The sequence below is a fragment of the Arctopsyche grandis genome, chromosome 1 (genome assembly GCF_051622035.1).
Source record: "Arctopsyche grandis isolate Sample6627 chromosome 1, ASM5162203v2, whole genome shotgun sequence".
NCBI classification, from domain to species: Eukaryota; Metazoa; Arthropoda; class Insecta; order Trichoptera; family Hydropsychidae; genus Arctopsyche; species Arctopsyche grandis.
Window position 1 is genome coordinate 29,052,599 of NC_135355.1, and position 121,896 is coordinate 29,174,494.

At 31.7% G+C, this 121,896-nt stretch overlaps 8 protein-coding genes across 12 annotated transcripts; 4 read left to right on the forward strand and 4 right to left on the reverse strand.

Moving 5' to 3' along the window:
* Positions 1-14,436: 14,436 nt before the first annotated feature.
* LOC143917489 (macrophage mannose receptor 1-like) lies at positions 14,437-30,983 on the reverse strand. The gene is made up of 16 exons (XM_077439077.1): positions 30,303-30,983; positions 29,951-30,208; positions 29,663-29,860; positions 28,495-28,749; positions 27,613-27,808; positions 20,350-20,357; positions 20,034-20,276; positions 19,747-19,926; positions 19,414-19,668; positions 18,913-19,086; positions 18,605-18,853; positions 18,325-18,528; positions 16,713-16,949; positions 15,173-15,373; positions 14,850-15,101; positions 14,437-14,651 (listed from the first exon to the last, which is right to left on the reverse strand). The coding sequence occupies exons 1-16, from the start codon at positions 30,367-30,369 to the stop codon at positions 14,488-14,490; spliced, it is 3,141 nt and encodes a 1,046-aa protein (XP_077295203.1). The 5' UTR covers positions 30,370-30,983; the 3' UTR covers positions 14,437-14,487.
* LOC143909839 (macrophage mannose receptor 1-like) lies at positions 23,921-26,487 on the forward strand. The gene is made up of 6 exons (XM_077428066.1): positions 23,921-24,041; positions 24,309-24,362; positions 24,794-25,030; positions 25,129-25,320; positions 25,494-25,733; positions 25,805-26,487. Exons 1-6 carry the CDS (start codon positions 23,993-23,995, stop codon positions 26,059-26,061), a joined length of 1,029 nt encoding a protein of 342 aa, XP_077284192.1. The 5' UTR covers positions 23,921-23,992; the 3' UTR covers positions 26,062-26,487.
* LOC143909830 (secretory phospholipase A2 receptor-like) lies at positions 30,502-37,243 on the forward strand. 2 transcript variants are annotated; one of them, XM_077428048.1, is made up of 7 exons: positions 30,502-30,598; positions 33,555-33,615; positions 33,698-33,806; positions 33,885-34,133; positions 36,316-36,507; positions 36,595-36,849; positions 36,921-37,243. In XM_077428048.1, exons 1-7 carry the CDS (start codon positions 30,591-30,593, stop codon positions 37,130-37,132), a joined length of 1,086 nt encoding a protein of 361 aa, XP_077284174.1. In that variant the 5' UTR covers positions 30,502-30,590; the 3' UTR covers positions 37,133-37,243. The 2 variants fall into 2 exon arrangements, with proteins under 2 accessions (XP_077284174.1, XP_077284181.1); XM_077428055.1 differs by having other exon boundaries at positions 30,575-30,721.
* Positions 37,244-46,847: 9,604 nt separating this feature from the next.
* LOC143909855 (C-type mannose receptor 2-like) lies at positions 46,848-49,135 on the reverse strand. The gene is made up of 5 exons (XM_077428095.1): positions 48,836-49,135; positions 48,460-48,717; positions 48,194-48,388; positions 47,859-48,110; positions 46,848-47,770 (listed from the first exon to the last, which is right to left on the reverse strand). The coding sequence occupies exons 1-5, from the start codon at positions 48,897-48,899 to the stop codon at positions 47,544-47,546; spliced, it is 996 nt and encodes a 331-aa protein (XP_077284221.1). The 5' UTR covers positions 48,900-49,135; the 3' UTR covers positions 46,848-47,543.
* Positions 49,136-49,401: 266 nt separating this feature from the next.
* On the reverse strand, positions 49,402-56,275 carry LOC143917500 (macrophage mannose receptor 1-like). Its single transcript, XM_077439082.1, has 10 exons — positions 56,212-56,275; positions 56,041-56,132; positions 55,701-55,955; positions 55,424-55,621; positions 55,106-55,357; positions 54,859-55,032; positions 51,713-51,970; positions 51,027-51,227; positions 50,697-50,948; positions 49,402-50,534 (listed from the first exon to the last, which is right to left on the reverse strand). Exons 2-10 carry the CDS (start codon positions 56,105-56,107, stop codon positions 50,344-50,346), a joined length of 1,848 nt encoding a protein of 615 aa, XP_077295208.1. The 5' UTR covers positions 56,108-56,132; positions 56,212-56,275; the 3' UTR covers positions 49,402-50,343.
* Positions 56,276-59,277: 3,002 nt separating this feature from the next.
* Positions 59,278-65,211, forward strand: LOC143909843 (C-type mannose receptor 2-like). Of its 2 annotated transcripts, XM_077428082.1 has the most exons (6): positions 59,292-59,451; positions 60,298-60,543; positions 60,636-60,830; positions 62,741-62,995; positions 63,069-63,207; positions 63,875-64,190. In XM_077428082.1, the coding sequence occupies exons 1-6, from the start codon at positions 59,373-59,375 to the stop codon at positions 63,897-63,899; spliced, it is 939 nt and encodes a 312-aa protein (XP_077284208.1). In that variant the 5' UTR covers positions 59,292-59,372; the 3' UTR covers positions 63,900-64,190. The 2 variants fall into 2 exon arrangements, with proteins under 2 accessions (XP_077284200.1, XP_077284208.1); XM_077428074.1 differs by having other exon boundaries at positions 59,278-59,451; positions 63,069-65,211.
* An 862-nt stretch (positions 65,212-66,073) lies between these two features.
* LOC143909804 (uncharacterized) lies at positions 66,074-121,642 on the reverse strand. 3 transcript variants are annotated; one of them, XM_077428017.1, is made up of 9 exons: positions 121,160-121,642; positions 117,105-117,299; positions 116,443-117,019; positions 116,304-116,354; positions 89,917-90,116; positions 71,841-72,057; positions 69,618-69,723; positions 67,146-67,197; positions 66,074-66,980 (listed from the first exon to the last, which is right to left on the reverse strand). In XM_077428017.1, the coding sequence occupies exons 1-8, from the start codon at positions 121,352-121,354 to the stop codon at positions 67,176-67,178; spliced, it is 1,563 nt and encodes a 520-aa protein (XP_077284143.1). In that variant the 5' UTR covers positions 121,355-121,642; the 3' UTR covers positions 66,074-66,980; positions 67,146-67,175. The 3 variants fall into 3 exon arrangements, with proteins under 3 accessions (XP_077284143.1, XP_077284133.1, XP_077284150.1); XM_077428007.1 differs by lacking the exon at positions 67,146-67,197 and having other exon boundaries at positions 121,160-121,641; XM_077428024.1 differs by lacking the exons at positions 66,074-66,980; positions 67,146-67,197; positions 69,618-69,723; positions 71,841-72,057; positions 89,917-90,116 and adding an exon at positions 115,744-116,021 and having other exon boundaries at positions 121,160-121,641.
* LOC143909820 (nucleoside hydrolase-like) lies at positions 79,550-89,064 on the forward strand. The gene is made up of 8 exons (XM_077428036.1): positions 79,550-79,902; positions 83,491-83,610; positions 86,871-86,976; positions 87,040-87,211; positions 88,135-88,251; positions 88,332-88,477; positions 88,586-88,775; positions 88,856-89,064. The coding sequence occupies exons 1-8, from the start codon at positions 79,751-79,753 to the stop codon at positions 88,978-88,980; spliced, it is 1,128 nt and encodes a 375-aa protein (XP_077284162.1). The 5' UTR covers positions 79,550-79,750; the 3' UTR covers positions 88,981-89,064.
* Positions 121,643-121,896: the final 254 nt, after the last annotated feature.

Below are 121,896 nucleotides of genomic sequence, written 5' to 3' on the forward strand. Positions count from 1 at the left end.
ACTAATTTATTATGTTTTTCCAATTATGTAACCAAATCGGTTGATGCGGGAAACCAAGTTGATGTAGTATATACCGATTTCATGAAGGCCTTTGATATGGTAGACCATAATGTTTTGTTTGTGAAGTTAAGAAATTTTGGGTTATCAAATGGCTTAATGCAACTTATACAAAATTACTTTGAAAATCGGAGGCAATTTGTAAATTTTCACCCTAATTCCTCAAATGAGTTTATTCTTATTCTTTTAATGGGACATTATTCTTTTTAATTTACATTAATGACATCTCAAAAATAATTAAGTATTCAGATTATCTTTTATTCGCCGATGACCTTAAGCTTTTTATGACAGTTAAGTCTCATAGTGACGCAGCCCTTCTCCAATTGGACTTAGATGCGCTGTCAAGTTGGTCTGTCGATAATAAATTATTTTTTAGCATTCAAAAATGCTGTGTTCTCAATGTGACAAGATCTTCAAATCGCTTGATTTATCCATATCGCCTAAGTGGTGTTGAATTAAAGTTTGTGGATGAATATTGTGATTTGGGGGTCTTGTTCTAGAATAATTTTCAATTTAAACGACACATAGACAATATTTGTTTGCGTGCAACAAAAATGCTGGGATTCTTACTAAGAGTTGGTGCTTAAAATTCTTTATGAATCTTTAGTACGTAGTATTCTAGAATTTTCTTCTACTATATGGAATCCTACCCATATAACTCATTCATTGAAGATTGAGAGAATCCAAAAACGGTTTCTCAGATATCTTTATTTGAAACAGAATGGTTATTATCCTTGGCTATATCCTAGTGCATTCCTATTAGGGGCGTTAGGTTTCAACTCATTGGAGTCTCGTCGGAATATGTTACTGGGAAGGCACTTTTTTAAGCTGTTGAATGGGATAATACACAATCCTCAGGTTCTAAATGAATTTAGGTTTAATGCACCTTGTAAATTCAGGGACTTGAGAAATCGTGATTTGTTTGTTCCTCTGTGGCTCGCACAAATATGTTGTCAACGGCTCCTATATCTAGGGCGATATATCTGCTTAACAGGATTTCTGGTGAAATTGACCTCTTCAATATAAAATATACTAATCTGGTTGAGTGGTTGTTGAGGAATGCCAGTGGTTGATTTTGCCTATTATAAATATTAATGATTGTTATTACTTTATCTATGTTTTTTCTTTTTTTTATGATTTTATGATTTTAATGATGTTGTGTTAATATTGTTATTATTATAAGTTATTATTACTGTTATCATGTTATCATTACTGAATGACCGGCCACAGCGACGCGTTGGAGATCTCTGTAATGTCACTGTGGCTAATATGTTAAATAAATAAATAACATTATGGACTCGTTATTAAATAATTATTTAAAAAGCATAATTTTCAACAATAACCATAGAACGGGAGATGTTAGTGTTTACCTTTAAAACTGCTTTAAAAAGATAATTTTTTCAAGAATTGCGTCTGCGAATCGTAAACGATGTAATAATTTAATTTAACGAAGGGTTGGTGAGAGAGATGGTGGCATACGAAATGCCGGGAGCGAGGCGTCAGTAAATGAGATATCGGTGAACGAACGGTCAGTGAAAGAGATGGCCGTATGCGAAATGCCGGGAGAGCGTCCTCGATTAACGGAAATTCTGTGTTGGGTAACCCAACGTGGGGTCGGGGATACATAAATACATTCATACACCTTTTGACAATATATCAAAATAAAACTCTTCAAATTTCAGTTACGATAAAATAAATAATAAAAAATATATCTTCTTGAATATTTCCTCAATCAAATATACATACATACATATGGCTGGAGAATTTTCCGAATAGTAATTTTCCGGAGTTCATTCAGCATGACTGAGACATGGTAAGTTACTTTGTGTGCTTAGAATGAACTGTGCATTTGAAAAGGTTATGAAATTGCGAAAGTAGTACAAAAGTCGAAATTTTATTCAAACGAATAGTTTTTAAACTCGTTCAACGGAAATATTGTTGTCGAATAGCGTGTTCAAATAAAATAGCCTTTGACCTCCTAGGATCGCTACACAAATAAAATGATAGCGATTATTCTGTATGTTTATCCTTTTGTCTATTTTCATCCATTCAGTGGACCGCACGTGCACTAACAACCGGCAACAAACGCAATACTGATATTCTTCAAACTGCTCGAGGGGAAGAACACCTGGGTCCGAAATAAAAGGGTTTGAGCAACTGAATGCGTCATAAATTCATGATTTCGAATGGGAAAAAAATATAATATGTTCATTCTACAAATATGCCCTTAGGGCAAAAAAATGCTCAACCTTATTAATTCCACGGTAACGAATCAAAATAACATCACCGAAACATATATTTTTTAATAACCTCTGATATATTATTTTTTGAAAAATACACCTGTAAATTTTATACGCGTATGAGCATATCCATTATAATTGTAAGAATATAATCTATCCCTATCCTTTTTATATTAAAATACACGAGGAAATTCGCTATTAAGGTTGCCTTCAATACGTGTTGAGTGTCCAGTCAAAACCACACACGGTCAATAAGCGCCCCGAGTCGGGCATCCAATCCCGGGATCCCGGCTTTTTCTGCTACCGTGAATCCCGGTACTGAAACTAGTCTCAATACCGGGATTACGGTGCTGACAGAAATTTATTTAAAAAATTAATTTTACAAAAATAATATTTATAAAACATAAAACAACGTTATATTAGGTCATCCGCTCTAAAATGTTGTTTTTTATACGGATTTTTGAGAATCAGTTGTGTTTCAACCATCGGTCTGAACACGTGTTCTGGACGCATGCACTCTTCGTCGTCAACTTCAACATTATTTTGCTAACTAAAATATTTTTTTTATTTTTCATTTTCATAAAAAATATTATGAATGATTTTGTACCGAACAAATATTCTAGCATATATGTATTGAACAATACGGAAAATAAATTCAATTAAAAATTGACGTCAAAACTCGATGAAACAGCAAGTTTTTCATTTTTAAAGTCATCGATTGATGTGGATTCACTCGTTTCATTTGAAGAGAAAGAATTTAAATTGATTCATGATTTGGTGAAAATGCTAGAATCCGTATATTAATATATATACATACATATAACCTACGCTCATCATTATTCTCTTAATTTGAATGTGATGTATGTGTGGAATCTTAATCTACTGTCTTCCATTTGGGCCTCACAGGGATGTTTTGTATTTGTAGCTTGTTCTTATTTATCGGAACAGGCTGCAAGTGCAAGACATTCCCTTATATGTATTTTCACTTATTTTAATTTTAATTATTACTTTAAAGTTTTTTTATGATTGTGTTTAGTGCTGTATTATTTTTTACTTTTCTTTTTTTTGTAATTTGTTGCTTTTGCTTTTTGTTTTATCTATTAATTTTTATTTTTTGTTTTCTCCCTCTCTTATTGTAATATTTTGTTATGTAGGCCATTGTGGCGCATTAGGTTCTTCCTGTAATGCCACAATGGTCAAAAACGTTAAATAAATAAATAAAATAAATAAATAATAATAATAATTAAATTCAGTACTATATAATAAAAATAACAAATATTATAATATATAAATACTGTGTATTGTATTTTTTTTTCGTTTTATTTTGTTATTTACACTTGTGTTTTATTACATATTATTATTACTAATATTTTAAGTGTATTTGTATTTAGGTGTATTTTTTTAAATAAATACAAAAATATTCAATTGAAAAAAAAATGGTGAAAAAAAACACCGGGTTCCTGGAATCGGAAATTTCCAGGAAATCTAAAATCGGTGCTGAAAAAAACCTTCCGGGATTGGATGCCCTAGCCCGAGATTACCGCGCGGGGACAAAACCGCTAGTTGACAAAACCGCAACATAATATATGAAAAAATAAAAATATCAATTTCGACTTCGATCTCTTGATATGAAATTGATATTTTTATTTTTTCAAGGGTGCCCCACCTGTTTTTAAAGTCACAAAAGGTATACAAAGTACGATATTTTCGACATAATTAATCTTTGATTTTAAATTTTTGATATGCTTAGCGACTCCTTGACTAATCCGTACAAACTAAGTGAACGTTTTCTTCTGAATACAAAACAATTAAACTAATATAAAAATTCAATATAGATATAACGAGAAACGTAAAATAAAATGTACATAATTGTCTTTTTCTGTATTGACGATTCTGAAAGTACGGCTTAAAATGAAAAAAAATCATAATAATTTTAAAAAAATCTAAATGGATATATTTCGATACTACCGGTAGTCTATTTTGGTAGTCCAGTTGTACCTAATATAAAATTTTGTCCTGAAACTGGTAGCACTGATTACGGTAGAACAGGTATTAGAATCCTTAGTATAGATGTATGTACTACATACGTATGTACTTCTTTTAAAAAGGAATTTTATATTAAAGTTTAATTTAAAAAAAGTTATTCAAGTAATAAATATGCTTTTCTTAAAGTAAAAACGAAACGAGAGTTATAAAGATGTCAATTCTTATTTGCAATTACAAATCTTGATATTTTTTTCCAACTGGAAATGAAATGCTTATAAACAGACGGAAAACGGTAACGAGCTATGGTAGAAATAACATTCTAAATTTATCTTCTTTTTAATTTAATATACATATGTATGTATGTATTTACGTAAATTCGACCATAGGATGAACAGGAATATATTTATAAAGTACCCAATATACTAAAAATATAATTTTTCAAAGAAACCTTAAGTATGAAAAACCCATGTTTTCGTTTGTAAAGTAATTCGAGCATGATTATATCTAGATAGCTACATATGTACATATATGTATATGTAATTCGATTCAAGCGTTTTCCCATACAATCTTTCAGCAATATAACGAGCTCGTTATTTATATAAAACTGTACACATTTTTTGAGATAAATAGATAATACATATGTAAAACACCTGTGCGAAATAGTGGAAGTGAGGGTAATTTTTCAGTCTCTTTATTTAACGTAAAAAATTTTCATTAATATTCATACATACATACATACATATAATAATGTATTCATTATTTCGTATCAAACGATACATGGATTGCATGATAAAATTTTCCAAAACGATTAATAATTTTCTATTGCCACATTGAACAAATATTTGGTAGACATTATCTTTTCGATTTGGCTTACAAAAAAATAAAAGAATAAAGGTTCGTTTATATCAGCTCAACAGCTCAAGACACCACAAAAACAGCAGTACGAAAAATTTTCTTTGGTACATTATATATGGACACATTCATATATTCCGTAATGTGTACGTGGCGTATCTGAAACAGCAGTGACCAACACGATCTATTTATACTGTTGCGTAGGGGTGGGTGGAGGATCCAAGTAAAAGGCCAAATTCGTGTCACAGCATTTATTGATGATTAAGGGTAAACACGCACTGGCAGTGCTCCGTCCAGAATGTCTTGATATCGCCTAAGTACCGCCTTATGACGGATTTATCCCTAAGGGCATCTTTGAAGTCCGGTTTGCTTGCCTATTGTTATGGTCACGTACTAGATGTCCCACGCTACCGCTGTGGGTTCTGAGAACTCTACCGGAATGCAACCGAGCTACCGCTACCCCTGCTAAGTGCATGCGTGGGTATCTCATTGTTAGCCGAGCCTGGAGATAATCCTCGAAACCAATTATAACGGTCACACAGTCTCTGGGATGCTACTCGGCCTACTCCGAGTGTACGTAACAATACTATACAGCAGTACATGTCACCGAAACGTATAAAGTAAGAACAGTTTTTTTTTTGCCACTAAGGTCATAATGGTGAGTGCACCCGTTTCAACTAAATTGCTGCCATGCGCATAAGAATATTTTCGGAAACGTCAAATTAAGAAAATATTGATTCGACAACTTTTAACTGATTATGCGTTGCACTCGTCCAAAACAAGTATGAACGAGCCGAAAACGCGCGGTTCTGTAAAGTATTGTAACGTGGGAACATGAGAGAGAGAGAATATCCATTGTCTAAGTGCATTCGTGGGTAAACAATAGGTACCCCCGGATCAGGCTAACAAAAGGTACGCTTTAAGTTTTCAGACCCAGGCGAGTGCATGTGACCTGTACGTGCCTAGAAAATAGATACATAAATGGATCGGGAAAGCTATGGTGTGCAACTCGTACTTTATAAGGAGGTACACACGGTAGATCAGATTATTCTGGAGTGAGCGACGGTTTCGTGTGGACCTCCCGAGATGTTGGCCTTTAAACAACTTGGATCCTGAACCCACCCCTACGCAACAGTATGAATAAAAGTAGTCTTTTCCGTGCAGTGATAAGCCGAGTGTTGTATAATATAAACTTACCTTAGTTTTGTACTATGTTGGGTAACACTAAACTGGTAATAAAAAGTGCCCGTATAATAAAACCCAACGTTTAGATGGTTTACCTAATACTTTGAACTAAATACATATAACATGTTTTTCCAGCGCGTGTAATAGATTTTCGGTCATTATGAGTTTTGAGTGTAAACGATTATATACAGTTCAAATAAATATATTTTTCGTATGTGTAATATGATATTGTGAGATCACGGTTCACATATGAATTACCGGTCGTATAACGAGAATAAATAGGAAGTCTCTTTATACAGTTATTTATAATAATAAAAGAAATGTGTCGTTTAAGGGCGTGATTCGTCGTGATGAATGGGTGGAAAACCTTTTAGTGTATATGGTCTGCATGGTGGTAATAATAACCATTGACTATACAGTACAACTTGACTGTCGTTTCATATTTTTACACAATAAAACGAGATTATGCCGCACTTCGTAACGCTTTCGTCTTCAAAAGTGAATTTTGTATTAAAGAAGTGCGTGCTAAGTTACGAAAACGCTCGCCATTTGTAAAAAAAATTAAATTACGCCCATTTTCGTTCTAATAAAATCTAAGCACGGCCTTGCATTTTTTTTTTCATTGTGCTAATTTTATAATTTGTATTGTTCCACCGCTTTTTATTATTTCATCTCTCGCGCCCACTAACCCATCTGCTCCACACTTTCTCCCGTTCGCTGTCCTCTCTTATAACGATGTTAATTTTTGAATTACAATTCTTTAAATTAAATTTGCAATGGTGCTATCGTCGTCGGCGGGTTCGAATTTTCATGCTAATTACTTATTAAATAATATTCGCAAATTTTATACAGCACCTTTATGTACAATTAGGCCGCAGCGAAAAATGCGAATTTTGGATTTTCATCGATGGACCTAGTAGAAAACTTTCGTTGTATTAAGAAAATGTTAAACGAAAAAAAATCATTGATTTTAAACAATGATCTATGCTTCCAACCAATCGATTTATCTCGAAAAAAAATTCGAAAAAGTAAAATATTTTCATATATCATATTTTCGAGAATGGTTTCGATTTTTTTTTTACTATTTAAAAAAAATAAACACTCAATATTTTTCTATTTCAATTTAATTGAGTCGATTATAATAAATTTTGACTGATAAAAGAGAAGTCAAAGTCCTCATACAACGCGTGCGGTGCTCACAATGCGTGTTTGTATGGGGGAGGCGTTATTTTCAGAAAGTCGTTACTTTTTTCATGTTTCCATATAATAATTTTGGCAATAAAATTCGTTGAGAGGTACATACCTTTAATTTAAATACAAAAATTACCCAAAATATGAAATATGGAAGTCCAAAATGACTTATTTTGACGCATGTTTAACGTCAAAATAGGTCATTTCCTTGATACGCGAAAGTTTTCCACTTAGTCAATCAATAAAAATCCGGAATTCGCATTTTTAGCTCCGGCCTAATGTACATGTACATATGTAATTACATATAGCCATAGCATAGAGCACTGGTAGAGCTATTTCACACCAGTAGATAGGTGGTTTCAAGTCCTGGCCAAACACGATGCTGTATTGTGTTTATTAAAAATAGCACATATCAACTGTCTCCTGGTAGAATCTCGCCAGAAGCGTATATGAATCGAAAAATTACGCGATTCTTGCCGGGACTTGAACCGAAGACCTCTCTACTGGTATACATTGGTATGAAATATAATATAAGCAGGTAAAATATGAAATTTTGGCACGTCAAGATTAGACGAACAAACTCAAGCGCTCACAGATGAACATGGACATGCAAAAAACAAACCATCAAGCTCGTCCTTAAGCCCTTTGCGTGTCCGTGTTTGTTCGGACGCGTTGTCTCCTGATTTGAACGAGCCATAATACAAATTACAATGTTGTTGAAACCTTATATTGCTTTCAAACGCGGTGTTTTTAATTGATTTTGCCATAGGGTACATAATTCGTCGATTACATCAGCGATATCAAACGCAAAAAATTGTAGAATTGATTTTAAAATCTCCTCATTTCTATTTCTAACGTTGTTTCGCTATTGAGATATAAACAGTTGTATTCATGCATTTTATATTCAAAAGACGTAATAGATCAATGTTTGTTTACGATTGGTTTGGAATGTTCGCAGATTCACATTTGTCCAGAATAGAATAGAAAATCGATAGTCACAGGTATGAAAGCCTTCACATATTCATCCGTTATTAAGTAAAAATCGTTTTTCCTAGACGATATTGATAACGACGTCGCTGAACCTCATCCATATTAGGTTCTATGAATATTCAACAAACACATCGTTAACGTTTCATCTCGCCAAGCGACAGCATTTTAATGAGGTTTCAATTTGAAGAAAGAAACCACCTTGTTAATGGCATGGGTTTACAGTTAAATTAACACCTTTTGTTTGCCCAAGCCCAGTCCAGACCGTTCGCGGCGGCAACTTTGCTGATTTAATTATCGGACACTCAACATTGAAATATATATATATACATATATATATATATATATATATATATATATATATATATATATATATATATATATATATATATATATATATATATATGTATATATATACATGTATACATATATATTGTATACTTGCAAATAAATTAATGCAATCTGAATCGATATGAGTAGTAACACTGTTTCGACAATGTGGTGGTTTTGCGTGCAATGAGAAAATTGCGTGCAAATATAATGTGTCCAACTTCTCATGATACTTTTATACATTTTTAAAACTATGAAGATATCTTATCATTGTATTGATATGATAGTTATATAAATATACATATGTATGTATATACATAATATATTTTTTTCTGAAATGAGTCTGATTCAAATTTAGAACTAACAAAAGATGAGGATTTCGACATCAAACACTACAACTTCAGCGTCCAATAAAAGTCAAGAGTCAACACTCGTTCAAGCGGATTCAGAGCATTCTTCTATAAACGACGTTTTAATTTTTGCATTTAAAATTAATTGAGCACGAATTTTGCTCTTCGAGCACTTGCTATATTAATATATTTCGATTAAATCGATCCAATAGAACGAGCGTAATTTTTTTCACTTTGAGATGTAAATTGATTCCGAATATTGTAATATTGAGAAAGTGTTGCTAATTTATCTCATAATAGATTGCTTAGATTCCACTGAGCAATTTTTATAGTCCTTTTTACGGCCATCGTTTATCTGATATCGTTTATGATTTCGCACGTTTTTAGGACGAGATCATTTTTCGACGATGAAATTCGCTCACTCATTTTCTGTCGTTTCGTCATTTTATCTTCAAATGTCAATTTGGAAAATCCTATAAGCAATTTTCAGAACTTTTATCATTCTATACATATATCGTTTTTACGGAATGGGATTAAATAATAAATAACATTTGAATGTTTGAAAATAAATACAATTTTTAACATAAAAATGCACTTGTTTTTTTTTCTTTGAAATTCAAATAGTTAAAATAATTTTGGATTTCTTGTAAAATAAAAATAAATATAAGTATATATAGTTGATAGATCAATGATCAGATTTCATTCTATCGTTTTTTGATGAAGGAATAAATTCAAATTTAATGTTGTCCTCACCTATAAAGACATCTTTCAACTCCATTGAAGCAAGCTGCTCACGGCACAGCATCAAATGTTGAATTTGAAAAAATATATAAATAGCTAGTCGTTATAAATAACGATCTCGGCAGTGCTTGAATATATGAAGAATCTAACAAAATATATAATATTTCAGGTGTAATATTTTTTAAACAAAAATTGATCTCGCCCCTAAGCTCATACAAAATTAACACAGTTGCTGAAATTATTATGCTTAGAAATATTTTTCTTATATATGTATATCTTCAAATTGCGTAAGCATACATATGTATATATGTAAGTGTATACATGCTAGGAAGAGGGAATAAGATGAAAGATGCTTTCTGAAGATCGCACATAATTCCTACATAATTTTCACATTTAACATTCCAGTATGTTTGAAGTATGCTTTTGATCAATGTGTGCTAGTTACGCTAGAATTTTGAACGTTGATCGCAAAAATTATCTACGTATAAAATCAAATGAAACTAAATTATCTTGGAAAGAATAAAAAAAATGTTGAAAAGGAAACACATGGATTGTAATGAGTGGAAAATTCGAATGCAATGATGATAAAAGAGAGTTGTACAAGACGGATATGAATGAAATAGGATTATCTTATAGATTTTCATCTTGCTTTAGGGTGAAAAAATGATTAATTTTTATTATATATCGTTTTTCAATGTATCAATGTATTATATGAGGTTATTCAATGTATCAATTTATGTATTATATGTATGTCGTATTCATTTGTAATATGTATGTAAAATATATAAGGGTATTTGTTATTGCAAAAATTCTAATAATGGAAGTTACATCCGAAAGGTTGACATATGAAGTCTATTTCTCTAAAGGGGAGGTTTCTGTTCGTGAGTTTGACGATACTCTCGACTACATATTATCTGAACGATCCTTTGTCAAATTTCACCACTTTCCCTCGAAACTTCGAGCAAGATATTTAGGAACCGCACACCCAGCTATAACTTTCCCCGTATAGTTATCAGCTTACGAAACCCTTTTTTCTCCTCGTGTCCTTTCAAATTATATGTGTCCGCCAATCCCTAAAAATATTTTATTACAAAATCGTAAACTTCAAATTTCGCAGAATTTGACACGCTCCATTTAAATGTGAGAAGACGAAGAGATGAACCCGTTTTCAGTTTAAATTTTATTTATAATTGACTTCCACGATTTCTCAAATTGAAGTTTTGTCAAATAAAACATTACTTTCGCTTACAAACAAAACACATTTAAATGGGAAATTCCGTAGAATTTATTGCGAAATAAAGATAATTGAAAAACTTTCAGGAAAAACCGGCATTGTTGCACGCTCGAATATAATCCTGGAATATTTAATATGTCGCATGTTTAAAATAAAAAATCTATCTGACAACCTGTGTCTGTGTTTTTTTAGTTACATAAAAATTCCGAAAATTCTCTAGTCAAGATTTTGACATATTATTTTTAATATTAATTTCATACGTTCAAAATTGGGAAAGAATTTTTCTAATAATAAAACTATTTTTAATATAATGCATCACGTTTTCATTACATACATATATGGTAAGTATACATATATCGTACCAATTAACATATCTGCAACATAATAGATACGCATATTATATTATCGCATATTTATTGATTCGTTTCAACGGAGACGCCCATTAGCGACAATTGAGGATATTTATTGCATTATATGTAGTATAATACGAATAATCGTTATACATAATAGCATACGCTACTTATTTCATTCATTGGATCACAATTACAAATGTTTTAATTACATGATACATACATATTATTGTTGAGCATTTTTATAATAACATTTATTTTAAAATACTTCATATTATACTTACAATCAAATCAACTCGCCGTTCAATGCATCTCACGCGTAATCATGTCTTTAATTCATTCACAAAAGCCCCCTTATTAAATTAAACGGTAAGCACAATTTTTATAATATGAAATGAAGTATGGGTGTCGCACTTTGACATAATTTTTACTTTATCTATGTTTTTTATGTACTACAAAACATTGTCGTAAACGACTACAGTCAGGCAGATAATCGTATGGGAAAACTTCATTTTTTCGCGCAATTTCATAATGTCTTTAATTGAAATATAATTATTTCAATAATTGATAGTATTTTTTGTTTCAGAAACAGTTTTCAGACTTTACATATTTACGATAGTGAAGTTATAGCTGTTCGCAACGGGATGATGATAAACGTGTAGCACGCGCTGCTGCCCGAGCGCTACTGAACGTTTGCACACGTTTCCGCAATTTTCTCAATTTAACTGAACACATATACATACATATATTTAGTATATATTTAGCCGTCGATTAAAGGGGGAGTTTGTTGGAAAGGTTCAAGTTTAAGGTTTGCTTAAAGTACGAAATTTTTAAATTATTTATTATCCTAATCAACTATTACAAGCCCCGAAGTTTAATAGCTTACATGATATAATACCATTTCATTATACGTAAGTTTATACTTTTTGATATATCAAATATTAAATTAAAGATGTATGAAAATCTTAAATTAAAACAAGTATCTTTGCTTTTTTCTGGTACATATACATATTTGTATGTATGTACATACATACATACATAAATAAATAAAATATCTACCTTAAACCCAATTTTAAACCTTAAGCCTCTGATTTTCAAAAAAAATCGTTTCATGTCATGAAGATTTTAACTTTCTGCTAATTCTATAAAGGATCCTTGAAATAAAAATTCAACTTGGTTTACTTGTTTGGCAGAAATATTAATGGAAGTCACTTTTCGTAAATGGAGCTTCAGCCACAATGAAAAAAATATATACATATATTTTATAATATTTGAATATTCAATGAATACATATACACATGTGTACTATATATCGGATACAAAACATACATATGTTAATTCTGGTGAGATTGGATCGATATAGTAAAATAACACATTAGTGTGCCATTGTCACGCAAACGATTAATTGAGCCATTATTTTTTATGATAAAAAAATCTCACATAAAACATGATGAGCATTCGTTATTCAAATCATCAGTTATATATATATGTATAAAGACAGCATTAAATTATAAAAAATATGTATTTTAACGCCATTAAATATTTTCAAAATGTACTATACTTTTCCTATGCAGTATGAATCACAAACCTTTTTCAATCGTTCTTCAAACCAATTATCATTATTGACAGAGAATTGAAGCCTTTAGCCACTAATTGAGTATTTAATTAAAGATTTAAGATTTTAATTAAAATAAATACAATGATTATACAATACATTATACATATAAATAAACAGTAATTTTCAATCACAAAGTAATTAATAAAGTTGAGAAAATTAAATAAAGTTAATTATAATATATAGTTAGGTATATTATGATAACTTCGATATTTAAAATGTCCAAATTTGCTTAAAAATAAAAATAAATGATTCTGAACTGGTTGAAGCTGCAAGTTTGATTGACAAATAAAAGCCGTTTCTGTATCTCAAGAGATGTCGCTAACCATCCGTTAGTATCAATTGCACATTAATCATTAATTAATTACAATACATATATTATATATGTACCTACATGAGCATTACAATTAACTGTTATTTTATGGCATAATTTATTTAATTTCATCCCTCACATAATTAAATCAACTGCATGTTTTAAATATGAATATGCATATGATTTCATCCATTTCACGTACATATGTGCATACATAATGTATTACTTTGAATCAGGACTGTAGAGTCGGTTTAAAATTTATTGACTCAGATTCCATTCCAATTTAAAACGAATTTAGCGAAATCGACTTTTCTTGTCAACATATAAAATTATTGGTGACAAAAATAATTGAGATTTTCAAAACATAAGTAATTTTAAGGAATTCAAAAAATCATTATATATTGACATGTAACCCAACATATTGAATTATTGGTAATGAAATATGTAGATATAAATAAAAAGTAAGTACATTCATAGTGTCAAACAAATCAATTTAATAAATAAAAAAAATATATGAGACGGAGGAAACAATCGGTTTCGGCCGCAACACATCAAAATACGATTGCAAAATATAAAATACAAAATACAAAATACAAAATACAAAATACAAAATACAAAATACAAAATACAAAATACAAAATACAAAATACAAAATACAAAATACAAAATACAAAATACATAATACAAAATACAAAATACAAAATACAAAATACAAAATACAAAATACAAAATACAAAATGCAAAATACAAAATACAAAATACGAATAAGATTCGACGATTTTATATTGAATATACATATATTATAAAGATTTATAATGTAATTAAAATTCTTTTTTTTTTATAATTTATTAGTTTATTTACTTCAGTAAAATTGAAGACACATATCGTTACAAAGAAAATAGAAATAAAAAAATGAATTCGAATGGTTGATATTTTATGACTCCGACTCCGACACCGATTCCAAAGCCTTGCTTTAAATATATTAGTAGTTTGTACCTACTACTATTTTAATTGATACATGCATATATTTAATAAATCAAATGTTATTTCCAAACTCTATAAATTCTCCCAATTCGATATTTCGCAAAAAAATACCGCCGGCTCAGAGCACGGAAAATCATCGAGTTTTCCGGAATACGTCATACTACCACAATTTCTTTCAGTATTGCGGACAAGTTTATTTTCCCAAGTTGCAAATCCTGCTTCATCGAGCTCTTCACCTGTAAAAACATTCATAAATTTTATTTAATGTACATAATAAATATATACTTATGTATATATAGCTTTAAAAAATAAATTCTGTATTTTTTAGTCCACCATACATTATTTGTATATGTATATACATACATACATATGCACATATGCAAGTATTTGATTACTAAGCAAACATAATAGTATCTAATGAATTGTTTATATACCAGTAATAGTAGTGAAATGACTTTCTTCGAAAAGGTCGTGGATTCCCACGAGGGCATTTTCTGGATATTTGACATGCATAATCCTGTTTGCCAAATTATTGAAAATTTTCATCAAGAAATCTCTTTCCCTTAAATCATTAATGACAGCTAAATAGCCACCTTCAGCTGCGCATATGGATCTAGCCACGCCCCAAGGCTGTGGATTCAAATGCAACTTGTAACCATGGTGTAACTGTTCCTCGTATTGATAACCTTAAATGTAAAATAAATTTATATTTGAAATTCAACTGAATTTGCAGCAATTAAAGACAAATTTCACAAACCTGGATCATCACTATAGCAATTGTTATGGCGTTCAACAAAATTTGGAACCGCTTTTCGCTGACAAACAAAAACAGTCTCACTATCGCAAGATACATCATTCAATTTTCCATTGCGACCCATCGAAACACAATGCTCTGAATTTTCCGAGTTATCTGGCTGTCCTGCATTCCATTCCCGATAATAATATTGAATAGAATAACCTAAAATCAAAAAAATATGAAATTTTACATTTATTTCAATAATAGTATTTATAATTTTTTAATAAAATAGCCTCTGTTTATTGCGATTATAAATAGTACAATAGTAAATTTTTTTGGCGTTCCAAGAGCGAGTAAAAGTTCGAAAAAAGAGGCATAAAGATTAACTTTTTTAAGAAAATTTAAATGCAGTTAAGATTTGTAGTCAAGTTAAGTTAAAACTAGTGGTTCTAAATTGGAATGTTAACACATATCTATTTATATTTCAATGTAAATATAAAATTAGTTCTGCCATCGCATAATATTCGATAGTTCATTCCTTAAATTTAATACTTTCGAGAATTTCGATTACGTCCATATTAGGGTTTCTGATTTCTGATTTCCCCAATTGTCGGGATACGAGACGGAGCTCGAAAGCGTTCCCAGGATTCCCGGGATCCCGGGACATATGATGTAAAAATAAATCAATTGAATTTATATTTAATTACTATAAAATTTATTTTGTATTACTATAAAATTCATTTATTTCAAAACTATTAAAAAAATAAACAATAGGTCTCAAAAATGGAAAAAGTGTATAGAAATAGATTGTTAAGAAAACTAAAATTTTGAAATTAGAATCCGAAAGCCTATTTCTAGATTTGGCACAAATATTTCTCTAGCAATGGAAAAACTCTTTCAGTTTCGTTCGAAGTTGGTTATATAGCTAAAAGGGACGAAAACAATTTTTCAAAATATGTGTTTTCTCCTGTCATCCTGTATATTATCATTTATTTCTTTTAGTCTATGCTATTTTTATTCACATTATTTTGTCTTTGATAACTCATTTAATTCTCAATAACACACAATTGTCTCATGTTAATCAGAATCTAAAATAGTTTATTTATTAAAACATTTAAAGAAATATTTGATTGAATCATTTTTCCCGGGATTTGAGATTCCAAAAAATTCCGTGATTTCTCTTGAATTTCTGTCCCGGATCGACCCGGACAGAATCCCTAATCAATATGTGGCATCCAAATTTTTACAATTTACATGTTTTATATTTAAAGAATTTCTTAGGAACACAACTTCTAAAAGCTATTTACATAAATAGGAAAAGATAATAAGTAAAGCCCGGACCCTGAGGGGGCTGTATATTGTTCAAATGTTGTAAATGCATTGTTAAATGTTTGCCGAACCTTTTTTACAAAGGATTTACAACAATTGAACAATAAACGGCACGCTTCCGGTCCTACCTCTAATAATAAGAGTGTATGTACATGTATGTATGCTACACACAAATATAAATATGATTAGTTTTATTTGAAAACGCCGAAAGTTATTTACAGAAAATGTTTACCTTCTGTTGTGACGTATTCCCATTTTGAAAACAAATCATGAAATCCTAAGTGCATATAACTTTTACTATCATCTGTATGGATTTTGAATATTTCCAGCAAAGCCTCTGCCTCGTCTTTATTCGTCGGTGTTGCTAATGTCGCATTATGAGCTCGACAAAGTCGTCTTGCATGATTCCACTTTCGCGGATTTGAATGAAAATGATAATATATATCTAAATTTTGATAGTAGTCGTATTCTGAAAAATTAAATACATAACAGATTGAAATAAATGATAAAAAAATATTATACATACATATATAACACAAATTGCACGCTTATATAATATAGTGTAAATATCACATTGTATTGAGACATTACAATACAACGTGACAATATACAAATATAGAATACTTTACTGTTTCATATTATGTAGTAACTAGAGGTTGTGATCGAGAAATCTCGTCTCGAGATTTCTCGAGAATTCTCGAGAAATTTTGATTCTCGTTTCTCGAGAATATTTTATTGTAAAATTTCGAGATTCTCATTTCTCGAGAATATTTTATTATGAAAATTCGAGATTCTCGTATCTCGAGAAATCGTTTACTAGAATCTCGAAAATATCGAGAATATTCTTAATTTATCACTACATGTTTTTGCTCAATAAACTGACTGATTTGTATACTTGTTAACTCGTAAATAATTTTATGAAGTATTGTAATATGTATAGATGGTCAGTATTTTTATTATTTGTCCGGTAAGTTATTATTCGGTCATCATATAAGTACATATACACATGTTACAACGAAATCGCACCATTTTTAAGTTACATATATGTATGTGCATGTAGGTACTAGTCACTAGTGCGAAAGTATTCGGTTATGATATCACTGAAACGCTAGTGAAAATATATTTTCACTGACAATATGACCCCACTTAACACACATAAAACGTTTTTGATTTTTGATTTATTATTTATTTATTCGAGTATTTGTTCCTTAGATATTAATCAATTTATAGTCAGTATTTTAATATGTATAGATGGTCAGTATTTTTATTATTTGTCCGGTTACAAAAACACGGGCAAAGCCGGGTAGCAACACTGGGAATTTTATAAAATTAGTAAAAATATTGTTATTTTTACTATTTTAAATTACTTTTGAATATTTTTATTTTCTTTTCATGCCTTCTTTTATAATATTTTTTTTTATATTATTTTACTTTTTTTCTATTCAATGTTCTATTGTATCTCTCTATATCTTTCTTTCGTTATGTCTTTAATAAAGTTATAAGCCCCTGATAGAATATATGTACATATGTAGTGTTTGTGTTCTTTTGTTGTCAAGTTTATATGCTAAAAAAATCAATTCACTATATTAAAAAAAAATTATACTTTCTCGAGAATTCTCGAGAATCTCGAGAAACAAAAAAAGAAAATCTCGAATTCTCGAGATTCAAATATTTCGAGAAAATAAGTTTCTCAAATCTCGAGATTCAAATATTCCGAGAAAAGGAGATTCTCGAATCTCGAGAATCAAAAAAAGTCGAGAAATCACAACCTCTAGTAGTAACTAATTAACAATTTAATTAGTCAATGATTTTTTGATCATAAATCGTGATATACATAAATATACCGTGCTCGTATTGTATGTTTCCAATACAGTTCCTTGTGTGAAAATTACTTTCGTAACCAAACTTTTCACAAAAGAAAAACGAGGGTTCAAAACAGCTATAGTCACTCAACTCTCCAGTATCTGTTATAGCGCCACAGTTCCTATTTGTAGCACTGTTGATAGCACCTCCTTTCCAAGTGAGTCCAGTCGTATTTAAATCTTCACCTGAAACATTTTTATGAAATATAACATATTTTGCATGATAAAAAACCGCAACTAGTCAGAATATGAATCAAATTACCAGTTACTGTTATGAATTGCCCTTCATAAAAAAGGTCGTGAAATCCCATCAAAGCAATTTGAAGGGTATCTTTTTTCATTTGATTCTTGACTGTTTTTAATATCTTCACAAGAAAATCTTTCTCTTCTATCGTGTTGATGATAGCTAAATGACCACCTTCAGATGAACACACTGATCGAGCATCTTTCCATAGTTTCAAAGTTGTGTGAAGCTTGTAACTTTTATTCAAACTTTCCAAATAATGATACGCTGAAAAAGTACATATTTTGAAATATGAGTTAACTCATATCTATTGAAGAGTATAATACCTGTTTTCGGTTGATTGTTGACATATTTTTGTTGGCATATGAATACGCCTGGAGTATTACAATCCAAATCATTTAACTTTCCCTCGCGATGTAAAGATCCACAATTTTCTCCTGGGTCTGAATTATCGGGTTGCTTATCTTCCCATTTATTATAGTAATAGTCCAGTGACTCTCCTTCAATCGTTAAAAACGTTAAAAACGCAGAAACGAAACAAATCGATGTCAATTAGGGTTTCTGTCCAGATCTTTTTTATCCAATATTTTTGTAGGATTCTTAAGAAACTATTTAAAATAAATTTATTTATATTATAAATAAATTTATATGTAAAATACATTACATTTATTCCAGTTAATAGATATATTATTTACTTATTTTTATATTTTTGTAAATAAAAAATAAATTAAATTGAAAAAAAATTATATTGTAGGGAACCCGGGAATCCCGGGAATTGAAAAACTCTGAAAATTCAGAAACCCTAAAGTCAATATATATTTGTTTACCACTTTCAGTGAGAAACTCTCCCTCCCTGAAAATATCATGAAAACCGAGAAATATATAATCATAATTTTTTATGTGTTTCAATGATGAAGCCGGATATTCCTTGAAAATAAATTTCAACACTTCGACTTCTGTATCAGTTTCTGGGATTGCAAGTGTAGCATTTTCAAGCCTGCATATATTTCTGGCCTCATACCAAGTTTTAATATCTTTGTGGAATTTATACAACACATCTACATGAGGAAAAAATACGTATTCTGGAAGGTACAAAATCAATGTATGTATAGCATTTTTATTAATCAGATTAAAATAATTGAGAATGTAATTGGAATTACCTGTCGTGTGGTTTTTTATATGCACTATATGATTTTTCTTACATATAAATTTGTATTTCAAATCACACGGAATATCATTATATGTATGAGAAGTCAATAAACTCACACAATTTTCATTCCCACCACCATTGTTTGGTTCGCCCGGATTCCAATTTAAATATAAATTATGTACAGGTTTTCCTTTAACATTATTTATATTAATGTAAGTACGAGTACATATTATAATAATTAATACAATTCAAAATATGAATAAAAAAAAGACAATTTAAAAAATAATGAAAATTAACCGTCTGATTTTACGAAATTTCCTTCCTGAAACCCATCTGTGAGTCCCAGCATATACGACTCAGCACCGCCTATTAAAGATGCTACATCTTTGATCTCTTTGTCTGATGTCGGAATGTATAATTCCGACATTTCTTCACCGCATTTAGCTAAAGATTCGACAAAGTTTTTTGCTTCATCATGTCTTTTATAGAAAGCTTTGTGTTCATCAATAAATATATAATCGCTTCTAAATTCTGGTGTGTCTATAAATCGCAAGTATAAACAACATGATCGATTGCATGTTTCATTCGTTTAATCATATTGTTTGAAACATACCTGTGCTACTGTAAACTATAACGATGTTGAGAGATATTAACAAAATTGTGATCAATTCCCGGAAATAGTCCATGTTTTAAATAACCGAATAAGAAATGGAAGATGGGGTGAAATACTTTTTTACTAATACAAAGCCAATTTAATATTTGAATACATTTAAAATTAAACGCTTTACTGCTCCGTTTTTAAACTAATGATATGTACATACTTGGGATTGATATAGACCGTGTGAGGTCAAATGTTATCATTTTGTATACACAAACATGTGTACATGTATACTATTGAGTTTCATCTTATTTTATTGCATTCAGTTCGTATACTCAATTATAATAAATCGTTAATATAATAAAATATTCAAACTAAAATATTGTCGTATTCGTTCGTAATATAATATTGTTACGTACACCGCCAATATTCACTAGTTTCTAAAACAAAATATGTACGTAGATTTTATTGAATCCGTTGAATAAACCTTTCACTATCACTTATTTTTAATGGAAATTGGATTATTAGTCACATTGCCATCGCCCAAAAGAATATTTGGCACTCGAGCTCTCGTTAGTATTTTTTTTTTTTTTGATTTTTAAATGCTTTTTATTATTACGAAATTATGTTCACAATACATCTTATATCTATTTTAATAGCTACTGACCTACTGATCATTTTCTATTTTACAATTTAATTTAATTTGGTTAGTAATCATAGTATTATATTATTCTAATGTTAATCTACAGCATAATAGGAAAAAGAGCTGAAAAACCTATTTACAATCCTTATAAATGTTCATAATACATCTAATACATAATATTAATTAAAGACTCTCTAAAGTCGATGACTTAAAGCAGATTGTGTTTAGGTAATCTGTGTCTATACCTGAAGGGTAGAAGACATTTTGTTGTAATCACCGAGACTCTTCACAAGTGTGTTAGTATGGTTATTAGTGATTCTGTCATAGAATCTATTGGTTAGTTTGTTAGTAATGTCTGTAACAAACGGAATATTATATATGGCATGCAGTTTTTTCAAGTTAGTATATATGGGTGTATTATAAATCATTTTTAGGGATTTATTTTGTATTACTTGGAGCTTGGAAAGATTAGTATTCGAGGCATTATTCCATACAGGTGAAGCATTGGTTAATAATGGTAATATGAGCGCGCGATATAATTTTATTTTGTTTTGAGTTGATAAAGAACTATGGCGATTAAATATTGAATATATTGAGGATATACCCCGCATCGCCTTGCATTTCGCTGCCTCAATGTTAGGTGCCCATCTCATTCTTTTATCGAACGTTACTCCTAAATATTTTATTAATGACTGCCATTTCAGACTTTCTCCAGAGTTGATTTTCAGATCTGAACTTGGCTTATGCTTTCTAACACTAAAGAATATGGCGTCTGTTTTGGTTTGATTAATATGAATTTTCCACTTAGTGAAGTGTTCAGTCATTGTTTTAATTGCAAATTCAAGATTTTTAAGAATAGTGTCTGGTTTTTTGCTACTTGTGAAGCAAGCGGTATCATCTGCATAAGCAGTATCTTTTGGAATAGGTATGTCATTTATATATATATAGAGAACAAGAATGGGCCAAGCAAGCTCCCCTGCGGAACGCCAGCTGCGATTATTTTTGGAGACGATAATTAATTATTTACGCTAACCACTAGCTTTCTAGTATGATAGTTATCATTAGTATGATGGATTTTTCGGCTGCCAGATGTTCGGTTATGGATATTTTAGTGACTTTTGGGTGAGTGCTTTGTGACCAATAATCACCGAACCATTTTTAATACGACATAATTAAAAATGAAAATATTTTTAATTAATTTTAATACGAAAAAAACAAATGAAAAAGCTTAAACGTTTTTCCCAGCGAATTTTCATCACAATTTTCGAAGACAAATTTAAACACATCACTATGAAACATGTCGGATTTTTTAAATCTAAAATTAAATTGTTTACATTTTAAATTTTGCGAAACACAGACACTTTTAAGCGACTTGAGTATGGTAAAATTTAGTACGAATAATGCACAATCAAAACTTCGACTTGTTAGATTCTAGGTAACCAAGCAAAATATGTACATATTGTTATATACAAAAATATGAAATATCATCAAACTTCTCGATTATTTTAAAAACGAGAGTCTTAAGTGCTATTTCTCCTCGTTCTACATTAAATCCGACATCTTTAGATGCGTAATCTATATGATCACATAATTAGAGATAATCATTTGCACCACATATTTATGTAAACTTCATGTAAGGGTAAATTAGTCAAATTTAATAAAAAAAAATGGTGCTTATTTCTGAACGTGGCACAATGTAGCCGTTTGCAGATCTGCCTAGACATGCGCTCACTTTGTTTTAAAAATCATCTCAAATCCCAAAAACTGTAGCACTCAATTAGCTAAAAACTATTTTCAACACATTTATCTCGTATAAGTGTACAGATATCGTGAGATTTTAATACAAAACCATGAACCGAAAGTGATTTACTTCTACACAAAATTAAGTATGCATTGCATTTTGCATAGAAGAACAATACGATTGATATGTATATTTATTTATCATATTCGTATTCGGTGGGAGAAAATATCACTTCTAATAGGTGATTCATCATAAATAAGCTTAGTATCAATCATTTTATAAGGACATTAACATCTACATATAAGTATAAATATATTCTATAAATTAACGGTTGGTTTGGTGAGCAATCCTCAAATTCTTGCAGAATTTGAAATTGAAGAATTAAACAATATTGATATTTTATTTATTACGTTAATGCACAATTCATTTTTCTTTTTGTTATATAAAATGGACAATGACTTCCTCATTATATGTATAACTTAAAACGTATATTTATTTTATTAAATAAAATTTTGATGTATTACCTTTTGTTTGTTCAATGTTTTTTTCACACAACTACGTAATATCAGCTTTAAAACTAAAAAAAACTTCATCCATTTATACTAAGTAAATGTATATATTCATAGTTATGTAAATACATATGTATGTATATAGATAAAGTACAAAATGTGTATTTAATGATAATAAAAAACCATTACATTGTAAATTTACATCAAATGTGTACAAAATGAAATGGCAATTAATATTATCTCAATTATTTGTGGATGCTATGTATTATAATGGTTATGTAGGCTAATGTTATTATTGAAAGCAAATCAAATGATATTATTATTATAAACAAACAAATACAATAAATAAAATGAACATCAATTTATAATGATTTATAATTACTATGTATGTGCTTTTTTAAAAGTACATATGTATTACAATGTTTCTTTTTACATTTTTTTTGTGTTATAATATACATCAACGCTACCTCTTTTTTACTTACCTCCTTTACGTTTTTCCTAAGTCGATATGCTCATAGTATTTTACATATTAATATATATGTATTATAAAAATGTAAATTGAAACCTAGCAACAATAAATAGTGCAATAACATCATTATGACAAATGCACGTAATCTCTGACACCAAATGTGCTGAGCTACATACATACTATTGGTATATAATGTGATCACTTTGAGAGAATATTTTAGTACATCATATTCAATCGATAATCACGACAAGTTCATTTGGCAATACCTCAGTAAAACTAACAAAAAGCTTTTAAAAATGAAAATAATTATTTTCTTATTGTTTTTCATCGTAACTTCAGCAAATGGTTAGTTTTTTGATGGGTATTATTTATTCGAAATCACATTTCTTACGCATATTTATGTATAGAGTATTAATATTTAAAATGTATTATTTTATTTTTGACTTATTAATTTTTGTAATAATGATAAATTTTAAAGTATACATACATATGGTTATTAGAGTTTTTATCTTGTCAACAATAATTACGAAATTACACATTAAAAGCAAAATTCCGAAATTAAATTTCGGAATAATATATAAAATTATTAATCAAAAAACTTCTAAAATTTAGCAAATTTGTGGGGCCTGACTTTTGGGAACCATCCATCAGCAAATAATAATAAAGGTATGATAAATTTATTTACGAATAGTAAAAACAGAATTATGAATACTAAACAATTAATAGATCAATTGAGAATATTTTCAAAAACCCTTATTGTAGCTAAAAACAGATTCGATCAAATATTGAATTATTATGTATATAACAAAAATATTTATAACATTTTTTTTGTATTAATACCACTATTCTAACAAATAAATAAATAATTATCACATATTCTAACAAATGAAATAATTATGGGACATTCAAAAGAGATTTATAAACCCAAACTAATTTTTTTTTTGTGCTACGCTTTCCTTATTCAATAACTATCGAACGAAAACTGTCATAATATACTGTCACGGTTGTGGGTTGAAAAAATTCTTATAAAGCCTTAATGCACTGCACTTTATGCAAATATGATATGTTTTTTTAATTTCATGTTTGAATTTTTTCAGAAAAATCCTCATTTAGATTAGATTATGAATATGTAGACGATCTAAAAAAATATTACAAATTACATAAAATACCCCTTTCTTGGGGAGATGCCGCCATGACATGCATGGCTGAAGGTGGTAATCTTTATGTACCTAATTCCTTTGAAGAATTGACAACTTTACAAGGAAAAGATCTTCTAGGTTCGTGGATTGGAGTCCACGATAAATACGCTGAGGGTGTATTTTACACAATTAAAGGTACATATAAATTAACATGAATCAATATTTTTTATATTGCGAGTTGTTGCTCAACCATATCACAAAACTACACATATTTATTTAATAAAATATTGCAGGTCAAAAACTATCAGACAGTTATTTTAATTGGGCGAAAAATGAACCAAACGATTTAACCAAAGATGAAGACTGCGTGGCACTTAAAAATGATAAAACATATCAAGATTTGGGCTGCTTAAACAAGCTCAAATTCACATGTGAATTCAACAACCCAATAATATACGATCAAAATTGTGACACGTATGACAATCGTAAGAAGTTTTATCGCACTGTTATACTTTATCCGTTATATAATGTGTCAGTATGATATTTTCAACTTGCTACAGTTGAAATATTGAATTTTGAGCACATTTATTTGATTTAACTTGCATATCGAATAAATTCATATTTATTCGAATTAAAAATCATGTTTATTTCCTTTCAGAATACACTTTGGAACCTTTCTTAGAAAAATGCTATAAATTACACAATACACCAATGACTTGGCATCAGGCAGTTAGGATTTGCCAAGCCGAAAATGCTAATTTAGCATTCATTAATGATGAACGTGAAGCGAACCACTTAAAAAGTAAATTCATCCAGTTTGGGCTCCCGTATGGAAATATATCAATGCATATAGGACTTTCCGATTTAATAATACAAGGAATACCGATGAACTTGCAAGGTACAGAAATTATGCTAAAAATTTGATTAATTTATCTGATTTAAAAATCATAAATTTTACTTGATTTTTAGGAGTCAAAGTATCAGAAACTAAATATAATAGATGGTCAAGTTATCAATTAGAAAATTTTCAAAGATGCGGAAGTGTGACCCAAGATATACTTTTTGATAAAATTGACTGTAATAAACGGTTAATTTTTATGTGCGAAAAATCATCAAAACAAAATACAAAATATCCAACATATACTTTTACCAACTCAACCGAAGGTGAAACTAAATTGGAAACAACTACAGATTTGTATTCATCATCAGTGGTTTATGATGATTAATTATACTGATAATTTTTATATAAATTTGTGAAGTAAGTAAGTAATTTTAAGTACAGTAGTACTCTTTTTGAACGTTTACGATCTAGAAATTAGCAAAGCGCCGTAAAACGGGTATAACTGTATATGTACATACATATATAAAGTATTCAACTATATTATTTCCTTAACAATAAATTAATGTAACATATTGTATTATTATTTCGGAATATGTGTTAATGTAACATTTTGTATAATATTCGGAATATTCGGAATCTCGTCGGATAAACAATGAAATAAATAAGCAAAACAAAGAAATCTGTAGTATTAACTGACCGTATATGTATGTATAAATAATGGTCTCTAAACATTTAACTCGGCTCTGTGAATATTTTATCACTGAGCTGTAGTAGTTCCGATTGCCTAAATTAAAATATGAATATGGAATTCAAAAAAAAAAAAAAAAAATATATATATATATATATATATATATATATATATATATATATATATATATATATTATACATATGTATGTATATTGCTCTCGTATACATACATATGAACATAAATCAATGGCTCTAAACCAGTTCACTGCGAGCTTACCACAAGTGTTCCATAAGATTATAAACACATAATACCAAAATTTTTAGAATTATAAATCTTTTAAAATTAAATTAAAATCTCATGATAAATAAAATAAAAAAAATAGTATCATATGAGAAGAATGCCTACCTTTAATAAAAATGGTCATGGTCATTGGTTTTTCAATAAATGGGCAGTAACTTTGACAAAAACGATTGTGTAATCAACAATTAAGTGTAATATATCGTAGATAAAAATAAACTATCAGTAAAACACGTTGTTTTGAGTATTTTTTGATGGACATTAATCGAGCAGTCAGTGACCGATGATATAACTTACTGAACAAATCAATCGAAATTACTTACCAAATAAATACAGGCCATAAACATTACTTATAGACATTTTTATTAGAATTCCGGTAGCCAGTTTGGATTTTGGATGTCAACCCAATGTATCATATCTACAATATCATTTTAGGAGCATTTTTATTCAATTTTAAAAGCAATGAAACTAATATAAACCTTGTAAAAAATGGTTGAAAATTCGGTACAAATGTATGGGAAACATGAATTTGAAAAAATCGAGCAATGTATGTATGTACATATATGTGTAGACAAATATGCACGAAGTATACAAATATGTGTAGACAAATAAGATGCACGAAGCCCATTAAATCGGTAGACAAAAAGTGTTCAGCATATTCGAAAATTCTAAGAACTACACACATATGTATGTACATACGTCATTCAAAAATAAAATAAATATCATTCAAAAATATTTGTATTTACAATATAAAAAAATTGAAAGAGACTGTTTTAATATATCATATCATGAAATATTATGTTTGATAAATTTAGTAGCATATGTAGACCAGGTTTATGATATTTACATATAATAAATGCAAATATGTATATACATACATACATATGTATAGCAATATTCAATTTTTAAATATTAATAACGATTCGTAAAACTTCTTGATATTTTCAAACTAAGCTGATAAAGAGCCAGTTAAATTTTTATTCGGATAAGTTATTTGCTTCTCGCACACGAACATTGCTTTAACATTACATCCGATATCATTTAACAGTCCATTTCGGTACATACTGCCACAATGTTCCACATTATTCCTATTATCGGGTTGATTGGGTGCCCACTTGTCATAACCAGTATCTGACAAGTAATGCCCTAAAATTATGACAAACATATTATTATCCCAAACTGTAAGAAAGTTGAGCATAAATAATGCAGAGTGGTTTAAAAAAATGGACCCGATTTAAAATCGTTATTTAACTACCTATATTATCACTTGAACGTACGAAGCGTATAGTTTGAAATGATTAACTAAACTCAATCATGCAAATGACTGAGCGTAGAGGCTGATTAAACGGATTAGGTTCCATAACAAACGTCCCCGGACAAAACGATGAACGACAAAACGTCCCCGACAAAATGACAACGTGACATAGTGTCTGCGGATACAATGTCACTTATTAACGCGACATAATATGTCATTCATATGTTCAAAAATGAATTTTTACGAATAAAACTTACAAGAATTCAATAAAACGTATGATGAAGAAGATCTATATACGTCCTTTGACATATTATATATCTATGTAAACATTATGTCGCGTTATCATTCTGTCGGGGACGTCGTGTAATTTTGACGTTTTGTCGTGACACCAATTATGCGCTAGGAGAGTCATCTAACGGTAATTGCTTGAAACTGGATGCTTTTCTCCTTTGTACGGTTTGAATTTCATTCGTAGTTGCAGGGATCCATTTAATGATTTAAAATCAGGTCCATTCTTTTTAAACACAAACTAATACATATTCAATTTATATCCAACCGATTCGATTAAAATACCAACCATCAATCGTAATATGTGATCCAGGCAAAATAAAATCATTAAAACCAACATGAATAATATTTTTATTGAAATTTCTGTCCAAACTCTCCTCGGGATACTTTTCGAATAGTTTTACCAACAAATCGGCTTCCTCCTGACTATTGATGAGGGCTAATCTGGATTGTTCACCATAACAAGTCAAGTATGAACTATTCCAAGTCATCGGCTCCTTGTGAAATTTATAACAACGGTCCAATTTCGACGAATAAAAAAATTCTGAAATAAATACATATATATACATATATATTATTTATTTATTTATTACAGTTAAGCTATAGTGACATTACAGATATACTCCAAGACGGCACTATAGCGAGCCATATATATGTACATACATGTGTACATGAACAAACAAAAGATAACAAAAATTAAATATCAAAATGTGATAAAATTTTAACAAAAATAAAGTATGAAAATAATGTAAAGTAAAGAACAAAAATAATAGAAAAAATAAAATAAAATATGAACAATTAAAAGTGAGAACACATTTCCGATCTCAAATTAAACAATTCCTTAACCAAATCAGCATATTTTAGATTGAACAAATCAAAGTTAGCAGTAATCTGGACAATTACAAATATCGATATACATTTTAAAAACATAAAATTTATGGAGTAATTTGACGGAACATCTGCATTAATCTTTACTTTTTGCTTTTTTTTATAAATCACGGAATTTCGAGATGTTTAAAAACTCGAAATTGGCAAGACATAAATAAATTTGCAGCATTTTATAGATCAGTGAATTCGAGATGCTGTAAACTCAAATTTTGTGAGAAAATGCAACTCTGTCGCCAATTTTTTGGAACCATTTCAATGAAATCAGATAAATTGGCAAACTCTTATAGGAAAAGATTGACCTTGCAATTAACTATACAAGATCTGGCCAGTGGCACAACCAGTGATGATCGGTTCGGTGATTATTGGTCACAAAGCGCTCGCCCAAATGTCACTAAAATCTGGCAGCCGAAAATTCCATCAAACTCACGATAACTATCATACTATCAAGAACTCGAGTGCCAAATATTCCGTATTCGCGATTTTCAAAAATTGTCTTTTGGGCGATCGCAATGTGACTAATAATCCAATTACCGTGATGATCGTATTTATTGATATTGAGAAAAATGTACCTGAATCGTACGTTTCGCATTGCGTGTTGTAATTTTTCAAATCGTCAATTGATTTCTCACACAAAAATCTGAACTTGCCATCACAATTGTTATCATTATATAATCCACCCTTATCTATATTCACACAATTTTCGTTGTTATTCACGTTATTTGGTTCGGATGGTCTCCAATTACTATAAACTTCATCGATTGATGCACCTGTAGGATATTTTATGTGTTTTGGAGAAACAATATTTTTTTATATTCCAAAATTATAATTACAAGAATGTGCAAAACTATCGTACTGACCGTTGATTGTTACGAAAATTCCTTCTGCAAACTGATCATGTATGCCTACCCAAATATGGTTGGTGCCGTCGCTAACCGATTCCATTAAATGTAATATTTGCTCAGCACTCTTCGGGACAAAAAGTGATGCTCCTTCAGATGTGCACGTAAAAACTGCATCAGCCCAATTTTTATACAGTTTGTGTTCTTTGTAATACAATTTTAATTCTTTTGAATAGTTGTAGTCGTTTCGAAATAGTGGTGGTTGTTTGATGGTATCTAATGTGTAAAGGCAAACCGAAAGTATCGTTATCATGATCGAAAATTAAATTGGTAAATGTTTCATCAATAATAAATATATAAAATATTTTACCTAATGATTGTTCCATCGCACCTACTAGTACTCCAATCAGAGAAACGAACAATAACGTAGTAAACATATTGGCCACCTTGACTTGACGACGTCCTGAAGTCAACTGCTATCGTTGCTTTCACGCAAATTTACAACTAATCATGTGATTCTCGTATTATAAACAATCGTCATAATATTATGAGTCAATGTATTTTCCTCCATATACGGAAAATACTACACATTATCATTTCGTTGAAATAACTATTGAATCTACACAATTCTAAATGTTTTTTCCTCTACTTGTCATATATGTACTCGTAAGTATGTATGTAATCGGGTTTCTGATTCCCCGGGCTTTTTCAATTCCCGAGTTACAGGACGGAGTTCGGGATAGTTTCCCAGATTCCCGAGAAACCAGGATATACATACGACTATATCCGGTATATTTTTTCTAATTATCTGTTTATTCTCCTATCAGCATGTAAATATATTTTCATTTACTTTTAAAGTCAAGGCTATTTATATTTACGACATTTTGTAGATTTGTCTTTGATAAATCCTTATTTAATTCTTCATTCATTGTCAAGCACACAATGGTCTCATCTTCATCTCATTGTGGAATCATTAATACAAAAAGGATACACCTGTTTCATAATAGCCTTTATTATAACGTTTTGATTACAATATTTTGGATTTTAATCGATCTACCGAGTGAAAAACTTTCGCCATATCAAAGAAATGTTAAATAACACATTTCATTGATTTTTAACAATGTTCTGTGGCCAATCAATTTATCTCAACAAAAATTTAGAAAGAGAGGGCTTTTTTCTCTTCTCTTTTTCGAGAAATTCAATAATCACTTATTAAAGTTTATTAGAGACGATTATCATAAGTTTTGACTGAAGTCACTGTTTTGCTCGAAACTCCCTATTAAATGCCTGTCGCGCTCGCAATGAGCGTTTGCATGGAGGAAGCATTATTTTCGGCAAATCATCATTTTTTCCACGTTCCCATAATTATTTTGAAAATAAAAGACGTTGGGAGCTTCGAGCTAGAATTCGTTGGGAAGGAATAGAAAAAATGCTACAAAAAATTACGATTAATTTTTATAAAATATAGAGTAAAAGAATAATAAGTTATAGGCGTTTAATCAATTGAAATCTAACATAGCGAGATGGTGGCGAAAAGGGAAAAAACGATCAGAACAGTGTGGACAAATGCGACAATGTGGACGATAGACGTCACCGAGAAAGATGATGCAGTATTTTCAAACGTTTCTATTACGATTATTTTTCACTTTGGTAATGGTGGACTTGATTTCCACATACAAATATTGATGACCAATCCTAGCAAAATAGCAAAGTTTAAAAACGATCGGAAGAGTGTGGAAAAGAACCCAAATTTCCCAAAGTGAAGTGAGAAGAAGCTAGTACTAAAAACAGGAAAATGTGTCTTTAAATGCTCATTCTATTTCATTTGTGTACATACATTCATACACACATACAGTGGTGTAGTGCTAAATAAAAAAGAATCAGGGCGGTGTTAAATTTTAATGACCCCCCCCCCTCTTTCTTCATCACTTAAAAAATATATCCTTATATTGGTAGTTCAAGTATTTATAAAAAAAATCAAATGCGAATTAACAAATATTCTTGTTGAAATTATGATATTTTTTATATTTTCTAAAACTTCATAATAATAAGTAACATAATAACTAAAAGAAAAAAATATATAGAAAAGATATTGGAAAAGAAAAATTACAAAAATCTTCAAATTTATGAAAGACTTCTAGCTTGTTTTTAAAATTATTATGGTTTTCAGAATTTACTACATTGTTGGAAAGATTATTTTAAACTTTAACCACTCTGTTTGAAAAGAAGGAATCTCTGATCAATTTATTCGATTTTTCTTTTTAGAGTCTGAGAGTGTGACCTCGGTGATGAGTGAGTGTGATGTGACTGAAGATGAGTGTTTTCATTGAACGTAATGAGTTTGGACATATGACAATTATGATGATTATTTATTAATTTAAAGACTTCGATTAAGTTGCCTCTTATTCTTCTTATTTCAAGTGCTATTAATATTAGCCAAAATATTTTTAATTTTACTCATAAAACAATTTTCATATCAATCAAGTACCAGTACCAAGAACCAGGGCGGCGACCTGTCCCGACCTGGCCCGACTACACCATTGCATACATATATCAATACAATTAAATTTCTTATACAAAGCGTAACTGCTCTAATGTACATTATCTCAAGAATTCGACTAATGACTGCAGTGGTTTAATTAGGGTTATCACACGTCACATTTTGTCGGAAATTTCCTCTTTTGGTGCATTATTAATATATTTTATAATTCTGTTGATAATGTAATGCCGACAATAAGTCAAAATGTCACCCGAAAACATGCAGTTTCATAAATTTCCAAAATATAAAACTTTTATTTCGAACTTGTGGAATTGGTCCTAAATTTACCAATTCCAACTCCGACTTTATTTCATGATTCGACTCCGACTTTTCTTGCCAATGTTTCTTATAAAATTGTCAGTAATAAAAATAAACGATTTTCAAAATGTGAAAAATTGACATTTAACCCAATTTATTGAATTATTGGTAATTAAATAGGTATAAATAAAAATTATTACTAAATTTACAGTATATTTGAATGAATACATATGTAATTTAAATAAATCAATGATAAAAATGAGAATAAAAATAAACATGACACGGAGGACACAGTCGGTTTTGGCCACAACACATCAAAATACGTGCGATTCAACGATTTTATTTATAACTAGCTGAACCCCGGCATGCGTTGCAATGCCATAATAACGCACGCAATTCCCGTTCCCGTTCCCGTTCCCATTTGTCGGAAAAACGCAGGTAGCGAACACATTTGAAATCATTCCCGTTTTTCCCGTTTCCGTTCCCGTTTTTTCCCGTTTTTTTTCACAGTAATCTTCCCAGACATGCACACGACAAATCCTGATTACGTAACACGAAAACCGATTACGTTTCATCGTAATCGGTTCAGTGGTTTAGCAGCCTATTCGAGACACACACACACACAGACATTCATTTTTATATATATGTACATATACATAGATGTAGTTTAAAACCATGATTTTTATAAAGCAAGTGTATTTAATTCAATAAGCAAATCCGATTCCGGTTGAAATGCACCGACCCACTAATTTTATTTACATTCGTGAACATTTCATAAACTACTGCTATTTTATAATCATTATTAAGTTTCTTATTATCTAATAGTCGGAGTATGGCAACCCTAATACAGATTCGAACTGAAACAAGTTTCTTCACAACAAACAAGGTGAATATATTGAGCAAGTGTTTAATACACATACATATGTTCATATATGTACCTACATATACTAGGGATATTTATTGTTTAGTCGCAACAACACACGTTGTTCTGCCAAGAATTCGACAAATCCAATATGTTACCTGTGAAAGTGATCTTTGTCTTCGCATTTGGAATGGCATCAAGTGTAGCACAGGAAGGTGAGTATCGTTTGATATTTTCTTACCAGTTATACCTGTAAAATTATTTTAGTTCTAGGCTGATGAATTATATTTTAGATTCAAATGAAACGCCTTACTTCCGAAAGGACTATACATTCATTAAATACGTTAAGGCATTTTATAAAATGCATCATAACTCTCAGACTTGGTCAAATGCATTGAATACTTGTCAAAATGAAGGAGCAGTGTTGGCGGTTCCAACGTCTAAAGAGGAGTTTGATGAAATGTTAAAATTTTCTGGAAATGGTAGTTTGTGGATCGGCGCACATGACATGTTTTCAGAAGGTGTATTCGTAGCTATCGACGGTATTTATTACAAAAAATAATATAATTAATATTTCGTCCCCATTCTTCAGCCTAAAATCAAATTATTATATCATGTATTCATTTCTAAATTAAAAGAATTCTTTTTTTTGTACATTGAGTAAAAAATTAAGACTTAGCAGCTAGCATATGGTTTACTAAACATACATATTAATAACTATTTAATATGAGTCAATTGAACTCAATAACTAATTGTAATGATTTATGTGTTTATGTGAATATGCATGTATAATGTTTGTATGTATATGGATGTATGTATTGTATGTGTATGTGTATATGTATATATATATGTATATGTATGTATATGTGAATATATATATGTGTAGGTGTGTATGTATATATATGTATATATGTGTATTTTTATATTTATGTATGTATGAATGTGTACTTGTGTATACGTGGAAGTATTTGTGTATATTTGAATGGTGTACATATATGTTTATATAATTGTCTTTGGCCAGGAAGGCGCATTGGGTTTACCTGTTAAGCCTTCTTGGTGTAAATTAAATAAAAAAATAAAAAATATATAAATAAATAAAAATATAAATATTATCTAATATATAATTTCGAAAGAGACTTTGTATGTATGTTTGTTTGTTTGGCTCGTAGATCCGTGACGTTCAATTTAATAAAAAAAAAACAGATGAATATTCAAATAAATTTAAATAAATATTATAAACAGACCTTAATGTACATACATTAAGGTCTGTTTATAATAGCTCAGCACAGGCCGGAATTTAATTCTATATGGACACATTCATGTGTTCATGTAACAGCGTAGATGTAACAGCAGTAGCCGACACGATCTATTCATATCATACAGTACTCCATGTCACCGATACGTTCAGGCAGAACCGGTTTTCTTTGGCTATTTCAGAAATATTCACGCATGACGTTTCATCATAGTCGCTGGTGCACACATACTAACGGAAGTGCGCATGCGCATATGAATTTTTTCAGAAACGTCATATTGTGACAATATTGACTCGATGATACGACGCAAGCAATATTGCGCCGTATCATCGCACTCCGTAATGTATGTATGTACATATGTTTATGTAGGCCGATTTTGCCTTGCACTCGGCTAAACAAACCTGAACGTGCCGAAACGTACGCTTCTGTATAGTATGAATAGAAATAGTCTTTTCCATGCATTGCTGAGTAATAATTGCTGATAATAGACAGATATGTATATTATTTTTTTACTTGAAAAATTCCGGAATATATGTACATAGTATTTTTTTACTCGATATTTTTTTATTTACTAGAAAAATTTCGGAATATATTGTTGCGTAGGGGTGGGTGGAGGATCCAAGAAAAAGGCCAACCGTCGTTTCACAGCATTTATTGATGATTAAGGAGATACACGTATTGCCACTGCTCAGTCCAGAATGACATGATCTCGCCTACGTACCGCCTTATAAGGGGTAGATCTCTCAGGACGTCTAATCTGTTTACCTACTGTATAGTCACGTATTCGGATATGTATTCCCACGGTATGAGAAGTGCAATCATTGTTTAGCTTTCATGCACTTAGCTTGTCGCTAATCCCTAAAACCACTTACACCGGTCTCACGGTCTCTCAGGACGTCTAATCTGTTTACCTACTGTATAGTCACGTATTCGGATATGTATTCCCACGGTATGAGAAGTGCAATCATTGTTTCATGCACTTAGCTTGTCGCTAATCCTTAAAACCCACTTATACCAGTCGCACGGTATGCATTTAGTTAATCCGTTAACAGATATCCGTTACAGATAATCTTTGAACGGTCACAGTCTCTGGGATTCTATTCGCTTAATCCGCGGCGTACGTTACAATATAATACATACAATGATCAATTTAAAATACCACAAACCATTTTTAAAAACGTTTGCAATCTCACATAATCGTTTTTAAATTACCATTTTATCGAAACAACCTGTTACTAGTATCACATGGCTTTATATATAAGTTATATGTATTTCTATATACATACATATCATACATATATGTATGTATATCAGTTTCATATAGACATATTCCAATTATACAATATGTACATTTAAATCTTAAGAAATCCATCAAAAAATTTTCATTAAATCATTACTTATTCAATCACATGGAATGAATTAAATGAATCTTTATAATTTTATGCTATTTATTTATCTTTCTTGGAAACAGGAAAACAACTATCTAAAATTTATATAAATTGGGCACCGGGAGAGCCAAATAACGCTAACAATAATGAAAACTGTTTAATGATGAACTTAAAAGGCTATAACGATTTACTATGCACTTATTCTAAACAGTATATTTGCAAGAGATCCGCTTTGAATATAACGCAAAATATATTGTGCGAGTCGTACGATTTAGGTAAGACACTATATTCATTGAATAGTTATTATACATATGTATATACATATGTACATATAATATAAATATTATTTTTGCTTCAAATAGGCTATACATATTCATCTGACACCGACCGATGCTATAAATTTCACGAAACACCACTCACGTGGCACAAAGCATTCTCATCGTGCATATCTGAAGAATCGACTTTGGTTATTATCAATAGTGATTCTGAGGCAAGACTTCTCACTTCAATGTTGGCTAAGTATCCTGAAAAATCACTTAAAGGAAATTTCGAAAAGGGTCAAATTCACATTGGATTCAATGACTTATTGACCCCAGGATTGTATCTAACTAACGATGGTGACAATTTTGACATTTTGTAAATGGTCTGTAGCACTATATATATTTTAAGTTGATGTTATTTAATTTAGGAAAATCTCTAAGTGAAAATGGATATGAAAATTGGTCTAATGGTCAACCTGATAATTTTCAAAACAAAGAGCACTGTGGTAGTATGTTTAGAGATGGAACATTAAATGATGTTGATTGCAACGCAAGACAAATGTTTGTGTGTGAAAAAACATTATCTTATACCCAACACGTTCCTGCCAAGATGTCGGTCAACAGACTTCCAGATGAATAATAAAATATATATACCCGCATAAATATGTATGTACATATTATGTACTATGTACTGTGTACTGTTTGATGTTCTAGGCTAAAAATAAAAATTCAAATGTTCTTAAGTACGTATAATTTTTTTTTTTTATTACCAATCTATCATTATATCATTATATAAATACTAGTTGTTTTACCCGGCTTCGCTCAGTATTTGTAATATAAACCGCGTAAACATGACGAATCTAATAGTAAATATTAATTTGTTTTTTTATTAAATTTATTTAAATATTACAATTCAGATCAACCGAATTAATAATTTAAAATTTAATTAATATTTTAGTAAAAAAATAATTTTTTTTTTTTGGCCGATCATGTGAAATAAGTGATATGCCGTGTCTCTTTCCACGATATACGATTCCAAGGGGAGAAAGAGAGACGACGCATGTAAACATTCACACGCACTTGACACGCCCGGACGCAATAGACAATTATTATATACGACTAGTGGCCTGTGTGCACATTGTGCACTCCAATTAACAAAATAACAAAATTAACAAAATTAACAAAATATTAAATTATAAAATACGGTTTTTTTTTAAATTAATTATATTTTTAATTTTTAAATTAAATTAATTAAATTTTAAATATTATTTTTACATGCCGCGTCTCTTTCCATGCTTCCAAGGGGTGACAGAGAGACGGAGCATGGTGAGTGAGTACATCGCGCGTCCGCAAAGCCCATACTATGCCGCGTCTCTTTCCACGATATACGATTCCAATGGGAGAAAGAAATACGAAACATGTTGACTGCATTCATACACACTCGACACATACGCAATAGACAATCATTATATACGATGCTACCCTCTCTGTAAAATGTTTGTATTCGTCGTAGAAATTGTCTGTATAGAATTTTTCAATATATGTCTCTATGATAAAATACATATAAATATAATTGTTTATCGATGTTTGTAACAGACCAAAAAGGGGCATTGAGTTTACCTGTTAGGCCTTCATAGTATATATGTAAATACATATTTGTATGTATTAGAATAATAATAAAAATTGCTTACGTACATACATTTGTAGAATATGTTTGACCACACAAACATTGATGTCGATATTGTAATATGTTTGAAATTGTTTAAGTTCCTAAATATTTATAATATTTGACCATAGGTGTCACCTTGGGACAATCTGTCATGGCATCTATGGTAAAATATGTATAAGTAATTAATCTAATCTATAATTTGAAAAGAGACTTTGTATGTAAGTATCCTTGGTCGTCGTCGTCATTAACTAAGGGGGGCAAAGCCCTAAACGGCAATTAATCATGGGGGCGCGGAGGGGCGAAGCCCTAGACGGCATTCAGTCATGGGGGCGCGGAGGGGCGAAGCCCTAAAAGGCATTAACTAAGGGGGGCAAAGCCCTAAACGGCAATTAATCATGGGGGCGCGGAGGGGCGAAGCCCTAGACGGCATTCAGTCATGGGGGCGCGGAGGGGCGAAGCCCTAAAAGGCATTAACTAAGGGGGGCGAAGCCCTAGACGGCTTTTAATCATGGGGGCGCGAAGGGGCGAAGCCCCAAAAGGCATTAGCTAAGGGGGGCGAAGCCCTAAACGGCAGTTAATTATGGGGGCGCGGAGGGGCGAAGCCCTAAAAGGCACCTGATAATGGGGGCGAAGCCTTAGACGGCATTTAATCATGGGGGCGCGGAGGGGCGAAGCCCTAAAAGGCATTAACTAAGGGGGGCGAAGCCCTAAACGGCAATTAATCTTGGGGGCGCGGGGGGCGAAGCCCTAAAAGGCAATAACTAAGGGGGGCGAAGCCCAAAACGGCATTTAATCATGGGGGCGCGGAGGGGCGAAGCCCTAAAAGGCAACTGATCATGGGGGCGAAGCCCTAAACGGCAATTGCTCATGGGGGCGTGGAGGGGCGAAGCCCTAGAAGGCAAAGGCTCAGTGGGGCGCCGAGGACGAAGCCCTAGAAGGCAAGAAAAAAATTTTGATTTTTTTTTTTTTGATTTTTTTTTATTTATTTATTTTTTTTTAAATTTTTAAAATTTTTTTTAATTTTTTTTTTTATTTTAATTAAATGTTTACTATTAGCTTAGTCATGTTTAAGCGGTTTATATTATAAATACTGAGCGAAGCCGGGTAATACAGCTAGTAGTTTATAAATATAATTCCTTGAAAAAAAGCATATTGTTTAACCACTTTAAGCGCCACGAGCGCACGGGTGCGCGCTCCTTCGTATTTCATGCTATGGGTGAAGAAACCAAAATTAATTTTGGTTTCTTCACAATAATATCTAAAAATATCCTGTGATACTAATGACATTAAAAAAAGTCAATATTTTTCGTTAGTTTGTGAGATATTCGAGAGGTGGTCAAGGGTTGGCACTAAACACGAAAATAAAGTAATAAATTTTCTTCGAAAAATATTATCAATTATTTATTAATAAATGATCATTAATTAAGATACTAATTATTTTAAAATGTAAAAAATTGTGTTTAGTTTTATTTTATTTATTTTTCGAATAGAAGAATGTAATTCCGTGTGACGCAAATTATTTACGAAACACGTGTTTCGTTTATTACTAACATTGAACAATGAACATTGCTCAACAGTCCGTTTCTGAGCATACTACCACAATGCTCTGGATTGTATGGTTGATCATGTGCCCACTTATCAAGCGCGGATCCAGCGATTTTTCTAGGGGAGGGCGATTTCTAATTAAAAAAAAACACACACACACACACACACAGCAAATACTCATAATAATCATTATATTTATTCACGATGCAATCAACAATAAAAATACAACGATTATAAAATTATATTAAAAAAAATGTTTCGATTCACTTGAACATATTGTTCACTAAATAAAAGAATTTTATAGGAATAAATTTAGATATTATAATAAACATATTATCTCTAATATATAATTTCGAAAGAGACTTTGCATATATGTATGTAACATTGGTTGGTTGGTTGGTTGGTTGGTTGTTGATTGGTTGGGAACAACACATTCGACTTTTTTTTTCGATTCAAAGGATTCGAAGTCCCCGGGGGCACAGCCTTCGGGGGCGCAGCCGCAGGAAGCGAAGCCCCCGAGGGTGAAGCCCTAGGGGACGAAGCCTCCTAGGGGGCGAAACCCTAATTTCGTAAAAAAAAAAACGAAACATATAATTTCGAAAGAGTATATATGTTTGTTTGATCGTGAGAGTCAATTTATTAAAAAAATAAATAAATGAGTATTCCAATACATTTATGTAAAATAAAACTATTCAATTACATTTAATGAAATGCTTACTATTAGATTAGTCATATTTAGGCGGTTTATATTAAAAATTATTTAATATATATTATTTAATATATTTAATATATATGGATATAAAAATAATTTAATATATAAACTATTTAATATATATGGAGAGTATATAATGCGTAGAGCACTGGATGGTTGGAAGGGTGGAGTGTCCATTGGTGGAAAAAAACTATCCAATCTTCGGTATGCGGATGACACAACGCTCATAGCTAATAATCATGAAGAAATGGCCGAACTGATCCGTCGTGTTGAGACAGAGAGTAATGTGCTTGGCCTCCAGATAAACCGTCCCAAAACAAAAATTATGATAATTGACCGTCACCAACAGCTGCAAAACAACAACTCAGCTTTAAACGGTATAGATGTGGTTGATAATTTTGTCTATCTGGGGTCACTCATATCTAACAACGGCGGCAGCGAATTGGAAATACGGCGCCGGATTACATTAGCAAAATCGGCAATGTCACAACTAACGAAGATTTGGAAGAATAGAGCCATTACAACTGCTGTCAAAATCCGTCTCGTGAAGAGTCTCGTTTTTTCTGTCTGCCTTTATGGTGTCGAGACGTGGACCATGAAGGCGGCGGATAGACGGAGAATCGATGCCTTCGAGATGTGGTCCTGGAGACGGCTACTGCGCGTACCTTGGACCGACAAACGCACGAATGTGTCTATTCTTGAAGAATTGAAAATCAAGGATAGACTGTCAACAATATGCCTGAAACGTATATTGCAGTTCTTCGGCCACATTGCACGAAGAGGTGAGGAGAGCCTGGAGCGGTTGGTTGTGGTTGGTAGCGTCGAAGGCAGAAGAGCCAGAGGCAGATCCCCCGCACGCTGGACTGACCAAGTATCTGCAGCGACGGGCGCTTCCACGGTAGCAAGTCTTCGCCTGGCCGAATTTAGAACTGAATGGAGGCAGCTGGTTGACCGCACATCATAGTCACGATCCTCAGTAATGAGGGAACCGACAGCAATATATATTAAAAATACCGAGCGAAGCCGGGTAAAACCACTAGTTGTATATAAACTAGCAAATATGGCTGTTCTCGTTTTCATTATATTACATATAGTTACATATTACATATACTTACATACGAATTAAGATTTCCGATTGAAGAATACAAGATTATAAATGAAAAGCTTCTAAACCCTTGACGAGGATAATCCGACAATTCACTTATTATTATAATATGTATAGTATTACCAGTTAATATTGATGTTAATGTAGAAAATGTCATAAATGAATCCTTTATATTTACAATAATAAATTATTGAACATTTAAAGGGTATTATGTGCATACATGAAACTAAAATTATTTTCCATAAGAACAAAAAAATGAATAAAACATTAAATTTATTTCATTACTACTCTATTAAAAAATCAATTTATTTTTATACTTTGTGCAAATTTATTGATGACATTTTATACATAAACATCAATATTTCTATGAATTTTAATAATATTAATCTCGTTAAACGATCTTGTGACTGTTTCTCAAATAAGTTTTTAAGTCTTTTCAAAGTTGAAAAGCTTCTTTAGGCTGAAGCTACGCTAACTGGAAATGTAAATACTATGTAATGTAAATAAATTAATTTTAGGATAAATATCCTCGTCAAGGTTTTGAAGCGTTTCCCCTATAATTGTGTATTCTTGACTCGGATGATCAATTCAAGATGTGAAATTGTTTAAAATACCGACCTCTCGGTTCTAGGCAAAAGCCCAACCACCGAGCCATGCTGCTGGCTGTTAATTCTATAATATATAATATATGTTATTAATATTTATATTTTTTAATGCTATTTTATAAATTATGAAAGTATTTAAGATTTGAAATTGATTTGTTTTACCGTAATTGAGTAACCAATTGAACACGCTGCAGTATGACAAACTGCTAATACACTATGGAATAGTGAGCTAATACCGATTGGATATACCTACATACATACATATTAATGAGTGTAATTCCAGAGTTTTTAATTTTTTTTTAGTCCTATATTTTGAGGATAAGAAGGTAGTTATGGACGCTCTTTTAAAATATAGATATTAAAAATTACTATCTCACCCTCTCAAAAAAAAAAAACGTAAAATAGCAGGAATGACGATTATTAATTTAAATTTGAAAGGAGCTAGTAATATTATTAATTATTAACTGTTTTTAAAAAAATATATTTCATATTTTTGTAATTTTTTAAAAATATATAACCAAATAAATTACTTATCCTTTATGATAAAAAATTACATCACAATAAATAGGTTTTAAAAAAGGTAAATCAATATTTGACATTGATATTTTCAAATTTGTTCAACTGGAGGATTGATGGACACAGCAATGTGATGATGATTACGAACACTTACCGGAACTAAATTATTGTAATTAATAACCAGTTTTTCTGGAAAATATTCTAAGCATACAGTATACAATCGATTATCTGGGCTAAGAATGGGGATAATGAACACGTATAAAGGTATATTCATATTAGCACATCACAGATCGGCAACTGCATGTAACCAACAAGTACGGAAAGTACTTGTTGGTTACATATATGTATGTACATATATGGACACAACTCATATATTCCATTGGCGCATGCGCAATCACGCATTCATATGCCTCCATATAGAATTTACTAAATACATAATACTAAGTACGAATTTACTAAAGTAAGTAAGAATTTACTAAATAAAAATAAATACGGGCGGTATGGCAACTGTACGTACATATTTGCTGGTTACGTGGAGTTGTCGATACGTGCTGTTCTTAAATTAATAGACCTTAATACGTATTTTTAAAATTTTGAACGGATTTTCCTTAGGGCCGGGCCGCACCGCTCAACTCGCGAACAACTTTGTTGACGAGTTTTGTTGCTGGAAAGTCTGCTAGGGCCTTCCTTTCAACTCGGGGGCGACCTGAGACGGCCGCACGTGCTACTAGTTTTTTCACTATAGAGACTAAAATATAATACAGACGTACAATAACCGTAATACGTACAATACGCATTTAACGCATCTATTGTAATTTATTAGGATTTTCAACATCTCTATTATTTCATTTGTTAATTTTACACGACACAGCCACACACCCTGTCCATTTAAAATAATATACATATATGTATTAGAGCTATTGTCTATTGCTAAATACACAAGGATACTATTATTTATATTATACACATAATTTGTAGACTCAATATAGAGAGCAAAAGCGACCAAGATTCCGCTCATTTTCAAGATGGACGTAGAAGAAGTTGGACTCATGCTTTATTGTCGTCGTGAGCAAGTCGAAAAAGTCTTACTTACCGTTCAGTATTATCTATTGTAATATATTAGGGTGTTTAACATCTCTATTATTTCAAATATTAATTTTAAACGACACAGGCACATCCTGTTCATTTAAAATAATATATATTCAATATGATTCCAATATGATACAATGAGTAAAGATGATACAGTTACAGAACCTATTTAGAAATCACTGTTCAGAAGATTTATTGCAGCAGCACGTGTCGAAAGTCCTCCAAAACCACGGTATATTGTTAAATACACAAGGACACTGTTATTTACATTATCCACATAATTTGTAGACCACATTTTTTTTTAATTTTCTCTAACTAATTGTATTTCGACTCTTCTTCCACGATCTCCAGCAAATTCCATTGTTATATTGTTGTTATTTCAAATTAATGTTTATTGTACTCGAATAGATTTAACAAACTTATTACGTGCAATAAATGATATCTGAATCAAATTTTAGTTCAATTATCTCATATATTGAGCAATTAATTGAGAAATTATCTCATAGATTGAGCATACATACAATAGAGGCATGTCGTAGATTGCTCGTGCGGTTGTTGACGTGTTTTTTTTGTATGGAGTTTTGTTGATGGGTCCGGCATGTCGGTCGTTCAGGTCATAAAATCCATGCGACCAGACCCCAACGGCTTCAACTGATATCAACCGTCGTCGGGCTTTATTACCCGAGAGACCGACATGTTGCAGGGTGCGGCCCGATGAAATGTGACCCCATACAATGTGTATGGGATCGGTCATTTTACAACTTCAGAACGACACGTCGCGTCTACCAAGTTGTTCGCGAGTTGAGCGGTGCGGCCCGGCCCTTATATTGTTATATGTATGTATGTTACTCTATATCAGTGGTTCTTAACCTTTTCAGTGAGCCGCACCCATTTGAATCTGAAATTATGTATGTTCCCGCACCCGCTTGAAAGGGAGTTTTGGAATCTTTAATTTAGAAAAATACATTTATTGCAAGTTTTTTTTAAAAAGAACTACACTTGATAGGATACTTTTAACAAGGGCTTTTAAATTTTTGCGCCCCATAATTTTGTGATTGTACCACTGGCATCGAATTGAGCCTTCTTTGACTTCAAGATGTTCAGACTATGACATGCACCTTCGCCACCATGCACATTGTTGAAATGTTCTAACAACTTGATGGTTTAAGATTGGAGTTTGAAAACATCTTGGAACATAAAATGTATTGAGGTCGTTGTGTACTATATTTTTCTGTTGTACAAGTGAATCCGTAACCAACATAATTGTCTTTCCACTGGCGCTTTTTTTGACATGGCGGGGCTTACTACGGTCAAATAATAAATAATAATGAGAAAGAACGTATAAAATAATAATAATATGTACTTCAAAAATTCGAGAAAAATTCTTACGTTTGTGTGATAATTATATCCTAATCACTGAACAATTAAGTATGTACATATGTATTTGTTTCTGCTTTAAAATGGTAAATAACGTTCGCAATCCAACTTTCGTGTGTGTACGTACTAGGGTTTCTGACCAGGGTCGACCCAGGACAAACATTCCCGGGAATTCACGGAATTTTTGTTGTCCCGTGTCCCGGGAAATTTTATCTCAAATCCCGGGAATTGGATTTAAAAATATCTTGAAAATATACAACATTTTCACGACTGCATGAAGGGAAATAATAAATCTTGGAAGGGAAATAAAGAAGGACTTGAACTTACCGATGAATTATTCCGATAATTGAAAATTAAAATCGAAGAAAGAAGCCTGAAACTGATTTTTAACACAAATTTTAAATAATTATAATTTTATACCGAACAAAAAATTATTTCAATGTTGTAATAAAAGCGAATGTACATATGTATATCCTACGGTAAACTATTATGAAGCGAGTATATCCTTCTTATATTGACGATTCCACAATGGAAGAAACTCTTTTAGATTCGGATGAAGATGAAACAATTGTGTGTTTGACGATGAATAAAGAATTAAATAAGGAGTTATCAAAGACACATATACAAAATAACGTAAATAAAAATAACCTTGACTTAAAAAAATAAAAAATCGTTAGTGAAGTAAGAAGAGGCTAGTATTTAATATACCGATAATTAAAAAAAAAAATTCGTCCCTTTTAACAATAAAACCAACTTCGATCATTGCTGAAAATTTTCGTACCAAATCTAGAAATAGGCTTTCGGATTCTCATTTAAATATTTTAGAATTCTTAAGAAGCTACTTTAAATAAGTTTACTTTTATAATTACATTTTTTCCAGTTTATATGTAGATGTATTATGTATTGTTTACTTTTTTATGTTTTGTAAATAAATAAATATTGTTTTTATTAGACGGTCTCTTACTAGAATTTTCCGATTTTTTACTGAAATTGTTGTGACAGATCCAATAAATCGGTATCCTCCCCCTCAGTTTCTCGCAAATTCGAGTTATTAGCAACTGGAATTTGTTGGATCTAATTAAATATTGGTAGATTGTCCATATATGTATCAATTTAATTATATGGTATTCATTTTATTGTTATGTTTGAAAAATTGTTATTACTTATGTACAAAAAATAATCTAACCATATGTGTCGCCTTGGGGTCATTCCTGTCATGGCTCAAATAAAATTTAACCAGCATAATAGACTAATGGCTAGCGTATAATGCTTTAAACAAAATGGTCTATGGTTAGAATCTCTGCCCCGATGCTGCTGACCAGACCTTGGATTTGTGACTCCAGAACGATCGTTTCCTATTAGAGTTTGCCAATTTATCTGATTTTCATTGAAACGGTTCCAACAAATTGGCAACCTTACCTATTTTCTCGTAAATGTTGAATTTCCTGAATTGTATAAAGTGCTGTAAATTTACAAATTTGACCATAAAATGTACCTGTGGATGTTAATTGATATGTATTTACTGAATTTCGTTGAATTGTTTAGAAATACTGCAAATTTACAAATTTACCCATAGATGTCTCTGTGGATATTAATTGATATGTATAGGTATTTACTTTGTATTAAACTAATAATACTTGTATAAAATGTACAATGTTTCTGTCCAGGAGGGCGCATCGGGGTTTCCTGTTAGGCCTTCCTGGTATAAATTAAAAAAATATATATATACATATATCAAAACTTCAAATAACTTAAATTTGCATTTTCGAATTTTGTATATATTTCTCAGATTAGCTAGAATACAAAAAAGTTTTTCTAAATTTTTAACCAAGTTCACGAAATATTTTCTTATAATATAATGTTACATATGTAATTGATGTACATATTTAACTTTTTTGTGTGTAGGTATTCCCCGCCCACAAATTCAGCATTTAGTATGCGGGGAATTACATATACATATGTAAGTGTATGTATGTGCACGTACATATGTATATTTATCATTGTATATTTCTTAACTGACATTTCTTATGTTATCTGTCGAAAAAAAAATCATAAAAAACGAGCGTTATTAGCATTTCACTGATATTAATTACTATCTACATATGTACATATGTACTTAATTTGGTTTTCTGCGAATTAACACTGATAACGAATACTTTTTTTATCAAAATAAATGAGAGGGAAAAATTGCAAGAATCAACTATATTTATTTACACACTGTACTATATTTATATGTATGATAAATAAAATACCATACACACTATTTTCATTCTCAAAATATAATTTTGAAAATTCAAGGCGTAATTTTAGTGTAACGATATGCTACATATTAAATTTGGATTAAACCTACATGTAATATTAACCTGCTCCTCGCAATTCTTATGAATGTGACTTTTTTTCAATGGCCATCAATATATCCAATTAAAACAAATTTTAAGTACCGTAATTTATTAAAACATTGGAATACAAGTCAATTATTCTAAATCTAGCATCAATTGAAGAGTTCGCCGATAGTTCACAAAAAAATAAAAGAGCAATAGAACAAGGATAATCATTGAGGCCTCCCGAAACGAGCATAGTCCCACAATTTTCATTTTTCGCAAAATTATCTGGTTGTCCAGAAGCCCATCTCACATATCCATTATCTTCCAATTCTTTTCCTGATAAAAAAATCAACCAATAAAATAAATACATATGTACATACAAATATATATATACATATATGCATACAGAATAAATAATATATACCTTGCACATTGAAAAATTTGCCCTCTTGGAATAAATCGTGGAATCCCATGAAAATAAAATCTTTACTATAAACATGATTCACCTTATTTTTGGGGCTATGAATTTGATTCACAAGAAAATCTTCTTCTTGTTTACTACCAATATTGGCAAGTTGACCACCTTCTGCATGACATATGGTGCGGGCCTGATCCCAAGGCTTTGGATTCAAATGAAGTTTGAACCGCTTTCGAGAGTATGGTTCCAATTTATAAGCTATATAAAGATTAAAAAACAAAAAAATTACAAAATATTTTGATATACATACCTACATATACTTCTATTGCAAGATTTTATACCAATATCAGAATTAATAATATTTGAAAGTTCCATTTCATACGGATTAGCTTCTCTTTGACAAATAAAAACTACTAGTTGTCCACATGAATAGTCATTGATTAAACCACTACGGAACATCATACCACAATCTTCATTATTAGCATTGTCTGGTTGTCCAGCAGACCATGTATGGTAGAAATATTGTATGCTGTGCCCTGAAATGAAAATTTAAGTGAATTTCCGATGTAGTCGGATGTTATCATTTTTTTTGGCACATTAATAATACCTTGAACTGTCAGATATTCCCCTTCTGAGAATACGTCATGGAAACCCAAATGGAGATAATCTGCATTTGGGTCTCCTGTAAGTGTTGATTTCGGATACTGTTCAAATATATTTTTTAGTACATTCGCTTCAACTTCATTTTTTGGCATGGCCAATGTTGCATTTTCACGATAGCACTCTAGAATGGCATCTGACCATTGTAATGGTTTTTTGTGAAATTTATAGTGAATATTTACTTCTGGATAATAAACATAGTTGTCTGCAAAATAATGGTACGTCACAAAACTAAGTCTTCCGTAGCGTAATGGACGATATGAAAACATTTATTTTCATTTAATATTTATGTATTGTAAATGAAATTGTAAACTTTATCAAACCTTCCGTAGCTTGAACGAGAGTTGTACCAGCGATTAACAAAAACAAAACCGTGATCTTAAACATTGCGATTCGACGCGTCAGAATTTACTGAATAATATACACAATGAACAAATCTTTTATATACATGTCGGATATAATAAAAAAATATAAATACAATAATATGTATGTACATATTATTACTATCTTAATCGTTATGTCTAGAGGTAGGATAGTCACAGTGCTATCCATTGTTCGGCAAACCTTTAACAATGCATTTACAACCTTTGAACAATACACGGCCCCCTCAGGCTCCGGTGACTAGTTATGTCGATAGAAGGTATTTTATGTACCTTATACCTAGGGTGACAATACGTCCCGTTTTGGCCGGGACATTCCCGTTTTTTACGTGCATTGCGTTCGTCCCGTTGTTTCGTCTGTCCACTGGTGGATTATTCAATACAGTTTTTATTTCCAAATTTTTTCTTGTTTTTCCAAATCAGTTAGCTTCCCAGAATACATATTATAATATAAATATAGATTTTACATCAATATATCTATTAATTTTAAAGTAACATTTAAATATTTTGATACATGATTTATTTCACATATTTCTGAAAAAAAATTTCACATTCATTTCATTTCAAATTTTAGTTGCACATAAGTGTTACAATGAAAAGAAACCAAGAATATGTTTTTGGAAATTTTGTAATTATTTTAAATATTTTAGAAAAAAATATCAGCCGGCCGCGAATGAACAACAAATATTAGATAAAAGAATTTTTTATCTTGTTTCTATTTTCCTTGTACACAAGAATTGTATGTACATTCTTAAAAAAATTACAGTTCCTTGACAATGTCGATGGTAATTTGAGGGAAAAATTATAAAATTTTTGCACGTGCAACACATTTTTTTACATGGGGGGGGGGCATTTTTTTGCGTCCCGGGAAATATGGTCACCCTACTTATATTTATATAACATGAAGATATAACATATCCCGCTATATTTAGGTTATTTCTTTTATTCTTTTGATAATCGATACATTGATTATTTTCTCAAAATTTGCGAATTTCTTATTAAATTGAATATAGCAGTGACGATATTGTTCAAAAGGTCGAAATTTGTAGTCCAGTATTTGTTTATAAGATTAAATTACAAGGTTAAAAGGTGGAGGTTACTTATCTTTTAACCGTAAAAATTGAACAATTTCATATAGTTTTAAATTAAAAACCATAAACACAATTTATTTGAAACTGATTATTCAGACTATTATGTAAATACTGCAATACATTATATAATAAAAACAATACAAATACAAATATGTATGTACATACATCGATTATTGAATTTTGAATTAAATTTATTATATATTAGTTATTTCATTATGTACATCGGAATTTGGAAATAAGACAATTTTAAATTTTTAGCGTTTATTATAAAAATCGAAACGTACAATTTGAGTATGTGGCTTATCTGTCGTATATATTATATGTACGTACACATATGCATGTAGTAAAACGCTCGTTTAATTATTCTATACCAAATCTGGCATCGATTGAAGAAGATGCCGGCAGTTCACAAAAGAAGACAGCAGGAACAGAACAAGAAAAATCATTAAGGCCTCCTGATGAATGAATTGACCCGCAATTTTCATTTCCTCCACTATTGTCTGGCTGACCAGAAGCCCAATGCACATATCCATTGTCCTTCAATTCTCTTCCTAATTAAAAATAGGTATTACATACATACATATACATATGTATGTATGTAAATATATTTTCAAATTTAAATAAAAAATAATAATTTCAAAATTTTCATCCTATAAAATATATAAATAATCAGAAATAATCGAAATCGGATGTGACTAGCATGTAAAGCATACCTTGAACGTTAAAAAATTTTCCTTCTTTGAATAAATCATGGAATCCCATTAAAGCATAGTCCTTGTGTCGAACATGATTCACCTTATTTTTGGGATTATTAAATTCGTTCATGAGTAAGATTTCTTCTTGTTTGCTGCCAACATTGGCTAGTTGGCCTCCTTCAGAATGACATATGATGCGGGCCTGATCCCAAGGCCTCGGATTCAAGTGAAGTTTAAACCGTTTTTGAGAATGTGGCTCTAATACGTAAGCTTTATAACAATATAAATTTGACTAGTAAAAAAACGTTTAACTACTATTATATTCACATCAAGATATTTGGTATTTACCGGGATCGGAATTGAAAACGTTGATGTTTGAAAGTTCAAATATGTATGGATTCGATTCCCTTTGGCAGATGAAGACGGCTGGAGTCCCACAAGGATAGTCATTGAGTAAACCATTGCGATGCATTGAACCGCAGTCTTCGTTATTAGAATTGTCTGGTTGTCCACTAGACCATGTATGGAAGAAATATCGTAAACTGTATCCTGAAATAAATAAGTAATAAAGATGTATGTATTATAATTTTTCATATTATTAAGCATTGCCCTTGATCAATTTCGAAATTGGTGAAAATCGCATTAAAATGCATGGCTTTATAGAAAAACAGCACGAGTGATGATATATATTACATAATATTTATTTATATCGAGCTTTGATCCAGTGTGATTGTCCAGACCTTGGATATATGTACATATGTGACTCCAGGTCAATCCTTTCCTATTAAAGTTTGCCAATTCATCTGATTTCATTGTTGAAACGGTTCCTACCAAATTGGCTACCTACCCTCATTTCATTTCGCCATTATGTGAATTTAATTTAAAATGTCTAATGATATTATAAAATTTATATACCTATATAGTACTTATGTATAAAATTTTGCCATCGGTGTCGCCTTGGGGATGTCCCGTAATGAAATCATAATAAAAATAAACTAAAATTACAATAGATATTGAAATACATATGTACATACCTTCTTCAGTCAAAAATTCCCCTTCCGAAAACAAGTCATGGAATCCTAATAAGAAATAATCTGGATGAGTGACACCTGCTAGAGTTGATTTCGGAAACTGATCAAATATTTTTTTTAAAGAATTCGCTTCATCTTTATTTTTAGGCATGGCCAGCGTTGCATTTTCACTGATACACTTTAGCGTGGCATCCACCCATTTTAATGGTGTTTTGTGAAATTTATAGTAGACATTTACTTCCGGGTAATGGACATAGCTTTCTGCAAAATATGCAATAATAGAGTCACGAAATTAGCCCTTAATTTTGAGTACGTGAAAATGTAACACAATTTTATAAATTAAAATTTATCGAAACCTGTCGTGGCTGACACGAGATATGTACTAGCGATGAATACAAACAGAATCGTAATCGAAGACATTGCGATTCGACGTGCTAGAATTTACTGAATAGTATAATCATCGCAAAGTACTTTTATGCGCATACTTCCCTATATGTGCATATGTACATATATATGTACATGTGTGTTCATCTTTACTTCTTGCTAAAAAACTGACAATATTAAGTACTTATTCTGAGCCGGATATTGTCAAAATACAGGTTCTACGGATTAAGTGGCGAATGAACAAGGTAACGCACGCGACCGTGATGTTAACTTTTTCAATCGTTAAACAAGTTTTAAGAGTTTTAAGATTTTCTTTAAAATCAACATAAATACATTTATTTTATGTATACGTAGGTATATGTTATAGTTCAAGTGCTAAAAGTCAATAACTATCTTCAAATAGACTCACTAGGTGTCGCATGAGACTTTTAGCTGTCAAAACGTTAAATATTTATAAAGGAAATCTCGTGGAGACCACATTATAACGTTGTTATAATTTCCGATTCCACTTATATTAAAAATATTGCAACCCAGGATAAGCATACATATTTATGTACATACATAAAATATGGGATAAGCGATTGAGAATACTTAAACTTATGCCTAATAATGGATGAACAAACTAGTTCGTTTGTCAAATTGTTCTTTTGTGAAAATTATAACTGACCAGATTAATTTGTGTGTTAAACTAATATGTTCATGAACGAACAAAATATACACTTGGACTGTAACATATGTACATATGTATATATATATAATTTCGATAAAACCTGTCATTGCATATAATAACAATAATATAAAATTATTTTCCTCGTAGATATCGCTTTGCAGCGTGTACTTATCACTTTTATTTGTTTTTGAACAATTTGCCCGGTTCTTAGAAAATAATTACGATACTATGTATGTCTGTACATATATATAAGACATATGTATGTATATACATACGTACATACACAAATATTTACAGATAAAATGCATAAATACGTATAAATTAAATATTCAACGAAATGTACACACATATGTAAGTAAATATTTGCTACTTTTTATTTATTCCATTACTTCAATTTCATGCAAATTCTGTTTTTAGTAAAACAATAATTCACCCAATTGAGCTGATAAATAATATTTATGGGTACATTACAAATGTGCAGCCCGTAATCATTGTATATAAACTGAAATTCATATCCTGTTCGTCTATTATTTTCAAAAATATAATATAAGTTATAGCAGTTAAAATACAAGGAACTGTTTCTTAAAACAGTTAAAAAATTTCTGCTTTAACTTGTTGTTGTTTGATTTAATTCATCGTACCCACATATAGGTACATACATACATTAATAAATTAAAATAATAATAATTATTATTATTATTAATAAAATATTAATAATAGTAGAACAATAATTCTCATTGAAATTTATCATAAGCTTCTAATTTATATCCATACCCAGATTTTTCCAATCACACAAAAGGATTAAAAGTAAAAAAATACACAAACGTTTTTTAATAATTTTATATATGAAAATAAAAACATTACATGCATTTATTTCACTGAAGATTTAAAGTTTTACTCATTACATAAAATCACGGCCGTAGCCAGGATTTTTTTCGTTTGGAATTCGGAAAAGGCGTTGAATTTAAATAAAGATTTGTAAATTTAATTTGGTTTTTCTCTTAATATGTTCCTTAACATGTACTTTTTATAGAATTTAACAGCAAGCAGAAAGAAAACTGAGGTTTTTGAGATTTAAAAAATAAAAACATATAACATTCTTTAAATTTTGCATGACTCATTTCAGTTCGACTTTAACTTTAAAACCACCTTTTTCAATTTGAAAATTTGTATTGATACAAAGTTTATAATTTTAGCGAATATAAATCAATAATTAATTATATTTTAATGCATAAAAAGTGTATACATATACATAAGAAGAGATTTATTTTTTGGGAAACATTTCGTGAAATTATTAAGAGGAGAGGTTCACAATCCCGCTATCCTGGAGAAGCTTGTACTTTGAGCTGTTCGACTCCTCAACTTACTGTATATCTCTTCAATGCCAGTTGAAGACTAGGTCGAACACATCCTACATAGCAACATATAATTATCTTTATTATTTATTTGTTTTTCACTATACATTACTTGCTTTTAATTTTCACTATACACTTACTTACTTTTAATTTTTTTACTATTTTTTTATTTTTTTAATATCTTTGTTATTCTTGTTTTATGTATACTTATGTATATTTGTATTAAAACCAGTGATGATTAGGGGCTACCTTTTAAGTCTCTGTTGTTTTGATTAGTTTTAAATAAATAAAATATATGTAGTTGATAAAAAAAACATAATTAGTCTATTCTAAGAGCCGTTGCTAGGGTAGCCCTCCCCCTTTTCCTATTATCTTTTTATCACAATTTTTGAATTAAATAAATATGTCAAACTTACTGTATTCCCATTTAATCCAAATAACCTATTCACCTACTTTTTCCAATCATTTCTCATTTAATTTATCCCAAAATAAAATCAAATATATTATTTTGCATAGTATGGAATATTACTAACGGCAACTCAAAGAGAGCACATAACCTTGGGCGTACGAGATCATATGCTCTCTTCCCTCGTTACGCCCCTGTCTCTTCTTAAATCAAATTATATTATACAAATGTATGTAAGTCATGTTTGGAGGTCAAAATTTTATTTTTTATAAAATACATATAACATGTATTTAATTTACATTTGATGTGATATACAATTACAATATAATATTACTTAATTGTTTAGGCAACTTGGGCTTTAATTCGCAGAAAAATACGGCGGGTACGGAACAAGGGAAATCGTTTATAACACCGTTTATATACATCGACCCACAATTTTCATTTCCTCCAGCGTTATCAGGTTGTCCAGAGCCCCATCTCACATATCCAGTATCTAATAAATCTTCCCCTGAAACGATCGAAAGAAAAGATAAAAATATGCAAACGTAACAATACCGTTGCGATTGCGTCATAAGAAATACCTGTCACTGTGATAAAATGGTTCTCTTGATAAATGTCGTGGAAACCCAACAAAGCATAATCTTTGTGAATCAATTGAAGCATCCTATTTTTTGGATTTGTGAACATTTCAACAAGGACTTCTTCCTCTTTCCTGCTGTTAATGATCGCCAAATGACCACCTTCCGCGTGACATATCGTGCGAGCATCTGCCCAAGTCTTTGCATTCAAGTGCAATTTATAACACGTGTTTAAACTCTTATAATACGTATAAGCTAAAATTAAATTATTACATATCATTAAAGGTACATTTCATTGTAATATTTTCAAGTTTTACGTACCGGGATCCGAGGTGAAACATTCTGAATTGTGGTTATTCGGTTTTTTTTTGTTTTCCTTTTGGCAAACAAACACACCGGGTACCGAACATGGGAAATCATTCAGACCTCCAGATCGATGCAACGAACCACAATCTTCATCTCCTGAATTGTCTGGTTGTCCACCAGACCATGTATGGAAAACATATTGTATAGCTTCACCTGAGTAATTAATTACAAACACGTTTACACACATAGATATACCGTGCTAAGGATATTTAAGATAACACCAAGTCAGTACCGTTTTCAGTTAGAAACTCTCCCTCATTGAACATATCGTGGAAATCTAAAAGTATAAAATCGGGATGTGTAACGCCTTGAAGTACTGTAGAAGGATAGTTTTGTAAAATTTGCAAAAGGGTTTCGGCTTCTTTTGAATTTTTAGGCATGGCTAAAGTCGCATCTTCTCTTTGACATATTCGCCTCGCATCGAACCAAGTTGAAGGCATCCTGTGAAATTTATAAGATAAATCTACGTCTGGATAATAGACATAACCTATAAAATAAACAGTTGCAAATATTCGTTATTCAAAAAAATACATATATAAAGATTATTTTACATATAAAGTTTTCAATCATACTTGAAGCTTCGATGAATGCGAAAAGGCTGCTGAAAGCGAACAGTATCTGAACGATGGAAAACTTCATTTCGTCGGAATTTTTAACCCTAGTACTATAAAGTGTAAACGATTAAAAAATAAATCACTTAAAGCAAATAAATAATTTCAGTACAAATAATATAATAATATTACAAGAAGCTGAGATGTGAATCGTCCGACGGCTTATCACAAACGAATCACAGCAAATACGGCGTTCGAATATATATGTAAATACATATGTATATATGTATGTATATGTACATTAGACCGGAGCGAAAAATGCGAATTTTGAATGTCCCACAGTGGACCTAGTGGAAAACTTGTATCTTATCAAAGAGATGCTAAATAAAAAAAATCATTGATTGGAAAAAAATGTCCTATCCAACCAATCGATTTACCTCAACGAAAATTTCTGAATGTTTTTAGGATAATTTTGACTTTTTTGATATTTTCAAAAAAAAAAATAAACATGTGTAAATGACAATGATTAATAATATTCCTTTCCTTTTGGTTTACTTTCCTTCATTACGGCTTAAAGTGGAAGAGGGACTGCAGGGCGTGTAGCGCAATGCAACTGAAATTAAATAATAAGACAAAATAGAGCTAAACACACATGTAATATTAATTTTTAAATTACACAATAATACATATAGATATATGATATATAAATATTCATTAAAATAACATTACACAAACATCATATAAATATGACTAAAATGATAAATTCGAAGAATGCATGCCGTTCCCAAAAGACAGATGAGATGCTGATTTGAGATACAGCTGTTATCAGCCCATTACTAGTTCAGTGATGTGACTTTTTTTTCAGCAAATCGTCATTTATTGAAAAATTAAATTGGATTAGAGTTTTCTTGGATATCTACATACACATCTTTATTTTCTGTATGAACAAGAACCAGCTGCAAATACAAAACGCCTCAGTGAGGCCCAAAAGGAAGAGAGAAGATTATTCTCATACATCACATACAATTATAAAAATAATGATGAGCGTAGGCTACCAGACAGATAGGTTAAAATAATCTCCGATAACCTACGTACGCTCACTGAGGTGGAAAATATCACATTCAGGCTCAACAGCAACGATTTCATTGGATAGCTGTTGGAACAGAAGCCCAAAAGTCCCAACTGTTCCAGAAACGACCGGCATGACGTATTACCACGTAAAAGCTGGAGAACAAAAACAAATTAATGAGAAGTTTCTACGAAGTTCAAGAGATACACAACCATGCCCAAAAGAAAAGAGTAGTGTAGATATATGGATAATAGCAATACTCTTTCCTATATAGGAAACGAAAAATTATATGTTACAGTCCAAGTGTACATTTCGAACGATCATAAACATATTAGTTTGTTCATATACTAACCAATCTGCCCAGTACACAAAATAACAAATTGACAAACGAACTAGTTTGTTCATGCACAAACTATTAGGCATAAGTTTAAGTATTCTCAAGCGTTTGTCCCATCTTCTATGTGACAAACATATACTTAAACTAGTTTCTTCTTCTATGTGACAAACGTATGTACATATGCTTAAACTAGGTTGCAATATTTTTAATATTAGGAAAAATGGCAATTATAGCAACGCTGTAATGCAGTTCCATATGATTTCCCTTTTAAATACTTGACGTTTTGACATCTCAAAGGTTTTGACCCCCAAATGTTTTTTGCGACACCTGGTGAGTCTATTTGAAGATAGCTTTTGAATGTTAGCACTTCAAGTAAAACCAATGGTTCGTGTAAGAACAAACTAATATGTTCATGAACAAACAAGAGCGAACCTTTGGGACTGTATTTATGGACTGTATGTATGCAAATTAAGCACAATTTAAAGTGATGACCCAAAAATTTTGTCATTGTGAATAATATTATTTTTTACTTTCTTTTATGTATCTATCGATATTAAAAAGAGTTGAACCAATTGGAACTAATTGGGATCGGGGGGCTACTTTGAATAATACAAATTGTTTCACACAAAATCAATATTTTACTTTGTGAAAATTCTGACGAAATTCAAATACTCGGCTTAATGAAAAATAAACTTGTACTTAATTAAAGATTATAATATTCCTTTCATTCGATTTTATAATAATCCTGAAACAAAAACATACGCCGTCGATAACAACCAGTAACATACTTACATGCACAGATCAGTGGTTAGCATGTAATGCCTTCGATTGTGTGGTCACGGGTTCTATCCCTGGCTGTGAAAATAATTTATATTTAAGTAATTATGCAGTGCTGCTGCCCAGGACTTAGATATATGACTGCAAGATCGATCTTTTTCTTTCAGAGTTTGCCAAATTATCTGATTTCATTGGAAACGGTTCCAATCCTGTTCTATATCTCGCAAATTTTTAGTTCACGGCATCTCATAATTTGTTGGTATTAAAAATGCTGCAAAATTTTTTCCAGAGATGTCTTTATGATGATTGTAATGTGTGATGATCGATATTTTGTACAAATTTGCCTTGGATATATATCGCTCTGTCTGTCTGTCTGTCTGAGATAACGCTCGCCGTACTATAAGCCGTAATAAGTCGTTTCGATTCGACGTACGTTTACGTTTACGAAGATATAATAACAAAAGAAAAAACTTCAATATACATATAATGATCGCTACTAATGTTTCCTGAGAATTAACCGCCATCAATTGAAAGTCCATTTAATTAATTAATTAATTAAGTTTCTATCGGTGTTTATATGTAGGTAGGTAGGAAGGTGGTTTTCAACACTTTTTTCATATTAATTATTAAATTAAATATATTTAAATGGTATTAAATAAATTCGACCGCGTGCGGATCAAACCCAAGACCGACACATTTATTTTAATATATTTTTTTATTTACCAACTTAATATGGCAACAGCTAAGCGATGATATTTCATAGAGTACAACACTAGAACTTACAAATAATAATAATACACAATGTTTACCATAGATGTCGTGTTAATAAAAATGGGTGTATACCTGTATAAATAAATAAATAAATTCAACTTAACTTAAACTTAATAAAATAAAAAAAACCATTACAAATTAAAGCTTTAGAAAACATTTGTTTGATAATATGAATAGCGGCAAATATATGAAAGTTTATATATTATAATTTTTAAAGGAACTTAACTTGAGCGCCCCCCCCCCCCCCCCCCCTCCTTCTAGTTTGCGTTTATGAACACCATCAGGTACATATTATACAAACACTATTGTATAAAATACATGCACACACGCACTTACGAAAAAGTCATAGTTGCGAAACCGGTTTTGCTGACGAGTTGCGAAGTCAGTCGTCAATAAGACATGTTGAGTCGTTGTAGCTCTTACAGCGTCATTGTTTTGACGCTAGTGTATACGTATCAGACAAATTCTCAAAAAACAGGTACATCTTATTTTAGCTACATACATATGTAGTTATCATTTGTTTAATTTAATCGCACCAGAAAGTTTATACTGCTTTAATAATGTGCTTTATAAATTAGGTATTTACAACATAACGGGAAAAGTAGCGAAATTCCACTGAGGTGCTACTTGTATTGAAAAATATGTATGCTTGCATATATGTACATAGTATGTACTACATACATACATATTTATGATATACATATATAACATATAAAAAGCCGATTATCAACGCGATTTGTCTGTCGTTCAAGGTCACTCAAAATTTTATTTTTAACTGAATGTTTAATTTTATAACGATCGCTCGAAAGTTTGATCAATATGATTGCAAAATAAAAGGTTGATAATACATAGGTTCTCAAAAACAAGTCGAAATATGTATTCTTTTCTCACAATATGTAATTCTCTCAAAGTTAGTTGTAGCATAGCTCGTTATGAAAAAAATCGTAGCTAGCGATTTATTGACCAATAAATCGCTCCATGAATGGCCAGCTTTTGAGTTGTGATTTCATGGCTGCTACGAGTCAAAAGTCGTGAAAGATCATCAAATAAATATGGAACTGATAATGTATTTACTGATTGTGATTTTTTTTTTGCTTTACAATACTTAAAATACTTTTTTAACACATTTTTTCAGTGATAGTAACTAAATTCCTCTCAGGTAACTAAAAAACTTTTTTTATTGCTTTATGCTATATGAATGTACATATTTATTTATTACAGTCGTTTTTCATAGACTTTTTCATTAACATTATTTTGCAAATGCTAAATAATGCATAGATCTTCAGATATTTTATCAATTTTCGTACAATTTTACATGTTATAGCACCCCAGTTATTTCGCAAGGACTATACATATTTGGAAGGATTCGATGCTTTCTACAAGGAGCACACCGTTCAGAGACAGTGGACAATGGCTGTCGCTACTTGTTTGGCAGAAGGAGCTTGGCTAGTTGCACCAAAATCAAAATCGGAACTAGAAGCAATTCAAAACTTTATAGGAAAAAGTACTACCAGCATATGGCTCGGAATACATGACAAGTTTTCCGAAAGCGATTTCCTCACTATTGAAGGTAAATACCAAGCTAAAAGTGTAATTTTTTACAAAAAAAAAACGTTATAATGATTTATCTATTTTTGTTCCAATTTTATGTGTTTCTAAAAGGAAAATCGATTACGAGCGAGTTCAGCCAATGGGGGCTGCACCAACCAAACGATTGCGATGGTAGCAAAGATTGTGTGGCAATGGCAAACGATGGAAACTACAGTGACGAGGATTGTAATCAGAAAATGAATTTTGTCTGCAAAAAATCAACGGTCGACCTCACGCAAAACCCCACATGCGAGACATACGACATAGGTGACTATCAGAGTTAGATATTTCTGTTGTTATCGCAGATCCTTAGTTAAATATCATTTTGCGACAGAAACACTGCATAGATTACACATTGGTACCAGTGACGTGTCATGACTTTTAAAACAGGGGACTACATAGGTTTGAACAGATAAAAAAAATAATTTTGTAATTACAATAATCTGCCTTGGAGTGATGAGTATAATTTTGAATTTTTGTACTAGCAGAAATATCCTAAGTAGCCTTCTTTTCGTGTTCGCCTTAAAAATTTAATCTTCGGAATGATATGTCGAACGATCGATAGAGAATGCAATATTCCAATGCCTCATTATTTGTTTCCGCGCGCTCCGCACTGATTTATTCTGAAGGGATCGTTTCGCGAGCCGAGTCCATTGCCAAATTTGTACTCTAAAATTTGTGTAAATAAGTGCTATTTTTACAAAAAAAAAAAGTTTTTGTATTTGATAAACACAAATCAGAATATTCTCAGAGAAAATTCCATGAATGCTTGTAGAAACGAGTAAATTAAAAAATGGTTTGTCTTCGATGGAACACTTATACATAAAAATCAGCCAGTACCGCGAAGGAAACAGAATTGAGACGGCAAGCCGTGCAAGTGAACAACGCGGCGGACCATAGCATAACAATCCACTACCACTACCACTACCCCAAGTAGGGCCGATTCCGGTTTCTTAGCTTCGCCAATCCGTTAGAACAATATCAATGTGGACAACGATTTGAATTTATTGTAATTGAATTGTTGATATTTTAAATTTTAGGTAAAACATTTTACCAAAACAATTAAAACAACAAACTGGACTACCCTAGTCCCTTTAGTCCAATGACGGCACGCCACTGATATATATTTCTGTCGGTTCCCTCATCACTGAGGATCGTGACTATGATGTCCGGTCAACCAGCTGCCTCCAATCAGTTCTAAATTCGGCCAGGCGAAGACTTGCTACCGTGGAAGCGCCCGTCGCTGTAGATACTTGGTCAGTCCAGCGTGCGGGGGATCTGCCTCTGGGTCTTCTGCCTTCGACGCTACCAACCACAACCAACCGCTCCAGGCTCTCCTCACCTCTTCGTGCAATAAGGCCGAAAAACTGCAATATACGTTTCAGGCATATTGTTGACAGTCTATCCTTGATTTTTAATTCTTCAAGAATAGACACATTCGTGCGTTTGTCGGTCCAAGGCACGCGCAGTAGCCGTCTCCAGGACCACATCTCGAAGGCATCGATTCTCCGTCTATCCGCCGCCTTCATGGTCCACGTCTCGACACCATAAAGGCAGACAGAAAAAACGAGACTCTTCACGAGACGGATTTTGATAGTAGTTGTAATGGCTCTATTCTTCCAAATCTTCGTTAGTTGTGACATTGCCGATTTTGCTAATGTAATCAGGCGCCGTATTTCCAATTCGCTGCCACCGTTGTTAGATATGAGTGACCCCAGACAGACAAAATTATCGACCATCTCTATACCGTTTAAAGCTGAGGTGTTGTTTTGCAGCTGTTGATGATGGTCAATTATCATAATTTTTGTTTTGGGGCGGTTTATCTGGAGGCCAAGCACATTACTCTCTGTCTCAACACGACGGATCAGTTCGGCCATTTCTTCATGATTATTCGCTATGAGCGTTGTGTCATCCGCATACCGAAGATTGGATAGTTTTTTTCCACCAATGGACACTGCTCAAACGATCTTTAATTATATACAGCAATACTTTACTAGAGTGCGATATTAAGGCTAAGGCCCTGTAATTCTAATTCTAATTTGGAAAGTTTCACCATAGGTGTCGCCTTAAGACAACCTGTCATGGCACCTTTGGTAAAATATGTATAAAATATGTATAAACATCTGTATCATTTCAACAAAAAATAATTCTTAACAGAAGTAATTAAAATTTTGCAGACTATTTCTACTCGCCAATAACAAAGATATGTTACAAATTTCACGTTGTTCCGGTTTCGTGGCATGAAGCTTTCAGAATCTGCCGAGCTGAGGAGTCTGACTTGGCCACCATCAACAGCCAAGTGGAAGCGAAGTTGTTCATTGACAATTTAGAGAGATACCCGGCGCATTTCTTAAAAGGAAATTTCGACAAGAACATACTGCATGTCGGTTTCAATGACCTCTTAACTCCAGGCATATATCTGACCAATGACGGTACTGAGAAATTCACAAAATATACTCCGCGATAATACTTACCTAACGTGAATATTTCGTTTAATGTCATCAGGTAAACCGCTGAACAAAGCCGGATATGACAATTGGGCTCCAAACCAACCTGACAATTATAACAACAATGAAAGATGCGGGAGTATGTTCAGAGACGGCAGCTTGAATGATGTTAATTGTATGACCAGAGCCATGTTCATGTGCGAAAAACAACTAAAAAATTCTGACCCACTTACAATGATCAAATCTGACAGTTCGGAGTCCTGTGAAAAAAACGAATTATAGATATCTTATGGTTCGGTAATTATTCCGCAAAAAGCGATCTCGCGCACGTCACTAAAATATCGATCACGGAACATATGGCACCCAAAAACTCCATCAATCATGCGAAATATTGTACTAACGAGAACTCAAGTGCCAGATGTTCCGTGATCGAGATTTTAGTAACTTGCGCGAGATCGCTTTTTGCGAAATAATCCGTTTACCATATCTTATGCACCTACATATATATTAAGATTGTAAGGTTAACTTATAGGTTATATGTGTATGTTGCTTTTTTCATGTTAAAATTCTTCAAAAATTGTGTTGATTCATAATGAACTTACTAAGTATTAAGCTCATACTTTTCATATTAAAAAAATGAATATATAAGGTGCCAAGCCATAACGTTGTAAGTGCCACATAGACTCAAATGCGTTTTATTCGTGATTTGAGGTGTGTGTGCCGGCCTTTACTTTAAGTAGGAAGTAATATCGTTGTATATATGTAAGTATTAGTTGCACTGTCACTCGTACTGTCAGTATTGTAATTATGAATACATATACATATATTGGTATATTTAATGAGTCCTACGACATTCTTTAACAGGATGAATATTGCTAGAGATGATTAACACTAAAAAGCTGTTATCTTCAGCCACCATAATCAGGATAACATCTGAGAGTTGAGAGAGACGACGCTATAGAAGTTATAAAAGACGCTATAGAAGTCCATTTATAACTATGAAAGTGGCACATACATACAACGTTATCATGACACTTAATGATTGCACAAATAACGGCAATTGAAACGTTTTACTGTTTTTATTTATTTTTTCTAATTTCTAAGATTTATTGATTGCTCATTGAATGATTACAATACTTCTCAGAAGCATTATAGTTTATTAATAAATGTTGTAAGAATGAATTTATGCATTATTTGTTAATTTAAACAGTTTTAAGTCTCTCCTGAAAACTTAATGGTTTGGCACCCCTCATATGTAATCTCCATAACTTTGTTTATATGTATATGTGGGGTATAAGAAAAGCAGATATGAAAACAAAACATTTTATTTAAATATGCAATAAAGTTGACCGTACATAGGTAACACATGGGTAACTGGTGCAGTTTGAAGATTATATTTTAAATTGTCTAATTTTATAATATATGTGAATAGACAATAAATTCATAATTATAACAAATAATCACAATAGTCCATAACAAAGTTCACGGAAACTCCGGGAACAAAAAATATGTATTACATAAAAAACAATTTTAAATATCATTAGAAACATAACATACATATACATATTCAAGTTAAAGTTACTTTTACTAAAAAAAACATTAATCATTCCGTCATTATTCGTTTTATCAATAGTTGGTATCGATCAAAGTTATTAACAATTTTCTGCACAGGTTTAATTGTCAAACTCCTTACATATGTAGGTTCATTATTTTCAAACCTTAAAATTTCACAAACATCACTAAAAAAAACCCTAGCAGTTCCATTTCAGTCTATACGTACTGATTAGTCAATCTGGACTAACCTATTTGGCACATTTGTAATAACAGCCTCCAGGCAGTGGCCATTACACACAACAATCGGCACTCAAAAATATTCACCATTTATTTATATTTTTTTTCTTATTTAAAATATTTGTATATCGCCACTGCCGCATCAGAAAAAAATGATATTTTATCCTACACCAACAAAATTGTATATGGGATTGAATATGGCACTTCTGATATGAAAGAAAATCAAAATTTTCACACAGCAGTCATCACAGTATAAAAACAACATGAAACCTTAATAAATAAATAATATGCATATAATTAACTCACATACGATTCAACAAACGTATAATCTATAATATTTCATTGATTATGATAAACTTTTGAAACTATACATACAAATGTAATGGCAACGTGACTACGGTGAGGAAAAATTTATCGGAAAAAAAAACAATAACTCGAATAATATTCATCATTCCACACAATATCACATAGTATATGAGCATGATTTGGTTTACATTGGATCGTTTTACGATTAAATAAGATACGTTCGTGCAATAAAATTGCGTGCAAATTTCCTGATAGTGTTTACAACTAAAAATATATCATATATGTACTTAAGAAGACTAATATATTATTTCAACAACCATCTTATTCAATTGACGAAAAAACCGCATTGATATATTATAATAAGTCCCAGCAACGAAATTAAAACAGAATAAGCGCACTAATCTGCATCAACCCTACATGAATCCAACAAAACCCAAACGTCAAAACATCAATCGATTCATCTATGTAAATAAAGCAAAAAATGGACGATTTTTTTTGGGGGAAGACGGGTAATTGTAATATATTGCTTATTTAATTACTAATTTTATGTGAGTTGGCATCCACTAAATAGAATAATAATAAATTTGATTTAAAATAATTTATAATAATACTAACAATTACAATAATCGCACAATATATTCGATGCATATTGCACATTTGGCACAGAGGCCTGAGACCTGTTTCATAACTACAAACTAATTATTTAATTTATCATACATATAAATGTACGTTTATATACATTAAATATGTAATATTTCTTTCGGTAAATATATTTCTTATTTAAATTTAAATAAGTAACTTTGACTTTAAGTATATAATCCACTAGTAAAATTTTTGCTATAATTATATATATATATATTATATATATATATATATATATATATATATATATATATATATATATATATATATATGTATATGTATATGTATATATATATATATATATATATATATATTTATTTTTTTAATAGAATATGTACCTGTAATAAATAGCATATTCGTAACATTAATTGTATATGAAATTTGTAAGATATTCTTGTATCTTTACATACAATATTGTTAGTAAATTCTGGTCAAATATTTCATTAAGTGTAATTTGGAAAAAAACAAATGAAACCCTATTATAAAATTTCTAAATTCATGATATGCGTTTTTGTTATTTATTTTTATGATATTTTGTATAGAATGGATCAAAAACATATGCACATAAGTGTCTTTTATTACTTTGAATAATTAATAGGTAATAAAGATTTTATATGACTTGATTTTTATAAATTTGTTTTAATCAATCACCTAGACAACAAGTACATTGTACAAGATGGAAACGATTATATTATATATGTATGTATATATGCAGATATGTACGTATGTATATAAGGGATACTTTTCACTGGAAAACTACGTATTATACTAGTATGTACTTCTATTAACTGACACAAAAATAGTTTTCAAGTTGAATTTCAAAGAAAAATCGTTTATATAAAATATAGTTGGTAAAAAAAGGAGGTGTGAAAATCGTCAAAAGAACCATCGATGGAGAGCGAGTGTCTAAGATGGACGTTTCATCCATTAATCTTGAAAATGGAGTATATAAAAGACATCAAGAACGAATAGCGGCATTGGAAAAATAATAGAAAACACAGAATTTCCGTTTTCCAAACTTTCAGCGGGACGAAATTTGTAAATGAAAACAATATTAGGATTCCATACACAATAAACACAATAATTCGATATGATTCTGAGAAAAGTTTTAAAATCCGTCAAATAAAAACATCAATTGAGATATGTTTTGATGATAATTCAGCATGTGGGACCTGCGCTAGGTGCTGCACCATCGGCAGACGATATAGCTTGATGATGGGAAGAAATTTCACTGTGAACAAAAAAAATAAACAAATATATAATGTATATGCATATAGTTTACATTTCAGTACGAAATCAATTTTACACAAACATCTGAATCGATATTTCAGAGCTAGCATATGATACGAAAAGCGTTTGTGTATAAACTGAAATGTAGGTATTATAAGAAATATACCTGAAAAAAAAAGACCGCAAAATTGAAGCTCTATGGTGCCGGCAGTCTCGATCTATGAAATTAAAATTTGCAACCATAATCATTCAACATTAATTCTTTTGTACATACATAAATATTAATTTTTGAGCTATCTATCTATAAAAAAGTATGGTTTTATGTATGTATGTTAAATGATATAGTATTACACTTTTTTTATTCATAAAATTTAATATATTACATATAATTTAGATTTTATGAATGTGTCTACATACATATATAATATCGCACCACAATTATATTATGGTTGATTCAAATTAAATTATTTAATTTCTCTTTATTTTTAATCTCTTTATGAAATATTCTTCCGAGTCCAGTGGTGCTTTAAACAATGAAATTATAAACACAAAGATCTTTTCACATCTTGCTAAGTTGATTAATACGATGTTTTTGTAAATAAATTCTAATATAAATAAAATATGCACGTTTGTATTATACCTACAATATATGTACATATTTAAACCAACCAAATTTTTTTTATGTCTAGTAATTTACGAATAATAAATACAAATTAGTCAAAATCAATGCATTTAATATTAAATATACACATATATATATATATATATATATATATATATATATATATATATATATATATATATATATATATATATATATATATATATATATATATATATATATATATATATATATATATATATATATATATATATATATATATATATATATATATATATATATATATATATATATATATATATATATATATATATATATATATATATATATATATATATATATATAAATTTTACCGCAATTATCAATTAAAATAATGATTTTAATAATAATAAAGAAATAAATATAAGCCAACGAGAGACATTTGCAAAATTAAAAGTGGAAAAGCATTTACACAGCTGTTGACAACAGCAAAATTGAGAGTGGACTCTCCTGGGTAAATAATTTCAAAGTAACGAGAACGGATGTCGTTTAATTTTCATCTGAAAAACGGTGAATTTTCAAAACTAAGTTCATTGTAATTCTAATGAATGTAAATATACATATGTTACAGTCCGAATGTACATTTAGTTCGTTCATGAACATACTATGTAGTTTGTTCATATACGAACCAATTGACAAACGAATTAGTTGGCATAAGCTATTAGGCATAAGTTTAAGTATTCTCAATCGTTTGTCTCATCCTCTATGTATATATGACTACCCTGGGTTGCTTTTTTTAATATCAGCAGAACGGGAATTATAGCAATGTTGTAATGCGGTTTCCATAGGATTTCCCTTTTAAATACTTGGCGTTTTGACATCTCAATGGTTTTGACCAAAGAAATGTTATAATAATAGAAGTGGCTTTAGGCGTTATATTGATGTCAAGTGACGATTGTCCACAGACAATCCTAAATAATTTTAGCATCAGTCGTATTTGATGCTTGGTGGTGGTGATAAAAACTTCTCTGGGCAAGTGCATCGTTAAAAATTGCACGATGAATTAAAAAAACACACAATAAACAACATGGGATACATTTTTATAAGTAAATTGATCATTTAAGTAACATATTATTCAATTAACATCGTATATGAAAGTTTTCATGAAAGCGTCATGGCGACAGCTACCATTCGGCAATAGCATACGCATACGCGTACAATATTGCGTAGTTATGGAAATTGTACGCGTGTATTGAAACGAGAAATGTATTCGAAAGGGCGCTTCTATTATTATAACATTTCTCTGGTTTTGACAGCTAAAAGACAGCGTTAGAGTTTTCTGTAATGTCACTGCGGCTAATATGTAAATAAATAAAAATACCTTATTACCCTTTTTTAATGAAATGAATTGAAAACTTTCTAGCTTTATTTTATCAACAAAACAATAAATTATATATTTTGTTCGAAAAAAAATAGATGCATGAAATCTGTTGGCGAGTTGTCCCCGCGATGAAATGTCCTAGAAACCATTCTAAAGCTTAATATTATGCAGCTGAAACGTTATTTTTGCCCATTTAAAATCATATTACGGCGCTATTGTTTTTTTATGAATGCAATAATATTGCATTCATAAAAAAACAATAGTAACGTTTTCAAATATTATTTGAAAATGTTAAAAAACGTATATTAACTCTCATACGTAATACCTCATACTAGGAAACGGTTTACAAATGAACGAGTAACGTAAGACGCGAAACGAAGAAAAATAGAAAACCTGCTGAGAGAAGTAAGAAAAATAGTGGCCAGATGATTAATTCTTATCGTATATGTACATATGTAACAAATGGACATAAGGTTTTCGTGCAGAAAATCTATATGTAAAAAACAATTACGAGTCATGATTTTTCAAATGTAAATATAATTACAAACGAATTAACGACTTGAAAAATTTTTAACAATTGAATTGAATCGTTGATCAAAACATCGGATCACCAATTTATTTCTAATACAATTTTAATTGACAACAAAGAAACATACCTTACACTCTTCATCTTGAGGGCTGTACAGTTTTCCTTACACTTGTACGCCAAGACCTGCTTGATGCGACTCACCTCAATCATAGGAAAACGACGACTCACGTAAGCTGAAATTTAGAATAAATAAATAAAAACAAAAAAAAATGCATTAATATATGAGCCGTTATACTTGAAAGTCCACTTTTCTTGATTTCGATAAATATGTATATCGCAAAACATAAAATATAATGATTTGCGTTTAACAATATTTAAAAATACTGGTGCCCTGTAATACGTTTATTCTGCTTTTGCAAGATTCTGGACATATCGAATAAACAGAAGTGATAACAATTTGTGAATTAAGTCGAACAGAAATAGTGTTTTTGGATGTGAAAATTAGACTTCCTCCACTTTCACTTTCGTACATAACGGCTCATATAATAATACTTATTTATATACATAACAATTAACAAAGAAATTTAAATCACTAAGCTTCTGGGTCAATCAGAAACAAGATTACAAAAACAATGTACCTAACATAAAAAGAAGAAATGCAATTTACTTGTAGCATCTGGTCGACACAAAATAATATCCGTTTAGCGCAAACAACAACATAATCAAGTAAAGTTTTCGCAACGGGAAAAATCTTACTAGGACTAAAAAAAGATATTGGATTTAAATTTAATTAAAACAAAATCTCATTTTATATTATTAATGCAAAAAAATCATGAATACTGAACATAAACTTCGTATTGTATACCTTAAGAATTTGGAAAATATTATATACTAGTGGTTTTACCCGGCTTCGCCCGGTATTTGTAATATAAACCGCTTAAGCATAGCTAATCCAATATTAAACATTTTATTAAAATTATTTGAATAGTTTTATTTTATTTAAATTTATTTGAATATTCATTTGTTTTTTATTAAATTTAACGTCACGGATTCTATGCACCAAAACATACAAAGTCTCTTTCGAAATTATATATTAGACACATATATAATTTATGTACTTACAATTATATATGTATGTAAGAAAAACTTACATACATATATAATTGTAAGTACATACATACATAGATATATTGACTCAATTTTGATATTAAGCTGGAAAGCAATATTTTCCATCCATTTTCCTCAGTATATCACATTTTAACAGGTATTACGTTGGTCTATATATACATACATACATATGTACATATACATGTGTCTGTCGAGAGGCTCAACAATATTCGCCAGCCCATAAATAAGAAAAGTAATGAGAAAATATATCCCGATATTCTGACAGCCAATAACGACAACAAGGTGGCGAAAAACACATCTAGAGTTCAAAGACAGACGATGAGTAATATGAGTTTAATCGAGCAAATCTCCCTATCGAAGATTGGGAAGAAAATAAAAACAAACAAATTTATTCATAATAAAAACAGAAACATGAGATTTAATTAGGAAAATATATCAATATACATATTAAAGTCTGTTTATATTATCCAGCACTGCACGTCAACAGCTCTTAACACAGAAAAGACTACTTCTATTCATACTATACAGCATTTTCGGCACGTTTATACTTGTTTGAGACGATTGCAAGGCAAAATTGGCTTACATCTACATTACAGAGCGCGATAATACGGCGCAATATTGCTTGCGTCAAGTCAATATTATCACAATATGACGTTTCCGATAATATTCATATGCACATAGCAGCACTTGCGTTATACGGGTGCACTCGCCACTATGGCGTCACGTCATGCGTGTATATTTCCAAACTGGTCAAAGAAAACCGATTCTGCTCGATACGTTTCGGTGACATGTACTGCTGTATAATATGAATAGATCGTGTCGGTTGCTGCTGTTTTGATACGTAACATACTCATTACGGAACATATGAACGTGTCCATATAGAATGTACTAAATAATATTTTACGTACTGCTGTTTACGAGCAGTTGCCGGCTTGAGCTGTGCTGGCATAAACGAACCTTTATATGTAAATATTTATCGAATCATTATATTGTACATAGTAGATTACGGCGAAATATTATTTTCGTACATTAATAATCAAAAAATCAACATGTTATTGATCACAAACAAAAAGCAATTTAAGAAGCCGGATATTAAAATGGAAAGCATATATTTAGAAATATTATATTTTATAAGTAATATATGTACCGACATATATACGTATGTAATTTGTACGTCAGTAAATCAGTAAATCAAGTCAAAATAATATTTTTTAATACTTACATATGATCGCCTGTACTTTGTGTCGATCCAGGGGCGGTTTCGTAGGCCTCTCTTCCAATCCAGCTCTGCTCCAGCGTTGTCCAGTCACGGAACAAGTTGCCAGTTCAGCTGGACTGAACAACAAAGCTGCCAAACTCCTGGTAAGTTTTCTATAATCTGCCCACTTCACTGAACGCACCTGCTCTTCTAGAAGCTCGATACCTTCGCCTAATTTTATCTGAAACAATCACCACTATTCATAAACTATGCATGAACGTTTTTATGGGAGCTTACATATTTATAACACTAGTGTCAAAAATTAAAAAAAAAAAAAAATATATATATATATATATATATATATATATATATATATATATATATATATATGTGTATACAGTGCCGGTCACTGAAAACGGAACCCCTTACTAAAACACGAAAAAACCATTTGACGCGTTTATTTGAATTTTAAGTCACGCCTACATGATTTAAAATGATGGTTAATATCATTGCAGTTATTTGTGGGTTAATATGTATGTCAGAAAATGTAAGAAAAAGGAACTACGACAAATTAAGCGTGAAGGATATTTTACGACCCGATGACTTCTTCACGCATTATTTCTGTAGAAAATAAAGCCCAACACTTTTGATCGTTTTTTTAATTGAATAACAACGTATAGACACATAAGAATAAGATAATAAAATATTTAATATTTAGTTGCTCCCCCTTTTGTTTTAATGACTGTGACAATTCCCCAAAGCATGGAATTTACGAATTCCTCGTGGATTTGTAATGGGAATTTCTCAAATCATATTTTGTGGATAGTATTTTGTAATGATTGAAGGTTTGAAATGATGTTTTTGCTAATTTTTCGTTTAAAAAAAATATAATAATTTAATAGAAAAATAGTTAAGTATAATAAAAAATAAAAAAAAAATTAATTAAAATTGTAAGAGTCAATTTAATTTAAAATAAATTACAATATTTAGAAATTTAATTAAAACATTGTGTATATATATATATATACATAAATATTGATATTTGAGAAATATTTGAATATAAAATAAGATTAATTAATTAAAAAAAATTGTTGCTAAAATATTAAAAAAAACAATGGCGTTCAAATCGTAATTAATTAATTGTTATTTCGTGTTCTTCAGCTTCTGGAAATACAGTGATTTATGTAATAATAAAATACTGCATTGTTTGTAATTAATTTTCCAGGAAGGCGCATTTGAAAAAGGCTATTGCGTTAAATTGGCATCGCCTCCTCACAAAATGTAATATTTTGACCATGTTTTACGTCAAAGTAGGTCATTTTGGCTTCCCTAAAATTCGTAATTTTTTCGAAAATTTACATGTTCAAATTAAAGATAAATAATCTAAAAAGTTCTCGACGGCATTTAGTTTCAAAATAATGACGAAAACATGAAAATATGACGATTTTCTGAAAAGAACGTTTCCGCCATACAAATGAGCCTTGTGAACGTGGCGCGCTTTGTATGGGAGTTTATTGTAAAGCCGCAATTTGAATTCTCGTTAAGAGGGCTGTACACCCGAAACCTTGATTTTGTTGCCGTTCCTTTCTTCGATATATATATTGAGTGAGTGCGACAATATATATCAATATATATATTGAGTGAATGCAACAGTTGCGCCTCGAGCAGATTTATAACTATTTTAAATCGACAAAATCGAGGTTTCGTATCCTCCAGTTTTCTCCTCCGAAACTGGACCGATTTTAAAAAAAATTCATCGGTATGAGAAAGATGTTTTTTTATGTTTGTCTTCGTATTTTTTTAAAAATCATGGACAAGGCGCTGGTGTCCAGCCCTCTTAATCAGTCAATACATATCATACCAAATAAACGCCAATAGGTAAATATTAAGCATTTATTTTTTTTAAATAGTAAAAAAATCGAAACTTGTAAAAAAAAAGTAGCTATATGCAAAAAAAAAACCCCACTTTTTCTAAATGTTCGTATAGACAAATCGATTGGTTAGAGGCACAACACATTATTTAAAAAAATAATTATTTATTTAACATTCTCTTGATACGACGCAAGTTCCCATTAATGAAAATCCAAAATTCACGTTTTCGCTCCGGTGTAAAGTACATACATATATAAAATTTCACCACGTGCCATAAGCTATACGTAAAAGATTATCGGTCATAGAACTTACCGAAATGTATTTATAAATAGAATAAACGTAAAACCGAAAAGAAACTCGATACCGGTGATAAAACTCTATCATCGATTTCATCCTTTGACAAGCAATTCCAGTAATATAATACACGTGTTTATCTATTATACATATATTACAGTTTTCAAAGAAAATACTTTTCCAGTGATAAAATTTTCACAACAAACATCAACTAAACGACTGTGTAAGACTATTATCGATATTGGTTTATGTGTAATATGTGGTTCGTCAATGTTCAAACATTTCACATATTTTCAGAGAAATGTATACATACGTAGAAATGAATTCCAAATAAAATTTGTTTATTTAATACAGAACCGTCGAATTGAATTAAAGCAATATTAGCCATACTTAAAAACCTATCGAGAAGGATAGAACACATCGAGTCAAGATGAATCACTCGACTCGAACCACTAATGACGTCCATAACCTTTACAGTACGCAAACCCCCTATTGAATCCCTTTCCACTTGAAACGAAAGATAACGACTTCTGTAGAAATTGCTCGAATGCTTTATTTATTTGATTTTCTAGCCAGAACACACTAACCACCGAGTATTAATATTGTAACTAAGTTAACAGATTAATACAACACAATTTCTATCAACTCAAATTCGACTGAACCACGGTCTCTCGGGGTTTTGTCGCCGCGCAGTCATGTCGGGGCAATTATGTCAGGGCGCTTATTTACCGAGCGGTTTTGACTGGACACCGAGGTTGACCACTATCGCTGTTGGAAGGTTCTATATGGTTATTAAATCCAGATCGTATGTCTTCAGTTGATTTAAGTTAAATTGTTTTTTTTTTAGATAGTTTTGCACATGTATAAAAACGCTAGCACGCCCAATATATGCCATCGAAATCCAGGCCCAAACTCACCACCTAGTGTTTCCAGTTTAATTTTATCCTTGCATTGACATAGGTTTGACAATGATCGATAGCAGTGACTCCCATATTTAAAAAAAAATGTAAGAGAAACTTGTCGAAATAATAAGATCGCACGAATTAACAATTACATAAAGACACGCCCATTCACAGCTGGAGTCTACCTATCTCGCATTTTGCCAATTTAAGATCCGTTTATATTATCCAGAACTGCATGCACTTGCGTTATACGGGTGCACTCGCCACAATGACGTCACGCCATGTGTGAACATTTCCAAAATGACCAAAAAAAACCGGTTATACCTGAACATTTCGATATTGCTGTATGGGGTGACCGTCACCGGACCGAAGTCGAAAATGTTCGTTTACCATGCATACATACATATGTATGAAAAACGGTTAGTATACATATCAGTGGCGTGCGGTAAGTCTCTCTCCCTCCCCGTCGTACATCCTCACTTAATTTGCGCGAGCAGGATACAACAGGAACAAAAGGAACAGGCTTTTCCTCCCGTATTCTGCGCGCGCACATTAAACAAGGCTGTATGACAAAAAGAGAGATAATTTCACCGCATGCCATTCATATATATTATATATATATATATATAGTACCGTTTACCATGCACCCTTTTTTTATCTTTCGACTTAAGATCTTTCGATTTTCGATTTTTGCCTTCCGATATTTGCGTTTTCGGGCTTTTCACTTTCGGTCCCGTGAGGTAGACCCGGGGAAACTCATTTTGATGGAAAAATGTATGTATGTATGTATGTATTTTTTTTATTTCGCTAAAGAGTACAAATATGTATATAAGTTACAGCAGTCATGCTGATTGAGAGACTTGCTGAAAAACAAGTGGATTATGAACGAGTAGTCGTTACAGACAATGGAGGTTTTGTGTAGATGGGAACACTTAGTTCCGGTACGCGTCCTCTTAAGCGGTCCAAGCGAACTTGTCCAGGTGTGACGAATGCACCGTGTCACTGACGCATTTGTCAAAATGAGACGTGTCATCACATACAGATACAATAAATATACACTTTTTTTTACTTTATTTTTTTTGTGCTACTGTATTAATATTGCATTGGTATCGTGGCTGCACAGAAACATTGTTCAAGCTGTTTAGTTTATATTTTGATAACTGTTATCGTGTCATCATATGCATACAGCGTTATAATATACGCAAGTACAATGTTCAGCCTCTTGCTGTGGACCAAAAAGTAATGTGTTGGTAAATAGTGGAAGAACGCCACTTTACGCGTCTGTCAGTGATTGTTAAATGTTTGGTCCAATTTAAAAAAAAAATGGTAAACGAGTCGATACATAAATATGGTGAATATTTTCTAGTTTTAAATCGAATACAAATAAATCATATTTTTTTTAATAAAACTTTCAATATTCATATATTGTAAATTATGACTCGCGAGTAAAGTTTTATGAAAGGATTGACATTGTGAGCAATATATGTATGTATGTAGATCGGTGGTTGGTTCCCGGGTTCACGCCCTGGATTGACCTCGATTGAAGAGAATTTATTCGGAGTATTTCTACCGTGCTGCTGGTCAGACTTATTTGTGACTTCAAGTCGATCGTTTCCTATGAGAGTTTGCCAGTTTATCTAATATCATTGATATCACGATTCCTCATCAAATTGGCAAAACCATCCTACTTACTATTTGTCACCACTATTTGAATATGATTTCAAATTTATAATCAATCAATTTATATATGTACAAATTTAATACCATACGTGTCGCATAAAACCCGTAATGGCATCATGTTAAAATGTAAATCTATAAAAAAAATCGCTGATGATTCATAAGCGACAAAAGCAACATTTTTGGGGGAGGTTAACTAAAATTTTGTTAAAATATCAATTCGTCATCGGAAATCCGCAAGTGCAAAAGACTTCAAAGAAAATCAGGTCGATAAAAGTGAATCTTTTTAAGCAATTTTCTTTTGATTGCCCTATATGTGTGCATAAGATAAATCTTTCAAATTCTTTATCATCCTGTTTACAAAAGTCTCCCAATAAAAAAATCTCCCACAAAAATTGTTTTCAATATTGGAAGCCCATTAAGAAACACTGAGCTAAATAAAACTGTGTAATCACAAAGCTTAATATATTGATACTTCATACATGTGTAAATAAAGTAACAAATATAATACTAAAAAATTACATGTACATAGAGAAAAATTTTGAAAATGTGTATCTTCTGCGCATTTTTTAATTTTGAAAATTTGGATGCTCTTACACCAAACCAATTTGCTGCAAATTTTGTAAACACCAATATTTTATAAAAATTGTAGTTTACTATCAATCTTTAATCTTTAACTATCTAAAGCAGCGGTTTCCAAACTTTATGCTACTACGCCTCCCTAAAAAATTTTTTTTTTCATAATAAACCTTTATTTAAAAAAAAATACTGAACACTAAAATTGACAGAATAATAAAAAGGTTTTGCTTTAACATAAATTTATACGAAGACGTATATTTATTTTTATATTAAATTACTAATTAAACTACATCTAACACATGTTGTTTATTTGCACAAAGTTTATCAAATCTTGGGGGCAATATGGAGAGTGCCACTCGTAACTCCTTTTCGACTATTAACCTGGTTCGATATTTGGTTTTCATTGCAGCTAGTGCCGAAAAGCCCGTTTCGAATAAATAAGACGTTACAAACAGTGCCGGCCTTACACCCAATGAGGTCCCCAGGCAATTTTTTCTAAACACCCTTAGAAAAAAATTTCGCCTTTGGCGCTCTAATCTAAAATTTTGTATGACTTTTGGCGCTCTAATTTTAAAATTTAAAGCGCCTTTGACGCATCGAGCGGCGCCCTAACTTATTTGGCGCCCTCGGGCGACGCCTGACCCAGCCCCCTCCTAAAACCGGCACTGGTTACAAACGGTAGAAGCACTTGCATTGCTTTGCAATACAAAGATTCATACTCTCCACTAAGATTCATCCAAAATTTAATTATGGTTTCATTTTGAAACTTTTGTTTTAGTGAGCTCTTCTATCAATTTTTCTTTTTCAACGGTTGTCAGTTCGAATTCATCTTCTTTATTGTAGTTAAATGGATTCTTTATACACAAAAACTTTGAGAAATCAAGGTCTTTGAAATAATTGGAAAAATGCAGCACTTAACCATCTAAGTGCTCAGTAAAAAGATTTTTACTTGCTTCAATATTGGCTGTGGCCCAGAAATATTTGGAAAGTGAAAACATATCCAACTCATTCTTTTGTAAATTTGATTTCCATAACTTCAACTTTTTAATGAAAGCTTTTACTTTGTCTTTTTGAACAAGTGGATGTATTTGTAATCCCTGCATTGATTTATTTAAACCGCTCAATTTTCCAAAAATTTCAACCAAATAGGCAAGTTAAAATTTTAAAAATTTCAACCAAATAGGCAAATAACAATAAAATTATCGTTCGTCCACAAATGTGCCTCTTCAGTTTTCTTCGAGAAAGGTTGCTAATTAAATGTGTATATAAAAATAAAAGAAAAATAAAAATAAACATTCATGCATTGAATTTTTACTGTTAAGCTACGATATGAAGTTTTATTTATTTGTAGATATTATGGTATGAAAATTATTTTTTTATCAAAAAGTTTTGGCGCCTCCCCTGGCAGTAGTCCGCGCCTCCCAGTTTGGAAACCGCTGATCTAAAGCCATGTTGTATAAAAGTTATCTGTTTATTTGCTTACCATATCAATTAATCAACATAATATAGGTATAGTACATGAACTATAAATTTTTATGAATATTGTTTCAATAGTCGAAGAATAAAAATTAAACTTTGTAAAACAATGTAACTCCAGTGTTTTTGCACTATAAGCTGTTTTGTACATAAATATGTATCGTACTTTTACCATAAAACAACATAAATGAATTTTGGAGAAAAACCTCAAAACTCTATAGTAAATGTACTATAGTAAAACTCTATAGTAAACTTCATGTCAAAAAAATGTTTTTTTTAGCCCAATCCATTGAGCAGTTTAAGAGATAATTGAATTCAAAAGATGAGACCTACCACTTCCGATCAACATGAAATTTGGAAAAAAAATTATAACGTTACAATAAACATTTCAGTAACTATGTTTCAATTTGATTAGACACACAAAGTGGTACGCGGAATGAGTTATTATTTTTTAGATAGTGTTACACAAACAAAAAAACGTTGACATGCCTAATCTAAATCTTGACGTAGATTCAACAGTGATTCCCATATTTGAAAAAACGTAGTTGAAATAATAAGATCGTACAAATTAACAATTACATGAAGATACGCCCATCGCAGCTGGAAACCACGAGCACGTCCCGTGCCACACTTTTAAGTGTTCTTACCATAACATTGTTTTTATAAAGCATGGAAACGTGATCAATGATCGATTCCGAATTCAAGTCGAATTTTCGCTTGATCGCAAACATATATTGCTACTACGCGCATTAAGTAAAAAGTTTTATTGCCTATGTGATACATATCATACAGAAATAAAATTCAAAAATATACTCGCTTTTGCAAAATTAAAAATCGATAGCGAAAACGTCTCAAAAGTATACACACAGTTGGAATTCAAAAAAACATATTGAATACCACTATTATTTAAAGCAAGGACGCTTAAAAGGCGTCGCATGTCGTCGCGCTAACCATTCATGTCAGACCGAGTGGGACTGACGATTTACCCAGTGCACTGTTTTGTTTCTCCTATTGTTACAAGTGATTTCTAAGTGAGATAATTACGTAATTAGAAAAAAAAATACACGCTCGCTAATAAGGTCGATTCCTTATCACGACAAGCATATCGTAATATAAAACGAGGCATTTGCATTGATGTACGCAAACCCAGTAGAGAGGCAGCCCACAAACTTGTTCGACAAATACTATCTGCGTACGAAGAAAATGACGTCCCGGCAATGTTGGTTCGCATTGTCCGTTGTCGTGTTGGTGCTGAGCACAATCACTATAGTTTTGACGCAAAAAGTGTGAGTGTTACAATTACAACTATCATATGTTATCATTCTTTTGCAAGATCAAAGTGCATTTAATGTGTATTTATTATATAATCATCGTCTATTCGTTCACATAGCCTCACTTCGTCCAACCACTTCAACCGTGGTATTTTCTATACATTGTATTGCACCGATTGCCACGCGGGTTTTTTAGGGCGTAATTAAGTTTTCCACTACTATAGGCCTATTTTTCCGGCAACAAATTAAATGGCCGGTATTTTAATCTATTTCGGTAAGTATTTTATTAACAAAATGACCAGTATTATCAGTGGTGTAGTCGGGCCAGTTCGCCACCCTGGTACTTCTTTTTGAACCAGGTCCGACACTTTGATTGATATTAAAATTGTTTTTCCAGTACAATTAAGAAATATTTTGGGTAATCTGATCTAAATATTAGTAATCTGAGCATATTCAAAGCTTAATAAAGACAACTTAAAACACGTTTTGATGAAATTCATAGGCTTTTTTTATCTAAAACCACCCAAAATTTCGAAAGAACACATTGTTTGAACTATTGACCATACGCACTTGAAGATAGATAAAATATGGGAACACAGCTTAAATAAATAGTCGTCTCTAAATTCACATTAAAATTTTTTGACATATACATATATGATTTTTACCATTGTTTACATACAAAAAACGGGTTTGCAAAATCAAAGATATTAAAGAGGATGCAGTTAGGATGTTTTTACGAAATATAAAAAAAACATCATATTTTCAACATAGAAGAATAGTTTTTAAATAACATTTGATTTTTTTTTATAAATATTTTATAAAAACTACCAATATTAGGGTATATATTTATTAAGTATCGAAAAAGCGGGGGGGGGGTCGTAACAATTGAACACCTTCCTGGTTCTTTTTTATTTAGCACTACACCACTGAATATTATATTATTAAATGTCAGTATAAATAACAAATGGACAGTATAAATAACGAATGGACAGTATAAAATAAATCGTTAATCTGACGTATATTCGCCAGAAAAATTTCAATTCCTTTTCGATGGAATTGTCTATCTAGATTCTATATCGTACCAGCCTTGAGTTGATACCAATCAAAAAGTAATACTGGCCATTCGTCAAAATAAAACTTACCTTTCATTATTTATACTTTACGATGGACATCGACCGTTTTATAAAATACTGGCCATTTAATATAAATACTGATCTTTCGTATTTAAATACTGACAAAAACAAACTGAAATACTTGCCAGTAAAATACAAGCTTTTTTTACTATAAATGCAGTTGACGAGGGCTTTCTATTTAAAATATAATATGTATTTTAATAAAATAAATAAACAAGTATACCAACTTGCAATATCTCAAGACTCGTTTTCCCAACTTTTTCGGTGTATTTCGCCGTCGAGTTTGTAATATACATAACCCATACGAAAATGTGAAATACGAGATAAACATTAACTATTAAAAAATATAGTAAACATTCATTTTTAAACGGTTTTTTTTATTATTTTAATGGTGTATTCTTGAAAATCTATGAATGACCATAATATACACGTACATATATAAAAAAAACATTTTTGTATACAATATACAAACTTCTGTTTAAGCAGACGAAAAGTTGAGAAAACTAGTCTCGAGATACTGCAAGTTGGTATAACGTAGTGCACCGGTTTATATCTATGTACTTTTGTATTTAGGCTTGCACGACACCCGTCTGTAATAAACATTACTTCCTGTTTTCAAAAATTCGGCTCCTTTGAGAGTATAATTTTTAAATAAAATGAACATCTCTACTGACAGCTAAATGATGTCTGGCTTACAGAAAAAAATATTTTGTCAACAGTAATACCATACGAAACAAATAGTCTCAATGAACGCGCATTACGCATTGCAAAAAAAAAATAATTGCAATGAATGGTATATTAGTATATACCATTCATTGCAATTATTTTTTTTTTCAAAAGATGCGAGAACAATATCAATTTCTTGATATTGTTCTCGCATTATTTTTGGACGAATACAAGTTCTGTATTCGTCCAAAAATAGGTTCACGCCCAAATATAATATAAACTACGCCCGAAAAAACGCGCGTGGCAGCGACAGTTGTATTGGGTTATATTCAAGCACTTCTCTAGTCTACTTTTCATCCCTTCTTCTAGCCACATGTCCTGCTTTCAATTAAGTATTTCATATAATTTATTTCTTGCTTATGCAGAGCATACAACATTCCATACTTCTATTGGTGTATTGGACTATATATTTATCTATTTAAATACCATATTTATGCAATTTATCCTTTATATGTATAAATCAACCTCTGTAAAATTTTAAAACCATAATTCGGAAAATAAAATTAAAAACAGCGCGATAAAAATTAAAAACAGCTCGAACCATTTCAACAATGAAGTCTGGCCAGCAACACAGGGTTCGAACCCGTGACCCCTCAATTGTTACACGCTATTCATTATATGCTAACTACTAAGTTATGTTGCTAAAATTATAAGTCAGCTCACTTTATATGCGGCACCCCATAATATAATAGTAGATATTCAAAAACTAGCCCAATGGAAAAAAAATACAAAAAAGTTAAATTTAACATTTTCAATTTTTTTTAAATTGGAATCGGACTCAACAGCCCTGCAAGTTATTGACAATATGAGCATAATATGGACTATTAAGATAAGCATTGTACATATATTTAACAATCAATATACATAGATAAAGCATATAAAGCATTTATAAATATCACAATAAAATGATTTTGAGATTATACATACATATGTACATGTGTATTTTTCAATACCAAAAATAGTTTTCCGTAATTAGACATGCTACAGGTGCACAGGCACAAGGCCCAGGACAAAGTTCGACTGTCGAGCAATAACGATTGTCCAGACTAATGTTTACATAGATATCATTTAATTTTTTGTTATTTTAAAAATACTTTTGTTACTTTTAGATCTGAAATGAATGCCAAAAAAATTCGATTTAAGTTAACATCTATTAATAAATTTAAATTAAAGCCTTGTACAAAGCACTTGAAAAGTCAATGATAGCATCGAACCAGAGAAATGTTATAATAATAGAAGCGCCCTTTGGAATACATTTCTTGTTTCAATACACGCGTACCGTTTCAATAACTACGCAATATTGTACGCGTATGTGTATGCTAGCTATCGCCAAGACACTTTCATATACGATTTTAATTGAATAATATGTTACTTAAATGACCAATTTACTTATAAAAATGTATCCCATGTTGTTTATTGTGTGTTTTTAAATGCATCGTGCAATTTTTAACGATGCACTTGCCCGTTGCCCTTGCCCAGAGAAGTTTTTATCGGACATATGTCGACCACCAAGCATCAAATACGACTGATGCTAAAAATATCTGTGGACAATCGTCACTTGACAAAAATATAACGCATAAAGCCACTTCTATTATTATAACATTTCTCTGCATCGAACATATGCACATAAATCATGACTACGTATTTGTAGTTATTATTTTTTAACCCGAATAAATATGTACAATGATTGTTTCAATTATATTAAAATTATTTTTTTTATAATATCTGTTGTATTAATTTTCAGAGATTTATTCAAACATGCCAAAATGAAATTAGTAGTAGACACTGATGTGGGTTCGGATGACGCAATGGCTCTCTTCTATCTTCTGAGAGCGGAAAAACATGCAAAATTAGACAATAAAACGTATGTAAATATATGCACACTTTCAAATTAATTGATAAGAGATTATTTAATATTTAAAATATGGCTTCAAACGTATCGGAAAACAACGCGAAACAAATAAATTTCAATATTCATGACAAACTTGCATAAATCTTAATTTTGCTTTCAAACACTTTCGACACGCTGGGAATTATAATTCAAGAATATTTTTACCTTAAATAAGCGATTGCGCAACATTGATTTTCAAACTTAGATTAAATACTTTAATAAGATGTAGTACATTTACATAATATTTTCAATTGAGAATAGTAGATAAAAACGCTCAAATCAAATAAACATGATATTCAAAACAAGTTGCAAACAATTATTATATAATAAGATTCTAAATTCTTTGTGTAAAATCGAATTATTTTTATTCGCAATATAATTTACTATAATTTTATTTGATTCTGAGAATTTTAATATCGTAATAATAGATTTGATCATTTTTTTATTATTATTTTGCAATTATTACCACCACACCAATATAAAAAAAAATTATATTTTCATTCTAAAGCAATGTTGAAATTTACGTGAACGAACGTTCAAATTAGACGATATTGTCACGTATGGTAATTTGGCAAATGTATTCACAAGGAAACCATGCAAATGAGCGTATGTAATTTAAGCAAATCCGCTATTCCCAAAATGTGTTTAAATAGTAATAATTCAAAAAATAAAAAAAACCGACACGACAGAAGAGAAGCGAAGTTAACGATACATAAGACATTTATTATATTTTGTCACTCGTGTCATGCCTAATAAAATACGCATACATTATGATACGTGTGAGCATTTAACAGCATATGTCTGTCCCCTCCTACCTTTCCTTTCATTTAAACGCGTTTCTCAAAATACCACGCAAATTTTACAGTTCATACATTTTTCAAAACGGTTTGTTATTTAATAATATGCAATATTAGTATTCAATTCGCAATTCAGCGAAAATTCAACATCACAACTATTACATTTTAAGTATAAAGGCCTATTCATATTGCCACAGCACAGACCGGCACTTAAACAGCACGCATAATACGTTTCGTACTGCTGTTTGCGTGCGGTTGCCGGTCTGTGCTGTGCCAATAAGAATAGACCTTAATTCAGTCAAAGTTGTGTCGTAAGAGCGTGCGATTCATTGAACCTTGTTCGATATTGCAATGCGATTTTGAATTATGTACAATTAATTTTATATCTAAAAAAATGAATCGGGCGCTTTAGAATTAAAGTTAAATAAAAAACTCATTGAACATTTTTTGAAAAAAAAAACCCAAATAAACAAGTGTTGTAAATTGGATTATATATTTAGTGAACGACAAAAAAATCAAATTTACGAAATTAAAATATCATGTACCCTACAGAAACCGTCTTTGCACAAAAAATTTTCGAGAAATTCGCTTTTGTTTTCTTGCCACTTAATAATAATTAAATGAAAAGCTAAAATTTCATCAAAATTAAATTCGAATATGTGAAAAGAAACACGTCCATTAAAACTAATGACAATTCGTGTTGTATGCGAACACTCCATCAAGCTGTCAAGAGTATACACCAACATTTTGGCGTATACTATAATGTCAAAATCTTTAATCAGTTTGTATAATTTCTTATTAAAAAGCTGTATCTAATGCTAGCCATGTCGGACATAGTTTATTAACATAGTAAGAACAAAGACAAAAGTGCGGCACAAAGCGCGTACGTGGATTCTAACGATGAGAGGCGTATCTTCACACCGCAGGGGTTGTCCATATAAAATTCGAGACTTCACGAATACATATGCAATTCGTACGATCTTATTATTTCGACAAATTTCTCCTACATTTAAATGTACTCCTTCAAATATACAAATCACCGTTATAGAGCACTGTCCAACCTATGTCAATACAAGGATAAAATATCACCGAAAACACTCCAGGGGGTGAGGCTTGAGAAGGGACGCTACGGTGCAGATTTGGCGTACCGGAGTAAGTCTAGCGTTTTTTCGCACGTGCAAAACTATTTAATATTGCATAATTCTCTGTGTCTTTCACATAACACTCGCCTTACGGTGCCAAAAAAATCCGCTAGCCACTATGCTGGACGCCAAGCTTCCAGTTAAAAATGTGTGTTTTAAGTTAAAATAATGCAAAATTTGCAAGGCAAATGATTGTAAGTAGCTATAAAATCATTTTATCGTGTATTAAACGTCAAATAATTTAAAATAATATAAAATGCGAGAAATAGCGGCTGAAGAAGAGCCGTCATTCCAATGCGAATATCATTCTCATACTGATCGTTGAGCGCGGCGTACTGAATTTGCCTTACTCTCTCCCGCACCTGTGAGGCACGTATACAAGGGGCTTCTCGCGAAAATAATTATTTCTGTTGATGTTGATGAATGTTTTTATTTCGCAATGACATAATTCAAATCAGAAGTTTTGACGAGGAATACAAAAAAATATCGAGTCTGCATTCAGTGTATTTAGAGAAATAAAATAAAAGTCCTGGTCATCACAGTGCATCAAATTTTAAATCTGTCGTGCAATCTGCCGGGAAATATTTGTCTAATTATTTTTACCGGGTAAAATATTCACCGATTCTGTCGTTTTTATCGATCGCCAATTTTGTCGGTAGTTTGTTCAATTATGTCGAACCGATAATTTACTCACAAATGACATTGCAAATAACGTCCTCTTCTTCAATAGATGATGGTTTCCATTTAAAATAAATAACCATCTAACTGGTAGCAGTGATTTCAACACCACTTCCAAAATCAAATATACATATACAGCCAGCAGCATAGCTCGGTCGTTGAGCTTCTGCCCAACATCAAGAGGCGCCGGGTTCGATCCCATGAGCTGACCTAGATTGAAAATAATTTTTCTGAGTATATCTGTAGTGCTGCTAGTCAGACCTGGATATTGAGACTGGACTCCAGGTCGATCGTTTCCTATCAGAGTTTGCCAATTTTCTCTGATTTCATTGTTGAAACGATTCCCGATTAAAAATTGGCTAAAATCCTTTCTACCTACCATGTCACCACTATTTGAGTATGATTAATGTACAATAAAATGTATGTACAATTCATAGATGTTTCGTTAATTTGCGATTTTTCAGTGTCTCGTAATTCAGCGACTTGTATAATAAAAAAGCTGTATTGTTTGTAATTGGCCAGGAAGGCGCATTGGGGTTTACCTGTAAGGCCTTCCTGGTATAAAATGTAATAAAAAATAAAATAACAATAGATCTAAAATATGACACATTTACAGAGATGGGCCAGAAGTGTTGGCTGTGACATGCGTCAATGGAAACACAGCGGTGGACCATGTTGTGGTCAATGTGTTGAAAGTGCTACAAGCTGTTAACAGAATAGACGTGAGTAGGAAGACAGCTCAAACTAGGCATGTTTAAAATCGTATAAAATTCGACATTTTACAGATTCCAGTGTACAGAGGAGCAGATAGCTCCATTTTGACCACACCACCGGTGAGTCCATTTTTTGGCGAGGACGGTATGGGAGACATTCCTGTATCCAATCCTCCCACACCGGATCTAGCGCAGCTGGAGCACGCTGTCAATGCTCTAATTCGGCTGGTGGACGAAAATCCAGGTCAATCTATTTATATTACATATGTACATATATATGAGACTGTGAGCGATTGAGTGCTGTAATCACTTAAATTGCAAGGGTGATAATCCATCGAGTCGCAAGCGTTCGGGTAGTTTGGGCTAACATTTCTCTGGGGTAAAATCACCGACAGTTATTTTTGCTAAAACGAATAATTACCGGATTAAAAAAAAACCTTCCAAGTGCTCCAATAGCTGTGAATGATGAAATAATGATGATAATATATGTATATACATATGTATAATGATAATAACAAAAAGTTTTTGCATGGTTTATTTAATAGTGAACAAGACACCGATGATTTTTATTTTGATCAATTGGAGATTTGATAGTCACTATAATTTGGGTTGGCGGACATTTGGCCGAATGGGCACTTGGCCGAGGGACGTTAGGCCGACGGACTTTTGGGCGAACGGATATTTGGCCGAACGGACATTTTTTTAATTGCTAAAATTTATTTTTAATACGAAAAACGGATGTATTATAATGTTTCATTTTATTTATTTTTTCATATTAGAAGTATTACATATGTCCGTCTTCCGAATGTTATTATAATTTCACTGTAACACATATACAAAATTTTTTGGTCTTAAGTTGAAAACTGTGGATTTATATAGCGGCCAAACATACAAATTATAACATACTAGTGGTTTTACCCGGCTTCGCTCGGTATTTGTAATATAAACAGCTTAAACATGGCTAATCTAATAGTAAACATTAATTTGTTCTTTTATTAAATTTATTTGAACGATATCATCGTTATAGAAACTTTGATTTGTTTTCGATGCTCCCAACCAAACCTTACATAAATTGTTACTAAGTCTCTTTCGAAATTATATATTAGAAGATGTATAGAATTCATAATGATGCTATGTTTGTTTTTTTCAATTAATTAAATATTAAAGGTGAGATTACACTACTGGCACTAGGACCGTTGACTAACATAGCTTTGGCAATCCGATTAGACGACAATTTCCTGAAGAAGCTCAGAAAGTTGATCATATTCGGTGGCAGCGTGGAAGGTTATATGCGGGGAAAAAATACAATTTTAGCATGTTATGAAAAATAAATAGAATAAAAATTATAATGTATTTAATTTAAGGCAGGGGCAACGTGCTGCCAGGAGTGGAATTCAATTTTTACGTAGATCCGGAAGCAAATTACATCGTCTTCAACGGCACAGAGTATAGAGAGAACTCAATTATGATATTGCCATGGGAGGCTGTTTTGTCAACCGAGATCACGATGGTGAAAGCTAACAAAATATCAAAAAACACTTTATATTTTACGATTAAAAAAAAACTAACAAAAATTGAAAATAAACGATTCTCAAATTTTAATTGTAATCGTTTTCAGGAGTGGCGCAAAGACGTTTTCGCCGATTTAGAATCACCTGAAGTCATATTCCTGAATAAAATCGAACACATCGAAAACTATCCAGACGAAGGACTATGGATCATGGGCGATCCTATCTTAGCCGCCATGACATTGAACGAAACTTTAATTACGAAAAAAGAATCGTATTCTGTAACAGCTGTTACGCAAGGTTTACAAAATTTCATACGAAGTAATGAAATATAATATTTAAATTTAAACGACTACTATTCTTAATATATTTTATTTTAGGAACGATGAGAGGCGGCTTGGCTGTCGATTATACGAATATTCTAAATTCTAAAAAGAAGATTGACATAGTTTACAAGATAGACACCGAAGGGTACAAAACCGGCTTGCTTCATCACTTCTCGTGATTTCACATTTTAAAATACAAATCAAAATTGTAAAATATACGTATATACAATATAAATTAAATAAATTTATATTTTTAAAATCGTATTCATCCCCTATTAATATTACACTAAGTCATTGCATTACTTTTATATAAAGAAATACTCAAGACATTCAATTTTCTTTTGTATGATTAAGTCTAAGCGTACATTTCGTTCGTTCCAATCTGGCCAGTTATAGTGTACACAAAAGAATAAACGAACTAGTTTGTTCATGCACAAACTATAACGCATAATTTTACAAATTCTCAATCGTTTGTCTAAACCTCAATGTACATACATACATACGGGTGACCGTAAAAAAGTCGACAGTGAAAAAGTCGAAAATGTTCATTTACCATGCATACATACATATGAAAAACGGTTAGTATACGTATATGTATATCAGTGGCGTGCGGTAAAAACTCTCTCTCCCCCCCCCCCCCGTCGTACATCCTCACTTAATTTGCGCGAGCAGGATACAACAGGAACAAGAGGAACAGGCTTTTCCTCCCGTATCCTGCGCGCGCACATTAAACAAGGCTGTATGACAAAAAGAGAGATAATTTCACCGCATGCCACTGATATATATTATCTATACATAGTACCGTTTAACATGCACCCTTTTTTTTAATCTTTCGATTTTCGATCTTTGCCTTCCGATATTTGCTTTTTCGACCTTTTCACTCTCGATGCCGTGAGGTAGACCCCATACATACATATGTATACTCAGGGCCGCGCCTACCATATGTACAAATGTGTGCAACGCACACAGGCGGCCGAAATAAATGAGTCGAAAAAATACATCCTATTTAATCAAAATCCTTGCAGCCATTTTAAGATTGAATTCACAAATATACAAACAAACAAATAACATTTGCTCGTTTAATAAATCGGGATATAATATATTGGGTTACTTACAAGTCTCGGTGGTCCTGGGTCGTGTTTGGCAATCAGACGACGATGCTGATGGTGAAACTGTTCAGGAATACCCAACCAAGATCTTCTTCCAAGCCCCAGAGCCAATCCTTCTAAGTTTTCGAGACTCTCGAACGACGACCCAGTTCCAGCTCCAATTTCTTCCTTTACCCTCGCAGTACCATCAGAAAAGGAATTCACACCTGCAAGATGTCACATAGCAATCAGTTAACAACACCCACATCGAGCATTGACAGCTTTATAAATATGTACGCAACTTTGATTGATTCGAAGAAAACTTGTGCACCATTTCCAATTTGCGCTTATCTTCATCGGCAAACAGAAATATAATAAACACTGAGAATACTTCCAAAAACCTTGCCGTATTCTGCTGTCGCCTTTCGTATTACGCAATACATTTATGCTATGACATGATGGATGACCTAGTAGGAAGGAACGAACAAAACTTTTCCTATTGAAAGAAAACCGTAATTACGTAGGCCGATCATGTAAAGCAAACGTGTTTTGACAAAATATTATATGTATTTACATATATACCAATAATGAACATAATACAACATGATATTAATTATAGCATGACATATAACATATATTTAGTATATATAATTTCTTAAAATACAATATATGTATGTAAGAATAATCTTGACCATGCTTGATCAGGCTATTTCCGAAGTTTTCAATAATGTCATAACAATTTAAGTCCATACGACTATTTCAAACGTTCTTTTATGATATCCCTTCACTAGCGCTGAACCATAATAATTCTAAATTTAAGTTGAGAAGTGCTGGCACATTGCAATGGTTCACTAATCACCTCACTAATGATCACTTACGTGGATTTTTGATCTTAATATACAGTGCCCCACAGAATTAAGTGGACACATTTTATGTGTACACAAGAACGCGGTTTTCTCAAAAAGTATTTAACATAGAGCTTTATAGTTTTCAAAAATTAAAAGGGTGTTATTTTATGATCCTAATTTAGACATTTCGTTTTTTTTCGCTTTGTAGCTGTTTCGTTGACATTGCCGCATTCGTCACAATTCAAAAATTGGCTCGTGCGTTCACGCGGAACGAATGTGTTTGGGACCCTGTATTTCAGTTATTACTGATACGATTTCTTCAATTTTTTTGTGTTTTATCATTCTATCTTTTAAATTGGTAGGAGATAGTTGTTTCGTTAATATTGTTCCCGTGTAGTGTTTTAAAAATAAAATGTCGAAAAAAATCTGAAATTCATGTTTAAGTTCGAAAATTTGTGGTAGAGGATGATAAAATTGGTATGAGTTTTTGTGATATCGCGAGTAAATATCGTATTTCAAAGTGCTGCCGAAAAGATTTGGAATACATTCAAAAACCATGACACTGTTGAGAATTTACCGGGAAGAGGAAGAAAAAAATGAACAAATCGACGGGGTGATCGTCTGATTTTTAAGAAAGTAAAGCAAGAACCGACGAAAACTTGTCGGTAAATTAAAGCAGACCTGTCGTTGAATATCTTGGAGAAGACAGAGTCGCGTAGGTTAAAAGAAGCTGGTTTAAAAAAATGTAGAATGCGGCGCAAACCTTTAACCAGCAAGGTGAACCAAGCGAAGAGATTAAAATTCGCCAAAAAATATATTGCAATGCCTTTATCGTTTTGGAAACGAATTGTGTGGAGTGAAGAACGTAAATTTGAGCTGTTCGGCACAAAAAGTAAAATAAAAGTATGGAAAAAATTCAGTGAAGCCCTCAAAAACAAGTGTATTGAGAAAACGGTGAAATATGGTGGTGGCTCAATTATGATATGGGGCTGTTTTTCCTGGAAGGGCGTCGGAGTCCAGCCAAAATAGAAGGAATAATGGACTCCCATATATACATCGATATAGTCAAAGACAATTTGGAAAAATCAGTCGAAAAAAATTGGTCTGGGGAGTACTTTCATCTTTCAACAGGACAACGACCTAAAACACAAATCGAAGAAAACAATGAAATTTTTCGAAGAAGATACAATTTAATTAATTGAGTGGCCTCCCCAATCACCAGATATTAATCCCATAGACAATTAGTGGTCTATAATGGACCAAAAAATTTTAAAAATTTAAAATAAAAATAAAAAATGTTTTTTGATGAATTGTCCACTATTTGAAAAAATTTAGATGCTGACACACTAAAAATTAGTTGAAAGCACACCCAATAGACTGCAGGCTGTAATTAATTCCAAAGGATCTCATACAAGTTTTAAAAAAATATATATCTCAATTTCTCTCTGTCCACTTAATTTTGTCTGTACTGCTCATTTTTCCGTATTTTGCTCATTTTTTTTTTTTTAATAAACGGTATTGTTTTTTCAAAATATTTTTGTATAATTTTTTAAACCTAAATATCATGAATATTGCTGATTTATTTCTCTTGTGTAAAATGTATCATAACAAAAATATTCTGTCTTAAAGTTTTTTTCTGAAGTGTCCACTTAATTCTGTCGGGCACTGTATGTGCATATTTAGATCAAAACCTATTAATTATATTGGAAAATATAATATATATTTAACTGATAAAACACAATAATATATGTATAGAATGTATAACTGGTAAAGATGCTCTTATGTAATGTAAAGATAAAATTTAAAAAAAATACGTACATTAGAGTAGTAGTGCTGATTTTTTGGTTGACGGACTATTGGCCGAAAGATATTTTTAATTTTTTTAATTCATCAATAATATAAATTTTTATGATATTTCGAAATGATTTCTCAATAATGTATCTATTTTAGTGAGTTTTAAATAATTCAGATATACAATTATTAATTTTCAAGATACAAAATTATTTGAAAATAAAATACATACGTATTCAGTAGCCTGAACAAAAAGATCTTCGATCAATGTGTTTTGCCAGTGATGACGTATGGATGTGAAATTTGGACATTGAACGCCGAGATGCTACACAAAGTCCAATGCACTCAAAGAAGTATAGAACGTTGTATGCTCGGCATAACGAGGAAAGACAGGAAACGGAATACGTGGGTGAGAAGTATGACAAGAGTAGTGGATATAGTGAATGGAGTGAAGAGATTGAAATGGGAATGAGAGGGCCACGTGGCTAGAAGTATGGACGAAACGTGGAAAAAAAAAGTACTAGAGAATGATACCCGAGAGAATGCAAAAGAGTAAAAGGAAGACCGCAGGGAAGATGGGTACACGAAATCAGGAAAATGTGTGGGGTGATATCAGGAAAGTATGTACGTGAGTATGTACCGTTTACCATGCACCCTTTTTTTTTTGATCTTTCGACTTAAGATCTTTCGATTTTCGATCTTTGCCTTCCGATATTTGTGTTTTCTGTAATTTGACATTCTGGCTCGTCACGTAGACCCCTTTAAAAAAAATGTCAAACACCGATCACATTTGGATTTGTTATATGTACATATGTCAGTGTGAAACGAATATACAACGTTTGAACATTCCCCAATATCCTTACAATGTACATATACATATATGTATGTATGTACAAAAATGTATATTCTTATTCGACTGTCAAAAATAATGTGACAACAACGATGTCATAACTAAAATTATCTTACACTTCAGTATCACAGTGAAGATACATATTTCATTTTCGCAAACATCTCCGTTAAAGGGAACAAAACCCAACGATAATGTACCTCCGAATAATGGGTCAGAAATGGGAAAAAAATCTTATTTAAATAAAATATCCATCAAATAATCGAAACATTGATCCCTCACCTGATCTTAATGCTCAACATTTTCACCCAATATGTACATATGGATGTACATAGGAGACTATTATATTACACCACACCATCAAATCATAAAACTCGGAACGCCAAGATTCATCGTATAATAAAAACAAACATACTCGTTTATTGTTTATATAATACTAGTGGTTTTACCCGGCTTCGCTCGGTTTTTGTAATCTAAACCGCTTAAACATGACTAATATAATAATAAACATTTTATTAAATTTATTTGAATAGTTTTAATTTATATAAATTTGAATACTCATTTGTGTTTTTTATTAAATTGACTGTCACAAACATACATATATACAGACATATATGTTTCTTTCGAAATTATATGTATACCAGAATCCGGCAGCCTCGCCAGCGCCTTTGCCATCGCCCCCGGGGACTTCGAATCCTTTAAATCGAAAAAAATCGAATCATTTGTTCGATGACGTCACAGAATTACGAACGAACCGACTAATGTTACATACAAAGTCTCTTTCCAAATTATATATTAGATATGTACACCATTTATACTATTGTATAGGTACTAAATTGAGTTATTGAACTCATACAATATTTAAAGATAGATAAAAAACATAGATAAAGTAAAAATCTAATGTGGTTCATCAAGCATATTTTATTCATTCACTATATTCTTCGTCTAAGCCTTTAAGCTTTGACACAACATAAGCTTTCAAAACTTTCCAATAAATTTGATAAATTTAGTAGCAAGTGGTCCTTTTTTTCTTTTAAAATCGCGGAACAAGTACACATACGTACTTCGAATCTATAGTCAAAATCTGAAACACGAACCTCAATTAGTCCAATACACTAATTATGGAGCTACGCTGGGTTTTAATTTTTTTTTATTTAAAATTTATATTTTTACCACGGTTCCATTGCGGGTTTTGCTTCAAAGCGATATCTATCGCTAAATTTGTAGATATGTACTACATTATGTATAAATTTATAACTTCAAATCAAATAATTTGGAAAACTCTGATGGGAAACGATCGACTTGCAGTCACATATGTACATACATCCAAGATCTGGCCAGCAACACCGGGCCAGTGATAAAACCCATGACCTCTTTGGTTGATAGAATTATACACTAACCACAGAGCTGTGTTGCTGGTTTAGTATACAATATAAATAAGTAACGAAAGATAAAGTTCAATTGAATATTTGCGGATGTTAAATAAAAAATCCATTAAGGTTGCGATTTAAACCGTAGCGAGCGATTGAACAGGAGCTCTTGTTCACGGTTAAAACGCACAGCTTCATTACGTAAATTGATCAGAAACAGTCTGAAAAGCAAAATTGAAGTTTCTCCCCTCAAGGAGGACAATCAATCAGGGTAATTTCGTAAAGAGGAATCGAATTACAGACGAGGCGCACAACGAAAATAATGAGAGGGAAAATGTATTAAATGAGGAAACGTGAGACGTGGCGATCTTCACAATGAATCAAAATACGCTCATAATCAACTTTTGAAATATTTTTCAGAACAAGATTACCATAAATTTTAGAATTTATAAACCGAATTTCCTGGCGCGTTCGCGACAAAAAGGCCTCCACGTATGAATAAACCGTATTCAACAGCCAATAAGGTCTCGCGATCCATCGACCAATGATCTGTCTGGCTGAGAGTACACGCTGTGAATAAATATTCCGTGGATTTGTTCCGCACTTCATTTCGAAAACCCCTCTACACGTCCACGCAACAGTAGCATTAGTTGGATGATTTGATTATGAACAAGAAGTGAGATGAAATGTAACCAAATTTGGGGGTCCTAAATACTATAGATACATGAATATCTGCAAACACCCATCAGATGGATTGACATCCGAAGTCGAAGGAGTGCCTCTGGAGAGTCAACAAAACCGTATATCTGGATTGTACTTTGTCCGCGGTAATTTTCTGCCGGTCTGCGAATGGTTATCGCCCTTTTAAAATTCCTATGCCAAAAATAAAAAAGAATAGCGTTATTAAAAACAGCAGGCCTGAAAAGTTTGGTGTTCACCTTGTGTTTTTGTTCTAAAAAAATAGGCACGGTGGCATGAAATATGTAATGGTAATGCAATATTTTTTGTGGTAAGTGGTACGTGTCTTTTTATTTAGATACTTTTAAATATGCGAAAAAAACGCAGCACCCCTAGCCCATATAAATGATACACAATCCCAAAAATCACCCCCTGGAGTGATTTCGGAGATATTATATCCATGCTTGACAGTGATAGATAACGGTGAATCCCATATGTGAAGACATATAGAAGAAACTTGTCGGTTGCATATGCACAGACGTGCGACCTCCCAAATATGCATTCTGCACGAAAAAAAATGGCCGATGACATCGAAAATGAAAATAGTTTTCAAATATCACAAAACTAAATTTATATTGTTAGAAACGCCTCCCGCACCCCCTGATATGTCTTCTCACACCCCATGGGGTGCGCGCACACCCGGTTGAGAACCAATGGTATAGAGTAAAAAATAGTTTTCATACTATTTTTTATAAATGAATCGATAAACATCGAAAGTTTCACCACGAACGATTTCAAATTTCATAGTTACAGTGTAAATACGTCGACAAGTGCCATACAAACACGCATTACATTTATACAGCTGAAAGCACCGACCACTCCACTTCAATATCTTGAGAGATCTCAACCCAACGAGCATTCCAGCGAAATAAATTCGTCTGGGTACAGATCTCATGCTTGGTAGGTTCTCAGAAGAGAAATCAATATCAGCAGCTAAGTAGTTTCGGGAGTGGCATTTCACATTTGTTCAAATATGTATGTATTTCAGTGACTTTGAGACTAATTGAAAAATTTTGACGGCTTCTTGAACTCAATTATGTATATTCCGAAACGTATCTTCTTCATATGTACTATGTATGTATGTATTTAGAACCCGAGTGAAAAAAGCAAATTCCCCACGCTGGCTTAGTGGAAAACTTGCGTCGTATCTAAAATAGTAAATTGTAAAATTGATTAATTGGGGTAAAAAATAATAATGTATGGCTATAGATCCCCAATTAAGGGTTTATTTTTTTATAATAGTAAATAAATCGAAACAAAATCAATCGATTGATTGTATGGCACATGACATTGTTTAAAATCGATGAAACTTTTTATTTAACGTAAGTTTTCCCCAGGTCCATTGTGGGAAAATCGAAATTTGCATTCTTCGCTCCGGCTTAATGTACATACATTACATTACATACTTAATTTATGTAAATAAGTAGTTTCATACATACATACAATGGCGGCCCCCACTTCAGTAAAGAAAATGATATCATCGATTTATAACATGCTTTTCAGTATATGGTTTTTCATTAGGATTTTACAAAACCATATTGTTTTTATTTATTTAATATATGTACTTGAAACACTAGCGGTTTTTGGAATAAAATACGTACTATTTTAACATACTATGTAAAATAGGTATCAATTTCATTTATTCTTGGCTTACAAACGTATTGTGGACAATGATAATAATGTGCAAGTTGTAAATTTTGGTAGCAAAGGCCCATTTCGGGGGCCCCAAGTGCGTGTCTATTTTCAATGTATGATAAACCGCCACTGCATACATATATAGCTCATATCAACATACATATGTATGTAGCTCAATGCTAACAATTGAGGGGTCAAGTGTTCGAGCCCTGATCCGGTGTAGCTGGCCAGAACTTGGATATATTTGACTCCAGGTCGATCGTTTCTTATCAGAGTTTGTTAATTTATATGGTTTTAGTATTATAACGGTCCCTAGTAAATTGACCAACTACCCTCATTTGTCAAGATTATTTGAATTTTATTTAAAATTAAAATAATATTGTAAACTTATATATAGCACAAACATGTGTACAAAGTTGGCCATACTAAAAATAAATTTTAACGAAAAAATAAATATGTGTAGAAGTAAAGATTGACAAATCGCCATGCAGCAAACTTAAGTATGCACATTTTTTTAAATCATCGCAAACGATAACTTTGATCGTTAGGCAGTTTAGTCAGGCAGTCAGTTGAAATTACAATGAGAAATGACAGTGAATAACGGTAAAGTAGTCTATTGATGACAATGAAATATAGCGGCTGTTAGTCAACGGGTCGCATGCGGGCTAGATGGCTGCTAAAGCTGAAAATTGATCATCTCAAGCAAACGCCCTTTTGTCATACCACTGTCCCCTAATGTTCATTATCATTCGAAACTGTACTACTTTCTTATTTCGCGATTTGCACTTGTAATATAAAAGGGCGTAGTTTTTTCCAATATCGTATATAATAATTGTCTATTACGTGCGTGCGTGCCCACGTGCCAAGTGCGTGTGAATGTTCGCTAACACGCTCCGTCTCTCTTTCTCCTCTTAGAATCGTATATCGTGGAAAGAGACTCGGCATATCAGTTCGTTTTATCATATCAGATTTTTTTTTCAAAAAAATTTATTAAATTTTAAATTATTAATTCCGTTGATCCCAATTGCGATATGTTACCGAGTGCACAATTATGTGCACACAAGCCACTAGTATTATATAAGACTTCTACAATTATTGCTCCCTTAAACAGTCTTTATTTCCTTTACATACATTTAGAACCTGTCCAAAACGCCTTCAAGAGAAAACCACAATATTTTATATGTATGTGAGTTGAAACAATTCAATACATTATTGTCATGTTCATACTATTGAATCATACGCTTTTAACAGTTTTGTCTTTTAAAGCCTTTGAAACTTTTGAAGAAAGAAATTCTCACAATAAAACATTTTCAATATTGTACAAAAGCTCTACAGATGAAGTAGATGAAAATGAATATGAACATTTGTATGTACATGAGTATGAACAATAATTATTTAAGAAATTTTCGAAAGTTCCAGAAGAAGTGAAAAATCTTAGCAGAATATAGCTTTTATATTTTATTTTCCAGCAACAAAAAAGTTCCATTTCGAGAATCTAAAGCTTTTATGACTTTTGCTTCTGCTTAATATCAAACAAAGCAAATAGAAAATTTTATCACAGCGTAATATACAGTGAGTGTATAATAACGGATGTCCTTTTTGTGTCTAATGGATTTTTTTATTAACTATCTCATAACGTGGCCTTAGAACTTCAAACCGATTCATATCCGACGCTAACAGAAAAAAGATATATTAAATATGTGACGAAACCATGATGTGGATAGAAGTTACTATGGAATAACAGCGACTAATATTGCTTTTCTTCAAAAGGAGATCGATCATCTCAGTTTAATAAGGATACAACTATTGAACTTTTACGCTGACCATACTTTCAATATAAACATGTCTACATTTTAATACTTTCATGTTGAAAAACACAACGAATGAAAAGCTGCGAACTACAGGCAATTAAAAATTTACAATTAGCACAATTTTTCCGCATCAGACGAGAGTTTAACAACGTCTGTTCAACTTTAAACGGCGTCGTTAAATGTAAAGGTTAACGACCGTTAACTGCAGGCACATGAAATATGTATGTGCAATAGTTTTCCAATCTTACCATTGCACGTACCATTATTCATGAAAACCAAATATAAATACCTAAAATAAAATCCAAGATAACTTCAATTCATATGAAAAAAATTTCATTCATTTGTTTCGTAGTGAAAAAATATAAATTATGACTCTTCGCTAGTTTACGAACGTGAGAAATGAAATATGTATGTATTATGTACGAGATAATATTCTGAAACGATTATCTGCCACTCAAACATTCTAAAAGTGAAGAAACATTAAAACTGACGGATGAATCTTTTATTTTATACAGTTTGAAATAAATATGGATAAAAAAATTTTCAATAAAAAAAAAACAAGTGAAAAGTCACCTACAAAAATTTGAAAAAATATTACGATAAAAACATTTTTATATGAAAATCGTCGTCGCGTTATGAATTTATGGAGTATGATGGACATGCAGGGTAAACAAACAGGTAGTGAACCCGAGAGATCAAATGGTACCTACAAAATATTCATAAGCACGGAGAAAAAATCGAAGCACAAAACACACACTGAAAATTTCAACACGGAAAATAGAAAACATTCCAAATCGTCAACACAAATATGAATACATTGTTTTTATATTACATATACAATAAATTTCCATATAAAGTATGTCGGTTATATAGTACCAGAATTGCGAACAAGTGTGAAGAAGTAGGTACGCGATCAATCGTTCAATATCGATTTGTTCAATTATTATCGTATATAATAATTGTCTAATGGGTGCGTGCGTGCGTGCGTGCGTACGTGTGTACGAAGTACTCTCCTTCTCTCTTTCTCCCCTTGGAATCTTCTATCGTGGAAAGAGACGGAGCTTTGTGCGTGTTTACGAAGTACTCACTCACCATGCTCTGTCTCTCTTTCTCCACTTGGAATCGTATATCGTAGAAAAAGACGCGGCAAGTCACTTCGTTCACATGATTGGCCGACAAAAACAAAATAATAAATTAAAAATACGTTTTTTTTATTCAATAAAATTTATTAAACGTTAAATTATTAATTCCGTTGATCCGAATTGCGATATTTTACCAGTGCACACAGGCCACTAGTTTGTATAGTCTAATATATAATTTCAAAAGAGATTTTGTATGTATCTAATATATAATTTCGAAAGTGACTTTGTATGTATGTTGTAATAGTTATAACTATTGTTGGTTCGTAGAAAAACAAAGGAATATTCAAATAAATTTAAATAAAATAAAACTATTCAAATAAATTTAATAAAATGTTTAAGCGGTCTATATAAAAAATACCGAGCGAAGCCGGGTAAAAACACTAGTGTATTATATGTATGTATGTAAGTTTTGGTTCGTAGAATCCGTGACGTTAAATTTAATAAAATTCGGATGTGACTAACCCATTACTTTATCTATGTATTTGAAGAATACAAGGTCACAAAACAAAATTCGATATTGAACCGTACAGATGCATTCACACATACCGGCAGCATTAAGAAATAGTAATAGCTATGACAGCATTTTCGACAACATTGAGCACAAATGTATGGATATTTGCACAAGACAAAAGTTTTACTTCCGGTTGTCGTATTTTGTTAAAAAAAAAATTTATTACTTAAAATCACTATCAGTATTACATATTGCTTCTGTCCAGAACAAAAAATTACAGATTAAAAGTTTAAAATCTGTGTACACATTAAAAATCAAGAAAATAAAAATAATTTAAAAGCTCAAAATAAAATAATGAAATATTGTTTTAAAAAAAAATACTACTTCCAGTAAAAATACTACTTCAGCTCTTAGGCTAAGTAAAAAATATAAAATCACTTTTAGCGCAGTTATGGAGACGTACCGCGTAATATTGAAACAATGTATTTATTCGTAAAGGCGTTTCTGTTATTATAACATTTCTCTGCCTATACTAAGTTTCAGTTTGATAGGACTAACGGTGTTCAAAAAATCCCCAAAATATACAAACACATTTTTTCTATATGTAGATCATGATCCGATTTCGAATCAGTCAAAATCTCGAGTTCGAATTTTCGAATGATCACAAAACTTCATCTATTGTTACTACGTACATAGATAAAGTAAAAACAAACGAATATTCACATAAATTTAAATTAAATAAAACTATTTACTATTAGTTTACTATTAGACTAGCTTACTATTAGAAATATAATAATAATTAGTTTACTATTAGAAAATGTTTACTATTAGATTAGCCATGTTTAAACGGTTTATATTACAAATACCGAGCAAAGCCGGGTAAAACCCGCTAGTAAACTCATATTTAAATGTCTGATTTTGAATTATTCAAATGGTATGTCTTGGAGAAGTGCCAAGTTCGTTAATGCAGACGAAACGCTACTAATATAGTTATATTCGAAATTTGATTACACATACATATCCATTGGGGCTCAGATTATAAATTATACGAATTACAAAGTTCAGTGCAAGAAATCGCCAGAATTCCTACGACATTTCTACATTACCAAGAATTCAATTTCGAACGAATATTAGATTGACCGAAAGTGTGTGCGCAAGTCTCCCCTTAATCCATCATCGTGTTTATTTTCAGGTTATATGCTAACTCACGTTGACTTGTCACTTTGCAGAATACGTATAAAATCAAGTCATTCTATGTACGTACATATGTATATCGTTGTATCTGCACATATAAAATAACCATATTTATTTAGTATGGTGTAACAAAGTTGTTGACTAGAGGTTTTTTTGGCAGGGCAAACAAGTCCTGCTACCAGTTCGTCAATTTTGAAAAGATACATACAGATACAGGTCTGTTACTGAGAGTTGGCGCGTTCTCTTACACAGTATCGCGCGAAAGGGACAGAGCGTTTTTTTTATTATTTAATGCAGTGTGACAGCATGCTAAACACCTATTCACCGACACAACACAAACGCATTTGTTCGCGCCAACTCTCTGTAACAAACTTGTATATATGTATGTTCAATATAATTATTAAAGTATTGTATTAATTGTGTAAATAAATATGTTTTAATTGCCACATATTCCAATAGCATAAGTATAAAATTTATAAAAACACTTAAATTTGTTAAAGTTAGGGGCATCATTTGGGGGGGGCGGGGGTGGGCAGCCGCCCCTCCCTAGATTTGAACGGGACTATCCACGTTGTTTAATGTATTATTATGAATTTGAATTAAAATACTAAACCAAACAAAAATGGAATATTGAAGTTCTTTAGAACACTGTCAGGTATAAACACGTCGATTTTTCCCAGAAAAAATTTTTTAACTTCCAAATATATTTTGTTTTGTTGTTTGTCTTGCTTTGAAAGATTTTCAGGAGATTATTTTGTACTTTATAAATATGCGTTTATACCCAAATCTCCTAATAACTTTACTATTAATATTATTGATAAAAATATATAAATAAAAAAACGATTAAAAGAAATAGTTAAATTCATATACACTAATTTTTATAATTACAGAATACAAAGGGGGAAAAGACAATGATGCACACTATTATCAATGATTTTCAATCTATACTCCCAAAACATACTTGAAGTATTTTCAGGAGCCGAAGAGGAGATTAAAATAAACAGTCTTGCCAAACAACCTACACACATTATACAAATGACACTGTAGACTTGGTTGACTGTTGAAATGGATGCAGATACTCATTTACAGATTGACCGAGTCATGTAATATGTAGATACAGTCTGAAATTAAATATCAAGAAAACAAAATACATAAATATTTGAAAACACCCATTCGACGGATTGACATTCGAAGTGAAAGGAGTCTTAGGGCCGGGCCGCACCGTGCAACTTTGTCGGCCGACTAGTCACGCGACACGAAAAAAGGTATGGAAATGTGTGCGACAAACAAGTTGACGGGTGCGGCATGTCCCATCTACCTGCATGCATTGGTCTGGTCACCCTCAACCAAGTTGTTCGCGAGTTGAGCGGTGCGGCCCGGCACTTAGGGAGTCAAATAAGATCGTATATCTGGGTTGTACTATAGAATCTAGAGTCTAGATGACAGTAGGGATCAGACGACTGAGATCTATTGAGAAAGTCAGGCCAAACTATACAGCTGAAAAAGTTGTATCCATATGAAGATTGTGATCTGCTATGTATGTATGTATTCTCAATTCTAGAAGCATTCGAAATGTGGATCTACAGACGAATGCTATATATAAATTGGACTGATAAGGTCACAAATGAGTAACGTGTTATGTATCAGATGTAACCATCAGAAGACGAAAACTTGAACACTTTGGTCACGTTATGCGACATACCAACTCTTATATCTCATTATCTAAGAGATCTGGCTGAACCAGAGACGGGTTCCGGGAGACGGCCAGCAAAATTACCATCGCAAATATGATTGCAGACGTCCGTTAACGGATTAACTGGGAGAAAGCGAAATTAATATTTTAATTTGTCTTTAATTCCTCAATAAAGTAAGTGTGTTTAAAACACATGTACTCGTAAGTTCAATTTAAAAATAAAATATATTGAAAACCCATAATTTTTTTTGAAAACACTTTCTATGCATTTTCTATTTGAGGAAAAAACGACTCATGTGATACAATTTAAAAATAAAATCTATATTTAATGATGCTATTATATCTTTAAAATAAACACCAAGTAAAAATGTTTATACATAATAAACACACTTGGTTTTGTGAAAATATAATTGAAAATTCAATATCTCCATAATAAATATTGAATAAAATTCCATCTATATTTGATAGTGAAAAAAAAAACTTAGAATAAAGAAACGAATCTTTCTTGTTGTGTGCGGACTACGACATATTATGATATTATCGAATACCTAGCTTATAAATAAGAAATTTCAGGTTGATGAGGTTAGCAATATCGTAGCATATATTCAGAAGACGATGTCAAACACAGATCAGCACACGTCTTATACAGATAAAAAAAGTATATAGCAAAATTTTATATCGTGAATCGCTACGGGATTCATCTCATAAAGGATAAAAATAAAGACGCGGAGGTATAGAAAGAAAAAAATGACACTCTGGTGTCTTATCCTTCGTCAAAAAACAATCCTATTGTGTATTAAGTCTAATTCAAACAAACATAATGTGGAGTGTATTTACTTTAAGGGTTATATATATAAAACCTACATATTCAATTTAAAAACGCATCTATAAAACTTATAATATATGACATCATTATCAAAGCCTTACCCGAAAACATCAATAATCTCATTAGATATTATTTTAATATTAAAAAAATACCAAATTCCCATTCACGGCACATCAAATACCCATCCATAGCACATAGAATATTGTAGAATATCTGATATGGAAACATTTCCAATTAAAACCCTATCGCCCATTACTAAAAGTGACGATGTAACTAAGAGCCGGGTCACACCGAATGACTTGCAAGTGACTTTGTTGCCCAAGGGTAGTAGCTTGTGGTCACTCTTGGTCACCCTACTCAGGCAACCAGAAGCGACCAAGATTCCACTCAAGATTCACTATAAGAGTTTTCAATACGTGACGATACAGTCACACATGTTCATCGTTTTTTCACTATACAGCCATCCGCAACTAATAACCGAATGCCGCACCCTTTAATACATCTTGAGGGATCACGACGGTTGCTCAAGTAATAAAATCACCGTGACCAGACCTAACGCTGGCCGGATGACTTTGCGACTTGGGCAACCAGTGAGTTGCCTGGTGTGGCATGCTACATACAACTGCATACATTTGATCTGGTCGCGCAACAAAGTCATCCACCGAGTTGCCCGCAAGTCACCCTGTGTGGTCGGGCTCTAATTTGAGTTTGCTATTATTAATTTTAAAACAATATGTGAAAAATTCCACAACAAAAAATAACTGAATATATATTTATTACTGATTACTGAGAATATATTCATTCTTGCATTCTATTTCATCTTAAATTATACATTATGAGTATTGACTTAGTGTTTTTTTGTTTTACTTGAAACATTTCAAGCTGTGAAGTCTTAATATTTGATCACTTATGTATGCTGAAAATAAAGGTATTAAAAATTAAATTGATTAGTGACTTACCTAAAAATTGAAGACTAATTATCTACTTACATATACATAATCTGTTAATACATATGTATAACATTTATCCTAAAATAACCATATTTATTTATATTCTTATATAATATATATAAATACAACGATGATAGCTGATTAAAATCCAAATAAAATATGAATGACATTTCTTTTAATAAATGAGCCTCGAAAACTTAACATTATTGAAATATTCTTATAATATTACGGGGTGGAAAAAGAATGATTTGTTTCAAGAGTATGCATGTTTTGTTTTTTAATGTGTATTTCTTGTGCATATCTGTAATGGGGAAGGGATTTGTGTAATGGGAAGCTTCAATATCAATATGAAAAGGTCCATCTATTTTGAAATGTATATGACATGTTTAATGCGTTATAATTCGAGGTGTTTGATGAGATGAAAATGCGTCAAATAAACGGCTCAAATACACAAAAAATATATTCAAAAAATAATTGAGGATAAAGATTGGAAATCGATACATACATAAAGAGATAGAGCATATTTCCTGGTATAATTGCTTTTTAAGTCTTTATTCCCAATATCAATTGATTACAATTCACAAAAATTAAATAAATTACAAAACATCAGATGGAAAATATTTTTATTTCTAATGTTACAATGAAATATTTAATTTCACACATAATTGATTCTAGTCGATTTAGTTGAAATTTATCTCAGTAGATTATTAAACAAACAAAAAAAATACTTGAAATAAATCGAAAACGTATTCAGTACTTGTAATAAAACTTCTTATCCAATAATAAATTCAGACATTATAATTCCACATAAGTCCCAAATTATAAGAAATATTAAAATGAGTAACTGTCTTCAATGAAAAATATTTACTGACATTTATTATAAATAAATGATATTTACTGATAAATAAACAATCAATTTATGATATTTACAATAATTAGGCATTATTATTGTGTGGCCTTTTATATTTTTACAATCACAACAATAAAAATATATAAAATAAATAGCGTCTTTATAACTCTGCATTTATACGTATTAAGAATAGAGAAGGAACTTCGAAACCAAGTCAAATTATAATGAGGTATGGCAAAGAAAATGGTATTCATTATAATATTCATTTTTATGTAGGACAAACAACAATGTTCAATCATTTATAAAATACCTCCATATTTATAAATGGTCACTTTTTGTTTATTCATATGTGTCTATGGCAAACCTAATTTGACCACAGCTATAAACTATAGGTATATGTAATACGATAAAATTAAATAAGGAACTGTTAGTAGTGATGTATTATATAAGGTAGATCTCTTAAACAAAAAACATAGAAAACAACTAATGACTTATTTTTAAAAAAATAACATATTTGACTAGAAGTTTGGAAATCTCATCACAGTTACGTCTGATTACACTGTTCGACACGAAAAATGTTTCAGAGACGGGATATGACTTTTCTTATAGATCTATGCCCAGTGAACACGAATCTGGTAATAAAAAGTGTTGATTGGCTCGAGATTCGGAGATATATGTGTTTTTTAAATCGCGCGATTTTTCCATATCTTGGTGTTGTTCGGTCGATTTCTCAAAATTTGTTAATTTTCTGTTCAAAATGAATATTGGAATCTAGAGTCGGGTATTTTATCTTTCATTTGTAGTACTTTTCAGCTTTCAAATCTCTCTAAGTAGTCGTCCAGTTCAAATCAAAAGTCAAAATTACGTATTTTCACTTGTGATTTTTTCCCACTGTTAATACTATATTATATTGAGTATTTTCTATTGAAACATGTTTATTAGGATAGTGTTCTGGCCACACTATTTTTTGATTTCGTTTAAAAGGGTTAATTGGATGTGTGGTGAATTTTAAACCGGTAAAATTGTGACCAAAAACTTCGTATTAGTAGAGCACAAATTTGTGTTGTGTGCGCTGCATTACTGTACGCTGCATCATGTGCGTCATTGTATACAACAATATAGTGGTCACAAACTTTTTTCAATGTGTTTTTAAAAAATTTTGTAATGAAATAATTAGAAGGATTTGAATTTAATAATATATTTATTGAATACGAATATGTCTATCGTAAAAATAAGTATCAGTACATTTTAAGCACCCGAATAAAAATAAAAATAGACATGGAAAATATAAACAAAAATCAAAATGAAATTAAATATGAAGATAATGAACATTTCATTTTTTAAAAACACTTTTTAAAAAATGTGTTTACTTTTCAATGTGTTTTAAAAAACAATTTTTTAAAAACACATTGAAAAAAGTTTGTGACCACTATATTGTTGTATACAATGACGCACATGATGCAGCGTACAGTAATGCAGCGCACACAACACAAATTTGTGCTCTACTAATACGAAGTTTTTGGTCACAATTTTACCGGTTTAAAATTCACCACACATCCAATTAACCCTTTTAAACGAAATCAAAAAATAGTGTGGCCAGAACACTATCCTAATAAACATGTTTCAATAGAAAATACTCAATATAATATAGTATTAACAGTGGGAAAAAATCACAAGTGAAAATACGTAATTTTGACTTTTGATTTGAACTGGACGACTACTTAGAGAGATTTGAAAGCTGAAAAGTACTACAAATGAAAGATAAAATACCCGACTCTAGATTCCAATATTCATTTTGAACAGAAAATTAACAAATTTTGAGAAATCGACCGAACAACACCAAGATATAGAAAAATCGCGCGATTTAAAAAACACATATATCTCCGAATCTCGAGCCAATCAACACTTTTTATTACCAGATTCGTGTTCACTGGGCATAGATCTATAAGAAAAGTCATATCCCGCCTCTGAAACATTTTGAAAGTCGTCATTTGTCGAACAGTGTTATTTACTATTACATATATTCATCAATGTGCGGTGTTAGATACGTTAAAAAGCTCGTCATCTTATGTGTACAAAATAAATGCGAAACAATAACTCGTTATTAGTTACTGCATTTTTTTTTAAATACTAAAATTTACAGAAATTTTTCATACTTACATATGATAAAATTGTGCCACCACTCAAGCATACATGAAAAAAAAACAATAAACAATGGCAATACTTTTCAATAGTAATAGAGATCACATTTACTGAGTAATTTAAGTACATATTAAAAATGGAAAATATAATGATTAAGTCTACATTTTAATAAATTAAATCGAACTGCCACCATTTATTGACTCGTTCCAATGTATACAAATACATTTAAAATACACATGTTCGGTGTGTAATATACGTAGCACAATTTATCATAAGGACAATAAGTGCATATTTACGAATCTGAGTGAACATTTAATTTAAATTTAATAAATAAACGGTACTTATTGGTTATACGGGCGCATCAAAGCATCAAGTATAGATACACACTTACACTAACACATACAAATACAATGCAGTTACATAAATGGCCTTTAGGTGTCGCAAACAGTCGTAGTAAAGTGACAATATGCAACTGGTAATTGACGTTACATCGAACAATGTCAAAATTGTGAATTTCACATATGTTCAATATTGCATTTTTGTAGAGAGAATCTCTTCAAAATGATCTTATAGGTGTAATAAAATTATTTGGGAATTTAATTTTTGATTTTTATTGACATGTTCGATGTGACGTCAATCGCTGGCTGCGTACTATCACTTTACTACAACTGTTTGCGACACCTAGGAGGCATTCTTGTAACTGCCATGTACTTGCAAATGTTGTGTGTGTATACTAGACGCACGGGTTCGCCCATATAACCAATAAGTACTAAATAAATAAAAACAATCAATAAGTGCAAAATTTTATATTCGTCATCACTAAAATTCAATTCTTACGCGTGGTAAATTTTGCCACGTTTTATATAAAATATTATAATTAAAGGCAATTACAATACTCAGTATACAAAATCCGATGGTGCCGTAATATCAATTTTACATCATAGAGTGAAATTAAAATGTAAAAATAACTGACCCTTATACTCGGCAGTTAATTAATTCTATTATAATTTATAAACATGATCAGGAAAATATGGCACTAATTTAAAAAAAGACTTTTAACCTTAAACAACAAAACGGTTGATTTTGATTGAGAGGAATAGCAAATGATCATATTTGTATATGTTTTACATGCGTGTACCGGATTTTTACATTTTTAACTTAATAATAGGCATTTACTGAGGTATTGTGAGTATTTTTTTTTTAATAATAAATGTGTTGATTTGCCGCATTCCCAAGTACATACATATAACTATTGTATTCATAAAGCACCTTGTATTAAAATGTAACTAATTGTAAGTGTAGAAATATATCATTTATGTGTATCTGTGAACTATTTACAACAAAAAACCTTATTGTTTATGAGGCACACTGTTAAAAATGTCAACAATAAATAGATTAATGTAAAAATATAATGCTATACGAGGGAAGTGCAGCAAAAATGAGCTCCATTTGTAATAAATTATGTGTCGTGTGATCCAGTAAAAATTAAACGACACGACATTCTAAATTCAGTTGCAATGTTTTAATCTATAAAGTAAAAGTCATGGTATATTTATCAGTTTCTTCTAATCACACTTAATTAAGCGATTTTTCCGGTTGAATTTTAAATGTTAGTTCGACAGTAGTGTTTTCATCATAAACTACAATTAGTAACCAATTCTCACAGTATGTATAAATATATATATTTTAATATTTGGCACTATAACAATGTCATTAGATTACTAAAATAAATGTGGTGTAATTGAATTATAAATCACTAGCTTAATGTGAAATTTTAATATTATATTTGATCTAAGTTGAACCATTAGAGCTTTCATAATATTGCAAAATGACACAAAAAATAATAATTTATCATATTAAATAATTAACTTACGGAAAATATACCTAATTGACAGCCTGATACACAACGTAGGAAAATTATCACAAATATCTACAATACATAAATTTATGTTGTCTTAGTTTGCAGCAATTACTATATACTCCAATCATTTTTGATGTAAACTAAATTAGCCGACTATTTATCTAAAGAAACACTTAGTTATCTTTTTATATTATAATATATATACATACAAATAAGAGCTACTAGATCGCACTTATTGTTATCGAATGGTGTTCTAAATATAAGACACAGCCAAAAAAAAATAGTGAAACTTTCAATTAAAAAGTTAAAGGAAAAAGTCTTGTTCAGTTATGACAAAAATAAACATAAATTAGAACGATCTTCCACAACCTAAGCATCATTCATAAATATCTCAATATATTATATTATATTATACATATATATATAAATAATTATTATCAATCTACATGTACAGCATCACCTCTAAGTGAAATATATCAAGTTACATTCTCAGTATTAAAAATATCATATATTTCACAATGTAATTTGAAACGGACATTTCAAATTGAGCACATGTTGAAGTAAACATTTTTAAAGCAATCGTAACACCTGTAAGCATACCGCTTCCATTATATAATCGAAGCCTAAGTTATAATTCAAACGAAAAGAAATAAATGCGACACATAAAACAAGGGTGTAAATTAGACCGTCTCGATTTTAGGCCTGACATCGATAGACTCAGAGGAAATGTCACCGTTCATATTCTCACAGCCGTTGGTCAAATCGTCATCACCGTTGGAGTCTTCCATAGTTTTTAAATTACTGGACGATTTTTCCAACAGCTCTTTTTTCACTTGAATGATAGCATCTTTGGAGAGGGTAAGTCTAACGGGCACGACACTTCTATTGGCGGACGCATTCGAACGCACCGAGTGCTGGCTGAGGGTGTGACGACGCAAGTACAGTTGAGTCTTGAATGAGCGGGCGCAGAGCGGACACGCGACGGGCTGCGAGCGGTGAATCAGCCGCACGTGCTGCCTCAAGTTGGACAAGTTGGAGTAGCGGCGACCACACTCGGGGCAGCACACACGTCCTGCCCCCGCCAACCGTCCACCAACTGCGCAACAGCACCCACACACAACACCAAAAGTGCAATATTTATCATTTCAGTTTCATACAACGAGTGGTTTTGGCCATTATCTAATGTCAAATCTTCAAATTAAACATACATTTCTCACAAATAAACCAAGTTCTGCAAAAAAGTTCCAACCAACTTGAGTAACAATGTCGTCATGAACGTCGTTCAACAACAACGTCGTCATGAATCTCTTTTACAATACATATGAAAGAAAGGGGTCAACCTCACGGGCCCGAATGTGAAACGCCCGAAAACGCAAATATCGGAAGGTAAAGATCGAAAATCGAAAGATATAAAAAAAAGAGTGCATGGTAAACGGTACATACTCACTTAATTTGCGAGAGCAGGATACAACAGGAACAAGAGGAACACGCTTTTTCTCCCGTATTCTGCGCGCGCACATTAATACGGGAGGCATAGCCTGTTCCTCTTGTTCCTGTTGTATCCTGCTCGCGCAAATTAAGTGAATATGTACCGTTTACCATACACCCTTTTTTTTGATCTTTCGACTTAAAATCTTTCGATTTTCGATCTTTGCCTTCCGATATTTGCGTTTTCGGGCGTTTCACATTCGGGCTAGTGACGGAGACCGGAAAGAAAGCTTATAAAATTTTTCTTGATAATACCAACTATCTGAAGACATTTTAACAAAAATTAAATTTTACAATGGATACAATTTTCATTCATTTCGATTCCAAAAGCCAGAAAACTTCAATTTCGTCCAAAAGTGACTCGAATATGTTGTCTCCGATAGGTCTACTCCATCCCAAAAAAAATTCAAGCGTTATGTCGAATATGGGCGAAAACACACTGAGTGGTACGTGGTACGTGTTTTTTTTTTTTTAGATGCTTTTAAACTTTTGCACTCGAAGATTTTTTAGTTGTTAAATACCGTAAACTCGAAACGTTTTTTGGGTAATTTTGTTTTTACTTTATCTATGTGTGTAGTTATAATAGATGAAGTTTTGTGATCATGCGTAAATTCGAACTCGAGATTTTAACTGGTTCGAACTCATGATCTAGAAAAAATGTGTGTGTCTGTGTATTTTGGGAATTTTTTGAATACCGTGAGTCTTATTGAACTGAAACTTAGTATCGGTTACTGAAATTCTTATCAATACGACGTGAATTTTTTTCAAATTGTTAAGTTGACCGGAAATGGTATATCCCTTTATAGGTGTCCTCTTATTTTTAAGTTTTGAATTCAATTATCTCCCAAACCGCTAACTGAATCGGACTTAAACTTTTCTACATGTAATAGAAATAATAATCTTTATAACTTTATATTTTTTAAATATTAAGTCCAAATTAAAAAAAAAAATTACTTTTAATTTTATTGACGAAACACATACAAATGGTTAACGACTTAATCGCCAAACGCGCACCGGTGCGCGCTCTTTCGTGCTTAAAACTATGATTCTAAGTTAATTTTGGTTTCTTCACAGTGACATCTAAAAATATCCTGTGATACTAATGAAATTGAAAAAAGTCAATATTTTTCCTTAGTTTGTTATACAATATATTCAAGAGGTAGTGTCAAGGGTTGACACTAAACACACATAAAATAATCGAATCGGTGTCTAATAACGCGTGGCGATTAAGTGGTTAATAGAATAGCCATAAAAATTAGTTTTTAATTTTATTTTTTTAAATAATTAATCAATGTAAAAAATATTTCAAAAAACACCCATAATTTGAAAAATTATGTCTGCTTGAAATAATGACAATTTCTTACCAGTAGAGCTTTCAAACACACAAAATAAACAACCTAATGCCTGTAACACTGTGTGTATTGATGGCGAGTGGCATGGACTCAAATTTCAAATTTTATGACCCGTAAAATGTTGAAACATTGCACCTAAGTGACAAGACGTTTCATACTTATACGAATTATCAACTTATTATAATGCATTCATGCATACGTCACCTACCACTCTGTGTTTTCGCCCTAGTTCTCGTCTGCTTGAACTGAGTTTTGTATATATGTATATGTTACAAAGACAGTGTGAAGTATGTTAGTGCATAAACTAACTAGTCAATGTATACATTGCCAAAACTGGTCAATTACCGTACACATGAAGCTATGGAAAAATTGACTGTTGTTTGAAAATAGACTGAAGTTGCCATATTTTTTAAATATAAAAACTTGAATAGGACATGGCAATCCTACAGAATATTTCACAGACTACCAAATTTGTGCACTTGCTGCTGTGCACCATTAAATTTTCAGATCAAAGACAACTGATCAAAGTTTGATAGAAAAGCTGATTCTGACGTTAATCTTTAAATGAATTTCATGCTCAAGAATGGAACCGATTTTTTTTAAATAACCTATCGGTCGTACTATCGGTCGCCGACTGCTATAATATTGTCTATTTGTCAAAAAGCGATTTAATGACCTTTTTTTCTATAAAGTACACCATTATCACAACATTTTTATATAAGTTACAGACCATTTAATTTGTTGCCAATCTAAATTATACTTAATATTGTGTCTCTATATATAATATTTTTTTTCAATATGACTCCAGATAATGGGATAGTATCATTTATTTTTACAAGCCTCTTATTAGCTTTCTTTCGCAAAAAAATTGAGCTATAATTCCTAGTCTTCAAAACTTTTTAAAATTTTGTCATGTTGCGCGGTTTGTTCAACGATGGATATTTCAATCGATTTTTATTATTACTAAGTTCATTGTGCAAATTTACAATTTTCTATTTAGAAACATCAAATTTGGTATACTATCTTAAAGTACTATAACTTAGACTGTAGATGGTGTTTGAAAGGCTCAAAGCAAAGGATTAAAACATTCCTGCGCAAAATGTTCTAAGAAAGTTAAATTTTTACTAACCCTCACCTTCCCGAGCGACCTTGGGAAATTAGACGAGAAAGTAATAGAAAAAAGGCTTTAAATTTTCAGTTATCAAAATTTACTCAATATCTGGAAGACAGAGCATTGCTCGGTAAAGCGGACCATGGACATAAAATAATTTATTTATTTAAAAATTTTATATTTATTCATTTATTTTCAACTTTAACATTCTCTTTGCAATATCAGGTTGAACCGAGTGATTCAATCCACTGAATGAATGAAGAGTTGAGACCTATATAAATCACTTTTTGTGACAAATATATAAACATACATAGATAAAAGAATTTAATAGCATAATATTGTAAAAAAAAAATCAAAAAAGGTGTTATAATTGCCAAAATATTACTCGAAGAGGATTGGATCTTTTTTTGCAGAGCGATGTTCAAATGAAGACGTAAAAGTTGTATGTTGATCGTCATAAGATATACATATGTATGTATGTATAAAAAAATAAGACAGGCGAAACCAAACGTAACCAATATAATTGCACATTTAATGTTGGTGCTATGGTACTATATTCTCTCGTGTGTATATATTTTTAATTTATACAACAAGCTATTTCTGAATTATTTTTAAATAAGTTTACCGATCGAGAATCGAGTACCGAAGCAGCCAACAGGGCAAAATGTATGTATACAGACACAATCTAAAACAATAAACACTAATAAAAAAAAATAGAAATAAAGAAAAAGCAAACACACATGAAGGGTTTCAAGAGTCGGTGCAGTAGCAATGATTAACTATGACATGGATAATAAGGAGTGTTTTGAAATATGTGTAGAAAAGTTTAATAGTTATCGGATGATTCAAAACACAACATCTTATACAATAAATTATAAATATAATACACAATCAATCAAAATTTGGTGAAAATAAATAATTTTATTGTAAAAATTCAAAATGAATACTGATTTGATGATACAAGGATGTAATGTGAAATTTTTGGTAATTAATCACATGATGTAATGGAGAACACAAATCGCTTCAAGGAGGGAAAGACTCAGTTTAACAAATTGTGTGAGGAAATTACAAATTTGCCCTGTTAGCTATTTGACTCACACTGCACCAACCTGCCACCGCATCCTCAAAAAGCAAACAATGACCGATAACCGGCGCTTAATGCCAGCGATGAACTTAAATCACATACAAGTGTACTGAACATATAAACATTTAATACAAATAAAAAGTGTTTATGCAAATCAACATGTAAAACACTGACGTCGGCCGAAAAAAACAAAATGGATTCACTGAAGCACAAAATAATCAAAATACAATAAAAATCATAATCAATCACACTCATTATAAACAACAAATATCTTATACATAAAAAATCGTCAATATAATATATGTATTGTATAATAATACTAAGAAATAATACTAAAAGATTTTGAAAATAAAATGAGAAGCTTGTTTTGAATATCTATGTATATTTCAGATGTTCCAATCTGGAAGGTTCTAAAAAATACTCTGAAAACAACATATTCCAAACAAAATCCTGCATTTTTAAATAAATGTATATATATTTGGCCAAAAGTTTTGAATAAATAAATTCAAAATCACAAAAATAAACATAAATTAAATAAATAAATATTAAAATTATAAAAACAATTATGATATACTATGAAATGATATGTATATGTATGTATGTATGCAAATGAAAACGAAATTTTCAAATTTAACTCTCGTACAGTAGAAAAATTATAAAACACAATTTTCAAACAGTTAAATTTACTATTTATTATTTTATAAACATATACGATCAATTTCAGCTGAGTCAATAAATAAATTAATAAATTACATCACATTATATTTCCTACTGTTTTAAATAGAATTTATCTCACAATTCACTACCTCGAAGATGTTATTTGTATAGTATATAATTTTGAATTGAAAATAATAATTATTATCAAACTGATATTACATTTGTTGAACAGTCCAATTTTAAAATGTGTTTTATTCGTTTTTATTTCTTGAATATTACTTTGAAGAACACCTAAAGCGTAAAACAAAATAAAATTTAATTATATTTAATATATGCATATAATTTTCCACCGTTCGAGGGTTAATTAACTCATTACAAAAAATTTATTAATGGTAATGTAAAATGAATGAATGGGATATGTGTAGTTAATAATTAAACCATAAACAAAATATTTATAAATAATAAATGTTTTCAAAAAAAAAAAAAAATTATATGCAGGATTTTCACATATGTCAGGAAAATATTTGGATTAAGATACAAATGTATATAAATTTATAAGCAAAAAGTGCTTACCTTCGATTTCATTTTTCCCAGCTTGACTAGTCCCAGCCCCGGTTTCCCTTCCTATACAACGAAAATGGTCAGTTAATTCCGGTTTATTATTTACAACTATTGATTAAGCAACAAACTAAATTTGTTAAGTCTGTCATACCTTGGATAGACATGAGATTGGTGGATAAATGTGCAGAAGAGTCATTACTATATAGAACTTCAGAATTAAAAGCACGTTCCTGCCGTGTTTCATCATCACTAGTGTAATCAGGCACTTCAATTTTAGGCTCTATCATTTCATGCGGAAAATCAGCATGAATTCCCGAAAAATTTCCAACAGCAAATGGATTTATTTTTCCACTATTCGTATTATCGTTTTCATTGAGCAATAATGAGTTATTTTCAGAGATGTTGTATTCATAATTTTCATCCTCTTGATTACTAAGTAAAATATTATCTTTTAATCTATTTCCATCGTCGGACATTTCATAATCGTTATTGGATCCCGAAAGCAATCCACTGTACAGTGTTTCAGACATGCCATTGTGTGAAGGAACAACGAGAGGTTTATGTTCGGATCGTAAACCTTTTCGGCTTTGGCTGATAATTTTAGCAGTCTTTTGATAATTGTTGGATGCAGTATTTTGGCTTGAATCTTTGGCATTTGGAGTCTGGTGGTGTAACCTTCCACACAACAAATTTCGCAGTTGAGATGATTGCGTTTTTACAGTTGAATTCTAAACAAAAAATATACATACATATATAATAGAAATATTCAATTTCAAATTAAATTTTGATTGTATTATATAAAAAAAGCAATACCTTTATTTCTTGTTTGTTTTTATCGGGAGAATCGGTCAATCCTCTAATTTGCAAAGCTTCAGCCGTGCGGAGAAAAGCTGTTAACTGTGCTTGAGATATGTTAACTTCACCCGCATACATAAACTCTAACAGTGCAGTTATATGAATGAGTTCACAATCACGCATAAATATAATCGGATGCGGGCATGGATTACTCTGAAAATAAATACAATTCATTGCATTAATAAAAGTCTAAACAGACAACTAAATGTAAAAAAAAAACCATTGGTTTTGTTTCCCATTATCAACATAAAAATTTTGATATTATATTTAAATTATTTCAAACTTACAGCATCAAATCGAATGATCAATCAAAATTTTTGATGAATCATTATTTTTGTAAATTCAAATAGCAATTACTCCCACTATCCGCTGCTTATTACAATGTAGTTTATTTAAAAACGATGCCTACAAACTCTATTTGAAATAATCTGGTGATCCCGTTGCATTTTATGGTGTCGAGGCATGGGTAAGAGAGAAAGAGATGTACTTCAAAATGTGGTGTTAGAGGCAGATGTTGCGCATTCCATGTACCGCATGAACGAAAATCTCCATCCTCAAAGTGCTGGCAGTTTCAGAGACTCTCCACAATATGTAGGAAAAGGGTTCTTTCATACTTCGGCCATATTGCCAGAAAGAATGAGGAGAGTCTATGTTGAGAGAATGTGGATAGTCTAATGTTGCATTTCCAACAATGTATGCTTTTTGTTGGAACACCATAGTCATCTATGCATGACAAATAAAATACTAGATCAAGAAATAGTGTAAGTATTTGTTTATCTTGGATCAGTTATCTATAATGATGGTGGGTGTGAAACTGATATTAAAAGACGTATTGCAATAGCCAAAGATGCAATGACGGGGCTGACCCAAATCTGGAAGGTCAGTTCTAGCACCAGATTGAAGAAGATTCATCTGGGCCAAAAATTATTTAAATATTTCTTTATGGTGTTAAATCATTAAGGCTAGAGAAAGAAGTCAGGAAAGAGAATTTAAAAAATAGAATCCTTTGACATGTGGAGCTGGCGGCATATGTTGAAAGTATCATTGACAACTAATGAGTCTATCCACCAGGAAGTCAAGACAGTCATCAGTCTGTCTCCAAATAATACTTGACTTCTTCGGACGTATAGTTGGAAAATAACCGGACAGCTTGTGAATGGACATGTGAAGGGTTCTTGGAGAAGGTAACCTACTCGATGGACCAGACAGGTCCAAGTCACTATTGGCTCTTCTATGATTGAAGCCATTAAACATGCGGAATGCCGAGAAATATAAAGATGGGCAACGAGCCGGCTGATGGACTTGGAAGATCCCAACTACGTCTTCAAAGAATCCTCGGATTCTTCAAACATTTAGTTAGAAGTGAGCTGGATAGTTTGGAAAGACACTTGTGATTACATATGGAGGGTTCTCGGAGAAGGTCACCTACTTGATGCACCAGACAGATCCAAGTCACAACTAGCTCTTCTAAGATTGAAGCCATTAGGTTAGCGGAATGCCGAGAAAGAGATAAGCAACAATACGGCTGATGGACTTCGAAGATCATGACTATCTGTCTTCAAAGAATCCTCGGGTTCTTCAGACATATAGTTAGAAGTGAGCCAGATAGTTTGGAAAGACACTTGTGATTGCATGTGGAGGGTTCTCGGAGAAGGTTACCTACTCGAGGCACCAGACAGGTCCAAGTCACTACTAGGTCTTGATTATTACTTGATTAGATAATAATCAAGACCTAGTAGTGACCTAGTAGTTAAACGGCTGATGGACTTGGAAGATCATGACTATCTGTCTTCGAAAAATCCTCAGATTTGAGATCAGCTTGAAAAGACTACTTGTGGCGGGTTCTCGAAGAAGGTCACCTACTCGATGGACTAGACAGTTTCAAGTCGCTAATGACTATTCTATAATTGAAGCTGTTAAGCTTGCGGAATACCGAGAAGTATGAAGATAAGCAATGAGCCAGCTGATGGACTTGGAAGATCAAGACTGTCTATCTTCAAAGAATCCTCGGAATCTTCAAACGTAAAGTTAAAAGAGAGCCAGATAGCTTGGAAATACTACTTGTGGCAGATTCTTGGAAAAGGATACCTACTCGATGGACTCTTCTATGATTGAAGCTATTAAGCTTGCGGAATGTCGAGAAATATGAAGATGAGCAATGAGCCAGCTGACGGACTTGGAAGATCACGACTAACTTCTTCACGTCTTCAAAAAATCCTGGAATTTTTCAAACGTTAAGTTAAAAGAGAGCCGGATAGCGAATACTTGTGAATTTTCATGTGGCAGGTTCTCGGAGAAGGTTACCTACTCGATGGACTAGACAGTTCCAAGTCACTGCTGACTCTTCTATGACTGAAGCCATTAGGTTAGTGGAATGCTGAGAAAGATAGAGACGAGCAATGAGATGACTGATGGACATGGAAGATAGAACCCTCTACATAGATAAGTACTTAAGAAGGGGCCACTTTAGATACACCCCGAACCGGCTGAATGTGTGTTTACGTAAAAATGGGTGTTTACGTAAAAAGGGTGTTTACGTGAAATGCGGGTTTACATAAAAAAAACCGTTATTTTTTTTCGCAAGCATCTCATGTTCATTACGTTCTCCACTTTAAGAATATGAGATAATCGCGAAGAAATGATATCGTGACTGATCCAAAAAAGATTAGTTGGTGATATTCCAACTAAGAAGTGCGAAGAAATGCGACTTCACATCTGAAGCGATCGGCAGTATTTGGAGTATCGGTGCGTAAAAAGAGGGTCGAATCCACATGACAGAACGAAACCGATTTCAAAAAATTCCTGATTCCACAACGCCAAGATGAATTTTCCATAGATGTTGCTTTAGTGCAGGGTGATTCTTAAGTTTAGCCCTTAAGAAGAAGAATCAAATGGGAATGAAGATCTTTTGATTGTCGTTTTTTTTATTTTCCTTTCAATCCTAATACAAGTGTATAGATTGTGTTATATTCGGCCTAAAACGGTATATGAAAACAAATCATTTATTTCTTAATCTAATAAATAATTTCGAAATACACTTTGTATGTAACTATTGTTGGTTCATAGAAAAACAAATGAATATTCAAATAAATTTAAATAAAATAAAACTATTCAAATAAATTCAATAAAATGTTTATTATTAGATTGACCGTGTTTGAGCGGTTTGTGCGCGGACAAATGATTGAACAGGTCGAACAATGCAAATACCTAGGAGCAATGATCAATACGGACGTCAGTTCCGAAATGGAGATCAGAAGAAGGATCGAAATAGCAAGAAATGCCTTCGGAAGCATGAAAAAAGTTTTGTGTTGTCCAAGGTTGTCTATGAAATTGCGCTTAAGAGTCCTGCACTCCTATGTTTGATCGGTTTTGCTGTACGGATGCGAAACGTGGACGATGTTAGTGGCATCTATGAACAGGATAGAGTCCTGTGGTGTTACCGGAGGATGCTAAAGATCTCGTGGAAGAAGCATGTAAGAAACGAAACACTCCTCCAGCTTCTTCATAAAAAGAGTGAGCTTCTTGACACGGTGAAGCGCCGTAAGATGGAATACTTTGGCCACATTATTCGCGGCCCCAAATATCGCCTTCTGCAAACAATCATAGAAGGGAAAATAAAAGGCAAACGGTGGCTTGGGAGAAAGAAGCTCTCTTGGCTCCGGAACATCAGGTCATGGATGAGACTCGGTCTCGAAAAGTTATTTCGGCTAGCCGATGATAGGGAAGAATTCGCACGGGCCATAAACGATGTCTGCCCATGGTAATCGCTTACGTCCGAATACGGATTCGGCATTAGAAGAAGAAGATATTACAAATACCGAGCGAAGCCGGGTAAAAACACCAGTATTGTATAAGAACGCTGTAGATACGTTTAAAAACGGTCAGAGCTGTAGTCGGAGTCACATTTTTTTCAAGCCGTCCCAATTTTTTTGTTTCGATTTCATAAACTGAACTGCATTGTGTGTGCATAATCAAAAAAAAAAAAAAACAAATGAATATGTCAAGTGTGATACCTTGAAGAGGTCCTTGAAGTAGGGGCTGCAGGCGGAGAGCACGACCTTGTGGGCTTGGAGACGGCGACCTTCGCAGGCGAGGGTCACGTCTACGAAGTCCTCCTGATCGCGCAGCGCCTCGAACTGGCTGGTGATGTTCGCCTGGAAGTTGTTCCATCGCAGACAGAACTGCTGCTCGCAGACACCACTAGACATTTTGCAGTCACCTGGCCAGGCTGCCCCCTGTCCCCTGTCCCCTGCCCCCTGCCCCCTGCCCCCTGCCCCCTGCCCCCTGCCCACTACCCACTGCTCACCTCTCGGAGCTCACCACCACCAGACTCCGGGACACTCAGACACTCCAGGCACAGGCACAGTCACAGTCACAATCACAGTCACAGCCGCACTCACATTCGCAGCCACAGACACAGTTACAGATGCAGACAGACATAGACATAGACAGTCAGACACGGTCGATACTGACCGCCTGCGACACACACCCACACCCCACACTCACACCTCGCATCTCGAACCCCGCATACATTCATCACCCCATACACGACTCTCATCTCACGTCTGCTCCATTCCCGCACCCCCTTCATTAATCTCTCTTCGTTTTCTATTCAATATTTTATACTATTTTTATTACAATCAGAATTGATGTGCATATTTTTCGCTACTTTGATAAGCGTTCTTATTTTGACATGCCCGATGTTACGGCGGCTTACGGCTATCTCTGAACTGTCAGCTCATTTCATGAC

What these genes read in the sequence shown, in the direction of transcription:
- LOC143917500 (XM_077439082.1), bottom strand. Translation starts at nt 56,107, where the DNA reads ATGAAGTTTTCCATCGTTCAGATACTGTTCGCTTTCAGCAGCCTTTTC. An exon ending in ATGTTTCACCTCGGATCCCG is followed by an intron (nt 55,358 to 55,423) that starts GTACGTAAAACT and finishes ATTTAATTTTAG; the next exon opens with CTTATACGTATTATAAGAGT. An exon ending in AAAATTTTTTAACGTTCAAG is followed by an intron (nt 50,535 to 50,696) that starts GTATGCTTTACA and finishes ATTTTTAATTAG; the next exon opens with GAAGAGAATTGAAGGACAAT.
- LOC143909839 (XM_077428066.1), top strand. Translation starts at nt 23,993, where the DNA reads ATGAAAATAATTATTTTCTTATTGTTTTTCATCGTAACTTCAGCAAAT. An exon ending in TGTATTTTACACAATTAAAG is followed by an intron (nt 25,031 to 25,128) that starts GTACATATAAAT and finishes AAAATATTGCAG; the next exon opens with GTCAAAAACTATCAGACAGT. An exon ending in TTGTGACACGTATGACAATC is followed by an intron (nt 25,321 to 25,493) that starts GTAAGAAGTTTT and finishes ATTTCCTTTCAG; the next exon opens with AATACACTTTGGAACCTTTC.
- LOC143909804 (XM_077428007.1), bottom strand. Translation starts at nt 121,354, where the DNA reads ATGTCTAGTGGTGTCTGCGAGCAGCAGTTCTGTCTGCGATGGAACAAC. An exon ending in AAAACAAACAAGAAATAAAG is followed by an intron (nt 117,020 to 117,104) that starts GTATTGCTTTTT and finishes TTTTTTGTTTAG; the next exon opens with AATTCAACTGTAAAAACGCA. An exon ending in CTCAAGATGAAGAGTGTAAG is followed by an intron (nt 66,981 to 69,617) that starts GTATGTTTCTTT and finishes TTTTGTTCACAG; the next exon opens with TGAAATTTCTTCCCATCATC.
- LOC143917489 (XM_077439077.1), bottom strand. Translation starts at nt 30,369, where the DNA reads ATGTTTACTACGTTATTGTTCGTTTCTCTGATTGGAGTACTAGTAGGT. An exon ending in AAATTTCGTAAAATCAGACG is followed by an intron (nt 19,927 to 20,033) that starts GTTAATTTTCAT and finishes ATAATGTTAAAG; the next exon opens with GAAAACCTGTACATAATTTA. An exon ending in GCAATTCATAACAGTAACTG is followed by an intron (nt 18,529 to 18,604) that starts GTAATTTGATTC and finishes AAAATGTTTCAG; the next exon opens with GTGAAGATTTAAATACGACT.
- LOC143909843 (XM_077428074.1), top strand. Translation starts at nt 59,373, where the DNA reads ATGTTGAGTCGTTGTAGCTCTTACAGCGTCATTGTTTTGACGCTAGTG. An exon ending in GACAAATTCTCAAAAAACAG is followed by an intron (nt 59,452 to 60,297) that starts GTACATCTTATT and finishes TACATGTTATAG; the next exon opens with CACCCCAGTTATTTCGCAAG. An exon ending in CGATTTCCTCACTATTGAAG is followed by an intron (nt 60,544 to 60,635) that starts GTAAATACCAAG and finishes TGTTTCTAAAAG; the next exon opens with GAAAATCGATTACGAGCGAG.
- LOC143909855 (XM_077428095.1), bottom strand. Translation starts at nt 48,899, where the DNA reads ATGTTTAAGATCACGGTTTTGTTTTTGTTAATCGCTGGTACAACTCTC. An exon ending in TATTATTAATTCTGATATTG is followed by an intron (nt 48,111 to 48,193) that starts GTATAAAATCTT and finishes ATCTTTATATAG; the next exon opens with CTTATAAATTGGAACCATAC. An exon ending in CAAATTTTTCAATGTGCAAG is followed by an intron (nt 47,771 to 47,858) that starts GTATATATTATT and finishes TTTTTTTATCAG; the next exon opens with GAAAAGAATTGGAAGATAAT.
- LOC143909820 (XM_077428036.1), top strand. Translation starts at nt 79,751, where the DNA reads ATGTACGCAAACCCAGTAGAGAGGCAGCCCACAAACTTGTTCGACAAA. An exon ending in ATTCGGTGGCAGCGTGGAAG is followed by an intron (nt 88,252 to 88,331) that starts GTTATATGCGGG and finishes ATTTAATTTAAG; the next exon opens with GCAGGGGCAACGTGCTGCCA. An exon ending in TGTCAACCGAGATCACGATG is followed by an intron (nt 88,478 to 88,585) that starts GTGAAAGCTAAC and finishes AATCGTTTTCAG; the next exon opens with GAGTGGCGCAAAGACGTTTT.
- LOC143909830 (XM_077428048.1), top strand. An exon ending in TGTATTCGTAGCTATCGACG is followed by an intron (nt 34,134 to 36,315) that starts GTATTTATTACA and finishes TCTTGGAAACAG; the next exon opens with GAAAACAACTATCTAAAATT. An exon ending in GTGCGAGTCGTACGATTTAG is followed by an intron (nt 36,508 to 36,594) that starts GTAAGACACTAT and finishes TGCTTCAAATAG; the next exon opens with GCTATACATATTCATCTGAC.